The sequence below is a fragment of the Ursus americanus genome, chromosome 6, assembly GCF_024610735.1.
Source record: "Ursus americanus isolate L20-20 chromosome 6, mUrsAme1.1.p, whole genome shotgun sequence".
Classification (NCBI taxonomy): domain Eukaryota; kingdom Metazoa; phylum Chordata; class Mammalia; order Carnivora; family Ursidae; genus Ursus; species Ursus americanus.
The window spans coordinates 67630731-67771668 of record NC_142132.1 but is presented as its reverse complement, the minus strand read 5'-3'; the positions used below and the strand labels follow the sequence as shown (position 1 = coordinate 67771668).

The following is a 140938-nucleotide window of genomic DNA, read 5'->3' as shown; positions in this document are numbered from 1 at the left end:
AATTATGTCCCCCCCTCCGTTCTCTTGCTGTTTCTGGAATTCCCATTGTCCAGACACTGCATCTACTGGGTTGTGCCTCTTGCTCTTAGTTATTATGTGTCTTTGTCCTTTACTTTTTTTACGTCTCTTTTCTTTCCAGTTATGCCAGTGAGGGTTTCATGTCTATTATCAGGTTTTAATTTTCAGGAGCTCTCTTTTGTTCTAATTTTTTTTTTAGTATATAAGAACCAGTTTGCTTAATAGATACAGTATTTAACCTTGCTTTGTGTTCATTTTAATTTTCTCTTTCATATTAGAGGTTTTGCTCACATGTCTGGTTATTCTTGCTGGGTGTTCGTGTCTAAGGGAAGGTACTCGAGCTTCTGGTTTTCCAAGAAATATTGGCAGCCGCCTAAATCTGATAATCTTCCCAAGGAAAACTGAGTAAGTCATCTGGAACACATCCCTGCAGCGTAACTGTGAGCCATAGACAGAAGTTCAGCCTGCAGGAAAGCAGAGAAATAAGCCTCGGCAGCCAGCACCAGGACCCACATGAAGGCAGAGTCAGGTGGAAACTATATGATAAAGGGATGGCCTAGTGGTGGCAGTACACAGCGGGGAAAAGGCAGGGACCCCACCACAAGTGATGGAAATACAGACAGTCTCCGACTGACGATGGTTGACTCAACGATGTTTCAGCTTTACAATGGTGCAAAAGCAATATGCATTCAGTAGAAACTATACTTGGAATTTTGAATTCAGATCTTTTCCCAGGTCAGTGATACGTGGTACATACTCGCTCGTGATTCTGGGTGACAGCAGGGGCTTCAGCTTGGAGGCAGCCACCCGATCATGAGCGTCAACAACCGACACACTTCCCACCGTTCTGTCCCCCTACAGCCATTCTGCTTTTCAACTTCCAGTGCATCACTCAGTCAATTACATGAGCTATTCAACACCCTATGATTAACTAGCCTATGTGTTGGATGACTCCGCCCAACTGTAGGCTAACCTAAGTGTTCCGAGCACGTTCAAGGTCGGCCAGGCTGAGCTGTGATGTTCGGTCGGTTAGTGTACTAAGTGCATCTTCAGCTAATGGTGGTTCATCCGTTGTAAGTCGAGGAAGACTGTTCTGATAAATCCGACCCCGGTTCACTAGAGCACTAGGCACTGGGTCATCAAGAGGAAGAGTTTGAAAGTTCATGAGATTGAAGGTGGCTGTTTGGGGAAGGTACCGGTTCTAGGAGGAGGGGTAGATGTCTCCTGGGGGCTTGATGGTAAAGTGCAAGAAGGAAGCAAGGGTCTCACAGGGGGAAAAAAATCACAGAATCAGAAGAGAACCACCCCTCCCAGCTCAAAGTAAAAGTGTTCTCTCTGAGGAATGCTGCGTTTCCCTGTACCAACACAACACTTGTCAACCCCATTAAGCCGCACAAACCCCTCATGTCTGCCTGCATAGAACCAGTTGTTTCTGCAAGTCAGGAAAAGAATGCCTTTCAAAATGAGCAGAAAAAGGAAGACATCTTTAAACACTGCCATTAGAAGAAAACAAAAGGAGAATCATTTCCAGCTGATGAAAAGTCTCTCCTCAACGATAAGGCAGAAGAGAACTGCAACAAGAGCTAGCCGGAATCAGATGTCCTTCAACAGGACTTTGCAGAAGTTAAACTTAACAGTGGAACTTAAAAATTCATATGGGCACCTGGGTGGCTCATTCGGTTAAGCGTCTGCCTTCAGTTCAGGTCCTGATCCCAGGGTCCAGGGATCAAGCCCCCTGTCGGGCTGTCCGCTCAGCGGGGAGTCTGCTTCTCCCTCTGCCCCTCCCCCTGCTGCATGTGCACGTGTTCACACTCTCTCTCTTTCAAATAAAAATTTTTAAAAAATTTTCAAAATGTCAGAACAAAAATGAAACAAAACCCTCAGCAAGCTGTAAAAAATTTTAAAAGACAAAATCATCTCAAGATTAAATTACGGGTAGCCAAGGAAGAATAGATTTTGACTGAAAATACAGTGAAGGGCATTGGAAACAAGTAGAGAAGCAGCCAAGAGTGCGTAACAGAAGTTACAAGAGAAGGTAGAGTGGGTACACAAGTGCGTGTGCATTGGGGGTGCTCCCAGTGAGACCACAAGCATGCCAGTACACAACACGGAGGACGCACGGGCGTGCCCAGAAGCTGGACTCCAGCCTCCCCTTGTGCATCCTGTGGAGGTGGCTGCTGAACACGTGGTGTTAAGAGTGGAACTGAACAAGTGTGGCTGGGTCCATCTTCATACGTGCGTTACCGGGGCGCCTGGGGGGGCTCAGTCGGCTAAGCGTCTGCCTTCGACTCAGGTCATGACCCCAGGGTCCTGGGATTGAGCCCCTTGTTGGGCTCCCTGCTCAGCGGGGAGTCTGCTTCTCCCTCTCCGACCCTCCTCCCAACTCATGCTCGCTCTCTCTAATAAATCTTTTAAAAAGATAAATGCATTACTGGAAACCATTTATACCTGTGTGTATGTATGTGTAGGTACACACATTCATCTTTTGAATTTTTTTTTAAGATTTTATGCTTATGTAACGTCTCCACCCAGTGTGAGGCTCAACTCACAACCCTGAGATCAGGAGTCACATGTTCTACTGACTCAGCCAGCCAGGTGCCCTTCTATTGAATTATTTTAAATATATACAAATACATAAAAGAATCCTGTGAGGACTCTTCTGTAAAAAATATAAATAAATACCATCCCCATTTCTTTCATATAGATGCAGATTTTCATTTATTTAGTTTGCAAGGAACACTTATAACCTGGAATGATTTGGGTCCTAAGGGTATTCTAGCTTGAAAATACACAACCTTGGATTCTTCAGAGAGGTATGGAGAAGAGTCGGTGTTCGTGGGGATATTACTGAGAAAGCACATAAAAATGGAACTTGAAAATGCCTAGCCGTTTCATCCACTTAACACCAAGAATCTAAGAGCCTCCTCTTTGTTCTGTTAGACAACTTCTGATGTGGGGGCAAAGGACGGCATTTGGGTCCTAGGAAGCCTTCTGACTAAAGTAGGCGACACAGAGCAAAGTGCTCCGTCTGAGACATACTCAAAGGAAGGGCACTATAATTTCAGAAATAGTAGGAAAGTATAGGTCTTGCCTTGTCTGGGAGGCTTCCTGTTATGCAGTACCCTGCTTTACCCCATGTGTGGGTGACTGCTTGCTTTCTTGCAGACGACTGTTATGTCAGCGTGTTGAGTGAGAGGTGAACTGAAAGCAACGCTAGGGAGGTTAGGATGCCCTGTACATCAGTCCTTGTTTGTTTGAAGCAGCACACACTCTTGGCCTGCTGTGTCTCTCCTCACGGGCTTGAGATCATAACCTATCCTTTCCTTTCTACGAATCAGAACTGACAATTATCGTTCTAGTTCTTGGCAATTGTCTTGTCCATTTAGTTTAGCCTGGTCTTCGTTTTTCTGAGAAATTTAACTTGCCAAGAGCGCCCCCTGGTGTTCAGGAAGCAAGAGGGTAAATCTTTGGGCGAGTTTGACTCCAGTACAGAGGAAGCCAACTGCAGCTTGATTCTGTATTACAGTACACAGCCTTGTAAACTTTAATAATGATCTGGCTCCAGAGTCACCTAAGAAGAGCAGTCTTTTCATTTCAAAAGACATGTGCTGATGAAGTATGTATCCTGTAACCTTCTTTCTGGTGGGATGGTAGAGAAAACAAAGCCGGCACTAATCTCCACGTGGCGTCCTTTTCTGTTCACTCCCTAGGCGATTTGATCTGTAATAGTAATTGTCATACTAGAGGTTCATTCAGTGGTGGATATGCTGCTAGTCAACAACTACAACAAACTGCTAGAAAAGCAAGACAAGGAGAGCAGGAACCAGTGGCCCTCAGGAAGAGTGAACAAACTACCAAGAGCTCAGCTTCGTTCTGAGCAGCCCAACGAGAGGGCCTGCGTGTGCCCGGGTCAGGATCCCAGGGAGGCACTAAGTTTGCAGGAAGATACAGTGCTGCTTCACTTTGACACTGAAAATACGACAGTGAAATTTACTTAATCCCGTAAGCTTTGCGGACCCCTGGATGGCGCGGTCGGTTGAACATCTGACTCTTGGTTTCGGCTCAGGTCATAATCTTGGGGTTGTGCCGTGTCAGGCTCCGTGCTCAGCGCAGTCTGCTTGAGATTTTCTCTCCCTCTGCCCATCCCGCTCGTGCTCTTCCACTCTCTCAAATAAATAAATCTTTTAAAAAAATCCCATAGCACTGGGTGTTACATGCAACTAATGAATCACTGAACACTACATCAAGAACTGATGACATACTATATGTTGGCTAACTGAACATAAAAAATATATATATATATCATGGAACATTGCATCAAAAACGGGGGATGTACTGTATGGTGACTAATATAACAAAAATCATTAAATATAATTAATTAATTAATTAATTAAATCCTGTAGGGGCGCCTGAGTAGTTCAGTCGGTTCAGCGTCTACCTTCAGCTCGGGTCATGATCCTGGGGTACTGGGATCGAGCCTCACATCCAGCTTTCTGCTCAGCTGGGAGCCTGCTTCTCCCTCTGCCTCTGCCTGCCGCTCTGCCTGCTTGTGCTTACTCTCTGTCAAGTAAATAAATAAAATACAAAAAAAAAAATCCTGTCAGCTTTGAAAAAAACAAGCTCAGCGCTTTAGGACAATGGGACAATTATGAGTTTTTTGTTGTATTTTCCACTTTAGATACACATTTATGGTCTAAAAAGCAAGACAGAATTTTCCAAATTTAAAATTAGGTAGATAGTGGCTAGCCCTGATTGAGTTTTTATGAAGTCTACTACCCTTTCCCACCCCATCTCTCCAGAATGAAGGGTGATAGCATTTAAAGGTTGACCCACAATTACCAGCCCTTATTAGGGCAGGATGTGTGCTTTAAAGGGTAAAAAACTAAACCAACAGAAAAGTATTCCTCTGATATAGATGACTCAGAGTTGGGGGTAATTCTTTTGGTGCAAGTTTTCTCAAAAGTTTTAACACGAATTGAAATGAAGGCTATTTAATTCCAAGTTTAAAATTAGCTTCCCTTTTCTTGCCACCTCGCATGTTGTCATCATTCCTTTAAAACTGACCAACTTACAGGGCACTGGGTTAAGCGACTGACTCGATTTCTGGCTCAGGTCATCATCTCAGGGTTGTGAGATCGAGCCCCACATCGGGCTCTGCGATGAGCGTGGAGCCTGCTTAAGATTCTCTCTCTCTGGAGCACTTGGGCGGCTCAGTCAGTGAAGCGTCTGCCTTCGGCTCAGGTCGTGATCCTGGGGTCCTGGGATGGAGTCCTGGGTCGGGCTCCCTGCTCAGCGGGGAGCCTGCTGCCTCTGCCTGCCTCTCTGCCTACTTGTGCTCTGTCAAATAAATAAATAAAAATCTTTGAAAAAAAAAAAATTCTCTCTCCCTCTCTGCCAACCCCCCCCCTAAAAAAACCCTGACCAACTCTTGGTTTTACCACCTAGCTCTTTCTCAACCCACCCTCTCTCCAGCCCTGCCACTGTCCTTCTTCCTCCCATTTATGTTGCCCCCAGAGAATCCATCAAAAACACTTCTCAAATGTTCTTGACTGGCTTACAAGCCTTTCCACTCCCCGTCCCCCCGGAGCACCGCCCCCACCTGAATCAACAGATGTGTGTTATCAGGGACCACACAAACCAAACATAAAGTGGACATGTCACCACCCTCAAAATTCCACCTAGCTATATCTGTCTGCGGTCCTTCTGCCATTTTACCCCTCACGTCTTACTCCGTTCATTCAGAATGGCTTCGTTCCCCCGGTAGAAAGTGCTGGTCTAGCTCCAACTCCTTTCCTGTGCTCCTGCGAGGCATCCATCCTTCCTTACCAGGCTACCCTGACTCACCTAGAAGATCCAACTCAAAGGCATCTCCAGGAAACACCCCCGACGCCCCAGCTGTGCTGATGGTCCTGAAGCCCTCCCAGCTCCCAGCAGAAACCAGTCAAGAGCACCTTCTGCATTCACATTAATCTGCTCTTGTCTCACTACCGAACTAGGCTGTTAATAAAGCTTGAGGACATGGACCAGCTTATTTACTTCTTTGCCACAGAACCTTGTACAGTTTTGGCTCAAAAACTGTTTAGCTGTACATAATTTGCTAAATTAAGAGAAAATGATCCTCTATGAAAGTATATAATCGCATAGATTCAACATAATACACATAAAGTCCTTTATCTACAAGTATTTATTAAATACTGTTTTTCAACTTCATACTTAAAACACCAAAACTTGTCAACACTCAACCAGATGAGCTAAAATGAAAAGGACTGATAAGAGTGTGAAGACAGATGGACAAACGAACTCTCCTACATCGCTGGCAGAATTTACTGAAGCCAAACCTGCCCGTACCCTGTGCCCCAGCACTTCCAGTCCCAGGTACACACCCAACAGAAAGAGTAAGAATGTTCTTAGCAGCATTATTCATAACAGCCAGCCCCAGGCTGGGACTCATTCCCACATCTATTAATATCAGAACGGTTGGATAAACTCCGACATATTCAGACAGACACTACAGAGCAATGAAATAGAATGAACTTCTACGTGTGGCAATGAGGGTAGTGCTTTATGAAGTTCAAAGACAAGCTCAAGCAACCCGTGGTGATGAGACGTAAACAGTGGTTACCTCTGGAGGTTGCGGCTGTGGGCCGGCAAGAGGCACCCGCACGGCCACCCTCTGCGGGAGCCGCCGTCTTCCCTCCCTGACCCGGGTGACGGTCGCCCAGGAGAGCACGATGTCAAAGTTCACACTTAGGAGCTGGCCCCTCAGGTGTGTGCAGGTCATGTTGCAAAAAAAGTCAGAAAAAAAGAAAACCTGTGAACTAAACTCCTGGGGAAATGCCAACATGCTAGAGGTACAGCCATGAGAAAGCCATAAAGTGATAAAAGTATCTTTGTCTCTTTGCTGTAACATGGAAAGCAGTGTTTTTAAAGAGAATTATACTTTTTAAATGCACAAATGGTATTCCTTTTTATTATAATGGTTACGACTTTGGCTTAAGGTTCGTAATACTGTTTCCAGATGATGTTCCACTGTTCACATAAACCAGGCAACTCTGTGATGTTACTTAGCCAGTTACTTAAGCAGCTGACCCACTCATCTGGCTGCATTTTGAGAAAACCGCTCAACTCTGGCCTACAGGGTTGCAGGAGTAAAAGTCTAAAAATTTTATTTTACTATATTCCTTCTGTACTTTAACCTAAAACCTGCTGTCACCTTTTAGTGATGACAGAAATAAAATTCTTTAAAATGCAGAAAATGTATTTCCTGCCAAGATTAAAAAAAGAAACCAAAAACCAGAAACTTTGAGTACCCGAAACCAACTGATACGCTTTGTCCTCTAGATTGTAATTTTGGTCAACATGTGTGATGTTCTGAATATTAACTTCAGTTCTAGGGCTGAATTTTAATGTTAATAAAGAAATACTCAGTTTAACCAAATACCTGAGAGGATTCCTCACTGAATATTTCTGCATTTTAAAGAAATACTCAGTTTAACCAAATACCTGAGAGGATTCCTCACTGAATATTTTGAGGAAAGTATATAAGTAAAAAGATTAACAGATTTAAATACCTTTAAGAGCAAGAAAGAACAAAAGCACCTAAAAATTACACATGTACACATGCAGAATAAACGCTGGGCTATAGGATACACAAGGCAAGAGTGAAAATACAGCACCTTTCAACACAGACTGTTTTCCGCTACGATCTCATATAACATTAAGCAGATCATAAGCTACAAATCTTAGTAGTCACCAGAAGTTCCTGAGTGGCTGACACTAGATTAGTGGGGTAATACAGGTGGCGTGTGACACCCATTTGTTTTCCAAGACTTTTTCAACTTTTGACTTTGATGCCATCACCTTGAAGACACCAGTCCAAGTGCTCATTAATCTGAGATTCCAAAACTTCATTCTGACACACAGGACAGTCAACCATTCTGTGCGGGCTGGCTGAGCTGCTGGGATTCGGAGTCGCAGCTGTAGGATGCGAACTCCACTTTGGATCATTTCCACCACTTTGTACTTGCTCGCTCTTGATAAAAAAATGGTCAAAAATAGTCTTGTCTTCTAGCCTGGGTCGTTTACTTGGGGATTTCTCTTCAGGCCCACTCACATCCGGGGGTGCAGTCACAGATGCTGATTCCGGTGCTTTGAAAGAATTTCTCAGGGATATCTTCGAAGAGGTGACCCTTCTTTGAGAACCAGAAGAGATGGAGTTTTTAGTGATGTCACCAAGTGTTACGCCTTTCGTTGGAGATGCAGTCACACTTCGGAAGGCCTTCTGGTTGGCAGCTGAGACTCTAGGAAAATAGTTGCTTAAGACATTTTGGCGACTGGTAGTAAGAACAGGGGATGCTAGAGGAGTTTTTTTACTTGAACCATTCTGTTCAAATTTCGCCTCAGTTTTAGAATTAGGTCTGAGAGCTTTTGCTGAATGGTCTTGACTGAAAAGATCTTGGGTTTTATTAATAGCATATGGAGTGACAAACTTCCCAGATGAAGGCGAACTGCTCGTTTCTCCCAGAACATATCCTTTCCCACTGAAAGGGATTAACAGTTGGGTCTCGCCTCTGTTGGGTTTATCTGCAAAAGAAGCAAAGGTTTTCTTGACTCGAAATTAAGATGGCAACAAATGTTAAGCTAATTACCTATTAATGGGAGAAGGACGATATGCAGCGGTCAGAGGGCTCTGGGATGGAGAGAACACAAAGGATAAAAAACACCTTCTCCTATTCAGAGAAGACGTTCTATCACCCAAACACTACTAGCAAAGGAACTTTTACCTTGAATATCACTTAGCATTCATTTTCAGAGGGAAAAGTCTCCTCCCACATTCTTACCTTCCCTCTTACTCACACAGAATGAGGATATCTACTCTCTCCACATAAATTCTTCTCTAGCTCCTCCACTCACTTAACATTTTGGATTCAGGAAGAGTAGCTTATTCTGTTTCTGGGTCCAACCAACAACTTCCCAAGGGAAGAAGCATTAACTCTATAGTGACCTGGTTCCCTCTTCAAAAGGCAGTTACTCTGAACTTCATAGGAAAGGGATAAATCTTCAAGATGAAGTACCAGCACATACATGTCATATCCTTTTCCCATTCTTCTCCCAATAAAAATACATACATCAACAGCACAAGTCACTCGGCTAGAATCCACCTGATAGGAAGAGGTGGAGTTAGGACTGATTCCGGGCATTGTTACTTGAATTACTGTTTTTATTCTGACAATCACTTTGCCTTCTGCTTCCCAATGACTCATCGAGTCAAGACAGGGAAAGGTACTTTACCCTCCAATATTATCCGTGGAAACTATTCCTACTGTAACTCACATCTACATCGAGCAGAGTCCACTCTTCTACTGTCACTTCATAAACAGCGGGATTTCTTTTCCCTAAGTCCACACTTACAAACGTCTACACGAGAAAGAATCCTTAAGCCCATCCTAACAGCAGTTCTCCAGAGCACGGCACTGGCTTTACTGGGTTAGCCGAGGTCCCAGCAAAGAGGGAAGAACAGACAGCAAGTTACCTTTATTTTCTGTGGCTATTGGCGGCTTCCCTAGTTTTGTCTTTCCTTTGCCCTTTCTGGAGTAATTCTCTGGCTCCTTGATTTTGATGTAAGTGCCGCCGCAGGTCTTCTGGTGCTCGGCCCACCAGTAGTCGTGAGCAGAGGGCGCCCGGTTGGTGGCGCGTTTGACGTAGCCGTAGTAGGGCTTCCGGTCCTGGCACGGGCCGTTGCAGCGCCACCAGTGCCGCCGGTACTCATCCACCTCGTCGTGGAAAGTGTGGTACACCTGGGCGAGAGAGAGCGTTCAGCGTTAAGGAGGCAGGCTAACAAGTTTAAGAAAATAGGTAAGCGGCCTTTCGTTGTGCAAACTTTCCAGTTTCTGAGAGCTTCCTGCAGTGACACTTTGGGGAAGACAGCGACTAGACTTAGCTTCTGTGCAAAAGTTCATTTTAATGGGCTAGTGGCAGCTAATACTTCATGAACTGTGTAAAGACAGAAAAATGGGAGATTAGAAGACAAAAAAAATTTTTTTTAACCCACAAAAGCCCCTATCAATGCTAAAAGTTCTAGAAATCAAATTTTAAAATAATCAAAAATTAGGATAAAGACACAATTTTATATAATACCATAATAAATAAGAATTGTTCCCACTGCTCAACTGATGTTCTCCCCTACAAGTAACACTACCAAAGGGTTCTGGACTATTTCCTATAAATGCTCCACCCCACCTACACCCGCATCGTGCCTGCCGCAGCCATGACTACAGCCACTCCACGTTCTTGAAGCTCTTTGCTCGGGTCTTTGTAATGAGCCTTTTGGGGCATCATTTTCTCTGCTTAGGCAAAAAGCTCCCCAGATTTCAAATGTTTTCATCTTTGTGTCCCTAGTGGCTACTACAGGATCTGGCATGGTGAAGGGACTCAGTCAGTGAGTATTTGCTGCCTGGCGAAATGAAAAGCTTCATTCGTTGGTGCAAAGAAAATTCTCTGCAAATGTGCTTTTCAGTCCTTACGCAGGATCCTGTAGTTTCAGCCTCTAGAAGGAACCTTACTTACAGAGGAGAGCGGTCTAACTGAAAGGAAAGTTAGCCCTCCCAGCTTGGTGGCCCTGAGGACAGCAGGGCACCACTGAAAACTGATAATCCTAAATCACCCCGTGTACCTTTTCCTTCTGTCTTCTCGGGGGAACATTACTACTGTACAAGATTAGGAGCATTCATAGATGAGATTTTTTTTAACAAAGACATTTAACTTTCTAATAAACTCTCTGAGGGAAAGAACGCGAAGCCTTCTGTAACTCTACAGCTAAGTGCTACACTGGCTCTCCCTCCTAAACAACACACTTCTCTGACTTGGCAAGCACACCAGTAGTGCACATTCTGTTCGGTGCACAAGACGCCGGAGGGCAGGGGTCTGGGGACAGAGGGGCACGGAACACCCACCTTCTCCCTTATGTTGAGAATTCTTCACTTAATTCACTGGCCAAACAGCCAGGGCACTGGCTCTGTTTTGCTTCCAAGTCCTGTAACTCCTACAGCCTGGGAATGTGACTTCTTTAACGATGTCGTCACTAAAATAAAACTGTGCAACTGGATGCCCTGTGGAGTTTGTTATAACAGGATGTAACCTATAAAAGCAAGGGGTGTCCACTCGATAAAAACCTCTCCTAAATGAAAACACACAGACGTGCAAGATAAAAGAATATATACTCTTCCAACTGAACAATAGGAATTATACCAGGACTTTGCTTAAAGGGAAAACGCTAATGAGGAAACTAAAAGCCTTTTGTACCAGCAACTCTACAGTTCTTTTGCTAGTCGGGACTTCATGTGACTTTTTAAATGCAAGCCGTTTTTTAATGGCTTTCTTGATGTTGAAGTAACTCTATTCGATAATTAAATAAGCTCTCTAGAAAATTAAAGCCAACAGCTAGAAAAAAATATACAGAAGGTGAGCACTTTCCACCTTCCATCACACTGGCCTTTACTGCCTTTCAAAGGCAGGAAATAATCTTGCGGGAACGAATATTCTATTTGGTTCCGTCCGATGCAATACTCACTAAGCCCTCATGGCGGCGCTGCATCACACATCTTATACAGAGGTGTACAAAGCTAAGTAAGAGCCGCCCTGTGTTCAGAGGTCCTAAAGTAGAATAAAATATTGTAAAAGGTCAAAGCACTGCTAAGGATACTCAAAGGACGGAGCAGTCCTGGCCCGCACAAAGACGAAGGGCATGTGACACAGCACAGAGGAAGTGGTGCATGTGAGGGAGAGGATGTGTGAGGAGTGGCACAGGGGCTGGAAAGTTCCCTCAGAACCAAGACAAGCAGGGGGCTGTGGGAGGCAAGAGAAAAAGAACAGTATGGTCACCTGATAAAATGAATCAGTAATAATAAAAACATCTAGGATTTAACTTGTACTCAAACCGGGCTACAATGTTTTGTGCGTATTTTCTCCTTTAATCCTCAAGGACCCGCAGGTAAGTATCCTTACTGCCCTCATTTCCGCCTCCTATGTGGAGGCCCCACTGTTCGCCATCCCTTGACCCCAGGCTCTGCTTCCTACAGCATCACACAGAAATATGAAGCAAGGAAGACCCCTGGTGATGCGAACGACACATGAAATGGCAGCAGATACAGGAACAATCAAAACCAGAGACTATCACAAGGAAACGAGGCTAAGGGACAGGAGTAATGACGCAGAGGTGGTGCAGGCCTGCAGCCACCATGCATACAGCGTTGCCCAAGCTGTGCTCAGAGGCCCCGGGGGGGCCGCGGTCAGCTTCTCTCCACTTGTTTTACCACTTACTGTGGAAAAGCCTCAAGGACAGTATATGTTCCTACCCAGTTGTCTATTTTTAGTTAAATCCCCAAAATTACTGAATAACTACTAAAAATCATAAATGTTATACTTATTTAATATTTAATAAGCTAATTAATTAAATTAATACATGTTATATTTATTTCTTATTTAGTCATATACCGTTATATTGGCTCCAGTCAGGCGATTGATGCGATGCATATGTTTACAGAACTCTGGGCCGTGCCCCTCCCGGTCTTTATCATTATTAGTGACAAATAAATAGGCGTGTATCATTTCATGCAAGAGGGTCTGAAACAGAAAACAATCGAATTAATTTGTTAGGGTGCTTTGGAAAATAAAAATGCATTTTCTTACTTTACCTAGGGTCTTAACTTTGTTTGGGTCACAGGCTCCTTTCAGAAACTAATAAAGTCATGAACTGTCTTTCTAGAAAAATTACATACGCACACATTCACAAAGCTTTGCATGTATTCTCCGAAGCTCTGCAGATCCCGGGGTAAGAACTCCGTATTCCAAGAAAGCCTTTTTAACTCATCAAACCCAAAAGGAAAGATCAATGAACTCAACTACATAAAAACTTTAAAATTCTGTGTGGGGGAGAAAACACAGTGACTGAAAAGACAAATTCAGAACGATGGATGTGCAATGCATCTCCCAGGCTACTAATTCTTAAAATATAAAGAGCTACTAACGTCAACAGAAAATGACCAATAACCCAATTTTTAAGTGGGCAAAGGTCATAGATAGGTTCACAGAAATAGAAATATAAAGCTTCTGTCAATGCTAGAAGTTTTAGAAACCAAATTTTCAAATGATCGAAAACTAGGATAAACCATAAACATGAAAAAAATGTGCAACTTCATTTATAAAAACAAATACAAACTAATGCTACACCAGTAAGTCACTTCTGCTTGTCTAGATCAGGAAAACTCCTGAAGTTTGACACCATTAGTAAAGCTAAGGGAAAAAAACATTCCCATCGATCTCTGATGGGACTGCAAAATGGTACAAACCCCCACGGAGGAGAATTTGGTAACGTCTCACAAAACTGCAAATGCATTTATCCTCTGACCCAGCAATCCTGAGACTAATATGAAAGGTCACGTGTACCAGGCATTTTCATTTTGGCACTGTTTCTCATGTTAAGACTGAAGTGTTTGGCAATAGGGGCCTGGCTGAAGGAATTACAGAAAATCCACATCATGGAATTCTATAGACTTAAAATAGAACGAAAAAGATCTCTATGAAATCATTTGGAGAAACCTACAGGGTATACTGTTTTAAGGAAAAAGGCAAAATACAGAAGAACGTACACAGTATTTTGTATAAGAAGTATGTTAGGTGATCAGGAGAGGGAATGAGAATGGACATAAATATTTGCAAAACAGGGGCGCCTGCGTGGCGCAGCTGGCAAAGCGTCTGACTCTTGGTTTCAGCTGAGGTCATGATCTCAGGGTTGTGGGATCGAGCCCCATATCCAGCTCCACACTCAGCGCAGACGCTGCCTGACGTTCTGTCTCCCACATCCTCTCTCCCTCCCAGATAAATGCTCACTTTCTCTCTCAAATAAATAAATAAATCTTTAGAAAATATATTTTCAAAACAGAACAATGAAACAAAAAAGAAACTAATAACAACAGTATCCTATAGCAGTTGGGGAGTTCAGCATAGAGAAGGGTGGGGTAGGACGTTTCTATGTGTATAGCTTTCTATAGTTTTGGGATTTTTGAATCATGTAAAATTTCAAAACAAACAAACAATAAAACCTACTGCTCTAGGGAATAGCATATGATAAATCCTGTGACTGGCCCAAATTTCATCTGAATTTACATAAATCTTCTTTGAATTAAAACGGCCTACTGCTCATTTCCACACCAAGGATGCAGAAGTGTAGGTGCAAAATTCACAAACGTATTTAAGGCTGCTGTTTCATAATGTATCCTAAAGAAACAGGAATACATTTTTTTAAAAAGTGAAAGTCATGGGGCGCCTGGGTGGCTCAGTCAGTGAAGCGTCTGCCTTCGGCTCAGGTCATGATCTCGGGGTCCTGGGATCGAGCCCTGCATCAGGCTCCCTGCTCAATGGGGAGTCTGCTTCTCCCTCCCACTCTCCCTCTCAAATAAATAAATAAAATCTTAAAAAACAGACAAACAAACAAACAATATTTCTTTTTTAAAAAAAAGGGAAAGTCATAAAGGTCTTCAAAAGCAAACCTTGTTCATAACTTTTTTACAAAGAATTTCCATCAGAAGAACTAGATTGCCATTAATGAATTGTAGTCTTATCAAATTATGCTGAACAGAAAAATGGGTGACTCAAAAATTTTAACTTTCATTATGAAAACATCCCTTTTAAAATTATCAACTCCACCTCTGAAAATGAACTTAATCTTTTCAAGTAAATGCCACTCTTTTGGGACTCAAAGGGGATTCTATATTTCAAATGTTTTCCAATATTCTAAAGTAATAATCAGTAACTATCTTACAAAGGAGAAATAAATTTAGGTTCCTAATTTTGGGTTCAATTTAAATACCTTGAAAATGGCACACGGCACCATACTGAACAACTTCTATTTTTATATACCTACCATCTTCCACATTAGGCTAGACTCAAGGCTCTACTCAACACGGTCCCAAAACACCTCTACTTCCCACCACTGTTCTCTATCTGGCCAAAATCAACTACTTCTGGTCCTCAATATGCCCAAAGTTTCATGCCTCACTTTTGTTCACAGCATGCCCATTCCTTCTGCCAAGAGGAGTTTTCCTCTACCAGCTCTAGTGGGCAGAATCCAGTCTGTCCCGTAAGGCTCACCTCCATGTTTTAATTAGAAGTAACAATCATAAAGTGGTAGTAATGAGCCCGAATGGTACAGGGAATAGGACAAGAGCTTTAGAGCCAGGGAAACTGGAGCCTATCATGTACAACACCCTGGACAAGTTACAACACGCTCCTCATCCCCAAAATGGGGATATCCTGATCTGGCAGGGCTATACATACTAGATTAACTATTAACTAGATTAATGCTGGTTAATCTAGTCCAAAATCCGGCACACAGTATGTGCTCAATACATTAAGAATAAGTGGGAGGAGCGGTGATGTCAGTAGTCAAAAAATACACGAGCATGAAGCTTTTCTTCTTTGTCCTCAACCAGACAAAATCTTTTCCTTTTCTGAATCCTCTGCATAATAATTTAGGTCATACTCTATGTATAGACCAGAGTCACACTGTTCTTCCTTGGTCCTTCTTACCCCGATTTGATATTGTAACTTTCTGCCAACAGCAAATGCTCACTCGATAGCATTACCACACATTTCCCAATCTCTTCTTGCCCATTACCTTCAAAAAAAAATTGTGTGTGTTTAATCATTTACATAATATTCATTAAGCAACTACTGTTCTAACTAGGGCTCCTCATAAGGCTGATTTGTTCAAATTTTTTGTATGCCTACTTTTTTTTCCTGCTTAGTCACTGTGTTACCAAGAGAGTTGTGTTAACATCTGCAACTATGATTGTGAATTATTTCTCCTTTTGCTCCTAGTAATTTATGCTTCATGTAGTTTAAAGTTATATTATTACTTTCAGGATCAAACTATGTGTTTTTATTTAACAGATTATTTTATCATTCTAAAATGTTAACCTTTTTTTCTAGTAAAACTTCGTCCCTTAAAATCTTCAGTCTGATACAACAGCTTTCTGTTATTGTTTGGATGAAATACTTTTTTCCAACCTTCTACATTTAGTGCATGTGTCTTTATCTTCAGCACATCTCTTTCCATATCTTTAACTAGTGCTTAGTCTATTTACATTTAATATAATTACTGATACTGCCTTTATGCCTTTTTTTTTTCAGGGCTTTTTTCCTTTATTCCTCCTTTCTTTCTTTCTTAACTATTTCTGTTGTACCATTTTAAACTTAGTAGCTTTACCTTTTTTTCTAATTGTGGTAAAAAGCACATAACATAAAATTAACCATTTTAACTATTTTTAAGTGTACAGTTCTGGAATGTGATGTATATTCACATTGTTCTGAAACCCATTACCTTTTATTATCCTTACAAACACCATCCTTCAGAGGGGAGGGGGGTGGGGGAATGGAATAGGCCGGTGATGGGTATTAAGGAGGGCACATATTGCATGGTGCACTGGGTGTTATACACAAGTAATGAATCATGGAACTTTACATAAAAAACTAGGGATGTACTGTATGGTGACTAACATAATATAATAAAAAATATTACTAAAAAAACCACCATCTTTTGTTATTTCCAAGCATGTTTTAACATATTTCCCATCCAACCTCTACCACCCTATCCTCTTTCATGCATACGTTTCAAGTGACATAACTGGGGCAAGACCAGTCACACTGGGTGCATCTCGGGGAATTTCAGGCATCTTCTAAACTCAACTAACCATAATCTGGGAGCTCCTACTGCTCCATTTTGCTAGTGAAGCGTGCCCTCGCCCATGCTGGCTCGTTATACCAGCTCAGGTAGATATTCTGGGAGGGCAGCACCATGGTGGCTGAACAGAGAATCAAAATTTGTGTGCCTCAGTAGGAAGATACGGGTCCTAATTTTTTCTCTGCTGCTAAATATGTAACTTAAGCCAGGTACGTACCCTCTCTGAACCTTAACGTCCTCATTTATAAAAAGGAGGACAACACACATTGTACATAGACAGGGTTGTTGTGAAGGTCAAATTAGATAATACACTTGAAAGCCTTTAGTTGTGAAGAACCGTAAAAACAGAAAGTAATCATTATCATTCGCCCTGCGGTTAAAGTTTGCAAAACAGGTTGTTTTGTTTGTTTGTTTGTTTGTTTTGTTTACAGGTTAATTCACAGCAGTCTAAATCGGTAATAAGCATTTTTAAATTATTCAGCTAAGAATCAAGTTTATGCAAAGAATACCTCTACGAGATCCTTTCTTGGTCTCAACTTTAAAAGAGGTTCACTGAGACGGATGGAACACATTCCACCCCTCCCTTCATAGCTGCATATCCCAGCACACCTGGAAAACAACCACCACAAAAGCATTATTTACCTAACATACACAAAAGGGAAACAGAGATGGAAGAGTAAATTCTTCACACTAGTGAACTTTGTTCTCTCTTTGTTAGGAGATACTTGCATTGCACCCCAGTGAAAGAGGTGTGTTAAGCATAACGCGCGTCCCTTGCCCTAGCCAGGCTGCAGGAGCCCAAAGAGGACAATCCTGTTCTGCTGCTCCCGGTCTCCTCCCTACAAATTATGAGCAGTTTGGGTTAACAGCCAGATCTCCATTAGCCCATCTCCAAAACTGTAATAGAAGCCTTTATGAAGGAGATTTGATCTTTAAACACAGTTTTGTGTTAAACTTAATCTGTCTTACTTTAGGCTGTTTTGTATCGCTTCAAAAACAAGCACCGCGGTATACAACCCCATCTTAAACTTGTTAACTCTGTTCATGTGCAGGAACAGGTTATTTCAAATCAGGATTTCTCAGTCTTAGTGTATATCCTGTTAGAGGCATCCCCGAAGATCCTTTGGGTCCAGAGATATGGAAACGTCAACCCCGTTCCCCTTCTAACACCTGAGCTCACTACTAAGTGGTGATATCTCAAGGAGCATAGAAGAGGACAACACACATCCTTGGGAGGCTTGGCTGCCTCCTCCGCATTCTTTCTTAGGGGCTGACTCTGGGTGCTTCTCCCTCCTGGGTCTGAAATGTGTTAATTCATTTTCAAGTGAGGGGAGATCCAAAGACACATCCTTTTCTCTCACTGTGTCCTTTACAAACTGTTACCGGGATGGGCCACACAGTTTAAAGTTGCTCGAGCGGGAGAGAGAGTAGGGAAGAGAGAGATACACCGAGAGGAGCTGGTGGGCCAAAACAAGACCCCTGCGTTTCACGGCCCCGGGGCCCATCGCGGCAGAGAAGGAAGAGAAGCCCAGGGCCCGGGGCTGCAGAGCAGCTGCCAGCCGCTCTCGTTTCCCCAGAGGGTTTCGGGACTCACAGAGTCATTCGCATGCTCCACTTCACCTCGACGGCCTCCAGCTGGCCCCAGAAGAACCGATCATTGAACTGCACGAACAGGGCCTGCAAATCCGGGGTTGGATCCACCAACTCCCAGGACGCGTCCACCAGCGACAGGGGCGCCTGGGCCCGGTCGCGTTCCGACCCCTGCAAGTCCCACTCCTCCTGAAGCCGTAGCGCCAACACCAGATCTTCATCCATCTCTGCCGGGATCCCAGGCGGCGCCCGCCGGCGTTAAGCTAGCTCCACGTCTCTGAAGCTCCGAGGGCCTGGTCGAGTTTCTAGGAGATACCGGCTCTCGGGCTGCTCTCGGGTCGGCCTGCCGGTATCGCGAGAACTCAGGAATAACTGGCTCTAGAACGAGAACTGAGTTTGCCCCAAACGCCGAAGCCGAGATTCTGGGGCTTAAAAAGGAGAACTAGGCATGACACCTCCCAGTGGGCTCAAAACGTGGGTTCCCGGGGCTTGGACTCGAGGAAGGTTTCAGGAAACTGGTTACCGCCTTTACACTTCGGGACTAACTTCAAACACCAGCGTCACGCTCAGCCCATGCGCAGTACCCACGTCAGTCTGCCTCGCCCTCTACTCTCTTCCGCAATAGCGCCTCCGGCGCATGAGCCCTAGACGGCGGGCGTTCCTACGCAGGCGCGGTGTCTGCGCCCGGCCCCTGCGCAGGCGCAGTGTCTGAAGCTCAGACCCCGGCGCAGGCGTACTCGTCTCTCTTCCATCCTGCTTCCTCAGCCCTGGAGCTCGGCGGGGCTTGGGTGGGTCTCGACAGCGGAGGTACCGGCGGCGGCGATAGTGACAGTGACTGCGTGAGACTCCGACGGAAATGGCGATGGCGATGTCGGACAGTGGGGCGACCCGCCTGCGGCGGCAGCTGGAGTCAGGGGGCTTTGAGGCGCGGCTGTACGTGAAGCAGCTCTCGCAGCAGTCGGACGGGGACCGGGACCTGCAGGAGCACCGGCAGCGCATCCAGGCGCTGGCGGAGGAGACGGCGCAGAACCTGAAACGCAACGTCTACCAGAACTACCGGCAGTTCATAGAGACGGCCCGCGAGATCTCCTACCTGGAGAGCGAGATGTATCAGCTCAGCCATCTGCTGACCGAGCAGAAGAGCAGCCTGGAGAGCATCCCGCTTACCCTTCTGCCGGCTGCCGCCGCCGCTGGGGCTGCCGCGGCCTCCGGAGGGGAGGAAGGGGGAGGTGGCGCGGGGAGCAGAGACCACCTGCGGGGCCAGGCCGGCTTTTTTCCCACTCCCGGGGGCGCCTCCCGCGACAGTTCGGGTCCGGGCGAGGAAGGGAAGCAGCGCACTCTTACCACCCTGCTTGAGAAGGTGGAAGGCTGCAGGCACCTGCTGGAGACTCCGGGGCAGTACCTGGTGTACAACGGGGACCTGGTGGAATACGAGGCTGACCACATGGCCCAACTGCAGCGGGTGCACGGCTTTCTCATGAACGACTGTTTGCTGGTGGCCACCTGGCTGCCACAGCGGCGGGGGATGTATCGCTACAACGCCCTCTATCCCCTGGATGGTTTGGCCGTGGTCAATGTCAAGGACAACCCACCCATGAAGGACATGTTCAAGCTGCTAATGTTTCCCGAGAGCCGTATTTTTCAGGCGGAAAATGCTAAAATCAAACGAGAGTGGCTGGAAGTGCTGGAGGAAACCAAGAGGGCCCTCAGTGAAAAAAGACGAAGGGAGCAGGAGGAGGCAGCGGCCCCTCGAGGACCACCCCAGGTGACTTCCAAGGCCAGTAACCCATTTGAGGATGAAGAAGACGACGAACCAGCTATTCCTGAGGTAGAAGAGGAGAAGGTGGATCTCTCAATGGAATGGATCCAGGAGTTGCCTGAAGACTTGGATGTCTGTATTGCCCAGAGGGACTTTGAAGGAGCCGTTGACCTGCTGGATAAATTGAACCATTACCTGGAGGATAAGCCCAGTCCACCTCCTGTAAAAGAACTAAGGGCTAAAGTGGATGAGCGTGTCCGGCAGCTCACCGAGGTGCTAGTGTTCGAACTCTCCCCAGATCGTTCCCTGAGAGGTGGTCCCAAGGCTACCCGAAGGGCAGTTTCTCAACTAATCCGGCTTGGCCAGTGCACAAAGGCTTGTGAGCTGTTCTTGAGAAACAGGGCAGCCGCTGTGCACACTGCCATACGCCAGCTTCGCATCGAAGGTGCCACCTTACTCTACATTCATAAGCTGTGCCATGTCTTCTTTACCAGCCTTCTTGAGACTGCACGGGAATTTGAGACAGATTTTGCAGGCACTGACAGTGGCTGCTATTCTGCCTTTGTGGTCTGGGCGAGATCAGCCATGGGCATGTTTGTGGATGCTTTTAGCAAGCAGGTGTTTGATAGTAAGGAGAGCCTCTCTACCGCGGCGGAGTGTGTGAAAGTGGCAAAGGAGCACTGTCAGCAACTGGGTGACATCGGACTCGACCTCACCTTCATCATCCATGCCCTTCTGGTGAAAGACATCCAAGGGGCCTTGCACAGTTACAAAGAAATCATCATCGAAGCCACTAAACATCGCAACTCTGAGGAGATGTGGAGGAGGATGAACTTGATGACCCCAGAGGCCCTGGGCAAGCTCAAAGAGGAGATGAAGAGTTGTGGGGTCCGAAACTTTGAGCAGTACACGGGGGATGACTGCTGGGTGAACCTGAGTTACACCGTGGTTGCCTTCACCAAACAGACCATGGGCTTCTTGGAAGAAGCCCTGAAGCTGTATTTCCCGGAGCTGCACATGGTGCTTCTGGAGAGCCTGGTGGAGATCATTTTGGTTGCCGTGCAGCATGTGGATTACAGCCTTCGGTGTGAGCAGGATCCAGAGAAAAAGGCTTTTATCAGACAGAATGCATCCTTTCTGTATGAGACCGTCCTCCCTGTGGTGGAAAAAAGGTTTGAAGAAGGTGTGGGGAAACCCGCCAAGCAACTCCAGGACCTGAGGAATGCATCTAGACTTATTCGTGTGAACCCCGAAAGTACGACGTCAGTGGTCTGATACCCGCGGCTCTGTGTCTATGTATGCATATATATTGCTTATATATTATTTATATTTATATTAAGTTGCATTAGCATATTCTTTATAGTCTTAAACACAGCTTAAAAATAAAAGACGCCCTCTTAAATAGAAATGCAGAATCAAAAGGAAAAAAGTTAAAAGTAAGCCCAAATAACAGAACATTGGAATTATTAAAATATACACTTTCCTTTTAAATTATGCTAACTCTCCAATGAATATATTGTCACACTACAGCATTTCAGTGTATCCTTTGGGGTCAAAACACACTTTCTTCCAGTCTGTATTACGTAGCACAGAGTATCTATAAATATGTAGAGTGTAAGTATGTCGTGAGGTTTCCCAGTTCACTAAAACGTTAGGTCTCTTAAATAAGAGTACAGTACCATACAAAACCCCCCGCTTCATACACTTCCCCACCTTAAAACGTGATCAAACAAATTTCAGGAAAAGAAAGGAATTGAGAACATTGGTTTTAGGGTAAATTTTGGTCAAAAGAATTCCTTCTTGAAAGTGGCTAGTTTGTGGACTCAAATGCTTGGATCCTTCAAGAATACAAGGGGAAGCTTTCATAAAAACAGCTCAGCAAACGTTGCCAGTGTCATCTGAGTGGCTAATTATGTCCACCTGCTAATTAGCAGCTTTCTAATACTTGAACCTTAAGGACTATGGTAAATTTTCGTTCAACACATTCCTGAACTGTGTGAATTTCCAGCCGTAGCTTTTGTCCTTATCATCCTAAAAAAAATTAAAATGATTAAAAGAAAACCACCAGAACAGGACAGACAGGAACCTGGTAGCCACCAATGATTTTTTAGCTGCCTTCCCCCACTTTCCCAGTAAATTATATAGTGGCTCAGACTAATGCAAATGGGAGAAAAGTTTTTATTGAAATATTTATTTAGACTTCAGGGTCTGGGCAGATGGGAAATTAGAAAAAAATCATATGTAAACCCTACAGTGTTCTCCAGTCTAACTGCTTTGAGCGGAAATTTGGTTTTGTTTTTTTTGTATCCAAGTGGACAACAAAAAAGGTGAGACAATGTGCCCAAAGCCAGGGAGGAAAAGAACTCTTGTTGACTCCTGCTAAAATGCTACATACTGCCTGTTTCTCGTTTTTTGTGTGTTTTCCTTTTTCTTTAAATATAATGCTTATTTCAGATTGTTTAGTAAATCAAAAATAGCTAAAGAAATTGGAGGTTCCCAAGATTTCTGAACTACTGCTTCTCTTGTACATTGATTATGTAAGAGTCCCCATACTTTGAGAGAAATTGTGCTAAGATCCATTTTTTCCTCTAGCTTCCAGTTGTGATTCTTGTCCAAAAGTGCCGTTTCTGATGCCAAGGACTTCCAAAGGTTATGTCTTTTATCTGAATTAAAATAGTGGTATTAAGACTGGAAATTATGTAAAACCTAAAATAGCTTCCAAGAGTGGCTTAGGGTTTGCAAAGCTCCTTGACTCGGTTACTCACTGCCAGAGGAGTCCTTTTATTTATTTTTAGCGATGCATTTTAAAGGTTGAAAATTATCAAAGTTACAGATTTTCTTTGATTACTTTTTTCACATAAATTTAGGATTTTCTAGATAATAACCATAACTGGATATCTCAGCTGAGCAAAAACAGCTATAATTTGCCTTTTTTAAGATCACTGGAAACTTGAATTTGATAACAATGTTATGATTATTTTGTGCAGCTTACAGTTTCTAAAATTATATTGTATAAAACGTGTAAATATCTGATGCTGGGTCCATGAAATGATACTTCTGAAATCAAAACTTAAGGCATGAAGTTGTAAAAACTTGAATGTGTATACTCAGATATTTAAATGGTTGCTTCTTAACGGAACTGTCTGCTTTTTAAAACTGGAAGTACAGAATTTTCTTTGGGTAAAATTTGTGTGTTCCTTAATCAAAGTTGTAGCTGAAGGAAGTCGGCCCGTGGTGATTCAATTAGTGTGGGGAGTTGATCAAAGACCACCAGTGTCATAATGTATCTTTGCGCCAAGACAGAGCCATTGTGTACCATTCCTCAAAGTGGAGTCAGAGCTCTTCCCTCTAATTCTTGTCTCGTTAGACTCCAAAACAAGTCCTAAAAATCGAATGCAGTTTAGAGATTGTCCAAAAATATAGCACATACTGTAATATACCCCTATAGAGTTCATTGCCTTTTCTTGTCTGCTTCAAATGAAACACTGTCACTTGAGCTCGGAATCACAGATGTGATTGGATTAATTATTGCTGAAAAAAGACACCCTGTGGAATTAAGTCTCTTTTTGATTAAAGCCTCATTTCACTTAAAGTGCTGAACACTTGTTTAAAATATTACCTATAGTTAAGTTATTGGCACTTGTATTTTGCAACTTGCTTACCTAAGGATTGGGAGTTTGGGACTTGACATGGGGTATAAAGTCAGTATATGTACATTTTGCTTATTGATATGCTGTGATATGAGGGAATCTGAAATGTTTATCAAAATAAAGCTTAAAATTTTTCTTACACTGGATAAAATTGGTATTACAATGTTCTTTAATTAGGGTTCAATATTCTTATGTTCTCGTTTCAGAAATGCTTGGTTTTTTAAAAAGATTTTCATTATTTATTTGACAGCTCACACAAGCAGGGGGAGCTGCAGGGAGAGGGAGAAACAGCCTCCCTGCTGAGTAGGAAACCTGATGTGGGGCTCGATCCCAGGACCCTGGGATCATGACCTGAGCTGAAGGCAGACACTTAACCAACTGAGCCACCTGAGTGGCCCTGAAATACTGTTTTAAGACCCTAGGTTGGTTTTGTTTTGTTTTGTCTTTCTCTATGGGGATGACAGGTAGGAAGCTGTTAGCTAGTTTAAATAGATGTTCTGCTTACTATCAGAATTGTGATTAAATCAGATCTCAGTTTTTTTCAGACTCCCTTGAATGGAAAATTTCAGATATCCAGAATGAATTTGCTCTAAAAAGCCGATTTTATACCATCTGCACATCCCTAAATAAAGAAAATACAATGGAGGCTATTTGACCTAGGAACTAGGAGCATAAACAACAAGGGTCTGTTTTTTAATACATATAGATCCTGAGGGGACTTTCACATATCGTTGATTTAAAACTATTTATTGAAAAATAAAAGCATTGAATGCTATGCCTTACATTGACTGTAATGTGGGGTGGGGAAGGACAAAATGAATTTGAGCATGCTTTCTCTAAAATTCTTCAGAATTAAAACAAATAGGGAATAAAAATTGGAAAAACTAGATTAGAGAGTATATTAAATACGCGGTAGTGTGTTGCAAATTAAATTAATTGAATGCAGACAGTGTGTTGTAAAAAAAAAAAAAACAACCCTATGCATTGTCATTTTCATACTCAGTATTTCATGGGAATACTGAGAAGGAAGAGGGCAACGTGTTTTTGAGGAGTTTGGAGAGTCTTCATGGAATTGTTGGCGTTTGAACCAAAAAAATAAGAATCAGAATATTTTACATGAAAAAAAGTCAAGTATGATAAGCAGTGTGGGAACCTTCCTTTAGGGAATCATTTACCGCTGATCACTGTGTTGCAAGCAGTGTGATAAGCATCTTTATCGTGTTATTTTATCTGATCTTCACATCAATCTATGAAGTGTGGAAGTTTTGTGAAGTAATTTGCAAGTAATTCAACCTACAAAGAGTTCCCTAAGTGGCCCAGATGGGATTTGAACTAGACTTTCTCTAGGGCCGGCTTCTGAGCCATGGAGCTACATTACTGGATTACGTCTGATGGCTGACATCTCACTCGTACAGATTGCTCTTTATTTCAAAGGCTTATCCTTCCACAAGTGTAGTATTCTGTTAAAATTAAAGGTGTTATGTCACAGGATATTTAAAAAAAATTTTTTTTATTCATGTGAGAGAGCACGAGCAGGGGGGAGGAACAGAGGGAGAGGGAGATGACAAGCAGACTGCCTGCTGAGCGGGGAGCCTGATGCAGGGCTCAATTTCGGAACCCCAAAATCATGACCTGAGCCGAAGGCAGATGCTTAACCAACTGAGCCACCCAGGCGCCCTTCTCACAGGATGTTATAATTTATAACTTCCTTAAAAAAATAAAGTGGCAGATTTGAGTTAATGAGATAGTCAAAACCAGATAATTTCCATTGACACCAATTTGGTTTTGTTTAAAACATTTCACTTAGGGGCGTGTGGCTGGCTCAGTCAGTGGAACATGTGACTCTTGATCTCAGGGTTATGAGTTTGAGCCCCACACTGGGTGTAGAGGTTACTTAAAAATAAAATCTTGGGAAAAAAAAACGTTAAATAAAACATTTTCTTTCTTTCTTTCTTTCTTAAGTAATCTCTGCGCCCAATGTGGGTCTCGAACTCATGATTCCCAGATTAAGCATTACATGCTCTACGGACTGAGCCAGCCAGGTGCCCTATTAACAACAATTTGTACATTATTGAATTCTTTGTAATTGGTAAAATTAAGTAGTGTCAAACTTGAAGAAATTTCACTGGGCATTAAGATGTGTGTAACTTAGCTCCTACAATGAGTGGTCAAGCTTTGAACAGCTGAGTGGGTGTCCTTGAAATAGGAAAGTTGCCAGACAAGAGCTTGCTTTTTAAAGGTCACTCTTGACTAGTTTGGCCTAATATGTTGACTTACTCTCAGATTTATTATCTACTTAGCTAAACACATTAAACAAAATCACCTAAACCAAGCCAGTGTTGAAAAGTCTCTAAAATATTTGTGTGTGTCGTCTCAGACAGACATGGCTGGTGGGAATTACTGTAAACTGGGGCACTGGCAAGTTGGCAAGACTTAAAACCACAGAATTATGCAAACCCTTTGACCCTACAATCCACTTTTGAAGATTTATCCTACAAAAAAATATTTGCATACTTCCTAAATTAAATTTACCCATTCAACTGATGTGATTTATGAATAAGTTTTAAGCACAGTTCTAGTTTCCTGTTTTGCACATAAGCTCATATGTCACACTCAGTTCTGACAAGTAAAACGCTGAACAGACCGAAAAACCAACAAGTCGTCTTGGATCTACAAGAGCTCCAACTGCTCCAAGGTTGGAGAGACCGGCGGGCAAATGCGGGAAGTCCTATTTTAGAGGAGCAGAGGCTCAAGGAGAAACCTCTGCGGAAACCAGGGCAGGGAGTGGGGGAGCAGTAGAGAAACCTCAATCATAACGGACCAAAGCTGGAGACTCCATGACCACAACTCAGAGTTAAAAACTCCCAGGGGACCCAGTCCTAAGGGGAAATCCCGCTATATTGTGAACTAACACCCCCATTCCAGGCTCTCACAGTTAAGTATCGGAGGGAAACCCCTCAGGGTTCCAGCAGGGGGCAGGACAGGGAACATTCTGAAATGCAATAGAGCACTCTGGTTTTCTTAACAAGACCTGCCCCCAGGGGAGACTAGTTAACCTGAGCCTAACCTGCTGGCGTATAACCTGCTGGTGTATTACCAGGGAAAGGGAGAATGCCCAGCCCCAGCCCACTCTAGCCATCCTGTCCGCACCCCACCCCCCATGCCAAGGAGAAGAAAACAGCCGAGAAACACTTCCGAAATTCACTGAAAGACAGACCTAATCACTAGATGATAGGATTCTGCTCCCCCACACTCACCATCACCTCACTAAAGGACTATTTACAGCAGTTCCTTTTTCCTGGTAACTCCACGTCCAGCTAACAAGAAAAAAATTGCAAGACATACCAAAAGGCAAAAACACAATGTGAAGAGACAGAGCGAGCATCAGAACCAGACATGACAGGGATGTTGGAATGATCAGACTGGGAATTGGAAACAACCATGATTAACATGCCAAGGGCTCTAATGGATGAAGTAGACAGGCTGCAAGAACAGACGGGCAATATTAGCGGAGAGATAGAAATCTTAAGAAAGAATTAAAAAGAAAGGCTAGAGGGACTCCTGGGTGGCTCAGTCATTAAGCGTCTGCCTTCGGCTCAGATCATGATCCCGGGGTCCTGGGATTGAGCCCCCCCATCAAGCTTCCTGCACAGCAGGGAATCTGCTTGTCCCTCTCCCTCTCCCCACTGCTTATGTGTGCGCTCTCTCTCAAATAAATAACTAAAATCTTTAAAGAAAAAAATGCTAGAGATGAAAAAAACAACAAAACAGCAATGAAAACTCACACTGCAATAGAAATGAAGAGTGCCTTTGACGGGCTGCTCAGCAGACTGGACCTGGCCAAGGAAAGAATCTCTGAGCTGGAGGATGTATCAAGAGAATCCTTGAAAACTGCAAAGCAAAAGGAGCAAAGACAAAAAAAAAAAAAAAAAAAAAAAAACCAAAAAACCACAACCCCCCCCTCAAAAAACAACAAAAACAAACAAAACCCCAGAATACCCAAATACTGAGGAACAACCATAAGAAGTGTAACATATTGTAGGGACGCCCGGGTGGCTCTGTCAGTTGAGCGTCTGACTTCTGATTTTGGCTACAGCCACAATCTCAGGGTCGTGAGATCAGCCCCATGTTGGGCTCCACGCTCAGTGGGGAGTCGGCTTGAGAGTCTCTCTCTCCCCTCCACTCCCCCATGCTCTTTCTCTCTCTCTCTCTCTCAAAAAAAAAAAAAAAAAAGTCCCATGCTGTAATGAGAATACCAGAAGGAGGAAAGAAAGATACAAAAATATTGCAACAGGTTTTACGGAACAGGTCACAGTTTTTGTAACAGCACAGAGGAGACCCCCCAGAGGCCAATACAATGTAACACCACGCAGCTTAACAATGAATGGCCTCTCTAGGTACTGCAGGGGACTAAACTATGTTGTTAGAAGAGGTGGCTGGCTGGCTCAGGTGGGCAGAGCAGGCAACTCTTGATCTTGGGGTTGTGAGTTCAAGCCCCACATTGGATAGAGAGATTACTTAAAAAAAATAAAATATGTTGTGAAGTGTAAGGCCAAGTGCAGAATAATCATACAGTGTGCTACTTTAGGAGTAAAAAGGAGAAACTATGGCTTTATATTTGCCTAGAAATTCTGAAGGAGTCCGCGCAGCTAGAACTGAGTAGATGGAGGCAGGCATGGAAACACACTGCAGAGTTTTTTCCATAGTTGTACATACCACCTTCCCAAAACATCAAGTAAGAAAAACATTTTTAAGTATGAGATCTTAGAAATAAGAGCCACTCTTACCATTCTGTGGTATGTCTTTCTAGCACTTTTTTTATACATACCTGTGAGGTCTAAGGATACTTTTTTTTTTCTTTTTTGGAAAGAGAGGGCAGGGGGAGAGGCAGAAGGAGAGAAAGAGGATCTCAAGCAGACTTTGCACTGAGCATGGAGCCCGACTCAGGGCTCAATCTCACAACCCTGGAATCATGATCTGAGCCGAAATCAAGAGTCAGACGCTTAACCGACTGAGCCACTCAGGTGCCCCTAAGAAGACTTATTTTTAAAGACTTTTATTTTTGAATTTTTTCAACATATAGAGAATAACAGGAGTATAAAGAATCCCATGTCCTCATTGCCCAGCTTCAACAATTGTCAACATTCTGTCATTGTTTCAACCATACCCAACACGTCCACACACTGCCCATCCCCACTGGGTTAATTATTATTATTACTTACAGTTTTGCTGGAGATAAACTTTACACACACCGTTATGTATAAATCTTAGCTCTAAAATTTTGGAAAACGGATCTATTTATGTAACAACTCCCCAATAAAGATGTCACCCATTTTCATTTTCCCATGTGGTGATGGTATCACCTCTCTTCTGTGTAGCCCTCATTCTTGTTCTTTCCCCTACCTCAAGTTCTTTTTCTGGAAAAGAAAATCACGTTTTCATACCTAATTGAGAGTTGTAACACTTAGACCCTGTCGCCTGGAGCTTGAGGTCTCAGTGAGTTATTTTGAGCGAGCCTTATCAAAGGAGATACCAGGCACATTCCTGCAGCCCTAGACTCGCAGCCCTCACTATGCTGGGAAGCTGGGAAGGATGCAAGGGGACTGTGGGGTGGGTGGTTCTAGTCTTTCTCTAACAGATGAAACATCCAATCTGAAGTTGGACTGTCCGATATGTAGTCCCTTTGCCACCTGTGGCTGTTTAAATATAGGTTATCAAATAATAATAATAATAATAAAACTCAGTTCCTAGGATATATTAGCCACATTACAAGTGCTAAATAGCCATTTAGGAAATGGGGGTGAGACACCAAAGAAATGGAGAGTAAAGTTTGCAAGATGCAGAACTAAAAAAAAATATTGAGAGAAATCTGGGTGGCTCAGTCGGTTAAGCATCTACCTTTGGCTCAGGTCATGATCCCAGAGCCTCGGATCGAGTCCCACATCGGGCTCTTTGCACAGCAGGGAATCTGTTTCTCCCTCTGCCTGCCTCTTCCCTGGCTGGTGCTCTCTCTCTCTTTGACAGACGAATAAATAAAATCTTAAAAAATTTTTTTTTAATTTTAAAAATGTTGAAATCTTTATCTTTGCCCCAAAAGTACCCTTCTACCATCAATTTCTCCTTGTAAAAAATCATTCCTTTTTGTGCTTTGTTTTCTTTTTACCTACTGTTTTACCTACTCCCTTGTTATTGGTCCAGTCCTGTGTCCTTACTCTCTCCTTTCTCTTGCTCTTTTTTCATTAAATTCTATTTGTTGATGATCAAGAAAATTTTGCTTCCATTTATAGTGGACTAGGTATTTCTGACCGGTCCCTCCCTGAAAACAACTAGAACTATACAAAATGCATATGCAAGGAATATATTTGAAGGCTGTAGCATAACAAAAGTACTTATCTGGTGTTTCTCCCTGGTCCTAGCACAAGGCTTCTCAATTCGTGGAATTTTCCCAAAGTGATAGGAGTATCTTTGTTATGTTAATATGGTGACTCCTGGTGGGACACTAGATAGCTCCAGGATGGAGACTGGTCACCAGCAAACTAACCATGTGACTAGAGATTAGAACTCTCTGCCCTCGCACCCCAAACCCCAGGAGGCAGGGAAACTGGAGATTGTCAATCATATGGCCGGTGATCTTATCTAGTGGGCCTATGGGAAGAAACCTCGATAAAACTGAACAAGGCTCCTGGAGCTTCCTGGTTGGTGGACGTGTGGAGGCACTGGGATAGCACATCCAGACGTCACAGGGACAGACTCCGGTGGTCCTCCATCCCCTCCAGGCCTTGCCTTATGTGTCTCTTTCATTTGGCTGTCCCTGAGTTGTATCTTTTATAATAAAACTGTAAATATAGCCCTTCCTGAGTTCGAGTTATTCTAGCTACATATCAAACCTTGGGGGGGTCATGGGATACCCCAAAATTATAGCTAGATGGGCAGAAGTGAGGGTGGGTTGAAGACACCAAGGACTTGCCGCTAGCACCTGATGTGTGGGCAGTCTTGTGGGTCTGAGGATCTTTAACCACTGGGATCTACACTAAGTCCACTAACTAGTATCGGCATTAGATTGAACCACGGGATACTCAGGGGTGCCACAGAACGGATGTCAGAACATAAAGGCATTGCAGAGCTAACAAGGGAGTGAAACATTATGGGGCAAAAATCCAGAAGAAGGAAACTCAGTGAGGTGAGCCCAGCGTCTGAAAGTAGCTTTTCCAGGGCATCTGGGTGGCTCAGTCAGTTAAGTGTCTGCCTTCGGCTCAGGTCATGATCCCAGGGTCCTGGGATCCAGTCCCACACTGGGTTCCCCGCTCAGCAGGGAGTCTGCTTCTCCCTTTCCCTCCCGCTCCCACTCATGTGTGCACTCTCTCTCTCTCAAACAAAATCTTCTTAAGTAGCGTTTCCTCGTTTTTCCACTTCACTTCTTGTGAAGTGGCAAAATGAGAAGTGAAGCAGGCTGTCAAAAAACACAAGAGAGCCAGGGAGATAAGAATTGGACTTCAGCGCAACTCTGACAAAATCCCATCTAAACTTTGGAATGAAACCCCGAAAGTCCATACCTTATGGATAAAGATGAAATAAAGAGGCCATTAAGAGGATTAAAGCCATCAATTCTGCTGGGTGGACCCATCTTAAACCTTAATGGGATTAAGGGGATCTTAGGTGGGTAGTGCTTCTAGCAGTCTGCCAGGAGCAAATACAAAATCTTTCACCAGGATAATAAAGTTCTCCCAGGCCTCAAACATTCCTTCGTGTTCAATGTTTAGCATGCAAATAAAAATAATGAGCTCAATGAGGAAAAGAGACTATTTGATGAGAACCCAAGAGAAACAATACATAGCAGAAACAGACCAACAGAAGACCCACACTTAAATTTGTTGAAGCCACAGAAAACCAAACATAAAACATTGACAACAAATACATCACCCAAAATTTCAGAAAGTATAGAAAAGAGATCCTAAAGATTTCTGAAAAGGCAAATAGTTTGTGTTCAGGAATCAGAATGCTCTTTTGACTTGAGAAGAATAATAGAAACTAGAATACAATGGAGAAATGCTTTTCAAAGTTCTCAGGGAAAATGATTTCTAACCTTTAGCTCACCCAGCTAAATCATCAGACAACTCTGAGAGTGGAAAAAAGACATTTTTAAACAGATGAGGTCTAAAACATTAATCCCTCATACAGTGGAAAGACAGGACTTCACTAGAGTTGATAAACAATCAAAAAGGAAGAAACGGGACCCAAAGGAGGGGAATCCAACATAGAAAAGTGAAGGGAACTGCCAAGAGAACAGTGATGGGAAATCCCAAGTTGACAGCCATGCAGCAGGCCCAGAGTGGGTTCTAGAAAAAAATGACATTTGAATCTATCAATGGGAGACTTGGACTTCTGTCAGAGTTGGTAATTTCAATTTAGAAAGAAAAAGTAAAGATATGAACAAAGTCAACAAGGCATTTCCTACCCCAAATTGAATGTTCCCGTGCTGGTAGTGGAAGCAGAGATGTAGGGAAAAGTTGTGATTTCTACCATGGCTCAGTGGAACTTGGGAGGTGGCCGGTGTCTGCGGGAGGTACTGAGCCATGCATGGCGGCATAATTCTGTCGGGCTGAGCAGCTGGGCCGAGGCAGGCTCTCAAGGTTGTAGGTCAGGGACACACGCACCTTCGGGCATGGGAACCACCGGGGCGCACCCAACCTCGTCTTCTCTGAGAGGCCAACTAGAGTTTGTCCCCATTAGTCGTGGTAGTAACAGATGACACTTATTGCCAAAGACGGTTTCAAATACTTCACTGACATTCCTATTTCTTTTTTCCTTTGCTATGTAAGCTTTATACCCAACATGGGGCTTGAACTCAGGACCCCAAGATCAAGAGTCTCGTGCTCTACAGACTGAGCCAGCCACGCACCCGTTGGCATTCCTATTTCTCACAGCCCAAGAGGGATGATCGTCATCCTTATTTTATGGATAAGGAGGCTGCGGCTCCGACTGTAAATCGATCACACGAGAACACAGGGCTAGCACATGGCAGAGTTGGAATTCAAGCCCAGATGGGCTCCAGACCTTGCATTTTTAGCTGCTACATTATATTGTGTTTGGATAGGAGACTTTCTTGGAAAGCTACATGCTATGGGCCTTTTTACTTACTTCAAAGCAGTGGCAGCTTCAGACTTTCTAGAATGGCGGGAGTGGAAGGGCTGAGGGCCAGCAGTGCAGTTTAAAGCTCTGGCTGTGTACAGGGGGATGTGTGGGGTAGGGTATGCGGTACATGCTTTGGAAGCACGCCATCATCTAAGATGCTTGGTTAACTTGAGTTACTCGAGACAGAGGTCCGGCTCTCACAGCAGCCTCTGCTCCAAGGCCTCACTCGGTTTTGGCCGCACCCCGGCTTCCTGCCCCTCTACGACTCGCTCGCTTGCTGGCTGTCATGTCAGAGCTGCCAGGAGAGAAGCTGATGGGCACAGGCACCTGGAACTCCAGGCTTTGCCCCCAGACCTGACATGTGTTCAACGCAAACAAGTCATTTTACCCCTTTATATGCACAGTATGAATGCCACGGAGAAAACCAAATCACCAAAATTGGGATTCTGTCTAAGACCCACCTACTCGGCAAGGACTGGCTCAGGTCCGGGGCTCTCGGCTGCTTTGGACTCACGCTCTCTCCCTGGGCGGCAGCAGCTCAGTGCCCCTGTCTAGCTGGCATGCCATGAAATCCTTTGCCAGGGAATGTTGCTTAATTGACTCCTCCACTTAGTATCAACACTCGTGAATCTCCGGCTTCCCTAACAAGCAGTGCCACGCAGAGGACCCACCCGGCGCCAGTGCGCGGGCTAGCGCGGCGGCTCGCCACAGTCTGCCTAAGCAGCAGAACGGCGGGGTCTCTGCAACACCAACGCGCATCCCAGCAATCCTGACACAGGGAGTTCTGGCACCACACGCCGAAACTTTCCAACATTTTTAGAGGCACTTACATTCCAGTTCAAATGTTTTACGAGAGTCCCTAAGCCCTCATTTGTGTTGACTCTATTGCTGTGGACTGACTTGTGGCCCCTCAAATGTTGATCTTCGAGCCCTAACCACCCACCCCCAACATCACTGTGGAGATGGAGCCTTTGGGGAGTAATGGGGGCTCCGTGGAGTAATGAGGGAGCACACAGCAAGATGGTGGCCTCCTCCAAGCCCAGAAAGAGGCCCGAGAGCGAACCCTACCTTGTTGGCACCTTGATCTGGGGACTTGTAGCTTCCGGAACTGCGAGGAAAGAAACTTCTGCTGTGTGCGCCACCCTGTCTGGTGTTGGGTTATGGCGGCCCTAGCAGACTCCTACTCCTGCCCTTCTTTTTAATTTCACTGCCCATGACTCTTGCTTCAGCCATGCTGGTCTTCTGAGGCAGTCCAGAACCAACCCCACTTTTTAAGATTTGAGAGAAAGAGCGAGTCAGCACAAGCAGGGGCAGAGGAGGACAAACAGACTCCCTGCTGAGTGGGGAGCTCAGTGCGGGGCTCCATCCCAGGACCCTGGGTTCATGACCTGAGCCGAACTCAGATGCTTACCCGACTGAGCCCCCCAGGCGCCCCGACAGTTTATTTATTTTTCAGTAATCTCTATGCCCAACATGGGGCTTGAACTCAGGACAGCAAGATCCAGAGTCACGTGCTCTATTGACTAAGCCAGACGCCGCCTCTTCTCCCGAGTTCCTAGGCCCATTTTTTTTTTTCTTAAACCTATTCATGCTACATCATGTAACTTCTCTTTATTGCACGAACTTTCTCTAAAGCAGTTTTAGTGATGGGCCCTTGGGTGGCAAACTTTTACATACGCTGGCTAAGTTATGGCACAGCTCTGCCAAACCCGTATTGGTCTGAGGCCACTGGGTGCAAGGACAGTCACGAGAAATGGAGCTGTGCCCTCCCCGGCGGTTTGCTTCTGACACGTGTTCAGTGTCCATGTCACACTGTAATTCACAAGTCGGCATAAAAGTTTAGTACATGTGATAAGAATTTGCAAGTGTTAGTGAAATAGGACTGGGCTTTGTTTTTCCAAACATGTTTCCAAAAGACTGTTTTATTTTAAAACACACACAAAGTTGGACACGAATGCCTTTTTAAGTGTCGTGGTGGAGAGGATCACACAGACTGCTTACACCGGTCACCTCTTCCTCTCTGCCGAGCCCATGGGTCTCCTGTCGTATGAAGCCCGAGCAGATGGCTCTTTTCCTTCATGTTCCTGCCTGTTGGAGTAAGAGTCCTTGGATGACAGCAATTATGTGACCAAATTTCTCGTAACTGTTTGGCAATATTAAAGTTTTGCAGTTGCTGGCTTTCCTACTGGTGTCTTACAACCTAAGAGGGAAAAAAAAAGACAGCCCATAAGATGACCTTGAGTTTGTCCTTCCTCATACAGCTGTTTAAGCCTTGTGTGGTTTCACAGGCTGACAGAACACTGATGGAGACCCCTGCCCCTCCGCAGGGGAAGCAGCAGCAGTCCCCACCCCTCACACCCCCTACAGCCACCGGCAGAGCCAGGATCAGAACCCAGTCTGCTTTTGGGACTTCTGGTCTAGCATGTGCTAATACATTCATTCCCATGTTGTATTTGCCACCTGTGATTAAGAAATCAATTCCATCATCCTCACAGAATAAGGGTTTTGGGGATTGTTTCAGCTACATGCCCCTCTTACCAAACTCCAGATCGAGTTTCAAGGGTACATATTCTGAGATTTCAGACATAAGATAAACAGAAGACTGGGATTTCAACCTTCGTATTTTCTTCAACAAGAAACTAGTATTTCCACCTTCCCTACTGATGTCAACCATTCCTTTGCCTTCTACCCTTTTTCTTCAACCACTTTCTTTTACCATATGGTTTCCCCTCATCCCACCGGACATCTCCCTGAAGCTCTTCCACGCAGGTCTGACAAATGTACTGAATTAGGATCAGGTACGAGAGACCTATTTATAAGAATATCCATTCAACAATGTAGTGCTTATTCAATATATCAACAGGTAAGTTGTTATTTTTTTTTCCAAACACTGACACCCTCCCTTTCTAAAACCACCCCATCATTCCCAAGAGAAATGTTCATTACTTCCTCTGACCTCTTAGATCTCTTTCCTTACACCCACACTCTTGACTCTCTTCATACTGCAAACGAATGACCCTGCCTTTCTGAGCTGGACTATCTGCTGATAAGCTGAAGGACTGTTCTCCCAAGGGTATGCTATCAGCCCCAATTCTGAGCTCAGAAAGTCTATATGCTGTGAACACTAATCCCAACCCTTTGCCAGGGAAAGAAGGGATCCAAGAGTAGAGAGGAAGAGAATAAAGCCAAGGACTCAGATAACAGGTATTTTCTCCACGTCCACCAAGACTGGATGTGAAGGGTCCAGATCTCAGACCCTAATTAGTTATGCTAGACACTGATAATTATGTAGAAGACTGACCATGTTCTGCTGGTTGTGTTTTCTCTGCACTTTCTCCTTACCTTCCTGGAGCAAAACCTAGATGATATAAATAGTCCTGTTGATATTAAAACTCTGTTGTTCATTCTGATAAAAGTATTTGGTGCCATAACATACTTTCTTGTGTTACTATATGTGATAAACACAACGTGAAAATGTATCACATGCCACTAAACTGTACTTACCGAGCATTTCTTCTAATTTTGTCATGGCAGGTTCGTTCACATTAAATACACTGTCACTATTTCTAGGAAAAAAAGCAAAAAGTTCTTATTACATAAACTTAGGTAGGGGAAGTCGATGTTCATTATACAGTAAGACTACTCTTCTTTTCTTTTTTAAAAAGATTTTATTTATTTGACACAGAGAGAGAGAGAGCACAAGCAGGGGGAGTGGCAGGTAGAGGGAGAAGAAGCCTCCCTGATGAGCAAGAAGCTGGATGTGGGATTTGATCCCAGGGCTCGGGGATCATGACCTGAGCTGACGGCAGACGCTTCACCGACTGAGCCACCCAGGTGTCCCAAGACTACTTTTCTTTTCAAGTTTGTTTGTTTTGCAATCTCTACACCCAACATGGGACTTGAACTCATGACCCCAAGATCAAGAGTCACAGGTTCTACCAACTGAGCGAGCCAGGTGCTCCAAGACTACTTCTCAATAGTCTTCCTCAAGGTCAACTCTTTATTTATTCTGTTATGTTAGCCACCATATAGTACATCATTAGTTTTTGATGTAGTGTTTCAGGATTCATTGTTTGCATGTAACACCCAGTGCTCCATGCAATACGTGCCCTCCTTAATACCCACCCCTGGGCTAACCCATCCCCCCTTCCCCCTCCCCTCTGAAACCCTCAGTTTGTTTCCCAGAGTCCAGTCTCTCATTGTTCGTCTCCCCGTCTGATTTCCACCCCCTTCATTTTTCCCTTCCTTCTCCTAATGTCCTCCATGCTATTCCTTATGTTCCACATATAAGTGAAACCATATAATTGTCTTTCTCTGCTTGACTTATTTCACTTAGCATAATCTCCTCTGGTCCCATCCATGTTGATGCAAATGTTGGGTAATCATTCTTTCCGATGGCTGAGTAATATTCCATTGTATATATGGACCACATCTTCTTTATCCATTCATCTGTTGAAGGGCATCTCGGCTCCTTCCACAGTTTGGCTATTGTGGACAGTGCTGCTATTAACATTGGGGTGCACGTGACTCTTCTTTTTACGACATCTGTATCTTTAGGGTAAATACCCAGTAGTGCAATTGCTGGGTCATAGGGTAGCTCTATTTTTAATTTTTTGAGGAACCTCCACACTGTTTTCCAGAGTGGCTGTACCAGCTTGCATTCCCACCAACAGTGTAAGAGGGATCCCTTTTCTCCACATCCTTGCCAACATTTGTCGTTTCCTGGCTTATCACTTTTTGCCATTCTAACTGGTGTAGGATGGTATCTCAATGTGGTTTAGATTTGAATTTCCCTGATGGCTAATGATGTTGACCATTTTTTCATGTGTCTGTTAGCCGTTCGTATGTATTCCTTGGAGAAGTGTCTGTCCATGTCTTCTGCCCATTTTTTGACTGGGTTATTTGTTTTTTGGGTGTTGAGTTTGAGAAGTTCTTTATAGATCTTAGATTACCAGCCCTTTATCCGAAGTGTCATTTGCAAATATCTTCTCCCATTCCATGGGTTGCCTCTTTGTTTTGTTGACTGTTTCCTTTGCTGTGCAGAAGCTTTTTATCTTGATGAAATCCCAAACATTCATTTTTGCTTTTGTTTCCCTTGCCTTTGGAGATGTGTCTTGAAAGAAGTTGCTGTGGCCGATGTTGAAGAGGTTACTGCCTATGTTCTCCTCTAGGATTTGGATGGATTCCTGTTTCACATTGAAGTCTTTCATCCATTTAGAGTTTATCTTTATGTATGGTGTGAGAGAATGGTTGGGTTTCATTCTTCTGTATATAGCCATCCAATTTTCCCAGCACCATTTACTGAAGAGACTGTCTTTTTCCCATTGTATATGTTTTCCTGCTTTGTCGAAGATTAGTTGACCATAGAGCTGAGGGTCCATATCTGGGCACTCTATTCTGTTCCATTGGTCTATGTGTCTGTTTTTGTGCCAGTACCACTCTGTCTTGGTGAGCAGAGCTTTGTAATATAGCTTGAAATCAGGCAACGTGATGCCCCCAGCTTTTTCTTTTTCAACATTTCCTTGGTGATTCGGGGTCTTTTCTGGTTCCATACAAATTTTAGGATTGTTTGATCCAGCACTTTGAAAAATGCCACTTGTATTTTGATTGGGATGGTGCTAAAAGTACAGATTGGTCTGGGCAGCACAGACATTTTAACAATGTTTACTCTTCTGATCCATGAGCATGGAATGTTTTTCCATCTTTTTGTGTCTTCTTCAATTTCTTTCATAAGTGTTCTGTAGTTTCTAGAGTATAGATCCTTTACCTGCCTCTTTGGTTAGGTTTATCCCAGGGTATCTTATGGTTTTTGGTGCTATTGAAAATGGAATTGATTCCCTAATTTCTCTTTCTACAGTTACACTGTTCGTGTATAGAAATGCAACGATTTCTGTGCATTGATTTTGTGTCCTGTCACATTACTGAATTGCTATATGGGTTCTAGTAATTTGGGAGTGGAGTCTTTTGGGTTTTCCACATAAAGTATCATGTCATCTGCGAAGAGAGAGAATTTGACTTCTTCTTTGCTAATTTGAATACCTTTCATTTCTTTTTGTTGTCTGATTGCTGATGCTAGGACTTCTAGTACTATGTTGAACAACAGTGGCAGAAGTGGGCAACCTTGTCATGTTCCTGATCTTAAGGGAAAAGCTCTTTTCCCCATTGAGAATGATATTTGCTGTGGGCTTTCCACAGATGGTTTTTATGAAATTGAGGAATGTTTCCTCTATCCCTACACTCTGAAGAGTTTTAATCAGGAAAGGATGCTGTATTTTGTCAAATGCTTTTTTTCTGCATCAGTTGAGTGGATCATATGGTTCTTGTCTCTTCTCTTATTAACGTGTTCTGTCATACTGATTGATTTGCGAATGTTGAACCACCCTTGGATCCCAGGAATAAATCCCACCTGGTCGTGATAAGGATGATAATGTACTGTTGGATCCTATTAGCTAGGATCTTGTTGAGAATTTTGACATCCATATTCATCAGGGATACTGATCTGTAATTCTCCTTTTTGATGGGGTCTTTGCCTGGTTTTGGGATCAAGGTAATACTGGCCTCAGAGAATGAGTTTGGAAGTTTTCCTTCTGTTTCGATTTTTTGAAACAGCTTCAGGAGAATAGGTCTTATTTCTTGTTTGAATGTTTGGTAGAGTTCCCCTGGGAATCCATCAGGCTCTGGACTCTTGTTTTTTGGGAGGTTTTTGATCACTGCTTTAATTTTGTTACTGGTTATTGGTTTATTCAGATTGTCAATTTCTTCCTGGTTCAGTCTTGATAGTTTATGGGTTTCCAGGAAGGCATCCATTTTTTCCAGGTTCCTTAACTCATTGGCATATAGTTGTTTATAATAATTTCTAATAATTGGTTCTATTTCCTTGGTGTTAGTCGTGATCTCTCCCCTTTCATTCATAATTTTACTAATTTGGGTCCTTTCTCTTTTCTTTTGGATAAGTCTGGCCAGTGGTTTACTGATCTATCTTATTAATTCTTTCAAAGAATCAGCTTCTAGTTTCATTGATCTGCTCTACTGTATTTCTGGTTTCTAATTCATTGATCTCTCCTCTAATCTTATTTCTCTTCTCCTGCTTGGCTTAGGCTTTATTTGTTGTTCTTTCTCCAGTTCTTTAAGGTGTAAAGTTAGTTTGCGTATTCGGGATTTTTCTATTCTTTTGAGTGAGGCTTGGATAGCTATGCGTTTCCCCCTCAGGACCACTTTTGCAGTATCCCACAGGTTTTAGACCGATGTGTTTTCATTCTCATTGGTTTCCATAAATTGTTTAAGCTCTTCTTTGACTTCCTGGTTGATCCAAACATTCTTAAGCAGGATGGTCTTTAGCTTCCAAGTGTTTGAATTTCTTCCAATTTTTTTCTGTGATTGAGTTCCAGTTTCAAAGCATTGTGATCTGAGAATATGCAGGGAATAATCTCAATCTTTTGGTATCAGTTGAGACCTGATTTGTGACCCACTATGTGGTATATTCTGGAGAAAGTTCCACATGTGTTCAAGAAGAATGAGTATTCTGTTGTTTAAGGGTGGAATGTTCTGTATATACCTATGAAGTCCATCTGGTCCAGTGTGTCATTCAGAGCTCTTGTGTCTTTGTTGATTCTCTGCTTAGATGATCTGTCTATTGCTGAGAGTGGAGTGTTGAGGTCTTCTATTAACATATTATTATCAAGATGTTTCTTTATTTTGGTTAACAGTTGGCTTATGTAGTTGGCTGCTCCCATGTTGGGGGCATATATATTTACAATTGTTAAATCCTCTTGTTTGATAGGCCCTTTAGGAATGATATAGTATCCTTCTGTATCTCTTAACTATAGTCTTTAGCTTAAAATCTTATTTGTCTGATATGAGAATTGTTACCACAGGTTTCTTTTGAGGTCCGTTGGCATGAAAAATGGTTCTCCATCCCCTCACTTTCAGTCCGGATGTATCTTTAGGTTCAAAATGAGTCTTTTGTAGACAGCATATGGATGGGTCATGTTTTTTTATCCAATCTGCAACCCTGTGCCGTTTCATGGGAGCATTTAGGCCATTCACATTGAGTGATTATTGAAAGATATGATTTTATTATCATCATGTTGCCTGTGAAGTCCTTGTTTCTACAGATTGTCTCTGTAAATTTCTAGTCCCTATCACTCTTGGGGTCTTTCTCCTTTTATAGAACCCCCCTAATATTTCTTGCAGGGCCGGCTTGATGGTCACATATTCTTTCTGTTTTTGCCGGTCTTGGAAGCTCCTTGTCTCTCCATCCATTCTGAATGACAGCCTTGCTGGATACAGTATCCTTGGCTGCATGTTCTTCTCGTTTAGTAACCTGAATATGTCTTGCCAGCCCTTTCTGGCCTGCCAGGTCTCAGTGGACAGGTCTGATGTTATTCTGATGTTCCTCCCTCTGTACGTAAGAAATCTCCTCCCCCTCGCCGCTTTTAAGATTGTTTCCTTGGATCTAAGATTTGTGAATTGTACAATTATATGTCAGGGTGTCAGTCTGTTCTCATTGATCTTGGGAGGGGTCCTTTCTGCCTCTTGGACACAAATGTTTGTTTCCTTCCCCAGATTAGGGACGTTCTCAGCTACGATTTGCTCAAATATATCTTCTAGACCTCTCTCTCTCTACCCCCTCAGGGATCCCAATAATTCTGATATTGGAACGTTTCATTGAGTCATTAATCTCTCTCGGTTTGATCCCTTGGGCTTTAATCTGTTTTTCCCATGCTGCCTCGGTTTCCTTTTCTATCATCTTATCCTCTAGCTCACTAATTCGTTCTTCTGCCTCGTTTACCCTGGCAGTCAAGAGTATCCAGTTTAGACTGCATTTCATTCATAGCATTTTTAAGTTCGGCCAGATTCGTTCTCATTTTAGCCTTTAGAGATTCTATATTGTCGTTAATATTTTTCTCAAGCCTAGATCTTGACTTCATGTTACTCTGAAGTCTATTTCTGACATCTTGGTTATATCCATATCCATTAGTTCTATGGTAGAGGCGACGGTCTCTGATTCTTTCCTTTGTTGGGGGGGTTCCTCTTCTTAGTCTTCTGTTGGGGGTGTTTGAGGGAATGTACAGAGTTCAAATCACAGACCACGACCCAAGCAAGATGCACCTGTTTTATAGGGACCTTAGGGTTGTTGGTTTCTTGTTCTTCCAGCCTGTCTTCTGGGGGAGGGAGGCCTGCCATGCTGTTACTCAGGTAACCCTGTTTGGGCAGAGCTGTCCTGCCCCTGTGTGTGTGGGGGGGAAATGGGTTCAGTGAAAACTGGTTTTTTGGGGCTTTTGTTCTCTGGTAGCTTTCTCTGATGGCTTTCTGCGTCTCTTCTGAGAGTCAGAGCAGAAGTAACCACATCCAAACCTCTGTCTCAGAACAGAGAGATTGCAGTCTGTTCTTCACTCTCTCTCCAGGACACACTGTCTCCGTTTCTGTCTGTGCTGCTAAAAACCGCAGTCTCCTGGGTTGTGTGCCCCACAGCAGCACTCCCAGATGTCGCTCCGGGGCTGGCACATCTCTGCACTTTGTGCTTCTAAAACCGCAAGCCACCCCCGGTTCTCACACGTGCACCCGTAGCTCCAGGTTTCTGTCTGGGGGGCTGCACTAAAGTCCTTTCCCACCGCTACCGGTCTGCGAGCCTGTGCCTGGTTCCCAGCTCAGGAGGCTTCGCGCTCTGGCGTTATCTCACCTTCCTGGCACAAGTTTATGAAGGCTCCCTCCCTCTTCTGTTTATCTTCTGATATCTGCCCACAGAATCACAGCTGCCCGCTTCATAGCTCAAGACCAATGGCGGGAGATATTCTGTTTGTAGAGATCCAGATATATCTTCTTACATCTCAGGCAGATTTCATGGGTGTTCAGAATGGTTTGGTAGATATCCAGCTTAATTCAGGATACTGGTTGATACAGGGTTCCCTACTCCTCCGCCATCTTTTTTCCTCCTCAAGACCAAGTCTTTAAGTAATTGACAAGCCCATTGCTCCTGCCCTGCTTGCTGGCTTCATGCTTCCTCCTTCTGATGACATAAGAGACATACTACCAGACTCTGCCCACGAAGCTTGGTCACTCTTACATTCATTCACTCAGAAGAGGAAACAGCTAACTATCTGCACGTACACATATGTGTGTCTTTATGTATTATACATGTTTGTGTGTGTGTGTGTACATAAGTATATATACTTACGTAAGTGTATATATATATATACACACTTATATACACACACACACTCTACTTCACTTCCCAAAAATCTTTAAAATTCACCTATACATTCCAATATTAGATCAAGGCCAAAATGCTGGCCTAAAATACTTTCTTTGCTTCAATACCATTTTTATTTGTAACTACATAAAATTTGCACAGTAACTCATACTGACATAACTCATCGGGAGATGGATGAATGAAGCATGGTATCCTGTTTCAAGCGCTTTGTCTGCATTCTGTGCTCAGCGGCCGTTAGCAGGCACTGCCCCTCCAGCCCCGCGCACACAGTACTTACACTTTCTTCTTCTCTACCACACCTAGCCTCACAAAAGCTGCTAAGGCATTTTTCTGTACATCGCAAGACAAGACATCGTAACACTGCGAGGCACCTATGACAGAGGGAGAAAGAGTTAGTGGACTTCTTTTTGTTCTTAACTGCAAGAAGTCACCACCCACAGAAGTGTGACTAACCTTGATCAAGAAGCTGACTGGTGAATTTTCGAACTCCAGCCAAGTACTGTTTCTCAGTGAAGTCGTCTTCTTCTTCATTCAAGAGGTATTTGCAAATTATCTGATTTTAACAGAAAGAGTGTGGGGAACAGAAAGAGAAAAAGGTAGCCAAATACAATGCAGAAGCGACTGATGTGACCTGGTCCCCCTTGACAGAAAGCTACGGTATGTCAGAGCAGAATAAAGACTCTCCAAAGTTTGAGCACAGAAAAGCTACAGAATTCTTAGGAGGTCTCGCTGGAGCTTGTATCACTGCTTATAATTAGAAATAGAGTCTGAAATAGTACTGACATTTATTAAAATACGCTTTCTCACTTTAACGGGTTGCAAGTTGAGTGAATTACCATCAGCTTAACAGATCTTATGCTGACGCTCAGGAAGAGAGGGGCCAGATTTTGTGTAACTGCTTTTTCCCTAAAAACACCTAATAGTTTGTTAGGCCCCCAAATGCTTGATGACTTGTACTGCAGAAAGGTGCTTAGGGGCAGAAGTAGCATTTCTCAGATACCCACTCAGTGCTGGACTAGGCACAGTGTCTCTGTCATCGGTCAGAGCAGCCCTGCCAGGACGCTGGTCCTGGGGGCTGCTAACCAGTGCTCAGAGCCAGAGTCCTCTTCTGGCAAATACATACAGCCCCTCTGAGGGGCACATTCCTGCTGGGCATCTCTACCACCCCCTCTCTGTTTAACCACTCCTTAGAGCTCTGACAAACTCTTTCAGATACTTGCACTTGAACCTCTTCTTCCCCTTCTGTTAATTAGCTTTTAGTGATTTAAAATCACTGACATTATGTATCATTCCAATCTTGCATTTCCCGAGTGCCCGCAATGTGTCAAACGCCGAGCTATGAGAAAAGCCGTAAGGTACAGTATGATGGCGCTTGGTTCTGGGCATCCTGAAGCTGTTACCCTCTGGGGTCTGTAAGGGCCCCCTTTGCAGGAACAAGGTCTTCACCTGAGAGGTGACTCTTTCACCCTATTGAGCAATCTCTCTAGTTCTGCCATTCACCTGGGGAAGACACTTGACCTCCGAACCAGAAGCAAGTAGAGGGTGGGAGGATGAAGGAGAACTTGCAAAAGAGTTACATACCTGATAACATTCCACAAAAGGTTTAAAGAGACCTATTAAAAATTCTAACACGGTATTTCCTTTCTCTGTAACTAGGATGTCCCTTGTCGTCACTTGTATTGTCTCATTTTTGCAGAGCAGGTAACAGCCTTCTTCAAAGTCCTGGGAAGGGAGGGGAGAAGATAGGGTGCACCCACTAATTTAGGTTAATGGGTACGCTGCTGGTCTCAGGAACAGCAGCTATGTGCCCTCAGAATGAGAGAACACTAGCCAATTCCACAACGCTTCTAAAAGGTTCTGTTGTTAGCAGACAGAGAAGCATGTGTTCCAACACTCAAAATGTTGAACCCCAAACACAGCAAACACACAAAGGATTCAAGAGCCTTAGAAATCATGACCTGGGTGATGACTTTCTCACTTTGCACAGCCGCGTTCCTTAAATTTAAATAGGAAGTGCATAAAACAGGTCCTAAAACTATGTGGAATTATGCTTATACTCAAAAAAACTGCCGACCTCATTCTCAACGGAGTAACACCTGGGCTCCTAGGCACAGCATACAGAAACCTGACCACCTTCCGTCTATCCTGGTACACCCCCCCCCCCCCGCCAGCAAGCCGGCGGTCCAGCTCTGGGGGCCTGATCCATCACGAGCTGTCTACGCCATCAGGCAAGACCACTGCTCTCTAATCTCAAAGCAAAAGGCCCAACACATTCCAACATGTTGTTAACAGGAAAATGTGTACCGGTTGGCAAATTTTTAACAAAACAGTACTGATTTATTCACAGTGGCTCAAGGTTTAAAGAATGACTCTCTTCTCACCAAATAATCCCTACGTTACTGATTAAGCTTGACCAAGAATCAAAATAGAGCTCATCGAACTGCGAGTGTCCAAGAGTCTCGTATTTCTGCTGCATGTAGCCTTGAAGAAAGGGAAGTCAACCACGCGTGAATCCAAGCCTACACTTCCAGAACTCTCACTGTGAACACACCTGTGCTCTTTGGCTGTAAAGATTTACCTTTAGTGCGTTTCCTGGAAGGAAGATGAACTCATCTGAAAAAACAGTGAGCAGGAAGCGAAAGCAACTGTAGACATCCTCTGGAAATAAATCAATTACATCCAATTACAACACTGGTTTTTAAACTTTTAGGAAGTACAAGAAGGCCACGACTGTCCAAAACGCGTCACTCCAAAGGCATATTACTCCATGCCAGGGATGAGAACTCAGGCCCCCAAAGGAAGCTATTTGGCAATCCAAATTTTACCTAAGAGCAAACTACAGTTTAGCAGTGCCGACGGTTGCATCTGAATCACAACCAGGCCTCTACCCAGTCAGTGTGCTGCTGAGCGAGACGCTACACTTCTTAGAAGCTAGGATGCTTCACGTTCCCTGCCCACGGCTCCCTAGTAGAGAAGGAAAGGAATGAATTACTTCGATCCCTTCTCTAGTCCTACTTCCTGTTGTCTTTACCATATCTTTAGCACTAGAATATACCAGCACACAACAGAAAATACTGTCTCGTTCTCCAGACACACAGGTCTCCCTTGCCCATCGACTACAGAGGTGTCTTCATTTTTCTGACATTTTCTGCTATGAACTTTCTCATTCAAAGAATCTACAGACGTGTGGATGTGAAGCACTGCCTCCAATTTCTGGGTGGTCCCAACACTCAAGAAGACCACGCGTGTACCCCTTAGTTGTGAACGAACTCCGAGATGAGAAACCTCAGAACTAAGACCAAGATTTGAGTTTTCTGTGTCTTGAACTAAACTGACTTCTCCGGGCCCATCTCCTCATTCACAAACGAGGGCCTGGACATAGGACCTGAGGTTCCTTCCAAGGCTAAAGGTCTAAGTCTGACTTTTCCTTAGGATTATCTATGGAGCTCTGAAAAACAAAACCAAGAACATCAGTGTCTGGTCCACACTCTGGACCAACTGAATCAACATTTGGGGTGGGGCTCACCCTCCAGTAACTCCAGTGGAGCCTGGGTAGAACAGCCCTCACCCTGACAACAGCTTCCTGGGAACAAAACAGTGTTATTCATTGTTCCACTCTTCACCGCCACTAGAACATGACTGTGTCCCTAGCAGGCACTGCTGGACTGTTTACCCACCCCGCCTGCTTCTGCCACATAAAGGAGAAAGGGCCGCAGGCCAGGAGATGGAGAACTGTGCTCTAGTCCCAGACCCTTGCTTAGGACATTACGTAACTTCCTAGGCCTCCCTTTCCTTATTTATAAAAGGAGAGGTTTAGGTTAATTTCTTAGGTCCCTTCCCATTCCCAAATTTGAAGCAGACAGCCATGTACTGGGGGCACAAACCTAACTTCTTCAGAGTGGACAGGCCCCATTCTTTGCTGCTGTCTGGGCTCCACACATGTGGCTGAGCATTATAAGGCATCAAATGTTGCTCTCTATACGGAACTGAATGGCCAGTCTCTTCCAAAATTCCAGATCACATTCCCGTGAGTTACCTTTCCGGAACCCGGGGGCCATCTGCAGTGCCATAGCTATTAAGGAAGGACGGACGAAAACGTTGAGCAACTGGTTCCTATAAGCCGAGCACATGAGGAGGGTGATATGCTGGAAAATGAGTCCATCAACCACTTCGGAGTCTCCGGAGTCCACATTCAGAACCACCTGGTCTTTGACGAGGCTGGCGATGTTGGAGTGCAGGAGGATGTTGGACTGGATAACTTCTTCAGCACGTTCATTATCTACACACAGAGACAGCTCACTCAGGCGGACGGCACAGAAATGGGACCGGTCTCTGCAGGGAATCTTAGGCCTGGTGTCCAGCAATGCTAGTGAGCTGGCAGATTCCCTGTCAAGTGCCAGGGTCTAGCTCTGGGCTCTACCAACTGAAGTAATGATGCCCTATGGGAAGATATATTTTTTCTGTTTTTTTTTAAAGTAATCTCTGTGCCCAATGTGGGGCTCAAACTGATGACCCTGAGATAATGCTCTTCCAACTGAGCCAGCCAGGCGCCCCTGTGAAAGAGACTTTATAAAAGTACTATCAACTGTCTCTCTAAAGACATTTAATGCACTTTCTTATCTATCCTTCATTTGTCAGCCATTCTGAAGTATATATGAATTCCCACTCTGAAAACCAACACTTCCTCAGGAACCACGTGTATCCGAAGTATTGCAATAGCAAGTTACAGGACAAGAAAATCATATACATGTGAATTTAACAATACTAAGACAAGAAGCCTCATGATTAAAACATGCTTCACAGCATTGTCCACAATAGCTAAATTGTGGAAGGAGCCGAGATGCCCTTCAACAGATGACTGGATTAAGATGTGGTCCATATATACAATGGAATATTACTCAGCCATCAGAAAGAACGATTATCCAACATTTGCAGCAACATGGACCGGACTGGAGGAGATTATGCTAAGTGAAATAAGTCAAGCAGAGAAAGACAATTATCATATGGTTTCACTCATTTATGGAACATAAGAAATAGGAAGATCGGTAGGAGAAGGAAGGAAAGAATGAAGGGGGGGCAAACAGAAGAGGGGATAAACCATGAGAGACTATGGACTCTGGGAAACAAACCAAGGGCTTCAGAGGGGAGGGAAGTGGGGGACTGGGATAGGCCAGTGATGGGTATTAAGGGCACATACTGCATGGTGCACTGGGTATTGTACGCAAATAATGTATCATAGAACACTACATCAAAAACTAAGGATATACTGTATGGTGACTAACATAACATAATAAAAAGTTATTGTTAAAATAAAAACATACTTCATTCACTTACACACACACACACACACACTCTCTCTCTCTCCTTGCTTAGACCAATTAATTCCAACACTGCAAGAATATTGCTTTGCAACTTTGCTGGTGAACAAGGGCGACCCAAGAGGCGCTCCCCCAGCACCAGGCTTCCCTGAGCACAGAGGGATGCTGAGGAGATTTTCTGGTTTTCCCACATCAGAGAAAACTAAACAACTGGGCCCATGACAGATCCTGGTAACTCACTACACTGACGCTACACTAGCCTGGACATAGCCAAGGAGTTAGAACTACAGAGGCATAATGAAGACATGGTGATATTTAACATTCTTGACAAGGGAGATCATTTTACTGCTACCCTGGGCCCAAGCGCTGGCTGCCGGGCTCCAGTAACCAGGTGCACCGCTCCACGTGGGCAACGAGGGCTGCCAATAATTCTGGGAGGGGGCAACGGAGGGCTGTGGCTTTCCTTCTGGGCTCACATGCCTTGTGAGCTTGCTTAAGGTCATGATATAATCTGTGATACATGTTATATACATAACAGAACATGGTATGGCATGAAGACACATTTACTGTAAAGAGCTCTAGCTATGAAAACGCTTGGAAGTATGGGATAAGCCAAGTAAAGAAGAAAAAAGGAACTGGATTTGGAAAAGTACTGAATCACTTTCCACGATTCTGTTACTTAGATACCAACAGGCTCTCTCCCCAGGATCACTGGAGTTATTTTAATTGCCGAACAGAGACTCTTAGCGGTGAACTGGCCACCTATTTATCCCACCTTGGAAAAGCAAAACGCGTAGAAAGAGGTGCCTGTGTTCTTACATGCTCCTGGGCCAACAGGAGTTAGCACTGTAACTATTCTCTTTTCAGGATTTTCCACCTGAATCACACTCAACATGTCCTTTGCCTCCCACGAGACTGAAAATACTGGGACACGTGTCAGATTCATCTTCATTTCCCTATTGATGACCACCATCCAATTCGATAGCCCCTTCCTCTAGCAGCTCTGCCTAAACATCTCGTAGCTCCTCCCTGACTCTGCCACGGCCTCCGGTCCAGGCTCCTGCCCTTCTCACTGAGGCCGAGCAGCCTTCTGGCCCATCTCCCTGCCTCCGATACCCTCTCCCAGCTCTGGCCCATCTTTTAAAACTGACAGGGGCTGTTTTCTGTGGTTGTTTTCAGTCATGCTTCCCTGCTTAAAATCTGCTCCTACGTTAGCAATCCCTCGCCCGCTCATCTTCCTGAACGGCTCCTACCTTTCCATCAAGATGGAACTTGACGTCAAAAGTCACTTCTATGAAACCCTCCTGAGCAGGGGCCCTTCCCTACACAGTACTCTCAGCAACCCTCTGTGGTCTGTCCATAGCTTTTTTTTTTTTAAAAGATTTTATTTATTTATTTGAAAGAGAGAGAGAGAGCACACACATGAGCAGAGGGAGAGGGAGAGGCAGACTCCCCGCTGAGCAGGGAACCCCACGCGGGGCTCAATCCCAGAACCCTGAGATCATGACCTGAGACGAAGGCAGATGCTTAACCGACTGAGCCCCCCAGGCGCCCCGTCCATAGCTCTCTGTGTTTACTTCACTGGACCCTCGTCACCAATCACGCACCCTGCCTTCCACGAGCCAGGAGAAGCTGCAGCACAGGGCTGCGGCTTGTTTCTCTTTGTATCCCTGGCCGTTCCCAGCATCGACTAGACTCAAGAGGTTTCATGAGTGAACAGCAGGTAGTTCACTATAAATCTCTCATCACACAAGTCCTGCATACGTACCGGACCAAGTGAGAAAGCCTCCGAAGGCCTGGGCTAAGCCTTTGAGCCATAAAGTCTTCTCCACCAGAGCGTCAAAGTCCATGGACGGCCGGTTCTGAAGCAGGACAGCAACTGTCAGGGCCCAGGGGCTCAGAACCAGGTTTTGAACCTGCAGAAGCTCCATTTTATAGGCAACTTCAGTGACAAAGGCATGCACATCCTCCGACTGTCTCTGAGGAATATACCTACAGAGAAGAACAGAGAAGAACAAATGACAGCTCTGCTACCCACACTAATGTGAAGGGGGGGGGTGGGAGAAGACAGACCCCTGGGAAGGTTTCTCTTACTTTCTGCCAAGTGAATTCTCTCAGGTCACAATGCCAGAATATACCTTTACTTTACTAGAGTGAAACCTGTCCACCTGTCTCTACGGTACACTCTTGAGAGGTGACAAAACGCACGCAAGTGGACCGAGTCTTAGTCTTCCTGGTTCCAGGCAAAAAAAAATGCTGCTGCTTTATAAACAGATCTATCACTGCTCTGAAAATGGAGGCCTGCCCCAGTAGCCGGAACTACTCGGTCCTCTCCAAGTCCACCGTGCTTTGAACACCCGTCTCCCAGAACACGCTTACCAGGTTACGCGGTCACCGCTCACGTCTGTGCTGGATGGGCTATACAGTTTGCCTGGCTGCTACACTGCCCTTCTGAGCAGCTCAAGGTTACCTGCCAAGTACTGCCACGATCCTCGCCTGACAGATTCTTCAGGCACGGATCACCAAACGTGGACTCGGATGGTACCAGGAGCTGGTTTGGAGCTGGATGAAGCAGGCGTACGCTCAGGACCCAAAGCAACCACACAGGAAGGGAGCTTCACGTGAAAGCTAGGGCCAATCCTAATAACAACCGGCTAGCCCGATCTGAGAACTAGAGGTGGAAAGCCCGTGGCAGCAAAAAGCAACATCTGCTTGAGAGCTGCTGAAGCTGCTAGTGACGTTCACTGGTGGCCACGGGCCCACTGGCGCTACACACGAATTATGAATGACGTCGTCCCGGGAAGCCTGGCTGAGCAGGTGGTTTCTGTCTCCCTTACTTCCCCAGGGGTATTTCTCCAAATTAAGAAAACCCAAGTGCGTATCTGTACCTGCGTCCTGAAAGAACCTAATACATTTCTGTGCCCATAAAACTACAACCTTCTTGGGGCACCTGGGTGGCCCAGTCGGTTAAGCATCTGACTCTTGGTTTCAGCTCAGGTCATGATCTCAGTGTCGTGGGATCGAGCTCCGCACTGGGCTCTGTGCTCAGCGCGGAGTCTGCTTGTCCCTCTCCCTTTGCTTCTCACCCCCACCCTCTGAGACTCTCTTTTTCTCTCTCAAATAAATAAATAAATAAAATCTTAAAAAAACAAAACAAAATAAAACTGTAATCTTGAGGACAGGGACCCACTCCCATTCATTATTATCATATAATCCCTTCTAGGATCAAAAATAATACTCACCACATACTTTGGCTGACCTGCCAATAGTGTTCCCCCCAACACAGAATGGGTAGGGTGGTGTGCATAGCACAGGTAGGAGGGTACTGATTCCCCTGAGAAGAACGAGCAGCACGGTCTGACTCCGTGTATTTGACATATATCACATTGTGATATAGCGAGCAGCTAACTGTTTTCTTTGACAATTCTCTTCTTAAAAAATTTTTTTTAAATTTTCAAGTAATCTCCACACCCAGTTGGGGCTCAAACTCACAACCCCGAGATCGAGAGTCGCACACTCCACTTGACTGAGCCAGCCAGGCGCCCTGCAAACAGAATTCTTTAACTGAAGCTTTCTGCTTCCCTGATATGTGATCTCAGAAAACCAAGTTTCAGTCCTAGAAGGGGTCAGTCAACTCAAGAATCACGACCACACTTCCCGATGTTCATCCTTATTTCTATGTCAATTACGAAAACACAGGTCTGGCACCTTGGGACCAAGTTATATGGGCTCCGACTCATCCTCCCAGCTGCCAGAGAGCGAAGTGACACAGGGTCTCCAAAGTATATGTGGATATTTCCAAAATTCTCAGAGAGAATCTTCCTGGCTTTCAACAATCCCTAATAACAGAGGAAATGAAACATAGAAGAGTAAGTTCAGAAAGAAGTTGGTGTATAAACCAGCATTTATCTAAATTCAAGTAAAAGCAAGTCTGGTTCTCCTTTACGTACGGTTGTAGATTCTTTCGGCTTAGGAACCCCTAGAAGCTCATACACGTAAAGCGTTTCTTCCAATATCTTATCGTAACTGATGCTAATTGGAACAAGGTAGGTATCAAAAACTTCTCTTTTAAAAAATGGTTCCATCACAATATTCAGAAGACCTGTCAACAGGAAGAAATGGTTTTCTGTATGTAGTGAAATGTGGAGCAAACACGGATACAAAACAGGAAGATCCTGAAGTGTACATTAAATCTTAAGCCCGTAAATATAAACAGTTACAACTTAAAGAAACAGTTACACTTATAAAGAAAATATATCTTGCAAAAAAAAAAGTGTCAAGCTGTATTTAGCAGCTATGATGACACCACACTTTCTGGGTTTGTATTCTTCTTTCAGTCTCTAAAGGACCTACCAAATTTCGGAGTCAATGTCTTGGAAGAGCGACTTCTTGTCCCTTCGAGGAAAAATTCAACAGGAGCATAACCATTCTTTAAAGAGAAAACACAAACAAAACAAAACAAACACAAAACCCATTGCCTACTCTCAAAGTGAGAAATGCTTCTTTTGATTCCTTTCCCCAAGCTGCTCCCCCACCCCCACCGGCCTTCTGAGCAAACACTGCGCACAGCGCACTCAAGCAAGAGGGCCGCACAGGGTAAACGGACCATGGAGGTCATGCACATTCCTTCAGGGGGACGAGCAGCGAAGCGGGCCATTCGGGAGTGAAGAATTTAAGATCCTACGGCAAGCTCAAGCTCGAGTGGAGAGGAAATGCAGCTTGAAAGTATTCGGAAATTATCTGCCTTTACCCGCAACATGGTCTTCACATATTCAGAGAACACGGCCCAGTAGAGTTTATTGCCACCAAAGGTGCGCCGCATGAAAAAGGCACCCGACATCCGCAGCAGCTCCCCGACCATCTTCATGCCCAGGAAGTCTAAACAATAAATAAAGAAGGGGTTCATCTTTATTTGCGGATCTTGAAACTTCTATAAATACCTAACCTCACATTCTGTTAAGAAAGTTTGCATGTATGGAAGATACCGCTATGATACTGCTAATCATACTTCCCGAGCTGAAACCACGTGAGAAGGGACGTCTAATAGAATTACGGGAGAGAAAGGACAGTGTGGGCAGGCCCACCGGGCGGCTACCACGTGCGCCCCCACGCACCTCCGCATTTACAACCAGACCGGCAACAGACGGGGCCACAGCAGGCAAGGTGACAAGCTCTGTCACATCACCATGCCGAGTTCTTTAGGAGTGCTGCTGCTTGATGACAGACCGGCACGTGTCTTCCATGCTGGCCACCTGGCCAGCCCAACTCTCACCTTTTTCACCCATGAGGTACAAGTATCAGCCTTCTTTTAGTGGCACAGATTAAATAAAGCAAGTGTGGGATGCTTTATTCTACCAGGGGTTTTAAAACCCTCCTTTTTTTCCATTTTCCTTAATTTTCAAAGAACTTCCTTACGCATCTGTACAGATGAAACTGCTTTTAAAGTACTTAAGTCCCTGGCAATTTTTACCTTACTGTTTACTGCATTTATTAACCAAGGTGTATGCCTGAATCCCAACTTTTTCAGCCCCCTCCAAAGGGAGAAGATAAACAATGATTTGCCTTAGCAATCCTGCTTTTTGGAATCAGTCCTACAGAAATAAAAGCACCAGTAGGAGAATATATGCAACCACAAAACTACCAAATTACAGTATACCTACCCTGCTGAATATTGTAATGTTAGACATGAAGTTGGGCCTTGATCTTACACTGTATACAAAATTAACTCGAAATGGATCAAAGGCCTACACGTAAGACCTAAAACTATAAAATTCTTAGAAGAAAACATAGAGGTAAAACTTCATGACATTAAATGTGGCAACGATTTCTTGGACAGGACACCGAAAGCACAGAGAACAAAAGAAGCTGACAGGGGCGCCTGGGTGGCTCAGTCGTTAAGCGTCTGCCTTCAGCTCAGGGCGTGATCCCAGGGTCCTGGGATCGAGCCCCGTGTCGGGCTCCCTACTCCGTTGGGAGCCTGCTTCTTCCTCTCCCACTCCCCCTGCTTGTGTTCCCTCTCTCACTGGCTGTCTCTCTGTCACATAAATAAAAATAAAATCTTAAAAAAAAAAAAAAGAAACTGATGAAGAAATTGGGCTACATCACAATGAAAAGTTCTGTGCATCAAAGGATCCATTGATAGAGTGCAAAGTCAACTTTGGGAGAAATTTAATGGGAGAAGGGAAAAAATATTTGCAGATCATGTATCTGATAAGGGGTTATTATCCAGAATATATAAAGAACCCCTACAACTCAAGAGAAACAACAACAAAAAACAACCCAATTCAAAAATGGGCAAAGGACTTGAATAGACATTTTTCCAAAAAAGATACAGAAATGGCCACAAGTACATGAAAAGATGATCAACATTGCTAGTCATCAGAGAAATGCAAATCAAAAGCACACTGAGATACCACATCCTACCATCAGGATGGCCACTATTAAAAAAACAAAAACAAAACCACAAGAAAATAAGTGTTGGATGCAGAGAAACTAGACCCTCGTGTACTACGCTGGTGGGATGTGAAATGGCACAGCCGCTAGGGAAGACAATACAGTGGTCCTCAAAAAAATTAAAAATAAAATTAGCATACAACCCAGCAATTCTACTTCTGGGTGTATACCTGGAAGAATTTAAAGCAGAGACTCAGACAGGTATTTGCACACCTATGTTCATAGCAGCATTATTCATAATAGCCAAACGGTGGAAGCAAGCGAAGCTTCCACGGACAGAACAATGGATAAACGACGTGTGCTCTACACGTCCGATCAAACAGGACTCGGCCTTTAGGAATAGGAAGAAAATTCTGAAACATGGTGCAACATGAATGGACCTTGAGGACATGATGCTGAGTGAAGGAAACCAGTCACTAAAGGACAAATCCTGTAGGATTCCACTCATACGAGGTATCTAGAGGAGCCAAATTCCTAGAGACAGAAAGTCGAATGCTGGTGGCCAGTGGCCGGGGGGAGAGTAGGGTGAGCAGTTAGTGTTGAGTGGGGACAGAATTTCAGGTCTGCAAGAGGAAAAGCAGGTGGAGTTCTGTGGATGGCAGACGGTGAGGGATGCACAACGGTGTGAATGTACTTAACACCACTGAACTATAGGCTTAAAGGGGGTTACGGCAGTAAATGTTATGCTTTCTGTATCTTACCATAATTAAAAATATGTAAAAGAAAAAAGTTGTATCTATTCACTGACCTTAGAGATAAACACTGATAAATTATCAATTAAGAAAAGCAAAGGCAGGTCATACATAAAGGCGGTATCTCATTTTTCAAGCCTAAACCAAACCCCCATGTGCACATATCCTTGTTTCCGTCTGTACTGAGGCACAGCACGGAGAGACCTAATCCCGACTATCGAACACCAGGGTCAATGGTAGAAGGGAGAGGGGATTTGCATCCTCTTCTTCAAGTACCTCAGCACTGTTAAAATCATTTCAATGAATATTGTCATTTTTATAATTAAAACAAAAGAGGAGAAGAACAATACATACCCATTCCTGCGGCTATGACTGGTACCGGTAGATCATAGTTGTATAAAAGAAAAGACAGCATCAGAAAGTCAATGTAACTTCGATGACTGGGCAGCAGGACAACTGGGTGCTCCTGGATGGCTCGTTGTAGCTTTAAAATAAATGTCACAGTTTGAATACTTTCAGTTTTCCAATTATTAAAATCACATGGCACATCAGAAAACGGAAGAATGGGTATATGTACAGAGGGAATACTAAGGTTAATAATGTCTTCCTGCCTCCCCTACTACATACAGAAAACTTATTTCAGAGTTCTGGTTAAATAACCTCACACAATGCAAGAACATTAAAAATGTAAATTTTATAGATCATAATAATAATAGGGATGATCCCTAACATATTAGGTGGGCACCATATTAAACATTTTACATACTAAGCATTTTCCATGCATTGTTTAATGTGACATATTTGTAAATAAGGCCTAAACATTAGGTTCCTCATTTGCGACATGGTCACGCATCTGATCAATGACCAAGCTGCGAATGGAACTGAAGTGAGTCTGAATTAAAAAGCCAGCTGTTAACCAATGTGCTAGATGGTTGTGTGCAGTAAGAGGGAACAAAGCGTCTCTCAGGTAGATTAATAAAAACAAATCTGAATTAGGAGGACAAATGAGAGGTATGGTATTTCTATATTTATACACTGGACTTGCCACCAGGAAGAATGGGTGCCCTCAGTTAGAAGGAATTTGAGCTTCCAGATATATTCCGTAGGCTATCAGCCTCAAAAATATTCACCAGGATCAATGTGTTATCTGTTTTTTGGAAATCTAAATATAATTTACCAAGGTAAGATAATGTATGATCAGTTAAGAAGACAGGGCCAGTCAATATTGTCTGGATGGCTATATCAAACATTTTTTTTAAGATTTCTTCCTTTCTTTTTTTTTTTAAGATTTTATTTATTTATTTGACAGAGAGAGAAGAGAGAGAGTACAAGCAGGCAGAGCAGCAGGCAGAGGCAGAGGGAGAAGCAGGCTCCACGCTGAGCAGGGAACCTGACATGGGACTCGATCCCAGGACCCTGGGATCATGACCTGAGCCGAAGGTAGATGCTTAACCAACTGAGCTACCCAGGCACCCCAAGATTCATTTATTTCTTTGAGAGAGAGACAGAGCGCATGAGCACGTGGGGGGAGGGGCAGAGGGAGAGAATCTCAAGCAGACTCCCTGCTGAGTGTGCAGCCAGACGCAGGGCTTGATCTCATGACCCATGAGATCATGACTCCAGTCGAAACCAAGAGTTGGATGCTCAACTGACTGAGCCACCCAGGCGCCCCCAAACATTCTTTGAGAGAGAGGCAGGCAGAGAGTAACTTAACAAACTAGAGAATAGTCATTGGAGGAAAAAAGAAGAAATACATGAAAGTAAAGTAAATGACTGAATAAAATATTAAAAGACATGTACAAGAAGGCCAATGGATGTAAGAGCTTCTTAGTAAGAGGAAAAAGAATAGTAAAAATCATAAATGAATAAAAATAGGAAAAGCTCTTCCTTCCAGAAGAAAGCAGACTATAACATGACTGTTAAATCACTCCTGAGAGATGAAATTAGAAAAATCACCATTTGGCAATCATTAGAGTAATAACTGGTTTGGGAAAAATCATCAGTCAATGTGAACACTTGTAGAGGAGACCATGCTGGAAAACAGGACCCTGAACCATTCTTAGAGCATCTCTCCACACGATACTTATTACCAAGGGAAATAGGGTAACTTTACAAGTGGAGAGATGCAGCTGATACCAGATGATGAAAGTGACCACCACCAGTAAGGGGACAGACAGCCACCATGTGCTCCTTGATCTGTTGCACTGAGAAGGATACAATGTTGCATCCTGCTCAAGCCCTACAACCTGAGTCTAATCCTGAGACAACATCACTCAAATCCAAATCAAGACATGCTATAAAATAACTGGTCTGGTTTTTTTCCAAAACTAATATGAAACACAAAGACTAAGGAATTGTTCTAAATTAAAAGAGTCGAAAGAGATATGGAAGCTGAACATAACACATGACGTAGGATTTCTTTTGCTATACAAGATATAACTGAGGTGATCAATGAAATACGACTGAGGTCTCTATTACTGTGTATTAGTGTTGTATCAATGTCGATTTGCTTATTTTGATAACTGCACCATAAGGGAATGTCCTTGTTTACGGGAAAAACACAGCAGAGTATTGAGGGGAGGATAAGGAAAATGTTGTAAGGGGACCCAGGTGGATCATAGACAGAAATTCTTGGTATTATTTCTGTAGCATGGCGGACATCTGACGTGAGGTTAGTCTGTAAGTCTTACCTGACTAAGTGAGTTAGTCTGAAGTCTGTAGGTCTGAAAGTAAAAAATATTACCCCCCAGAGAAGCAAAGCCTTTTTTTCTGCCCAGCCTGGACGCCTGCTGACGAGGGCCTGCTCATTTAGTGCAAAGTGAGAGGTCCTGGAGTTGATGAAATCGTTAAGGGGTAGAAGAGGTTGTTTTTAAACAAGCAATACTCACTTTCTGAATACCTTCTTCATTTACACACACTTTTGAGAAAATTTGTTTAAATATTTTGCTCAGGGCAAAGGCAAAAAACCGGATGGCTCCCAGACGCAGTTTGTGGCTCATTTCATCCAAAATCTCACAAACTTCCTCTCGGAGGACATCGACGGATTGAAGGGATTCCTTGGAAAGCTAGAAGGAAAGGGAAAGCAGGGATACGTCTCTGAAGAAAAGAAGCCAGAACTCTATTCACTCCAAGTGCTAGGACTAGTTCCAAATGGACCAATATTACATAGCTCAAAAATGCGACGTTTTCTTCCTCATTTAGTTTGACGTAATTTATTTTCCAACATAACTCAAGTAGATAAATGATCCTATTTCGACAATGTCAAAGACCGGAAATTCAAAAAGAATAGGCTCTCTAGGAGAGCATCTCACCTTTCCATTTGATTTGTTAATAAGCTTACAGCCAAAGTCTCTAAAATAAGCTGTTGCCCATGAACTAACTAGTGTGCTAGCACAGATATTTGGCAGTTTCTTTCAGCAGATGGCTGCAGCACTCCATCTGCTTGCTCCATGCTACTACAAGGTAATATACAAGGTAACATACAAGGTAAAAATACAAGATTAGGTTGAAGTAACCATTCGGACTATACCGCATACACAGGTCACTGGGACAAAACTCTCCAAAGTATCAAAGGTTAACTAGTAAAGTCAATGATCTTACACTGGAACTCTATTCCGAAGGCATACCACATCTTTTGTAAAGAGAACAAAATGTTGGCTATGTGCTAGGCCTGGGGGTGGGGACGAATAAGTCCATTTCTGTCCTCAGGGAACTCTAATTTGATGCCTTAAGCAAGCATGGTGAAAAAGAATGGCGTCTATGTGATAAATAATATTTATCCTTAGCAGAGGAGAATGTTCTGCTTTAGGATGAGGCCCAGAAGATGAGAGGGTAGGACGTGGAGTCCCAACTTCCTAAATTACATGCAGTGGAGAAATAGCTTCTCTTTTTTAAAATAATTGAGGTGAAATTAACATAGCATAAAATTAGCCATTTCAAACTAAACAATTCAGCGGCACTTCGTACCTTCCCAAATGGATAATCATCCTCTTAGCTCCATATTTATCTTTTTCAAGGAAATAGAGGAATCAATGGATTGGTGGTAAGGATGGATTTCAGGAAACCAGCCTAGGAAAAGGGAGTACACTTGGAAAACTATCAAAATAGCTCACCGGAGACGGAAAAGACCCCCCAAAAAGCAATAATAGGTGCTGAAGGGAAGGGGAAGGGCAGTGAGAAGCTCAGTTGTTTCGGGCAACAGAATGGATGGTGGGGCCATCCTGAAATTGGGGATAGAGAGCAGGGCTAGAAGGCAATGTGGTGCAGGGGTTGAGAAGGCAGATATACTGATTTTGAGGTGTCTGGAGACATATAAAGTAGCTGACCTGCAGGGAGTAGAACAATTGGAGAGAAGAGTCTGAACCCTGATAATCTAGCCAAGGCTAGAGATCCTGTTTGGGCATCACCAGACTACAGACGAAAATGGAAATGACGGGAGTGGATAAAACGGACCAGGGAGACTGCAGGGATGAAGATAAGAAGGCTGCGGGTTCAACCTTGAGAAATACTTAACCAGCGGATGGAAGAACTCATAAAGAGATTAACAAGGAAGATGATAAGAGAACTGTACTGTGTGATGCCATAAATGTCAAGGTAGGACAGTCCTGCAGGAGAGTGTGTCCAACAAAAACTGACACAGTAAAGATGCAGCGAAGACTAAAGGAACCCCTTGGATTGGGTCACTTGGAGATCCACGGTAACCTTTACTGGAGTACAGCAACCTGCTGCAAGTGGGAAGTGAACGGCAAAGGACTCACTACACGTTTGAGGAGCTGGGATGAGAAAGGAAGAAGAAATGGAGCATTAAAAAGAATGAATACATGGCTGAGAGGGCCTTCCCCTCACCAGGAAGTGCTGATGCCAGCTAAGCCTGTGCAGAAGGCTGAAGAGGAGGACACACTAGTCCCCTGGGGATCTGAAAGAATTGGGCAGATGAAGGACACAGCTGAGTAGGCTGGTCTGTTCAGAAGGCATGGCCTTCTCTAGGATTGGAGGAAAGCAGAGAAGCAGAGAATGACCTGAGCTCTTATTCTGTGCAATCGGGCTTCTCATTTGCCCAACAGATATGTATATCCTTCCAGATTCTTCTTCTTGGAAACCTTAGATAAGATTAAAAGATGAGCAATAGCTTTATAACTCCTTGTCCCAGTGTTGTCCCTTTTCAGTCTGTTCTTCACATCACAAACCTGAGTGGTTTCTTTTCTTTTTTTAAAGATTTTACGTATGTATTTATTTGGGGGACAGAGAACACAAGCAGGGGGAAGGGCAGAGAGAGAGGGAGAAGCAGACTCCCCTGCTGAGCAGGAAGCCCAACATGGGGCTTGATCCCAGGACCCCGGGATCGTGACCTCAGCTGAAGGCAGATGCTTCACTGACTGAGCCACCCATTCGCCCCTGAGTGGTATCTTAAATGCAGAAGTGATCTCATCTTTCCCAAGCTAAAAGCCCTTCAATGGCTGCATTGCATTCCGTGAGACTAAGGCAGCCTGAGTTGGCAGCAGAGATGGAAAGAAACAGACAAGAGCAATTGAGGAGAGCAAATTGCCAGCTCTTAGTGACTGACAGCACAGGAAGGGAAAGCAAGAAGCTGAAGACGGCACCCAGATTTTTGGTATGGGCAGCAGGCATATGGAGAGGCCGTTCTTGGAGATATGCAAAACTGGGTGTGGGGGGATGCACACGGTACAGTGGTGGGAGTGGGAGGGTCAAAGAGCTTGATTCAGACATCCTGAATGTGAGATGTTTTTGGATTTTCCAAGTAGGTATTCCAGTAGACATAAAAATATATGTATGAAACTCAAAAGAGATCTGGGCTGAAGCAATAGATACCAATTATTATTTACTACATATTGTTATTTATTTATAATAGCAAATTATTATAATAATATAATATAGTAGGGAGACATCAGCATAAGGAAGGTATTTACAATTCTGGTAATAAATAAAACTGCCCAGTGAGCAGGAAAAATAAGAAGGGATTAGAACAAAATCTTGAGGAACAGCAGCATTTAAAGAGACAGGCAAAGGAAAAGAAGCCCATAAAGACAACTGAGGAAAGATCAACAAGATTTGGTTGGGGGGGGCACCTGGCTGGTTCAGTTGAAGCATGCAACTCTTGATCTCGGGACTGTGGGTTCGAGCCCCACATTGGGTGTAGAGATTACTTAAAAATAAAATCTTAAAAAAAAAGATTTGGTGGATAAGGGGGGAGAATATGGTATCACAGAAAGAAAGGTGGGAGAGTGAGCCAAAGGCTATGAAGGATGCCAACAAGGTTGATTTCAGCCATCAGGAAGGAATCACTCACAGTCTTGGGAAGAGCAATTACAGTGGGTTAGAAACTGGATCCCAATGAGCTGCATATACACGGAGGGTGAGAAAGTACAGTCCCAAGTATAGCAAACACAGCCGACTTCTTCCAGGAGTAGAGCAGAAGTGGGAAAGGAAATGCTGAGTCATAGGGGAGAAGCAATATGCCCAAACGAGGCTGATTTCAGCTAGAAGAGGATGGAACAAGTTCAGTGATGATGGTAAAGAGCTAATGAAGAGGAAGAAGTTGAAGACATTTGAGGGGACAGACAATAAAGCAAAGTCCTTGAGCAGGACGGAGCAGGTGAAGTTCAGAGCAAAGGAGCAGGGGAGGGATTGAACTCCAACAGGAGAAAGAGCTCCCTGTCCCTTTTTAACAGGAGGGAAGAAGAGACTGAGGCTATCGGTGCAGGTAAATTAGCAGCTTGATCACAGGAAGCTGAGAGCTGTCATATAATGGTTTACATTTTCTTTGTGAAGTAGGAAGAAATGTCACCTCTTGAGGGTAAGGGGCCAAGGTTGGAGGCTCAGAAAGAATATGGGTGACAATGACATTCCCATTTTGGAGACCGGGAGAGCTCCCTGGGGAAACGAGGAATTCTTGGGTAACACAGAGGGCCCAGTTGTGTTGCATAACCCTGAGTTTATAACAATTCCAGTCTACCTACATTAAGTGATTTTTTTTCTCTCAGCAGCACAGCCAAGTTTGAGAAACACTGGCTTGTATCAGTTACGCTTAACCTGGCTCTGTATTAGGATTACTTGGGGAGCTTTTAAAAAAGAAAAAGAAAAAGATGCCTGGGTCCTATTCCAGACCAATTACATCAGAATCTCTGTGGACAGGACAAAAGCATTTTTTTCTTTCATTCATTCATACATTCATTCATTCATTCATTCAGGAAATACTTATCAAATGCACCTATGTGCTAGGCACTAGGAATACAGCAAAAAAAGAGATAAAATAATAGAATACAGGGGAAAAAAAGAGAGTCAGAAGAGAAATAAAAATTCTTGTCTTCATGGAGTTTCCGTACTAGTGGAAAATAACAGTTAACTTTCTATAAAAGTTCTCCAGGTGATTCTAACAAAGAGCCAGTACTGAGAACCACTGTCTTTAGCTTCTAATCGACAAGGAAACTTTACTTCACTTATGAAATAGGTCCAGTCAGAGAGGACTAATAGTTTCCCCATGATAAATCATGACAGACAGATTGAACCAAAAGGATTAGGAGGATAGGTCATATGCCCAAATTAGAAGAAAACAGACAGGGGAGTCTGGGTGGTTCAGTCGGAGAAGTGTCTGCCTTCGGCTCAGGTCATGATCTTGGAGTCAGGGCCTGAGCGCTGAGTCAGGCTCCCTGCTCAGCAGGGAGTTTGCTTCTCCCTCTGCTCCTCACCCAACTCGTGCTCTCTCTCTCTCTCTCTCACTCTCTCTCTCTCTCAAATAAATAACTAAAATCTTTAAAAAAATTTTTTAAAAAGAAGAAAACAGCAGAGATAAAGAATTTCTCTGAGGTTGTAGGCCTGACTAAATTCCATTTAAAAATCAATGGGGGGGGGCGCCTGGGTGGATCAGTCAGTTAAGCATCTGATCTCATGATCTGGGGGTCCTGGGATCAAGCTCCACGCTGGGGTCCCTGCTCAGCAGGGGAGTCTGCTTTTCCTGTCCCTTTGCCCCTGTTGTGTGCTCTCTCTCTCTCTCTCACTCACTTTCTATTTCAAATAAATAAATCTTTAAAAAAAAAGTCAATGGAGAACAGTATCTAAAGGTAAACCTCAAAGCCTGGGAGCACCTGGACAAAGTGACAGGGAGGGCCAGCCATGAAGAAGCGGTAATCGTGCCCATTGAACACTTCTATCTGATGTCTGCAAATGACACGTCCAAAACAGACCTTAGCTTTTCTCCTAAGCCCATTCCCTCTCCTAAATTCCCTATCTCAGTGAATTCTTCTGTCATCCTGTCTCTCTCTTCCTTCCCGTCATTCACCCTATTATACTCCACCTCTGAAATCAATCTTTCTTTCCCTTCCTTCTTTCCTTTTTTTTTTTTTTTTTTTTTAAAGACAGGGAACGAGAGAGGAGGAGGGAGCGGCAGAAGGTGAATCTTAAGCAGGCTCCATGCTCAGCAGGGAGCCCGATACAGGGCTCAATCTCACGATCCTGAAATCATGATCTGAGGTGAAATCTAGACTCGGACACTTAACTGACTGAGCCACCCAGGTACCCCTACACCTTAAATTTCTTAAATCTGTCCATCTCTGTTTCTACAACCACAGTCTAGGCAACTGTGATCCCACAAAGGGATTACTGGAAGAGTGTCATAACCAAACTTCTGTCTCCTTTGTTGCAGAATGGTGTTTCTAAAACATTAATTGATCAGGCCACACTCCGACCTGAAACCTTTCAATGGCTTTGCACCGTATGTAGGATAAAATCTAATTCCTCCGGATGGTTTATAAGATTTACTTTATTTATTATTTATTTTTAGAGCGAGAGAGAGTGAGCACGAGTAGGGGGAGCGCAAAGGGAAAGGAAGAGGGGAAGACAGAATCTCCAGCAGACTACCCACTGAGTGGGAGCCCAACGGGGGGGCTTGATCTCAAGACCCTGAGATCATGACTCAAGCTGAAGTCAGACGCTCAAATGACTGAGCCAGATGCCCCCTCTGGATGGTTTATAAAACCCTCTGTGATGTGGCCCCTGTCTCTAAATTCTTACCATGTTACCCCTTCTTTGCTCTCTTCGGTCTCATCATACTGAACTGCTTCTAGTACTGGGACTATGCATGTTCTCTAGTTGTTAAAATATGCTGGTGGTTCCCAAACTTTGCTATACTTTGGAACCAACTGGCCTTCTTCTTTTTTTTTTTTTTTGAGAAGAGAGAATGCGAGTGGGGGTTGGGTAGGGTCAGGGAGAGGGAGAAAGAGAGAATCTTAAGCAGGTGCCACACCCAGCATGGAGCCCTATAAGGGGCTCGATTTCACGACCCTGAGAACCTGACCTGAGCCGAAACCAAGAGTGGGACGCTTAACCAAATGAGCCACCCAGGCACCCCTCCACTGGGCTTCTTTAAAAACTACTACTAGGATGTCTGGCTCCTTCCCCAACATTCTGATTTAATTCATATGGGGGTGAGATCTACGCACAGGGATTCTTGAAAGTTTCTCCAGCAATTTTATTGTGCAGTGAGATTTAACCATGGGGAAAAAGTTATTTGCTCTGCTAGGAATACTTCTTCACCCACTTCACCTGGAAAACCTCTAACCATCTTTTAGGCATCATTTAAAAAAAAAATCACTTTTCTAATTCCTTACACAAAATTATTTGCCCTATAATTAGTGCCCCTGTACACTGGGCTCCCACTAGCATGTCTTGTATCATATTTCATTGTAATTGACTGTACAACTGTCATCATTCCCTGTCAGACTACAGTTGACCCCTGAACAATGTGGGGGCTGGGTGCCAACCCCCCATGTAGTTGAAAATCCACGTGTAACTTCTGACTCCCCCAAAACTTGATTAATAGCCTACTGTTGACTGACAGCCTTACCAATAACATAAACAGTTGATTTACACATATGTTTGATGTTACATGCATTATATACTGTATTCTCACAATAAAATAAGCTAGAGAAAGTGTTCTTACGAAAACTATACGGAAAACACATTTACAGTACTGTACTGTATTTATTGAAAAAAATCTATGTATAAGTGGACCTGTGCAGCTCAAACCTGTGTTGTTCCTTGTTGACAATGAACAAATCTGGCTGTGGTTGAAGAGGGAATCACTTACCTGTTTAATGACATAACGAACCTCTTCAGAATTGAGAACACTAGATTTAATATCACTTGGCTTGCAAGGAGTAATTCCCTTATAGACAAGAGGTGTGTAGCATTTCATTGCAAATTTCAAGTCACTGACATGCCTCCTCTCCTCTAAAATATCTTCAAATTCATCCCATTTTTTGAGCTCCTTCTGTGGGTAAGGCAAATGAAAGAAAGTAATGCACATACTATAAAGTAAATTAGGACAGATTAGAAACTACACTGGTAAGGTTTCATCTATGCCAGCATTTTTATGCTATGACATATGAACAAGAGCAGAGTGCACTGATAAGAGGTCTTCCTATACTAAGAAAAGGAAATGTAATGATAGTTGTGGTCAAAAAATGGATGTTGAATTATAATACTTTATTATTTCTGCTTACGATCTTTGTAAAGCCAGTACCCCTCTGGGAAAGTTAACAAAGATAGCAAAGATTGAGACACTAAGCTCTAGAATAATCTGAGCAACTTTACGAGCAACTTTATCTGACCAATTTTATCAAGCACATTGATAAATGTTTTGTCTGCCTCTTCTACTTAGCCTTAAAAATTAAAGCATACGATAGAAATTCGAAATTATGTCAAATGAAATCAAACTACATGGGTGCAAATAAAAGGAAAATTCACTTAAGAAAAAAGTGCTCCCACAGAAGCTATGGGCAAGCAGTCTGTACTCGCTATGACTACTTTCTCACCCATTTTTGACTCCCTATCGTTCAACTTCCAACCAAGCAGCCCTTGAAATCACTGTTTATCGGGCTACCAATGACTTCTGAATTGTTAATTCTTACAATTTTGTTTTTCTGATTATAAAAGTAATAATAGTAATAATGATAATTATAGCTAACATGTACAGTTGTTTCCTAAGTGTCAGGCACTATTCCAAGACACTCTTCCTTAATACGGGAAAGATATAACAATGGGAAAACCAAGGCATGGAGAAGCAAAATAACTCACTCAGGCTTCCACAGCCCGCAAAGGGCAGAGATATGATTCAAACTTGAGCCTTATGGCTTCACAGACCTTGCTCCTAACCTCTCTCCTATACTCCTCACCGTGTATGGAAAGTTTGGAAACATACAAGTAAATATAAATTGCCCATGATTTTATACCCCAGGAATAACTACTCTTTACCACTTCCCAGTTTCCTTATTTTTTTTCATTCACAGCTACACAAATATATAGTTTTTATTCAAAACGTGGACCATGCCAAATACAGTTTATCTTGCCTTTTCAAATGTTATGAGCATTTTCCTGCAGTAAATATTGTTTAAAAACATTTTAGTGGAGGCATGATCGCCTTTGTGTCCCCCAACTTCTTCAAATACTTTTTTTCCCCTGGTGACTGAAGGGCTGAGGTTTGGTCTTTACCCTCTTGGAGAAGTGCTGTTGAGAGGGTGGGGATGCCTGGTCATGCCTGGTTCCTGCCACTTCCATCTGAGATGAGAAGCCAAGAGCCACATCCCTTCTCCCTGGCTACCATGGGTTTTGCTGACATGAGGCTGTCTTCTCTCTGGGGTTGGGCAGAGCGTAGGAACTTACATCTTTTCTGCATTAACCTGTGAGAGCAACTGTCAACTTACTGGGGAAAAAGTGCTTTGAGACTCTGGGGCACTTAAATAGCAATTAGGTCACTTCTACTTCTTTACTTTAACAGGCACAGGGTTTTATCAAAAGGATTCCAATAAAATGTTTTAAAGCCAAAAAATAATTTTTTTCTAATTACCAAAGTGCTATATGTTCATTATAAAAATCTAGAAGACACAGTAAAGCACACAGAAGAAAATTAAAATCACCTGTTGTCCAATGACCCAGGGTCCATTTTAGTGGATGCTTTTTCTCTGGGCATGTAGGCACATTCCCTCCCCTGACACACATACATTTTGATTTGCCACCTGATTTTTCCACTTCATGTTATAAACGCTTCCCTTTCATTTAAGTTTCTTCCACCGCATTATTTTTTAATAATGGACATCTGAATTATTTTTCATGCACTGCTATTTTAAGAAAATGCATTATTTCTTTCAAATTTAATCATTAAACCCTGGTCTCTTTCTAGTCTTCATCTTCCTAGACCTCCCTCCGGCCTGACACCATTCTCAAGGGTGCCCTCCTTTCCCTCCAACCACCCCGAAATTTTCCTACTTTGGTTTTTAATTCACAACTCTTGTCGCAGCAGAAGATCCACCTCATTGCTCTAAACCAACGACTCTCAACCTGAGGGGAAAACTTCCCCCCAAAACTAGCATATGTCTTCTTTCCTCCCACTTCCCTAATGTTAACATCTCCAACCCTCTTACCTTCATACACCGTGCTGAGTCCTCACACCTACTCGACGGGCTTTAGATACTAATTATACACGCTGTTGAATCTCCTGCTCTGTTCTCTTCGCCCATGTGAGCTCCTCATAGACACATTTAGTTGCAAACACTTCACCATTGGGCTTCCCCAAACTGAGCTCATTTCTTCTCTGCACAATCCTACAACCTGATTATTTCCCAGAAATCTCAACAACCACGTACCTTGTACCTCCCTTTGCCTTATCCTAGACCCCTCCTCCCTCACCCTTACACACCATCCATCTAATCCTGTCCAGGTGGCCTTTAAGGATGTAGCAGGACTACTCAGTCACAGGTCCAGCCTGGGCACTTTACCACCATAGCCTCCTCACTGGTCTCCTTGCCCCTTTGAATCAACCCTTCATGCTGCCATGTGCTCTTCTCAAAACACAATTCTGACCAAATTGTTCCCTGCTTAAAATACTTCAATGACTCCCCACCTCCTTTAGAATTAAGACCTAAGCCACTTCTGGTATCACAGAATGACCTGGCCTGTCCTTCCCTCTGCAGACTCAAGGCCACCATGCTCAAGGTCTATTCAATAGCAAGTGATTTGCATTTCCCTAATACAATTCAGAGCGGAATTTCTTCTGGCCCTTGGCACACGCTCATCTCTGGGCCCCAAAGGCCTTTTTGTTCCTCTGTCATCCTTGCTCAGGCATCACAGCTGTGAAAACCCTCCTTGAGCTGCCCACAGGGATTGATTCTGCCCTTCTCATTAGAATGTCTTTACTTACCACCTACATCTATTAGGGTATGTAGCCATAACCCTGCAATTGTTCACATGTCTGTCTCCCTAAAATGCAATTCTCTTGAAATGGGAAACACATATCCTCTTTGTATTTCCAAGCATCAAGCTGCATTTGGATATTCCAAATGCATAACTGAATGACTAAATGTTGAAGTAATGGAAAAAGATGCAGACTGTTAAACTGAGGACATGACGAGGCATAGGGAGAATATAAACAGAAGAGCATTTACGAGTTTCAATACAAAAAGGGTAGCATGTAAAACATGTGAAGTATGCAAACATGAACATTTTAATGCCCACATATATAGAGAATATATGTGGGAAAAATCTAAGCTTTAGATTCTGGTGTAAAACTGCAGTCCTTGTAACATACTATACTCTTACTTCTGAGTTTCAAGAACCTTCTCAAATTTCACATTTCTCATTAGTAAAACAATAGTTTATATATAGACTCAGACTTGGTACAATGCAATAAACTACCATTATATACTATATAATTTTAGGGATAAAAGGGGACACAGAGACTTTCCACTTAGTGGTCTTGGGGAAGGAAAGAGAAAAGGATCAGAATCATCTGGGGAGACAAATATATAGCATATATATCAATATATACATGAACATATAAAATATTTACAAATACGTATACATGTACATACATACATATATACACACACACACAAACACAGAGACACAGAGAGAGAGGAGAGAGAGATGGAGAAAGAGAGACCCTTCCACACTGTTCATCTGGAAATACGTAGCCATCAACCACAGCTCCTGTTTACCTCCGTGTACCATTCCCAACTCTCCCCTCAACCTAGACTGAACTGATCACCTTCTCCTCTGAGCCTTGACTGAGCCTTTCACGACAGCATCTAAAGTGCTTCATTAACCGGGACTGGTATCGCCCCTACAAGACTATAAACTTCTTGTCTGTGTAGGTAATGTGTCTTATATGCTTTTGTAGTCCCAGTTCCTAGTAAGAATTCAATCATTGTAGAATGAAAAAAATAAATTACTGAATGAAGCCACTTCCTGAACCCTGCTGATGATGGCTCCCCAATATTCACAGGCTCAAGCTCAAACTGCCCCCAATCTGGTCCTACCCCGATGTCTAATCCAATAGGTTCTACTCCAGACTGCGCATGAGAATAACCTGGGCACTTTAAAAATATACTGTTGCCCAGGTCCCCCTAGAGATTTTTTTTTTTAAGTAGCCTCCACACCCTGAGACCGAGACCTGAGATAAAGAGTCAGACACTTAACTGACTGAGCACCCAGGTGCCCCTAGAGATTCTTGATTAATTTGGTCTGTGAAAGGTACCTGGGCATCAGAATGCTATTTTTTTTTAAAGATTTTATTTATTTATTTGACAAAGATAGAGAGAGCCAGCAAGAGAGGGAACACAAGCAGGGGGAGTGGGAGAGGAAGAAGCAGGCTCATAGCGGAGGAGCCTGATGTGGGGCTCGATCCCACAACGCCGGGATCACGCCCTGAGCCGAAGGCAGGCGCTTAACCGCTGTGCCACCCAGGCGCCCCCAGAATGCTTTTTTAGAGTACTCCAAGTGATTCCTACAGGCAGCTGGTGTTGGGCGTTAACTACTCATTCATTGGCCTCCCCTAAACCATGATGGAGAAGTATTTACCATCAGAAAATAAATATATTTACATGGCTACTTATCTAGGAACACAATACAAAGAGGAACCCAAAAAAGAAGGTGTAGTTTATTTCCCCCCTTTGTTTCTCACTCTTACTTTTTATAGCAGCTCTCCCTTATTTGTAGCTAAACAGCCTTCTCCTTGTATCTCCCTTCAGACTGCTCTGGAGGATCCATTCATTCAACAGATAGTTATGGAAAGCCCACAGTGTACCAGGCACTGTTCTACAGGCTGCGAATAAAGCATGAACAAGACAAAGAATGTGTAATGAAGGAGCCTACGCTTCCTTAAGGAAAGACAGCAAGTTTACTTAGGCATACTAGCAGTAGCATGCTGGTGAGTGTTTACATGAGGGCCCTGACTTATAGCATTCGCCATTTCTGTGGCATTTACACTCCCACCATGGTAGATGTCAAGCTACTGACATGACCTCACTGAACACAGAGCTGGGGAGAGATGTGTAGTAGCCATGATTATATAGGATTTCCATCTCAAAGTATCATAGACATAAATAACCTCAAAAGAGTAGATAATAGAAAAATCTAGTTAAAAAATTAGGAAATGCCGTTTCGAGTATTTGTTACTTTTGTATTTAACTGTAAATTTATAAAACTTAATCTTTAATTTTTAATAACAGCTGTGTTCCAACAATGGGCTCACAAACATCATGGAAAATTAACAATCAGCTTTGAGAGTCAATACAAGACTACTGCAGCACAACACTGGAAAGGGGATATAAAGAAAATAGAGTTATAAGCAGGAGTGACTGGACAGCTACTTTAGATTGAATGGCTGGGTAAGGCCTCTCTGAGAGGTGATATTTGAGCTGTGACCTCAAAAAAAAACCCAACCAACCAACCAAACAAACAAACCAAAAAACGGAGGGGGGGGGTAGAGTAGCAATGCAAATTTCCGGGAAAACAGCATGCCACACAGAGGAACAGCGAGCACTCTTGGGAGAGCATGCTTACTTTCTGAGAAACGGAAGGCCGGGGTGGTTGAAGCGCAGTGCACAGGATGAGTAAAATCAGGGAGGTAGCAATTATGAAGTCTTGTAAGATATTGTAAGGAATCCAGATTTTTCATTCAGATTTAACAGGAAGCCATAGTCAGGGTTCTAAGTATGCCAGTAATTCTCCAGCTCAGTCTTCTTTTCATTCTGTGGTCTCATTCAAAGATTGCAGGCAGACTTATGGCTTCACATACAATCTACTTGCTGATGTCTGACGAATCCATGTAGTTAGACCAGACCTTCCTCTTTTGCTCTGGTACCATATTTCTAACTCTATCTGGATGTCTCCCCCACATCTTGTGATGTATCAGGTCCATAACATAGTAATCCATAAGTTAAAAATCATTAATTTTACCACTGGCATCTCACACTGAACACATCCCGAACTGAAATTATTATATTACCCTGACTAAACCTGTTCCTCTTCCCAGATTTCCTATCAGCAAAGGCATCAACACTCACCCAGGTGCCAAATCACAGAAACCTCCTTTTCCTTCGCCACGGCATTTCCACGGTCCTAAATATCACACAAACGCACCCATCTCCCCTCTCCCCAGGCTCACTGCCATTGCCTCAGGCTTTCATCACTTCTCTGAATTCCTGCAATAGTGTTCTGCTGATCTCCATGCTTTCGGCATCAGATTCCTTCTCCAATCAGATTCTCCTCCTGCAGTCTCTACTCAAGTACAGGTTATCCACACAAATAACCACTCCAGAAATCTAGTCTTCTTAGACTTTCAAAAATACAAATCTGATCATCCTGAAGTGTTCCGTTAGAAAGTGAAGATTTTATCCTTACGGGTGTGTAAACCTGATATATAACGCCCCCCTAGGAAGTACCTTCTGCCTACCTCCTTAGTTTTGTTTCTCACGTCTCCTTTATTCCACACTTACCTAACTACTTGGTTCTCCCAAACATGCAAAGGAGTGGCTTTCTTACATGGACGCCTAGGCCAGTCTTCCTCTCCTCCCTCATCCCCCAGTCACACCTCAAAAACTCAGCTCAGGTGTCACTTTCATCTTAAAAACCTGCTCTGAAGCCCCGAACAGGTCAGGTGCTCCTTCCCGTTCCTCCCACAACACACTGTGCAGGATTCAGTCATTGCCCTTATCTCAACTGTAATTGTTTATTGCCGTGCCTTCCTTTCAATTCCATGGACGCAAGGGGTGGATCTTACACTTCCCCATCTTGGAAGTTGAGAATAACGAGTAGGACGCTGTAGGTAATGACTGCTGCAATGTTTGCTGCAATCAGGTGTTTCTTAAATATCTCTGAGCACTACTCTCACATTGGATGGAGTATTGCACAATAGGTGTGGCTGAGGAAATAAGGACAGTCTGAAATAGTAAGAAAAAGGTCATGTCGTGATGAAAGTATACTGTGCGGTTATGAGAGTAGTGAGGGTTCTACCCAGCTTCAGAAGCAGAAAAAGCTCACATACAATTGCCTTAATTTTTCATGTGAAAAAGTTGGCAAAAGTGTTATCATGAAAGAACCTGTGGTAAATAGGGAAGTTTTAAACTTCTCTATTAATTCACAAGTGCAAAGTTTTAGTCAACCCACAAACCGGCTTAGGGCTGAAAAAGCTACCTATGGCAAGTCAGATGGACACAGCAACCGGCTTCCCTACATGTCAGCTCTGCAATAGCAGAGTCAGAAAATGAGGCCAAAATAGTTCTACCACAGAGCTGTGGAGAGAAGGTCAATGAGCAGAGAGGTTAAAAGTGTAAAAATCCTCACACAAGTGGACAGTTGACAACAATTATAAGCCCAGAGCTCTCCACATCGAGGATACAAACTGGGACACCAGTATTCTTTGGGACACGGAGAAACATCTGTTTCCTCGACATATAGCCCTATACATCTCTTCTCTTTTGAAACTGAGTTTTTTTAAATCTTGTTTTGTCTTTTCCCTGTTATGACTTTCCTACGCAAATATCAAAGTCCAAAATTGGCACTAACCTGCAGGACACAGTAACATGCTTTTAAAATGCATTCTTTTATTTCCTTGTAAAGTAGATAAAAGTTAATTTAGTGGTTAAAAAAATATACATCCGTTAAAAAAATATATTGCCCCAGAATTGTGCAATCCTGAGAACTACAAAAGGTTCACCTCATAATTTCTTCACATACACTGTGAGTGACCAACACTGTGGTGTCAAAAAAGATCAGTTAAAATCAGGAGAGGGAAGAGGAGCCCTGGGGGTTGGAAGCAAGTTGGGAGAGGCTGGGTGGCATTAGTTGTCTTCCAAAATGACTTCTGCAAAAAGTAAGGATGGAAGACAAAAACGCAATAAAAATTTCCAGAAGTTCCAAATCTTCCTAGATTAAAAACTTTACGTCTTACAAACTCTATGCCCACATACAAGCCAAGTACTTTTATCCCAGGAACAGCACGGCAGCGAAAGGGCGGGGTGGGGAGCCGCATGCTGATGTATCTCAGGCCGGGTCAGACCCGCAGGTTTCTCAGGTTTAATGAAAAGGCAGCCCTCGCTAGAGACGGAGATCCAATTCTCACGCCTCATTCCTTTATCAGGGGCTTTCTGAAGGCCCCGTGCCTGGTGGAGGGAACAAGAAGGAACGAGTGGAAAAGAATCAGAGGAACCATCACCCAGAGAAACTTCTAAAAGCATAAACACATTTACACACGCACCGATACACCGTTGCCTTGGAAACCGAGTCAACCACCTAACCCCTCCTGTGCGGCCCTAGGACCCACTCTTTTGGGCCAGGGGTCGTGGCCCGTGGCAGGCCGGGACCGAGCGGGTGGGGTCCCCTCTCGTGGCCCCGCCCCGGGCCTCGTTTCCCTGGGCGCCTACCGAGTACAGGAGCACGACAGCGCCGGGACTGGCGGAGCCGACGGAGAAAGAGTTAGATGAACTGGAAGAATCCATGCTGCGGCTGCCGTCCCGGGCGGGGCCTGCAATTCTTTGCTAAGCGGTGGTGCTGCTGCTGCTGCTGGGGGCGGTTCTTCCGCGCTGGGCGGCCCGACCTCGCCTAGGGCGGCGGCACCCTCCACTGCCGCTCCACAGGACCCCGGGCGCCGCCATCTTAACCAGGACGGAAGCCGCGCCGGGACCTGCGACGCGCGCGCGCACCGCGTAACTCGGAAGCGGGGGTACCGCGAGGCCGAAATCCCCGCGGGCTCTGGGCGGTACCGCGGTGGCACCTACCCCCGCCGCCCCCGCCATGGCTCAGGAGCAGAGGTTGGGGGCCAGCGCGCCTCCCGGCTCTCAGACACTCTTGGACTCCCTGCTCCGGAACCTCTACGATTTTGGTGAGTGCAGGGTCTCGCAGCCCACGTGGAGAGAGTGGACTGACAGCTGAGGGTCTGCTGTGCCTTCGGAACTGGGCCGCCCTCGGCTCTCGGTTCTTGCACGTGGAGCACTTCTCAGCTACTCCGCCCTGGTTCCCATGACGAGTCCAGCACACACCTCCGACAGAGGTTCCCCCCCCCCCCCCCCCGCCTCACGATTGCGCTCTTTTGTTATTCTTCATGGATCAAGCCTCGCAAGTCGTCCCTGAGTGTGGGCACCAACCTAGTTGCTCGTCACCAAGGCGTTCAGGCTTACAGGGTGTGATCAAATGGGACCTTGGGCTCTCGGAAATAGCCCACCCTATCACTTTTCCCGGCCCTCTGGGAAGCCCGCATCCCCCACACCACCCTTCCAGCCACGCGTGACCCTGGTGCGTTCGTACCACCTTGTCACCCTAGAGCCCCAGCCTTTAGTGTGTTCCTCCCTCGCGGACTTCGGACAAGGTTTTCATGTGAAGCGTTTCACAACCTTTTCTTCCACTAAGTTGGCCAGCCTCTCCTTTTATCTTGCTCGGAGAAAGGAAAGAAAAACGGTTGTTCAAGATTGGCAACCATCTGGCGCTTTAGTAGGAAGACAGTTCCACACACTCTGAAGAATTTGTTCCAGGTTAGGTGACATCCCTTGTTCAGGCAAGAGCTAGCCTAGGCATTAGTGTCTTTAAGGAGCAAACATTTCTTAAATTTGTAACCTGCTGTTGCAAAAGCTATTGTAGTTTGGAGCCATTGCTCAAAATTCTAAGCTCACTTACACAGTAAAAATAATAGCTAATTAGTATAGAGAATTTGCCATGTAGTCCATGTCTTTCATGTATTTACTCACTTAATCTTTGCTTCCTGGTGAAATACATACTGTCATTAATCCCATTTATTACAAATGTATAAACAAGCATTAGGGGTTAAAAAACTTATCAAAGTCCACCTAGCTATTGATTTGCAGAGCCTGGGTTCCAATCCCCAGACTCTCTAGCCCTGGTCCCTCCCCTTAAATTGACCTGTCCTGTGGACACATCTTGTGCCCTTGGGAATATCAGAGGACAGAGAGACTTAGTCTCTGGCCTTGAGAAGTTTAAAAACTAGAGGAAAAGATAATTCTTCCAAATCCTAAATACAGTTTATGTTAGCACAGGCTTGAAAGTATGTGAGGAGCTCTGAAGGCTTGGGCTGTAACTACCTATTTTTAGGTGCCCAGTGCCAAAGTTTAGATGACCCTTAATATAAGTAAACATAAATGATCAGCCTATATTTAGGGAGCACTGTGATACTGGTTGGCACCGTGGGTGAGTAATGAGTCAGAACCTTCAGGTGACTGGTCAGAATTGAACAGGTGAAACAAAGAGGAGATAAAGGGATTTCATAGAAAATAAATGTGTTCAAATTGAGTCACTTGTAGGTTCATCTTAATTCATAAGTGAAAAAAGAATGGGAAGACTAATACCCACCTGTAACCCTAGAGAGTGTTAAAAAACAAAACACCAGCTGCACTGGCAGACATTTTTAGTGCAAAGCATGAGCCAGCTGGGATTACCAGTTCCCCGGGGCCCATTGCCTTGAGCTCGCTGTTAGTATGGACTGAGGTAAGGGCTGAAATAATTGTGTCATGAGTCAGACATGAATATAGTTACTTAGCAAATGATGGCACATCTTGGATTCTACAAGTTGTGCAAATACAACAAACCATAAGAGACTCTTAATCATAGGAAACAAACTGAGGGTTGCTGGAGGGGAGGGGGGTGGGGGATTGGGGTAACTGGGTGATAGGCATTAAGGAGGGCATGTGATGTAATGAGCACTGTACCCAGTGATATGAGACTGATGAATCACAGACGTGTACTTCTGAAACCAATAATACATTATATGTGAATTAATTGAATTAAAATTTTAAAAATAAATAAAAATACAAAAAAAAAGCGTGCAAATACAACACCATTTGAAGAAAAATAAATCTTTTGTTTCTTTGTATGTCTGGGTGTTGATAGCCATGGCGTATGTACAAGCGCATTCACATGGTTTGACCATTTGATAAAACCAAAGCTATTTATTTTTCCACTCTGTGTTTGAACAAACAGGAGAGACAGAGGATGAAGCAGAACAGAAAAGGATCAGGAAGAGAGGAGAAAACAAGAAGAGAGGTGCCGGGACTCCAATGGCCATGGCAACAGAGCCAGCTCCCCTACCCGATTCTCTTGTAAGAGGCCAAAGGAAGAGTGCCTCCAACTTCTTCAAGGAACTCCGAGAAGAGCTGCAGCGTGCTCCTGCTGTGTCCCCCACTGGTTCCCCTTCAGGACCAGAAGTCCCTAGTGCTGCAGTATCTCCCTCAACCCTGAAGAACAGCGGGGAGCCAGTAGAAGTGGTAGAATTTCACAGCAGAAATAAGAAAAGAAAAGAGAAGCTGGATCAAGATGAGAGCACACAGGTAACGAGTTGGTTAGTTTATATGTACGTGGTGAAAACCCTGATATTGCAGTTTTAGAGAAGTATCTTTTTTTTCTTAAAAAAAAGGTTTGGGTGCCTTGGTGGTTTAGTCGGTTAAGCATCTGCCTTCAGCTCAGGTCATAATCTCAGGGTCCTGGGATCTAGGCTTCCTGCTCAGCGGGGAGCCTGCTTCTCCCTCTCCCTCTGCCCCTCCCCCTGCTTGTGCTTTCTCTCTCTTTCTCTCTCTCTGTCTCTTTCAAATAAATCAATAAAATTGTTTTAAAAAGTTTTTATCAAAAATAAAAAAATAAAGTTTTTATTCATTTAAGGAATCTTACACCCAACATGGGGCATGAACTCATCATGACCCCAAGATCAAGAGTTGCAGGCTGTACCGACTGAGCCATTCAGGCACCCCTAGATGGGTATCTTTTTAGACCGTGTCAAGGGTCCCCAAGACCACCCTCTGGCTTGAGGATTTGCTAAAAGCACTCACAGGACTCGACACTCAGCATGTACTCACCATGATGGTTACAAATTACTATAGCTAAAGGATACAGAGTAAAACTAGTGAAGGAAACAGGTGCCTGGGGCAAGGTCTGGAGGAAACCAGGTGTAAATGTCTAGATGTCCTCTCCCAGTGGAGTTGCGGGAGATGTGTTTCATTACTCCAGCAGTGAGTTGTGACAGCATGTGGGAAGTGTTGTCAACCAGGGAATTTCACCCCAGCCTCGGTGTCCATAGTTTCCATTGGAGATCAGTTATGCAGATATGCAGACTGACCTTAGTTATTGAAGCTCCAGAAAAAAAGTGAGTATTCGCCATAAATCACATTGTGAGTATAAACAATCTAGTCAGACTTGGTGTGGCTTGGCTCAAGGCCTTGGGGATGCAAAAATCCTCTTATCAGACAATTGGTCAGCTCCCAGGAACCAGCCAAGGGCCAATTCTGAAAACAAGACTGCCTTAGGAATGTGCAGAGATTAAGAAACGCAAGCCTGCTGAGTGGACCTTTCATGCTGTTTTAGGCATCAGGATACAGCATTGAACGAAAGGGGCAAAACTGTTTTCTCTCAAGGAACTTAACATTCTGATGGAAAACAGTTGGATTTCACTGACCAGTATTCTCTCTCAGACTGAATTTGTAAGTCTCACTCAAAATTCAGTCCAGGAGAAAGGTGTAGTTGCTTATCCAACTTTTCCCACCAGGGTGTTATGGTTTTGTCAAATTCATTGCAAAAATCCAGATATTCTGTTTCTGTTATTTTCCTCATGTCCTGTAAATTTCCATCTATCATCAAAGGGAAAGGGGATTATATTCGTTTCCTAGGCTGCTGGGCAGAAATGTTCTCTCTTACAGTTTTGGAGGCCAGAAAGGCCAAACTCAAGGTGTTGGCTGGGCACACTCCCCTCTGAAAGGGAATCTGTCCTTTCTTCTTCCAGCTTCTGGAGGCTCTAAGCATTCCTTGGCTCGTGGCTGCATCACCCTCAACTCTTCCTCCGTCTGCACGTGGCCCTCTCTGTATGTCTGAGTCTCAGATCTCCCCCTCCCTTTTTCGTAGAAGGACAGCTGTCATTGGGTTTAGGGCCCACCCGAAATGTAGGATGGACGGTCTTGTCATGAGATCCTTAATGACACTACAAAGACCCTTTTTCCAAATAAGATCCATTCGTTGATTCTGGGCATTAGAACATGGACGTGTCTTTTTTTGGAGACCACAATTCAAAGACAGTCGGGCTTGTACCATTCTTGGCGAATGTGTGTGAGCACATCCAGCGCTTACCACATCTTTTTTATGGTTTAAAAAAACCAGCTGCGTCATCTTTCCTAGCATTCAGGTAGCTCTTCACGTCATGCTCACCAGCATGTCTCCCTCGAAGACTAATAGTGGTTTTTGTAATCATCTACCTTTATTTTAGGATTCTAGGTCAGTTTCCAACTCCTACTCCAAATATTGGGGCACTGGGAGCTGTTACAGGCAGGCCAGGAAGCGGATTTCCTGGGCCCTTCAGCCAGCCAGAGTTCCTATGCTGGCCAGCCAGGGAAGCTTACGGTGAGCAGTATTACCACAGGGAACCCTCGTGCACCTTACAAATACTAGTATTTTCTGTGTGTGCCATGCAGTAAAAAAGGTTGAACACTGCTTTGCATTATATGTAATTCTGTGTTTGGAGAATTTAACTAACAAAGCATCTGAGTACCCTCCCTCATTTCTTCAGATGCCTTGGTCTTCTGTTTCCTCTTAGGCTCATTGGGTTCTTTCTAGAATGGAAAGTTTTCTAATCGAAAGGACAAAAACGTTGGCGTTGAATGAGTGCATTTCTGTCTCTTACTAATAGCACATCTGCTGCAGGCTGTTGGGTTCTTTTTCTTCCCGTTCCGACTGATCCCTTTTTCGTTGTAGGTGGCTTTTCTTAGGAACCTTGGCTCGTCCAACATTTCGGATTTTCTGACCTTAATGAAATTTTTCAGTTGTTCTTGGCGTTCCGCCCTTTCCTACTTTTTAAAATGTATCCCTTTGAACACATGAATGTGTCCGGCCAAGGAGACAGAAAATGAACACTATAAAAACAGATACGCCTGTAAAAAGACTTTAGGATGTTGCTATTGCAACATGTAAACAAATACAAATGACCAGAACGCTGGTTATTAATGCATAGAGGGAGTGCCAGCTAAGGAATAGTCAGTCAGTTGGGAGTAATTAAGATACGTGATGCTGTGCCAAGAGTTTGTATATCGTGGTAAATGATAGCTGTGGCCCCTGTTCTCTGAAAGCTTATGGGTCGTTGTAGACAGTTCAGACAGATGTGCAATCAGCCCAGATGTCTAATAAGATAATGACAGCCTGCGTGGAGTCAGCTGGTTGTCTTTGGAGAATACTTGAGAGGTACTGACATGTTGGACAACCCAGCTGGTCCTGCCCGAACCCAGGGAGTGACCTTCTTTCCCTGGAACTTAGATCTATGACATATATACTGCGATTAAACAGCATTGTGTATTGAAAACAGGTGTTCATGGTGTGCTATGGTGATTTATAGTAAGATATGAAATATATATATATATTTGGTCTCTCTCTATATATATATTTGGCCTATATATATGAAAAAAGTTTATATATATATATATATATATATATTTATATTTATATTTATATATTTATTTATTTATTTGGTCTTTGTCCCCCATTTCCGGCATAGAACTCCTGTAACCCCTGTAATTCCCTCAGTGACGAGAGCAGTAAAGGTATGTTTTGTAACCAGTGAATTGGAGAAGCAGTGAAGGAAGGGGCAGGTTGCCAGGAGAATCACCTGCATGATTATATTATAGGTTTGGAAATTTCAGTACCATCTCCCTGACCTCTGGGGAGAAGAAATGGGCTGGAAGTTGAATTAATTGCCTGTGGCTGGTGATTAAATTCGTCATACTTGTATAATGAAGCCTCTGTAGAAACCCAGGGGTTTGGAAAGCTGGGTTGGTGACATGTGTAGGTGCTTGGAGAGTGACATGTTCAGAGAGGACATGGAAGGGCCCCATCCTGTCCCACATACCTCACCCTGTGCATCCCCCCTATCAGCCTGTTCCTGAGTTATATCCTTTTATAATCAACCAGCAATCTGGTAAGTTAGCTGGCTTTCCTGAGTTCTGTGAGCTGCTCTAGCAAACTAATCGAACCCAAGGAGGGGGTCGTGGGAACTGCTAATCTGTTGGTGGTGGGTCAGAAGCACGCACAGATGACAACACGGGCTCGCAGCTGGTGAAAGAAGTGGGTGGCAGTCTTGTAGGGCAGAGCCCTTAACCTGTGCAATCTGATACCATTTCCAGGTAGAGTGTCACAATTGAGTTGAATTGTAGCTGGTATGGGAGTACAGCTTATTGGCTATGTGGGGAAACCCTCCCCCGACATCACCCCATTTAATGAATTAATCAGGGAACTTGGTCACCATTTTTTTTTTTTAAAGATTTGATTTTATTTATTCGACCGAGATAGAGACAGCCAGCGAGAGAGGGAAACAAGCAGGGGGAGTGGGAGAGGAAGAAGCAGGCTCATAGCGGAGGAGCCTGATGTGGGGCTCGATCCCAGAATGCCGGGATCACGCCCTGAGCCGTAGGCAGACGCCTAAGGACTAAGCCACCCAGGCGCCCCTTAACTGCTCTTTAATGAGTGCAAGGCTTCCTGGGAGGAAGAATGAAAAAGCACCAGGTGTGGCTGAAAATGATCCAAGCGTTGCTTGACTGATACGTCTTATCGGTATTTTCTGCACTTTTGCATCATCTGTGTCCCGAACCTTAGCCTCTTTTGCAGCCTCCAGAGAAAAGAGGTAAGAAAGACATAATAGAAATAATAGAACAGTGGACTCTAGATCCGAAGGGGCTCTTGGCTTCTGCGGCCTGGACGCAGGTACGTGCAGACCGCTACTAAGCACGTAGCAAATCACTATAATAACTAAGATTTACGGGTGCTTGCTACTGCCCCAATGATTACTTCCTTTCACTAGTTCATTATCTCACTGAATCCTCACAATTCTGTGTCCTGTCTTCATTTTACAGAGAAAAGTGCTGCCTAGAGAGGTTAAGATACGTGCCCGTGTTTAAACAGTCGGCCGCCCCCTATCTGCCATTCTAGAACCCCGGAACTTCGGAAATCAGAGTTTTAGTTATGTTTTGTTTTGAGGCTTGGTGCAGATTTATTTTGCAGCAAAACCTGACCTGAACTCATGTGAGGCTTAGGAATTATTTCTGTTTGTTCCGTCTGGCATGAATATTCATAGATATTCTGGCAGAAATATGAGTGTACTTAATCACGGGTTATGGTCTTGGCCCCCACCGGAAGTGGTATATTGTATTCAGTAGATTCGCAGTATTACCTTTCTAAAGTGTGAAAGCCTCTGAATTTTCTAAGGATTCACAGAAAGGACTGTGGATGTGAAGTAAGAACCGGAGCTCAGGTTCAGACCCCAGGCTTTCTGGCTTGCAAGCTGCTCCACCAGAGAGAGAGCGGGTTAGGTTAGGCTCCTCGTCCTTTGAGTAACACAAGCGCGCGGATCCAGAAGCTTCACTAGAAAGACCTGTCCCCACGTTACCACCGCAGGGTCTTACTGCCCTCGTAGTCTCTGCAGTATCTAGATCGCTCCCTAGGGCTCAACGCTGAAATCCTCCACACTCCAGGGCACCCTTTACCTTTGTTCCACAACCCTGTTCTTCAGCAAATCCAGTGATGGCTAAAAAGAGAGTGTTTATTTCCCCAACTACTCTCTCATGGGACAAAGGTTGGACAGTAACCAGTAGAATAAAAGAATCTAACCAGTGCAGCAGAAAATAGCCGTGGTCAGCCAGCCAGCTCATGGACGCATTCACTGAGCCTGGAGGACTGTCGGCCTTCCTCCCGCACCCCCAAACTCTTCCATCATTTTATAGCTTGCTGCTTTCTTCGGAGCCTAACATGCAAGTTCTCAAAATCTGTAAACGTTTCTCTTTCCCGTGTGCCGGACAGTAAAGCTTTACAGGTCAGGATAGATAAGGCTGTGGTTTGGTAACATAGTCCCAAACCATCTTAGTGGTTTGAAGGCAAAAGTTAATTATTCTTACACGTCCGTCAGGGTTGGCAAGGACAGCACGTGCTGCTCCACGCCGTCCTCATCTAGGGACCCAGGATAACGGGCTCCACTGTCTGGAAGACTCTTAGTTGCTTTGGTGAAGGAGGGGGCTTGATGAACGGCTGGCTCTTCGAGGTGCCTTGTGGTGGGGGCATATTCCCCTCTGCTCACACTTCTTAGGCCAGACAAAGTCACGTAGCCCTACCTAACTTCAGGCAGGCAGCGGAGCCTGAAAGCCAGGGAGGACCGCTGGCGCCCGCAGGTGGTAAGCCCGCTGCTGCAGACTGAGCACTGGGGCAAAGCGGACAGGGAGAAGTGCTGATGTCTTCCAAGTCAGGCAATATGTGGTGACTGATGGACTGAAAGGTCTTAAAAGCTGTGAATAAAAGTTGGTTGTTGGTGGGGTCATGCTTATGGACTCAGCATCACAAAATAGTGAGCTAAGAATTATTTTCCAAATGTTTGCTTTTATGATAAACAAAGATGTAGAATCTGGACCTTTCTCAAACACATCAAGAGCTGCAAAGCTGAGATATCTCTGGCGAAATGTTCACAGAGGACTTGGGAGTGGCAAGGTATCTATGTCCCACTGAAGCTGCCACCCAGGCCCGCGCGGGCCCTCGGCCCAGGTGTCCCCACAGCCCGGATGAACCGAGGCCAGTGTGCGGGGACTGGGAATTCTGTGGGGCTGGCGTTGGGGAGAGCGGGGACGTCAGAGGCCTGCCCCTCTCCTCTGTGGGCTGCTTTCAGCCCCACAGTGACTGTCCCGCAGGTGGCCAAGAATTTTATTACAGCGTTTAGGTCCTCTTAGATTGCTCCTTCCTCACGCTGATCTTCTGACAGCGGGGCAGCCCAGGGCATCGGTGACATCTCCAGTAATGCTGGGAATCTCATGCTCCTGAATGTGAAATGTTCACTCAGAAGACTAGTTAGCCACTGCTTCCCTGGACGGATGGGAGTGGAGAAGAGAGAAAGAACTATTTCAGTTTTAGAAAAGGAGGCACATGTTTCATGGATATTTGGAGATCTGTGAACCACATACAGTTTCTCTCTCTCTCTCTCTTTTTTTTTTTTTAAAGATTTTATTTATTTATTTGACAGAGAGAGACCACGAGAGAAGGGACACAAGCAAGGGGAGTGTGAGAGGGAGAAGCAGGCTTCCCGCCGAGCAGGGAGTCCGATGCGGGGCTCGACCCCAGGACCCTGGGATCACACCTTGAGCCGAAGGCAGACGCTTAATGGCTGAGCCACCCAGGCACCCCGCAGTTTTTCTTTTTAACATAAAATTTGTATTTGAGGATCGGGATGATCCCGAAATCATTAAGATTTAAAGCCGTTTGTTTTTTAGAAGTTGTGTCAGTATTTATCATATTAAATAGGTTAGGTGTGCATGCCAGTGGAAAAGACTTTTTCACTTCAGGGTAAATACAGAATTTTTTTCCAGCCATGGAACAGGAAATAATTCTTTCTGGGGTAGAGGAACGGAAGCACCTGGCGTCCTTCATGTGCCCGTGGTCTTAATTAAGGCATTTGATTCTGTGAAATACGTGACTGAAGGAAATCGTAAGCATCATCAAAGTCAGGGATCTTGGTAAAGTAACGTGGAAGATGCATTTGCTGTGACAGCGAGCACAGAGCAGGACGACGTGCTTAGAGCATGGCCGTCCTCCTCCGTGGCGCCGTGTTCTTTCTGTCCAGCTGAGTCAGCGTGCAGTGTGCTAGCTGACGAGCGCGCTGGGGTGACTGCCTGGGGGCCACTGTTCCATAGTGGGTTGGTTAATACTCAGAGCACTGGCCGCGTCTTCCTATTTCCTGGACCTTGCTAACATTTATACCACTGCATGCTTTACCCACTGTCATGGTAAGAACCCCTCTGTGAGGTCAGTACACGGCCTCATGGAGAGAGCCTGTCACCTGGGGAAGCATTCAGTGACCGACCCACTCACCCAAAATACAGGATAAGCTGAAGTACAGCTCCCATTGGGAGAAGGGAGACCACGAGACCTGTAGATGGCCTCTCAGCATGGTGTAGGGCATGGTGTAGGGCACGGCACTGCGGTGTCCCAACACAGCGCCCCCTGCTGAGCAGGAGCTCCTACCCTGGCGAGCATCACTCTTCACCATTGTCCTCTGAGGGAGAAGGGCGCGTTCTCTAGAGGGTTCACGACTTTTAGAGCCTGCTTCCTGTTGGTCCAGATGTGGTGTTTGGGGTTGAGTAGTGACCACTGCTGTTAGCCAGAGGTGACGACACATTTCCTTAAAACCTCAAGCTTTGGTCAGTCTGGCTGGTAACCAGAGCTAGTGGCTGTATCAATGTAAAGAGTCATGTGCTTTGAACGCATTTGCAGCCTCATTATTTTCCATTGGGAATTATAAAACAAATCTCCATTTCTAGAAATGTGATGTTCCTGAAGGAAATATTTAGTTAAGAGAGTTTTGTTAGCCATTATTTTAATGGCTGGATGGGAACAAAAAGGGAGAGAAAGAGTTTTTTAATATAATGTTTAGGGGCGCCTGGGTTGCTCAGTCAGTTAAGTGTCCGACTCTTGACTGTGACTCAGGTCATGATCTCAGGGTCGTGAGATCAAGCTGAGCCCCACGTTGGGCTCCACACTGGGCGTGGAGCCTCCTTAAGATTTTCTCTCTCTCTCTGTCTCTCTCCCTCTTCCCCACCCCCCTGCATGCACACACTCTCTCTCCTTTAAAAAAAATTTAAATAAATAATTAAAAAATATTTAATGTTTACCTTCCAGAATCCCTGCTCACTCACCCTCTTCTAAATCCCCCCCCCCACTGAACAGAATCTTCTGCATGTGGTTTATGAGAGACAGACATCGGTTTCTCTCATCATCTTTTTTATTTTTGTATTTTTTAAAAAAATTTCTCCTCCTCTCTTAAGCTTTGAGACCTTAACATTTTTTTCCTCCATTTTTCTTCCATGAAGACTTTTGTGCAACATGCTTGTGTGATCCTTTGGTATTTAGGCATCTGGGCCAGTTTCAGGGCTTTGTAAAACATGACTGCTGCATTGGTGACAAATACTCCCATGATACAGTAACGTGATCTTAATAAGAATTTTTTTCTTTTCAGACCAAAACTAGTGTCCCTGGGAAAGATGTGGATAGACAAGAATTTAACTTAGAGAAGGTATGTGGTTTGAAACTGTTCATTTTTTTCAACTTTTAATACCAAAAAAAAAAAAAAAAGGTTCCATGTCCAATGGCTGAAGAAATGGTTAAGCAAATCCCACTGCTTATCAGGCCATCATTTAAAACATGCTGGTTGGTGGCCGCAGTGCCCACGATGCAGAGCTAAGTAGAAAAGCAGGGTGGGGTGCATGTGTGCTGCGGTTGTAACGAGGTTTTTAAAATGCATGAGAAAAAAGACAGGAGGAGGTAATTCAGCTGCCAAGAGTGGGCATTGGCGACTCTTTCTCTTCCTCTGCAGCATCTTTAAACAAATAAACACGGATCTGCGTTTGAAGCTGCTATAAGAAATGGCTTCTCAGTGTGAGTAAGAGTGTTCGGAGAGTACTTTTAAGTGGAAATTCTTGCCTGGAAGGGTAATAGCTTGTTTCAGAGAGAATCCAAGTATGCAGAGCTCTGCGTTTAATCCTAATTCTGTTGCTCGTTTGTGTGCTGATAAGTCTTTGCTTCAACTGTCCAAAATTCCACACAAGAATGAGTGTTGTGAGGTTATGGTAAGAAATTATGTAAGACCTCCACAGAGCTCCACAAACCACAGCACGACGGAGTTCCTGCAGCACATCGTGTCTGACGTGGGCTACTCCTAGGGGTAGATCTCTTCCTTGGAGTCTCTGGAATGCACACGGGGCTCATTCCTCTCTGCGTCTACAGGCTCGCTTAGAAGTGCACCGGTTCGGGATCACGGGTTATGGAAAAGGGAAGGAACGAATCTTGGAACGGGAACGCGCCATCATGCTGGGTGCGAAGGTGAGGGGCTGCTTCCTTTTTCCATCAGCAGACAGGATACGAAAGGGGAGCACCCAGGGCAAGGCAGGGCAGGGATCACGGGGAGATCCTTGCAAAATAAAAAATGATATCTTTTGGTTTCTCCCCCCCCCCATTTCAGCCTCCCAAAAACAGTTATGTGAATTACAAGGTGTTGCAGGAGCAAATCAAAGAAAAGAAGGCAGCAAAAGAAGAAGAAAAGAGAACGGTACGAGTAAGAGCCCTTTTGTTACTGTGGTTGGCTGCAGTGGAATGCCAGACCTGCTGTTTGGGAAGCAGTGTAGACTGCAGTAAGATGCAGAGTGACGCGATCGTTCTCTCCACCTGTTCAGATCAGCTTCATTCTGTAACACTAGCCAGGGAAGCCGGCATATTCACGTGAATACTCGCTTTGAAGTAGCATGTTCCTGCTCAGATCACGTCAGCCACTGTGATCTTTTTCCCATGTCACGTTTTACGTTGTACAGAACACAAGGGCCTGTGACAGACCGCAGAGGGGTAGATGCTCTGTTCCCTCCCTTTCCCCTAAAATGGAAGATTGGATGTTTCTCCCATCAGACTCTTCTGGAACGACCTTTCACACTCTTGAAAGAGTTTCAGGATGAAACTGAGCGTATGTTTAATATGCCTGCTTGAGAAAAAGATGAAAAGTAAATGGTATCTCACTGGCTTTTGATCACACACCTCTTGTCTGTTTTTGAATCTCCTTTATCTATTATTGACACACATATTATCTTAAATTCTGAAATCAGGCCCAAGACACAGATATTTTCAAGAAAAAGAAGAGGAGAGGGCAGGAAGACAGGTGAGTGACATCCTCAGGTACTGGGGAGGAGTAATCTGGATAAACCTGTTCATTAGTTCTGAAAGTAACACCCTGGAGTTTACGTGGTGTTTCTAGCCCGTTAGAGGGCTTCACTGCCCCTCATGCATTCTGAGTAATTCCTGGGAGGGGAAGACAGGGGAAGACATTGTCCCAGATCGAACAGCTCCCTCAGAACTGAATCAGGAATCTTCTCCAGGCTCCCATTTCCAAAGATCAGACAGCTCAAGTAACTCATGGAGAAACCGAGGTTGACATTCCCAACCCCTGCTAAGACCTGCCCAGATGGCAGCGCGGTCTGAGGCTGTGTCTTGTTCTCCGACGTACCATGGGAGGCGGAGCGCTGTGATCTGAGTATTGATTCTGTTGCTTCATGCTAGTTTCTTAGCTTTTGTTCAAAAATGCCTTTTCTCTCTCCTTGAATGACTGTTTCAAAATTGACTTCTTTTGTCTTAACCTTTTTCTTGGACTCCTAGTGAGCTTGCACATGGGTGGTCATTTGTCCTGGCCACATGTGTCTGTCTGTGTTGAGGGTCCCCGGCATGCCAGGTGTATAGGTGTTGGGTGTCGGGGATTCAGCCATGTTCGCGCGGGGTGGGGGAGTATACCTGCCTTTGAGGAGCTTACATTGTAGTGAGGGAAACACCCCGAAACATACAAACAGGTAAGCAAGGGGATGTCAGGTACCAGCAGGTTCTGTGAAGAGGTTGCAATAAAGCATTATAAAAGAAAATCACTGGGGGTGGGAGGGTTGGGATGTCATTCTGGGGGATGACCTCCTGAGTTGAGAACTGAGTGAAGAGGAGGGGACAGCCTGGAAAGATCTGTAGCAGAACATTCTGCATAGAAGAAGCTAGTGCAAAGGCCCTGGGACAGGAAGGCAGCTGGCACGTTTCAGGGACCACAGGAAGGCGGATGGTTGTTGCAGTAGGGCAGGGGAGGATGGTGTGCAGGGGAGGACCCCAGGAGTTTGCGGGAGCAGACCGTGGTCACCTGGTTGATGGTGCTGCCATTCCTCTTCATAAGCATAACTCTGCTACCTTTCTCTCCCTTTAACTGCAGGAAATCCAAAAAGAAGAAATCAGCTCCCAGCATTTTGTCTAGTGGACGAATGGGGCAGGTTGGAAAATTCAAAAATGGGACACTGATTCTGAGCCAGGTTGATATCAAGAAAATAAATTCCTCCCGAGTGGCTAAGTGAAGTCCTTTGTAAAATAAAGAGAGGAATGGGAAAGTGCCACTGCACTGAAACTGGACCCTTCAAGACTTCCAGATTATTCTTACTTATTTTATATTTCATAGACTGCTTTTCTATTTTTAGGGAAAAAAACATCAGAAATAAAATTTGTAGTGTCTGAAGTGTCTGTTTTATGGTGATGAGCGTGTGGTGGGAAGAGCCAGCTGCACTGGGAGCATAAAGCAAACCAATTGAAAAGGTGGTTTAATTTTGTCCAGTGAGACGTACGCTAGATTCGCTTTCCCTGGTGTTTTGTGCATTTGCTTATAATGTGATTTTCATTAACTTAATAATTTATTGATTTGTAAATGCTAATAATGAGGTTTAAATTGCCTTTTTTGGGGAGCCTGGGTGGCTCAGTCATTAAGCGTCTGCCTTTGGCTCAGGGCATAATCTCAGAGTCCTGAGATCGAGCCCCACATCCGCTGGAAGCCTGCTTCTTCCTCTCCCACTCCCCCTGCCTGTGTTCCCTCTCTCATGGCTGTCTCTCTGTCAAATAAATAAATAAATTTTAAAAAATAAATAAATAAATTGCCTTTTTTTTTTAAGATTTCTTTATTTGAGAGAGCGAGAGATCGAGCACATGAGCAGGGGGAGGGGCAGAGGGAGAGGGAACGAGCGAATCCCAAGCAGACTCCCGGCTGAGTGCAGAGCCAGTGCGGGCTCAGTGTCAAGACCCTGGGATTGTGACCTGAGCTGAAATCAAAAATTGGATGCTTCACTGACTGAGACACTCAGGTGCCCCCAAATTGCCTTTTATTTTCTAAAAGTGGTGTAATGTTACTATATCATGAAAGAACCAACAGTGTGAAAATTGGGCAGCTCTCTTGTGGGAAAAGCAGTTGTAATTTTTAGCCTCCCAAGTGTATAAAATGTCCTTTGTAAGAAGCTAAGTAAATAAAACGCACCTTTGTGGTATATGTAGCTGAGACTTTAACTTATGCCCTAACACCTACACGTAGGCTAATGTGATCTTCAAAATAATCACCTTGGGTGGCTAAACATTTATTTTTTAGTGATACTGCACTTGCTGAAAGTGTCTGAAACTTCTCAAAGCTTATGACACCAAAAGAAGTCTTCAGAGGTGGTAATCAATTTTGACTTTTTTTTTTATGACCAAAAAGTTCTGATCCAAACCTAGTAAATAATAAGGTTTTGATCGCAACAGAGAAGCATAACTGGCTGATGTTCTTGTGTGGCTCAAACTTGACCGCAAAGGCATGGCCAAACAAGGAACTCCACGAAAGCTCTGAGCTGAAGGGAGACGCAGTCTGTGTTCTATTTTCCAAATTCATTTTGGAAGGCGGTAGTCGGCAGGATATGTGTTTTGGCAGTTTCTAAGAGTGATTTTTTTAAAGGTGTGGAAGATCCCAAGTGTGACAAAGCACCAGGAAGCGTCTCAGGCGCTAGAAGTGACCTGTCAGTTCTTTATCTACGTAGAGCCCAGGGTCCGAGGCAGCCCCACCTCACGCCCGCCTCCCCGAGCCACGTGGCGCAAACCGCTGAGCGCTTAGCCAGACTCCAAACCAAAGTCACAGGCTAGTGAGTTCTGGAAAAGTTCCAAGTATAAATTTCTCCTCTTGATTGGTTTCACTTTTTAATGTACTAAGTTAATACTGGAAGAGTGGTTTTGTTACCACTGGGTGCTCTAGAAATACTCGGACGTTTAGAGGCTAAAAGAAACCTGTATTTTAAGGGCTGGAGATCAGGCTTAAGACCATGCTTTTTATTTCCGCTTTGAGAAAGTTTCTTCCAGCAAGATTAGCAGCAGAGAGAAGCCCCCATGAAAAAACAGTCATCCAAAGGAAGATGGTTATGACGAAGATTCTGGCAACAGCCACCAGGGGAGTGGACCTGGGCTCCAGGGCAGTGATCAGTGTGCCCTTACTGTCTACAGCCTGCTGTTTCCCCTTTGCGGGGGTTTCTTCCAGTCCTGGACACAGTTTGGTGGATCAACCATTGCTCCACACCACAGCCCCCCTACCATTATTCCCAGTGACCCACTTAGGGACCTTGAGATTCCCTGTCCCCACGACTCTTGCCCCCATGGATCTGGAGACCCTTCTTCTCAAAGGAAGAAACAGCACAACACATGTCCCGCTGAACCGAGATTGTCCAGGCAAGAAGAGCCACACCTGGCAGGGGTGACCCTGACCATCAAGAGGAGGTAGGGCTGCTGTCACCCAGTGGGGCAGGGAGAGAAGCTGCATGCAGGCGGTCCCCTCAGCCATCTCTTCATATTCTTTTTGCCTGATTTTGATGGCAAATAGACAAAATGCAGCAACCCTGGGGGAGAAGGGCCTGGTGACCTGAGGCTCGGACCCCCAGGGATGAGGGTCTGGATCACAACGAGAAGAGGGTGACTAGGTGAGGGCGAGTGGATCTAGACTGACTAGGAGAGGAGGCTGACCGGGAGCGTCCCATGCAGCTCCAAGGCCAGCTACAGCCGCAGGGAATGTAGTTTGAGCCCCTGGCCTTAGCTGAGCTTCTCTCACGGGAATTCTGGAGGAACTTCTCCCCAGACTTCAGCAAAGCATAGGTCTGTGGTATGGGGATGGTGCCAGGCGCTGTGACGCCTCACACAGATCCCTTTCCAGGAACGAGTAATTACCACTTCATTGTTCTGAGCGGGGATTGTGTCACCTCCCTCCCAGGGTGGCTCACAGTCCTGGCTGGATCCAGGGGAGGGTGTTAAAGCCCCGTGCTGCCTTCCCCGCACAGACTGGCCGAGGCCTTTGCTGGGTCTGTGTCACAGCTCAACCTCCCCGTGGCCAATCCTGCTTCCTTTGCTTCTGCGGGGGAAGATCCACAGAGCACCCTCTAGTAAATGCCCTGCCGCCTCACCTCAGTCTGCAACCGCCCCTACCCAGGGAAGCCGTTCAGGGATCCGCAGGTAACTGGACTGCGAGGCCAGGCCGAAGGGGCTGTTGGGAGGGTGTGACACATGTGCTCCTGAGGGTCATAGTTTGAGGCAGGCCACAAGAGACAGAGTTTCAGGTCAGGCACACCTGGGCTCAGTCTGTGTGGTTGAAGGGGCTGGTCAGTGTCCTTGGTGCTCATAGGTTATTAGGACATGTCTTCCCCCACCGGTGATGGGTAGTAAGGAGGGCACGTATTGCATGGTGCACTGGGTGTTATACGCAACTAACGAACCATCGAACTTTACATCGGAAACCGGGGATGTACTGTATGGTGACTAACATAATATAATAAAAAAACATTAAAAAATAAAATAAAAAGCAGTTTCCCCGGGGGGGGGGGGGGAAGGACGTGTCTTCCCCAAATCTCAGTTTCTTATAACCCCTGACCAATGTTTTATTCATGGGTGTATCTTTTTTTTTTTTTTTTAAGATTTTTTATTTATTTATTTGACAGAGATAGAGACAGCCAGCGAGAGAGGGAACACAAGCAGGGGGAGTGGGAGAGGAAGAAGCAGGCTCATAGAGGAGGAGCCTGACGTGGGGCTCGAACCCGGAACGCCGGGATCACGCCCTGAGCCGAAGGCAGACGCTTTAACCGCTGTGCCACCCAGGCGCCCTCATGGGTGTATCTTAACCATAGTGTTACCTGTTACCAATTTCCAACCCTGTCACCTCCTGCAAGGATGAATTCATGAACTCCACATTGTTTGAGATGGACCCTATCGTCTAGAGTCATGGAATCACCCCAAGATCCGTGGGCATACGCAGCGCGGCCACATTGACACTGGTGCCTCACAAGGCCCAGGCCCTCTGGGTAAGAGACAGGGTGGCCTCCCGCCCTGCAGCCTCCGCCCCAGCCGCGTGCCAGCGCTCAGGGCCTGCGGGGTGAGAGGCACGCCCCACTGCTGAGCAGAAATTACAGACCGTGCCTTGTCTGTCAGTTGTTGGCAGTGTCAAAAGAATTTATTTCAAATCTGCTTAAGACTGTGATAAAACTCAGGTTTTCCAAAAGGCAATACACAAAGTTCAACCAACCCCCAAAGACCAGAAAACACAGTGTTTCCAATTCAAAAAATACAAACGCGTGTGGGTACCAATACAAAAATTAGAAAAAAGTTGCTTTCCTCCCCACCTCCCCAACACCCCCCTCCCCCCCTCCCCGTGTTTCCAGTGGGACATGAACACCAACGGGACCAGGAGCTGCCACCATATACCAACAACTCTCACAGGAAGTGGATGCGATGGTGGGGGAGGGGAGGGAGAAAACGGGTAAAGAAAGGCAGGGACATGGAAGTTCTGTGGACAGTCAAAACAAGGACACAAACTTTTTAAATTCCTTTTGCCAACGTTAAATCTCTCATGCTTAATACACAGTTCAGTGGGAAAGCAGCAATTCTACATCATGCATTTAACTTCTTCTGCTTGCTCACTCTGCACTTCCTCTTGGTGCTGAGGAAGCCGGGGGCTTAGGATGCCCAGTCACCAGGTGTGGGAGGAACTGGAAAGGTCCGGCCCTGGGCTGGGCTCTCACTCAAAGGACACCCGCCATGTTTCCGCTTCCGCAGCCACGAGCAGTCACTTCCAAACCTGAAGTCTGTTTTTTGGACTCTCCTCAGAGCCTGCCTGAGGGCCTGGCCTGATGAGTGGTGCCCACCTTGCTGGGGTCTTCCCCAGGACTCGGGTGGGCAGCCTGCACCCTCCATGAGCTGCACTCTTTGAGAGAAGAGTGATGCCTCCAGACGAGACTCCTGTAAGGTCTCAACTCCCAACCCAACTGACGTCAACCTCATTCACTGAGGGGGGGGGGGAGAGAAAGCCGGGAACCCCCCCCCACCCTTAGCAGGTAGTGCAAGTGGAGTCCCAGGGCTGTGATGACCACCCAGCAGGTGTCTCCCACCCTACTCTTAGATACTGGTTCTCACAGCTGCTCCCCTGCTGACATCTTGGGAGACAATGGAGTTACACTATGGGTCAGGGGACACCTTAGATATTAGAACTTAAGGTGACCGAGGAGGCAGAAAGGCAGGTTAACCTCTTTCCAGGTTTTATGGGGACTAACAATGAGAATGCTGATACGCAGCCTGTTTACAGCACTTTGTACAGAAAGTACCATTAAAACAGGCCTCACTGGCAATGGGAACATTTGCGTGTTGTGTTGCTTTGTATGGTTATGTGAAGCCTATTTTAAATGTCAGTTTTCCCTCCTCAAGGCCAGGCAGCAGTGTAATAAATACATGCTCCTGGTCCTAAGAGGCTTGGATGGAAGACACTGTCTGAGACACTGTCTGTGGTCAGAGAACATTCTGGAAAGTCACCACACGGGCTTGATTCACTGAATGGGAACCAGTAGCCTAGACTCAATGGATGAAAGACTATATATATTTTTTCCCTTAAAAAATGTTATTCTGAATCCTCTCAATATATCAGAGGAGGTAGGTTAGTATGACTCGTTCCATTTTCGGGTGGGGATACGGAGGCACGGAAAGATTTAAGACGTTTGCCCACACGCATGCCCTGAGCCAATATCAGAGCCAGGTTAAAAAGAGATGAGTTTCTAAGGGCTGAACTTGGTGTGTGATCAACACATCCTACCCCAACCTAGTCTTACCTATTTTACGGTCCATTGAAAGTGAAAGCCACCAGGATCTTGTTCTCACCAAGGAGAGCTTGCCAAGGAATGTGATCCCTGAACACAGCTACTGGCTTACTTGCAAAAGTGGAGATTTCCCGGAATCAGCATAAGCCTTAAATACCTTCTAAGGAGATCTGATTCCATTTTAAAACCAGATAAAGGTCACAAATCCATTAAGGAGTTCCCGTTGCTTCCAGTCAAACGTGGCCAAGGAAAAAGAAGGTAACAAGTTTTGCCCTCTAGGAATGGGGGTGTGGTGTGGGGGGCCTCTGCAGGAGATACAAAGTGAGACCTGACAGCTTGGCTGCTGCTTCTGGTTCACCCCGTCTTCCCCTACCTTCCCCAGCCGGTGGAACACTGCAGACCTATGGAAAATCCTGGACTTGGGTGTTGAGATGAAGGCCCACAGCCTCGTGATACAGGCTTTCTGTCTGACACTGAGGTGGGTGCTTACACGTCACACTGCATACGGACATATGACAAACCAGTAGCATAACTTTGTGATTCTCAGACCAGGGTGTCCCCCAGGGGACAGTTGGCAATGTCTGTAGACACTCAATTGTCACAGCGAACCTGGGTTGCTACTGGCATCTTGTGGGTCAAGGCTGAGGGTGTTGCTAGCCACCCTCCCGAGCACAGGAGAGCCCACAACGGTAAGAGTTACCCACCCCAAAACGTCAGTAGAGCTGAAGTTGAGGCACCTGGCATCATCCATGCACCTTGTAGTACTGTTTTCCAGCATTCACATGCCGAGCCCCCCCAGGGCTCTTCCCTACCCTCACTCTCTCACCATGAGCAGGTGGCCTCAGGACGGACCAGCAACAGCTTTGTGTAAGAGCTGCTGAAACACGCCTTCACAGGGGCCCAAGCCTTTCGCTTGCAACCAGAATTAAGGCTACAATGCAAATATCCCCAGAAGAAGGACACATAGAACCTGTGTTCTGCTCATTTCCTGAGAGTGCTCTGGGGGACAGAGGGGCGGGGAGGCATTCCCGGGTGCCACGAGCAAGGAGGACGGGCCTGTGGCCATGGCCCCTGGTGAGCTACGGTTCTTCCCCAGGCTCACTCCCCATCCTCCTCCCTCTCAACGGGCACGGGGCGCCCGAGGGTGCTGTCACAACTACAGAGATCACACAGGGCTGAAGATTCAGCCTAGAACTATATACAGTTTCATAGTTTTCAGGTCAGTTACCTTGTCGTCAGGATTACTAATGTCCACTCTAATTAGAATCATTATCTTCCCGAACTGGACAGAGAGGGGGAAGCAGGGCTGTGTGTGATACCTTACCTTGGTTTGACTTAGGAGCTAGGATGCTATGCGGTGAGTTGCTATTGGACAGTTTTAAAAAGGATTAATTCTAAAAGGAAAGGCATACACTTTGACCAAACTTGCTCACTAGCAAAGAACAAACTGCAGAATTAGGTGAAGGAGGCATTATTTACAAGGCAATGGAACTTGACATTTTAAGTTACTTTGAATTCCTTTCTCACTGAAACTGCTCGATAGACAAACACCGAGTTATTCCTCAGCCAGCCCAACAAAAGCATCGTCTTGATATAATTTTATGTACAAAAATGCCACCACGTTGGTTGGAAAGGGACAGGGAGTTCGATGGCGGATGAGAAACCCGTGACCCGTCGCCTCTACTCCGAACCCCAGGGGCTTCCGGGGAGGGTGACGTAAAGCCATGGGCTGTTGATGATTCCTTCTTCGTTGGCTAATCCCTCAAAAACACAGGTGTGTGGCACGGACCTGCCTTCTCTCTTCAGTCCGTTCTTGTCCCTGAAAGGTGTTTTGTGCTGAGGACAGGAGAGGTGGCTGAAGGACAGCCTGAGATGGTCCTGGGATGGGCCGTATTGCTTCTGGGCTCCTGGAGGAGTCGGCAAAGGTAGAAAGGTGCCTGCCCCGGGCACTCACAGGGCCTCCTGGGGCTGGGGACTGCTGCAAAAGTGGGGGTGGGGGAGTTCCAGCAGCTTCCTTCTGGAAAATCACCTTGTATTTCCGAAAGAGATCCCCCCATTGTGGGACCTTCCCTTCTCCCTGTTCCAGTCTCCCTCTGACCTAGGCGCTGGCTGTCCTGAGGGTGTCACCAAGGCCACCTGAGCTTGAGCAGCTCCTCTCCAGCGATCCAGAGCCAGGGCCAGCTTCGGGGGTTCTGGATGCTTCCCAGCCTTTCATCCGGACCCCATGGCAGAAAGTCACCGCCGTCTTCCCAACCACACTCACTCCTGGTGTCACTCCCAGGGCGCTGCTCCTTCTTCTCCCACAGCCGATACACCTGGACCCACGGGCCACACTTCATCCGTCCCAGGAAGGCCGTGGCTCCTCTGCGTCTTTTGGAATCCTCCCCACCTTCCAAGCTGAGTCCACCCGGAGCTATGGCTAAGGAGTGAAACCAAAGGCAAGTGGAAGCAAAGAGGAGAGAGGCAGCTGCCAGGAAGACAGGTGGCAGCCTGGGGCCCAGGCGGGACCTCCCTGGCAGCTGGGGGGATCTGGCGGAGCTCCGGGACAGGACAAGGAGCGCCCCTGTGCACCCAGGGAACCACGCAGCAGGCGGAGAACGAAGAGGCAAGACCTCAGCTCCCCTGGCAGGTGGGTGCCAGGACCGGGGCACGGAGGCTTCGACAGCACCAAGCAGCTTCTGAAGGCCCCGGGCAGCTGGCCTAGCGGCCACACCTGCCCACAAGGCAGGGACAAGGCAGCTTGTGGTCCAAGGGCGCGGGCTCTGAGGTAGGATTGTCGGATCTGCTGCTAGGGGCAGGGTCTACACAGCATTGGCCGGGGTGACTCAGAAAGCACAGGCAGCGTCTGAACAAGCAGGTAGAACCGAGTCAACACAGTTGCTGCCGGTTTACCGGCTAAGTTTTATAAAAATCCAATTCAGCAAGTGGACAAAATAAAATGCTTGATAAAATATATTCTTTCAAAAAGGAGAGAGAACGTTTCGCTACCAGATGGAAAATGGAGGTGGCAGGTGACAAGGAAGAAAAGGAGGGACGGGAAGGTACTCTGGGGACAGGACCAAGGCAGGCTCCGGGCTCAAAGCCCTGAAAACCAGCTCTCTTTCCGAGAGACACAAATGACTTGTGAGCATCTCCAGGGAGAAGGTCTGTGTTCCCAGCAAGGAGGCCTGGGCCTCTCAGACCTGCACACCCAAGCTGAGGGGCAAGGAACACGCTGATATTGCTGTTTCCTGCCTTCTTCAGAGGACCTGCCTCTCCCCCTTACCCCCACCCCCAGGGCAGAGCCACCCCTGCCCTTGGGGTCACCTCCTGCTTTCAGGATGACAGTAGGGGGGTCTCCAAGCAAAGGTAGGCGGCTCTAAGAGGCTTCCCCAGGGCCTCGAATCTTGTGTGCTATGAGTCTGGGAGGGGCCCCCTCTGGAAGAGAGCAACTCAGACAGGCTTGCAGTTCCAGAAAGAGCCACCAGGTGAAGACTCCTCACACTATCATTCCAATGTCAGTGTTTTCCTTTGTGTTTAAGAACTAAGAACTAAATGAATGAATTTTAGCAGACTGCGTGTGTGGGTGGGTATGTGTGTGTGTGTGTGCAAGAGAGAAAGAGACAGACAGAGAGAGACAGAGACAGAGAGAGAGAAAGACACAGAGAGACTGGGTGATTAATGAAGGACCAAAGGAAACCATTTTAAGGTTCTCAACAGTTCGATGGGAGTGGTGAAGGTCAAAATTAATGCCCCTTGCTATCGACCCTGGATTAGGTCTGCAAGGGCATAACACAGTGGAGACTCCAGGACCAAGATGCAAAAGGATAACATTTCCTGGAGAAGATGAGAACCTGCAGCCTCGGGACTGAGTGGTGTCCCGGCAAAGGGTCAACCCTTGGGCCATGGGATTCCGAAGCGTCTTCCTGGCCTCCTGTTCTCAGGATGCCCGTCTGCCCTCGTGCCCGTCCCTTCCCCCAAAAGCAAGCTTTGAAAACAGATGGCAGGAAACATCATCAGAAACCCCAGATGCTTTCTCACTCCCTTGAGAAAGGTCCTTCTTTGGGAGTATCTGCAATGTCCAGGAGGAAGGAAAGGGACATACACACCCATGTTCACCACGGACCAGTGGTCACTTCAAGTGGCCAGTTTAACCAGTTGCCTCAACAAGCATGGCTTGCAGACCTATTCTGCATCTCCCAAAGAAAACATGTCTCTAAGATACTCAGTGGCTGCTGGGGCTGCACCCATGACATCATTGTCCTACCCTCATGGGTTCTTTGAACGTAGTGAGGTGTGGTGGGGCTTTTCCCAGATGCCGGTGAACAGCTGGAGCTGGGAGGCTAGTTGCCTGACGGCTTGGGCCGCCCCAGGTTTGTTGGCACTTCCAGTCCTGTGTGCAGGGTGACCTGGAACAGAAGACAGGGTGAGTGAGGGTGGGGGAGAGGCCACCACGAGAACCCCGACAGCTCACATAGCACAGTGGGTCGCCACAGGCAGCAGCCCGAGGGCTTCTGTCTGTGGTGGGCGACGCTGTTTACTGTGTGGATCAGTATCACTCATGCAATGTCTGCTAGTTGGCCCGAGGAGGTGGTCTGAGCCCGGATCTCCCACGTGGTCCCATGGCCAGAAGCCCAGACAAGGCCGACGTTCCATTGCAGCAGGTGTACTGTTCTCCCCATTGTCTATTGTTTCTGTTTTCTTTCCGTGGCCTCATTCCTTTCCTACACCTGTTCTCTTAACCCTGTGGGAGGACGGCCCATATTTCAGGCTGCCTCAAAGCCCTTCTGTGAATGAGTGGAGGTACAAATCACTGCTTGACACAGACCTGTCAATATTCAGAGCCAGTGGTACGCACCACAAAGCAGGACTCCCAGAGGGAGGAGGGCTCTGCTCGAAACCAAGGGTGCTGCCTCCACATTACTCCCCCCCCCCCATGGGCTCCCATTTTGTCTCTGTCCTTTTGGGGCCTCCTGAGTCCTCTGCCAGGACGGCCCAGCCCTGAGATCTAAAAGGGCAATTTTCCTGCCTGCTTCATGTGGGAGCCAGAGGGGGCAGAGAAGGGTGAGAAGGAGCAGAAGGAGACTCACAGCCCCTAGGACTGCTCTCTTCCAGCCCACCTTTGCGTTTCTCCTCTCAGGGGAGAGCCACGCCTGGAAGGTCTCAGCACACATCTAGCCATCGGCTGAAGCTGGGCAGGGGGCACCGGCGTCCTCCCAACCGCTTACCGAATGCCTCCATTGCACCTGTCCTAGAAAATGGAACCCCTACCTGCTTCCCCACTCCACTCCCTTCCCCCTCCCTCCCACTGCGGCTCCACAAGCCAACACCTTAGAGTCTCTGCTTATTTCAAGTGAGTAAGTAAGACGTGATCATGCCGGAGAGACCGTCTCCGGGGGTGGGCTGGTGGTAGGTAGCACTCTGCCTGGGCGGGCGCCAGTCAGCTTCTTTATAGCCCACGCTGTCCAAGTGTGCTTCGGAAGCCCCTGAGCCCCCGAGGGGAGCCGCCAGGCCAGCTCCTGTCTGGAGGGTCCACAGTACCTGCACATTGCGGTTGAGGCTGAGGGCTGGCATGAAGACGCCGTCCACATGGCTGAAGGCTGTGGGGCCCTGCTGCTGCCCGTTGATGAAGAAGGTCAGAGTGTGCTTATTCAAGTCCAGGAGCACGCCGACAGTGGCCCCCTTGCACACACCGCCTTCCGTCCTGGGAAGAGAAGCCCCAGGAAGCTCCATCACCACACCCACCTCGGGATGTAGGTGATGGCTTAGAAGTCACTTAAAGGATGTTAGGACTATCCTCACCAGCACACAGCCCCTATGGCCATGTAGGGAGCCATTCTTCTGGGCTATAAGGCTTTTCCTGAAGTGCACTCAGCAGTTAAGGGCCACACAGGAAGGCCTTACCCCTCGTGTATGCTTCCTTACCCTGGGGGAACCAGCTTATTCCGTCCCTTTTATCCTCACAGTCCCTGAGACCTGGACACCCAGGGAGTTAGGGTTTTGATGAGTGGGTCCCACTTGCAAACCTGGAGCGGGGAGCGTGGGGAGGGAAGGCTCCTTTACCTGCCAAGGAAAGGAACTAACTTGGGCCCTCGACAGTTTTAACCAGTGAGGATGCTGAGATCCACCAAGAGGCGGACAGCCAAGCCTTCAGGAGATTTCAAAGGTCCACGGGGCTTCAGCTCATCTCGGAAACATCCCGGGGACTCTTGAAGGGCCGTGCATGGCAGGGGACAGATGATGAACTTGGAATCAAGTCCCCTATCTGATTCGCCATTCCATGTTGCCAACAGAGGAGCCTTGGGGCTAAACTGTGAAGCTCTTGGTAAATGTCCCTGATCCTACTTTCGGCCGTGCTGAGAGTTCACATCCGCGCTGCGACAAGCCTCAGTGAGCGGCACTGTGCTGCGGGGCCCTGGCCGGAGGCTCCATCAGACTGCCTTCCCTTAGCTGAGGGCTGAGGTCTCCGCCTCCTCTCTGGCCGCTCCACTCTGACAAAACCATTTTTACCCTTTTCCCGATGGGGCAGGAGCTGATCAGCTGCAGGCTGATGGCGGGGCAGAGAGCAAGGTCATGAGGAAGGTCGTGAGAAAACTCGGGGCGCTGACCGGAAAAGCGCGTCCGGGGGTTTCCCCGGGGGTGTGTTCGGACCGGGGACAGGATCCTGCAAGTGGGGAAACGGAACTCGAGCCGGGCCCCTCGTGCTATTCAGACACTGCTCGCCGGGTGGCGGTAGAGACCGGTCCGCGGCGCACAGATATGATTCCCAACCAAGCGCTGCCTGCGCCCTGGGTCCGCGCGGGGCTCCCCTGGGCAGCCCCCTACCCAGGCCCCCATCCACCCCCCACCCCAATCAGAAAGGAGGCGGGACCCTGAGCTAAGTCCTGACAGCGCCGCGAGGTAGCCCTGTGACTTGGGACACTTGTTTATCCTAAGCCCTTCATATCATCTGTAAAAGCACTTTGGTACCCGAGCCGGACTGAAGGAGATCACGTAAGTCAGGTGCTTCAGACAGTGCCAGGCCCGAAGGAAGCTCAATAAGGCTCCGTGTTATTCCTCCCATGGGCAGCGTACTGGGCACCATTCGGTTTAAGCAAGTAGAGAGGGAGCTGGTGGGTCTGGAACTGGCTCCTCTGTGGTTTGTGAACAGGGACAGGGGTGGGTCCAGTGCCTGGGCAATGGCACCTACTCCCCCTGTAGAGACCTGGTCACAGCCGTGAGGGCACTGGCCGTGTGGGGACTCAGGCCCCGGCTGAGAGCACGTAGGGGAAAGTGGAGTGGAACTGGGAAGGGAAGGACAGCCGAGGGGCCTGGCAGAAGCTGCTCCTGGGGCCCGGGGAGTGTCCTGTAAAGCCACGTGCCCTGGGGCTGCTCTAGTCTGTGCAGCAGGCTCTGCAGGCGAACGCTCATTTCTGCTGGGACCCTGGACACCCAAGTAGCCGCAACTACCTCCCGCACACTCCTGACGCCTGAGCTCGGGAACAGCTGAGGGTCGCGGTGCACACAGGGTCCCCGGTCCCAGACACCCCACAATGGCGCACCTGTTGGTGTGGGAGTTGCAGTGCATGAACCAGCTGCGGTTGTTGTCCACGTACATGGCCCAGGCCTTGTCGTCCTTGCCCAGCATCATGTCCTTGACCACACTGGCCCTGGCCACCCCAAAGGCGGGGTCCGGGTGGTTGTCGTACCGATCCACGTGCAACTCCCAGTAGTGCACGCCCTTGGAGAAAGCCGCCGTGCCCAGCACCACCCGGTCGTCATAGCTGCTGCAGGTGGCCGTCTGGTTGTCATTGGATAAAATGATGTCCCGGTGCCCAGAGTTGGGGTCAAAGGTGAACCAGGCCACTGGAAAGGAAGGAAGCAGAGTCAGGGATGGAATTCGTTAGCAGTCTCTTACCTGGGCTGGGAGAAAGACTCACGTGCATCTATCAGAAAGTTGGTATCCAGCATTGAATGTTCTTCCCTGTATGATTCACACGCAGGCACACGCACAATTCCCATGTACGTGGGTGCACACACACACTCTGTCCAATCTGTGTTCGTCCAAGTTCTCGATCTATGAACCCAACCTCGCCAAGGAACATGGACATTTGGGCCTCAGAGCCTCAAATCTAAATGCATTTTATGGAGTCTTGGTCTCTGACCCCCTTCCCTTATGCCCCCTACACTGTGGTGAGTTAAAGAGGAAGTAGCTATCATGGCCCCACTTGGTGGGTGGGGGTTTGACACACAAAGAGGTGAAGCGATGTAACCAAAGTCACCAAGTTCCATCCTCCTGTTTCGCAGCCCATGGAGTGGTCCCCTCTGTTCTCCAATCCCTCAGGTCGTGGGAAGTGAGGTGCTTACTCTAAAATTATGACCACAATGTATGGGGCAAGAACTGCTGCTCTCCAGGGCTGGGGGGGGGGAGGCTGAGGGCAGAGAGCTGGTGGACTCTTTGTGGTTTGTAAAATGAGCCTGCAGGTTGCACCATTTTCAGAAAACTAGCTCTAGTTGTGCCCTTGACAAGAGCATCTGCTCCTGCCCTCTGTCGCCTCTGTCCTTGGGAGACTAACCAGGCATGTGACATTTTCCTCGGGGCACCCAGAGGATGTGCTGGGATACACGACGACAATACACAGGATTGGCATGACCCCGGACGCTGCAGCCGAGGCCGGGGCAGGCCTGGATTAGCAGGACAGATGCATTTTGGAACCCATTCTTTATTTATGTCATCACTCCCTGCTAAGGACTCAGATGACCAAAATCCCACAAATGCTGGTGTGCCCTTGTTGCCAGAAACCTGAAAGGTTGCAGCTAGATGTGTAAACCATCAGATCTGGACTCTCACACTAGATAGTCGAGGGATCATTTCTCACTGCGAGGAAGGTCACGCCCAGGGACCAGTGGCCTTTTCTCCAGGACCGTCCTACCCCTTCTCAGACCTTGGGTCTCCCTGAGCCTCTCAGACACTCATTTCCCTTCCAAGTCCAGCAAATGGGGTGCAGAATTGGCTCTTTTTTGGTGGCTTGTGGGGACGGAGGTGCAGGCAAGGGGTCGTGGTGGGCAGGGCAGGGACAGGGCAGGGAGGAGACGTATACACTTCACTGCTGTGCGTTCCCTCTATCCCTCCACTCCTCTGTCCTACGCAGCTGAGTATTCCCGCCCGTCCTCCCTCAGAAGCTCGTCCGCAGTGTCTGAATGTGGTCCTCCCCCGAGCCCCGAGTGCTCACCGTCAGATGTCTGCAGGACGACTGTTTTACTGTAAGGCCCCACGCCGGAGGAGTTGAAAGCCTTGACCCTGGCGTTGTAGGTGCTGTTGAAATGCAGGCCGTCGATGGTGCACAAGGTCTCTTTGCCAACATACACTTCCTAAAAGACAGCCAAGGGTGCTCAGGAGGTGCCTCTGTTAGTTGGGAAATGTCTCTCAGCAATATGTCGACATGCAGAGCGTCCCAATAGAGCTCTTGAGTCGGGGGGATTTGGATGAGTGGCCGCAGGGCCACAGACTATGTCTAAGTCAGCCACAAAGTCCGGCCACTGGCTGGCCAGCCCCTCTGCCTGTGAGGATGGGAGGTGTGACAGGGTCCTGGGGAGGCAGGGAGGGACAGCGGGTCTGCAGCTAGCTAGCATGCCTCCTGAGAACGTCCTGCCTCCACTGAGGCCAGCTGATCAGACAGGACTCCCCAAGAGGGTGGAGGTACGGAAACCCCCACTTCCTTCTTGGTTGGAGCAAGAGAAGATTGTTGGGTTTTAGTGGGGATTTAAGCTAGGAAACATGAGCTAAGCATCTAACGAAACAAAATCACCACTATTTTTAAAAGAAGGGTCAGCACACGTGATGGGAGCACAGGTGGGTTCAAGTTGATTTGGACTGAGAAGGGCATTCCACCCCTCCCCATCTTCTGCCACCCCTGACATTGGCATCTTCCACTCCTTGGCCCCTTCCCCCCGGAACTGCTTTGCTCACAGCCTCTTGAGGGGGGTGATACATTTCTGCATGGGACCCTAAAGATCCTTTAGTAGGGATTTACTTTGTTTCCCATTCACTTCAAACTTACCTTTGTCCTCTTAGCTTCCCCCAATGCAGAGCCTGGCTCTCCTCCTATGCCACTGTTTCGGCTTTGTCTAAAACATCTTTCCTCTCTGGTTGTTTAGGGGGTTGGCTTTTCATTTGTTATTCCAAGTTATTAATAATAATAGCTGTGCGCCAGGCATCGTATAAGGTATTTTAATCCTCACACAATCCTCGAAAGTTGTTACCGTTTTTTGTATTTTATATAGGAGGAGACTCGGAAAAGTTAGGAAACCTGCCCAGGATCAGAGCGAACCAATTTGGAAGCCAGGGTTCAAATCCAGGCCTTCCTGCATTCAAAGCCAACACTCTTCCCACTGTAACATGCGACTCGTCATAAATTCTAGCCCCTGTATCTAGCTTTCATTAGTGGTCATGTCTCAAAGGGGAGAGGTCATCTGTATTTGAGTTCTGTGGCTGCTTCCTCAAACATCCTAAAATAGTCTTCTCTTCCATTTCAGAAATAGGGGTTCTTTTCCTGGTTTCTGGTCCAGGAGTTCTTTCTGGTCTTAGCTCCTTTGCACAGCCAGAACGACTGAGGTTTGGAACCCAGCGAGTGATCTGCCATTCCTTGCTGACCTGACCCCAACTGCTCTATTCCCTCAATTGCCCATATTCACATGGGACCCAGTAATTCCCAGGGAAATGTTGCAGTTCTTTCCCCAGGTGTTACGTTTTTGTAGGAGACCTTTCAAACAAAAAAAGGAAACAACATATGCATAAATCCCTTTGGGAGAAACAAAGGGAATATTGGTCTTGGGCAAGATTCGTTAGATGGCACAGCTCCCCAGGAGAAGGAATGTCACACTTGTCATGGTGGCTGTGGTTTGTTCCAGTGTGTCCTAGTCTCCTCGGGAAGGGAAAGGAGGAACTCTCCGAAGACCCAGAGTTGTGTTCCTTGGTGTTCCTGCCCACAAAGCAATTTGACCTTTGCTGTGTGAGATCTCAAGGTAGATTTCTATTAGGGGGTCTGGGTTGGGGTGGGGGAGCTGTCTGGGTTGGGGTCTCTACCAGATGGGGGTATCGAAGACCATTTCTGGCTCATTAGGAGCCTTCATTATCCCCATGATATTTCATCACTGGAAACATGAGTGTAGAAAGTTATTCCAACCCAACCACCACTTACCAAGTTGTTTGTCTTCACATGAGAGCACCTGGCCAGGTAGAAGAACAATCAGTGACCCAGGCAGGGCAGGGAGCGACAGAGCATTGCGGGAGTGGGGACCTGTGTGAGCGGGGATATCTGGGAGGGTGTGGAAGAATAGCTAGGACCACACTAGTGGGGTGAACTGGGAAGTCAATCCACACAGGCGATACCTTCTCTGAGCTCGTCCTCGGCCTCAGAACTGTGTCAGTCTTCACAGGAAAGCTGTCCTAAATTTTCTCTGTGGCTGCCACGTCTGCCTGCCAGAGCTGCCCAGACCTAGCCCTTGGTCGAACAGCTCCATCTCCCAAGGGTCCAGACCCACCAGCCCTCTGTGTTTGGGCCAATGCCCTCTGGGGGGAGCATCAGGGCTGAGGGCAGCCCCACGGGCTAGTCCAGAGGCCTTGGTGTTAAGACCCCCCCAAAGCAAGCAGCAGGGCCTCACCCGGAACTGGCCCCCATCGCCGTCATCCAGCTCCAGGATGTAGCCGTCCACGGGGCTGTGGGTAAAGGGCGGCATCCTCCACGCCAGCGTGACACTGTTGTTGTGGGTACAACACTTCTCCAGCTGCAGCAGGGGGCCAGGTGGCACTGTGACAGGAACCGCTGGTTCAGTGCCTGAACCTCTCCCTGGGCACGGGACACCTGTGTGGACTCTCCTCCCCCATGGCTGCAGCCCCCAGCCCCCAGAGGGAACGGTGGCCACCCTGCGGTCACGCCCAGCCTCTCGCAGGCACATGTCAGCCCCAGGAGTCTCAGCCTCAAGGTGAGTGGGGGTGGGGGCGAGGGCAAGCACAGGTGACTGGCAACCATGCACTTCCAGCGTGTCCTGGAATCTGGGGTTGTGGGTGGGGCATGGGAGAGGCATGGCAGATGCTTCCACGTCTCTGCATCTGGAGCCCTAAGGAAGAGCTGTCCTCTTCCTCACCTGCCCACTGAGAATCCCTAGTTTTGAGTCTCAGACCCCCGAGGGGCCCACGAGGGATTCTGACAGAGCCGGGGTCCATGTGCCTCCTGGCCACATGCAGACCTGCGTGGACCCTCTCTGCGGGGCCAGCAAGCGGCTTACACCGTGGCTTGGGAAGGTACTGTTGGGTAGAGGGCATGCAGAATTCAAAGACACATTTAAACCTTTGGCTGGAAGCCCAGGGAACCAGATCCAGGAAGGAAGGGCAATCTTAGAGTATCCAACAGCCAACCCATGGAATTAGGGATGTGAATAAAATGGCCCACACTGACAGTTGCTGAAGGGAAAATTGCAACAACAGATTTCTAAACAGTACAGGTTTCAGTCTGGGTCCGGTTATTAGAGCTGTCTCCCCTGTTGCACCTGAAGGTTTAGCTGGGTGCAGCCCTGTCTCGTTCACAGACTTGGTCTCAGGGCTGGCTGAGTGGAGCTGACTCCCCGGGCCTCAGTTTACGAGCATGTAGGGGTCCCCTCTCCATCGTAGGCTCTGCTGTTGCCTCTCCCACTTCCTCTGTGAATTCACCACCCAATCCCACACAGAGCAGCATCGGGAGTGGCTCCAAGCCTCCTCCTTTCACACCCCTCCTTTCCAGAGCCACCCCTTCTTCTGCTGCACCTCCCCACCCTCTGTGGGGCTCCCCTGCCCCCCAGTACCACGTGTCCTTCACACCTAAGGCAGGCAGCATTTCCCACCTCACCTGAGATGCAAACCGAGTGTGAGAGCGAGCACGCAGATGTGCAAGACGCTTGTTTTGTCTTTAGTGTAAAACTGGCCACATGTTTTGCAGGTAAGGATTTCCTGCCCTCATAGATTCTGTAGGTGTGGCACTCTGTCCTTTGAGATTTTGGTTTTAAAAAACCAAACAGCTTTATGACCTCTCTGGAATGTACCCTTGATGCCTCTGGAGAGGGAGCCTTTCGGATAGGACTCTGGTTTTGTTATCACTTGCTAATTTTGTAACCTGGTACAAGTCGTGCAACTTTACTTGACCCTTAGCCTGTGTCTCCCATGGCTCTCCCCCACCTCCTAGCACCGTCCATCTTGTTCATTCTGCTCTCATCTCTGACCTTTTTGCTCTTCTTGGAACCCAGAAAATGGATTCCTGCCTCAGGGCCTTTGCGTTTGCCACCCCTCTGCCACCTGGAATATTCTTCTCCTATATTGCATCTCTCTTCTCTTCCTCACCCCAAAATACCCCCTTTCCCAAAAAGCCTCCACTGGACATTATATGATACATTTGTGTACTGTCTGTTTCCTTTTCTAGAATATCAGCTCCATCTTGTGAGGGAGTGTGTTGACGGGTTCAAAGCTGTGTCCTGCACCTAGAAGAGTGCCTGGCACATGGGACACTCACTAAGTGTCAGAATAAATAACTAATCCTCTTTTACAAATGGGAAAACTCAGGCTCAGACTGGGGTGCTACCCACCCTAGGCCACCCAGCTAGTGGGTGGCTGAGCTGGGACTTGAACCCGGGTCTGTGACTTTGGCATCCTTCCCCTCCCACTCTGCCTCACTCTGCCTGTCACCAGTCTTCCAATGACACCGAGCTGCCCCCTCCGAGTGGCTGCCTCTTCTGAAAGAAGCACAGACTGAACTGGGCCGACCACGGCTCACCCCTACATTTCATCTGGATGAAGTCCAGCTGGTGGATGGCCTGCAGCAGCGGCTCGCTGTCCAAGGTCAGGTCAAACTCCGCAGACACTTTTGGCTCCAGGGCGCCTTTGACCCACTGCTCCTGAGATACCTGGACACGCTTGATCAGAGCGTCCGAGATCTTAAAGGCGAGCACAGAGTTTAGGGTTTTGATTTGCAAAGGAAAAAATCACGAAGCAAGTGGTGGGGAAGGAGGAGGGGCTTGGTGTCTGTGGCTGGGGAGGGGGAGGGGCTGTGCTAGCCACGTGCTCTCAAGCCAGGCAGAGAATATATAATCCCTGCCAGCACGACGCTGTGCAAATAAAAATGCACTGTATCGTTTGAATCATATTTTAAAAGAGCAATCATTGAAATGTAAAGAAGAATTTGCTGTTGAAACATACCCGGCCAAACCATTTTGTGAAGCAAATGATACTTAAACACTGCTTTTGCTAGATCTAGTGCTTTGCAAAGTGAACCATACTAGTGGTTTGTCCCAGGGTCTGAAGGAAGCGCTTCTTATATCCTCAGAATCTTGAAGGTCGCTCTCCACGGTGTGTTTCCTCCAAATTGCTCTGCCCCCAACTCCCCAGCACCCACCCAGCTCTGCTCTCCTCTGCTGGAAAGTCCTGCTCATTCTGACACTTGCACCTGTCTCCAAGGAGCCGTGATCCCGTGTACCTTTCTTGGGGTCTGGTCAAGGGGATTCATCATTTTCCACGTAGACGGAGGACTGAGCCACCATCTGAATCACTGTCGTGTTCTTGAGAGATGCTCGTGGCCCTGAGTCAGCCTGGCTGTTGGAGGGAGGCCCCAGCAAGGCTACACGGGCTCTGCGGGCAGCGGCCATCTGTCTATGCCTGCAGGACTCTGCACAGTGAGCTAAGTGGCCGTGTGGATTCTGCTAACTCACTACCTGCACAAGTCTTTCCAGCTTGTCTGGCAAAGACTGTCCTCTCCCATTTGTGGGGGAAATGTTGAGTTGGGGTCTCTGGAAGTCCAAGCATAAACGCATGACATTTTGGCCCTAGAAATTATGACATTTGACTCCCTCTTTTAACAAGGACACAGAACCAGGGTCACAGCTAGTGAGACTCAGAGCCAAGATGAGAACCTAGGTCTTCTGGAATATCTGAGCAAAGGAATATCTACTTAATTCACTGGAAGGGACTGTCCTAAAACTTCCGCTAGTTTGGAGAGTGGTGGAGGACTTGGAGGTGGGAAGCCAAGCCTGTCTCTGTCCTCCGAGCGCAGGCTCACCTGTAGGAACCCGGAGGGGTCGTTCTCCTTGATCACCTCCAGGCAGTACTCCATCAGCCCCGTCGACTGGCGCAGCTTCAGTGTGCAGTGATTGATCTGGTCCCAAACCATCTGTGATGAAAAGAACCCCCAGTAACCATTTCATCAGAGGACGAGCAACCAGGCTGTAGTGGGAGTTGGAGAATTCGCACAGAGAAAGCCCTGGGAGAGGCGACCACCTTGCACCCTCCCCTCTGGCTGCTCTGCTCCAGAGCTCCATGTGCCCTCTCTCCTGGGGAATAAAGGGACCCAGTTCCCAACAAGTGGGCCCAATGCCCAACAGAATGAATTCTGTTCCTGAACTCTGGATAGCAGAGAAAGTGCACAGTCTGAAACTTTCCATGGGACCAGTGACCAGCTTCTTGTCTTACTTCTCACCTGTTGGCAGTCATGGATACCTCTATGAGTGCTGCTTCACTTGAAAACCATGGACCATCCCCAACACTCATTCCTTCTTTTCTTGAAAGTATTATTTCCTAATTCATTTGGGAAATGTCAATAAAATAGGTTGAACCCCCAAGACAATGAAGCAGTCCTCCGTCGATGCAGAGTGTTTGTGGCACCTGCCCGGACCAGGAGCCCAGTGTCCTATGAGGGGAAACCCTCCCCTTCCCGTGGTGGACATGGTTGTATTATTATTGCTGATTACTGAGGGCATGAGGTCTTAGAAAGGGCCTGAAGAAGGGGACAGAGCTGGTGACCTGAGCAGAGCATGGCCTCACCACCGTCACTGGTCACTTCTGCTCTGCAAGGTGAGAGGCGGAGTCCCTCAGACAGGAAACAGGACCTCAGAGAAGATGGGAGAGAGTACTTCTAACCCGAGCAGGAGTCAGGGCATCTGACGGCAGCTCTGCAGGGAGAGCGTGGCTTTGGGGAAAGTCACGTGAGTGTGAGCACGTGCAGAGGGAGCTTGCTCACCCCTTCTTCGCCTTATTCATTCATTCACTCATTCATTCATTCATCCATGCTGTCACTCACCTAATATTGACCCGATGTCTACAGTGTGCTCTACCCCACATGGGGTGCGGAGACTGTGATAGGGACCAGGGTGTCATCACCCAGGTACCTACCTTCAGCTTGTGCTCCCTCTCTTTGGTGACCTTGGTGAGCAGCTTGGCTTTCTGCCTAGTTAAAGCGTCGACTAGCGCGTCACACTGAGCAACGAGGCAGGCTTCGTAGTCCAGTCCGTTTTCCTGGGGAAAGCAGAGAGCTTTAGGGAGAAGAAATGCTGAAATCTGGCCAGTGCCAGACACAAAGAAGGATTTCAGAGAAGCTCTCTGCAGAGTCATCTGTAGCGTTATTACACTGGAAACAATGTGAATATGAACAGGGGAGGGCTGCCATGAATCTTGGCGCATTTGTATGGTGGGATAGCCTGCAGTCATCCAAACCCTGTTCATGGAGAGTTTTTAATGTCATGGAAAATGCTCATGAAAGATTGGGAAGGGGAAAAAAGGGGGCGGGTTTACAAGTTGTGTACAGCATAATCCCACACTGTGTGTGCATGCACACGTGTGTCTCAATCATGGAGGAACCCGTCAAAATGGGGAAGCAGTCACATAAGGTGGGGCAATGTTGGTGAACTTTTTCTTAGTTCTGTTTATTGTTCTCTACTTTCCAAAATTTCTACAATATATGCTTTCGTGTTTTGTAATCAGAAGACAGGAAAGCAAATACAGCGCTCTTGCTGTAGGATCTGTCTCCGTCTTAAAAAAAGAATCCTTTGAGGTCTCTGAGATCAGCGTGGATTCCAGCCCCGGGTTGTGGCCTGCGCTGAAGCTCTCGGGCCCGGCACCCAGAACGTGACTGTGCCTTGCTGATCTGCGTGGGATCCATATGTGGCACAGCACGGGCGTTTAGTAAACACGGGGATTTAGGAAATGACGCATTGATATTTTGATGCACTGATTCCCTGCGTCCGAGGCTACGCAGTAGGACAATTAAACCTTCTATGTTCATCGCCGACAAAGTGCTCGCCACGGAACGGTCCCTTCCCTCTTGCCACTGCTCGTCTGCTTGCCTCACTAAGTGCCCTCCTGGGGCTGGCGCTCTGCTTACCTGAATCTGCTGCAGAATGTTCTTCAGCTGCACCAGAAACTCCTTTGCTTCTTTCGCCTTGTCGGAAACCCCATTTAAGGCCTGGGACAGTTGGGCCTATAAAGAGATCATGTGTTGAAAGGAAAATCAGGTGTGAACGGCACACAGTTTTCACTTCACCAGAAAGGCTTGTGTGTAGGTGAAGGGCTAGGGCGGATCCCACCTGCCCATGTTCCTCATGTATGAGAGACCGCTACTGGCTCATGGGCCCTGAACGATTGCTTGTTCCTCCAGCAGTGGTTGACAAGTGTTGATTGACTTACACTCTCCTGTCTGGACCCCAAAGCCGGATAGAGGTAAGGAGCGTTCAGTTAATTGGTTGAGGCTGACAGGTCTGCTCCCGATGTTTGCAGAGCCCAGGACCAGAAGGCAAATAGAGCCCTCTTCTCCCATGGTAGTTCTCTCATCAGTAGGACCCTCAGTCACTTACGTATGGACGTCCCAGGTCCCAACCACCCCATCCCACCCTTGTTCTGTCGCCTTTTGGCCTGGGGTGGGGGAGGACAGGGAAGGGGCCTGCAGGCCCTAGAAATGGGCTGGAGCCATCTGGACTGGGAACCCTAAGGCATCGTCTAGAAGTGGGATATGGGCTCTGTGGCAGTCCCCTTATAATATTTGGGACCCCTCACCTTGCAGAGAGGGGTGTGGACATAGGAGGTCCAGAGGGGACATCAGTGGCTGGGACCTAGAGGTGGAGCTGCTGGCCTGGATGGAAGCATCAGGCTACTCTTTAACAAAATGCACACACACACACACACACACGTGCAATCGGATTTGTCTCCAAACCTAGCTACCGCAGAGACTGATGACCTTGACTATTAAGCATGTTAACCAGGAGTCTCATTTTTCTAATTAAAAAGCTGAAGATGGGGCCAGAAAGGCCGGGGTCATATCCTTGCTTTCTTGAGATCTTTGCTAAAATATCACCTGGTCAGTGAGGCCTTTCCTCATGACCCCATAAAATAGCCCTCTTCCCTCGCCCTGCTTTGTTCTTTATAACGCTCATCACCCCTCGACATAACTTTGTTTACTGGCTGTCTCTCCTCGCTCGAATGTAAGCCCCCCTAGCCCAGGAACTTGCCTGGTTGGTTCACATCTAGAAGAAGCCCCTGGCACATGGCAGCGTTGCCTAAATATTTGTGGAATGAATGAATCAATGAACGGGATTCTTTAGACCATACCAAGGACCCTCAAAGTGTGGTTCCTGGGCCAACAGCATCAGGCGCACCTGTCACCTGGTACTTTTGTTTGAAATGCAACTTCTCTGGCCCCATCCCTGGGGCCAGAAACTGGAAGGGAAGGGCCAGAGCCTGTCTTTTATGAAGCCCTCTAAGCGGATCTAATGTAGTTTGAGGTCCACTGAACTGTACAAACACAGCCTGGCTGAACATCTCTGAGGACTGTGGTCACTGAAGCCATGGAGTGGAAGAGATGACTCAGGGAGACATGCAGAAAGAGAAGCAGGGAGCCTCAGACCTAGGGCGCACCAACACTCAAGGTGAGGTCAAGGTGAGGTTTGGGCTCGGTCCTGCTCGGAGAAGCTTCTCCTTTCTCCACTGCCTTCCCCATCCCTACCCCTGCCCCTGCCCCAGGTGGTTTAGGCCCCTCCCCCCATGGCTCACCCAGGGTATGCCACTTTCTTTCTTTCTTTTAATTTAAATTTGAGGTAGTGAACAGACAGTGCATTACTGGTTTCTGGAGTAGAATTCAGTGATTCATCACTTGCATACAACAGCCGGTGCTCGTCACAACATGCGCCTTCCCTAACCCCCATCCCCAGGTGTGCCACTTTCTACTGCAAGTATTGATGGACGAAGATGAGCCAAAGGAACTTACCGGGATGACAGAATAGTTCCATTCTGGGCTGTCCAGTTCGGCAGCCGCCAGCCCTGCGTGGTACTGAGCGTTGGAAGGCCGCTAATGTAACTGAGGAGCCCATTGCACATTTTATTTAGTTTAAGCTTCAACCCCCACAGGTGGCCAGTGGCTACTGTTCTGGACAGCATAGGTCTCTGCACCCGGCCCGGGATGGGTGTAGGTCCTCGGACAACTCAGCCCATCCCCAGATCGCTGGACCCGCAAAGGAGACTGAGAGGTCAGCCTTGTTCATGAGCCCCAAGGGGATCTTTAACAACAGGGATTTTATTTATTTATTTATTTTTTAAAAAGATTTATTTATTTATTTAAGAGAGAAAGAGTGCGTGAGCATGAGTGGGGGGAGGGGCAGAGGGAGAGGGAATCCCTAGCAGACTCCCCACTGAGTACAGAGACAGATGAGGGGATCAATCTCAAGACCCTGAGATCATGACCTCAACTGAAATCATGAGTCGGACTCTTAACCGACTGAGCCACCCCGGTGCCCCAACAACAAGGATTTTAAGTTGAAGTTTATCAGTGTCTAGAAAAGCGTAGCACTTCCTTCCCTATTCCAATCTCCCAAAGCTTCAGGCCCACAGAGGCTGCACCCGTTCCTTCCCCAAGGAGGGGCCCAACTCCCGTTAACCTATATAGTCCTTGATGCTGGGGACTTTGTCTCTTGTCTGTATTTCTAGCCAGTGGTGCCACCACAAAGTAGGGGCGCAGAAAATGCTCATGGCTGATTAAGAAAAGCAGAGTGATCACTTGCCTGGACGGACCTGCTAACGTAGGACAGACCCGGTAGCTCCGTCACTGCTCCTCCCCTTCGCCAGCGAGAAGCCCTGAGAGGCCGCCTTAGTGAGGGTCCTCCACCCTCCAGCCGGCTCTGTCCCCGCTCCAGCCAGCCAGTGCCAGCCTCCCAGCAGCCCAACCCACTGCAGGGCCCGTGCACCTGCTTCCTCCTTGGCAAGTAGAGCAAGGAGCGTGGCAGGGAGCCCAAGGACAGAGTGGTTTTGAAGGACACCAGTGACCTTAAGCCAATACCCAGCTCAAAGGGGAATAATCTCACAGCTGAATAGGCACTGCGGCCAGGCCCACCAGCCTTGCTGCCTGATCTTTCCCGCCCCTTCTTCTCAATGTCCCCTGGAGGGGCTATCTGAGAGCAAACCATCCCGGGGCCCAGCGATGTGCTCACCGGCCTGAGGGCTCCTGCACCCTGGTCTCCTATTTCTCCATGGAAGGACCCCTGATGGCAGTGTGAGTGCCAGGGGGAGGGCATTAGGGGATGTCCTGCAAGCACACACTTGTACTTTTCTTGAACTCGATTGTTCCATGTGTGAAATGGGCACAATCATCTCTACTTGCCCAGGGGACAGCACTGTGGAAGCTGGACCTGGGTGTTCTAGTGGAAAAGGAGCAGAGGTTTTTGGGGTGAAGGCGGAGATCATTTCTCAAGAGGCAAATGGTTTATTTGTTGCCTATGTATCAGGGGTTTGCAGCATATTGTATTTTGCTTCCTTTTTTATTTTATTTTATTATTATTATTTTAAAACATGTGCTTCTCCTTTTCCACGGGGACTGTTTGGAGTACTAGCAGTGGACACTGAAAATTGTCCCTTTCTGGTCTGAGAGAAGAGCCTGCAGTCTGAGAAATGAGAATAAGTTGTGTTGTCTCTTTGGATGGTGACTATACCAAACTCTTGAAAAGAAAGGAAATATCCAGGCAGAAGATGAATGTTTTTCATGATTGAATGGATTTTTAAAGAATTTTAATTCCAGCGTGGTTAACATCTGTGTTATATTAGTTTCGGGTGTACAATATAATGATGCATGGCTAAATGGTTTTTTTTTTTTTTTATGTAGGCTCCATGCCCAGGGTGGGGACAAATGTGGGGCTCAAACTCACAACCCTGAGATCAAGACCCGAGCTAAAATTGGGAGTTGGACACCTTACTGACAGAGACACCCAGGCACCCCATGACTGAATGGATTTTAATCAGAATCAAAAAGTTGCATTTTATGTTTTCCTATTCTTTGAAGGTTAGAATTACATTTCTGTAAAGCCTGTGCATGTAGACAGACAGCTTAACAATGCGAGTATTTCTGAGCTGGGTCAAAGCAACGGCCGGCCTGGCCTAACATCACATCTTCACCAGCAGCTCCAAGGAGAAGCTTCTAGGTACGCAGGGCCCCCATCTTCCATCCTGGATGGTGGTACAGTGCATTATAATGCATGAGGCATGAGGACTCTGGGCTAGGATGGTTCAAATCCTGGCTCTGTCACTGGTTAGCTGGGTATCTTCGTCTCTTTGTTCTACAGTGTCCTCCCCTATAAGATGGGAAGGGTGGTAATAACCCCTCTATCTCCAAAGATGTCTTACGATTATCCTTAGTAAATTAACCCAAGCATTCCTAAAATCCTCTTTAATTGTTCAACCCAGGTCTGTCATATATGAATTACTGAGGACTGAATGTCTGTGTTCCCCCAAAATCCATACTTTGAACCCCAAACCCCCAATGTGGCAATATTTGGACATGGGGCCTTTGGGAGGTAATTAGGTCACGAGGGTGGAGCTCCCATGATGGCATTCGTGTCCTTAGAGGAAGAGACAGGAGAAATACCTTACTCCCTCTCACTTCTTGCACACGTACCGAGGAAAGGCCATGCAAGGACACAGTCAGGGGGTGGCCGACCATCGGTAAGGCAGGAAGAGAGGTCTCACTAGAACTGACTCAGCCAGCACCTGGATCTTGGACTTGCAGCTTCTGAAACAGTAAGAAATGAATCTGTTGTTGAAGCCACTTGGTGTGGCATTTTGCCGGCATGAATTTACCTAAATTACTTAACTGGGGATGCCAGGGTGGCTCAGTTGGTTAGGCGTCCGACTCTGGATTTCAGCTCAGGTCTTGGTCTCAGGATCCTGGGATCCAGCCCCACGCCGGGCTTCCTGCTCACTAGGGAGTCTGCCTCTCCCTCTCCTTCAGCCCCTCCCCCCTGCTTGTTCTCTCTGTCTCTCTCTCTCTGAAATAAATACATAAAAATCTTCAAAAAAATAAGTTGCCTAACTGGGATCTATTATAGTTTGGGTTCAAATGGCCTTGAAGAGAATTCTCCTATGTTTTCATGGTCTCTGTGCGAGCTCCTAAGCTGCTTCCTTTTAAACCTGGTCCTTGTTCTCTCACATCCGGGTACCTGGCAGGAGTGCCGGAGGTTAGAACCAAGGATCTAGACATGGCTCAGTCCAGCCTCTCATTTTACATGCAGAGAACCTGAGCTTCTGGTGAAAGGTGACTCTCAAGGAGTGCACAAATGGGCTAGTGTATTCCCTTAGATGGTGGAAGGCACACCCTGTATGGGTAGTGTGCCTTTCACACCGTGGACACTCATTAAATGTTTCTTTTGTGAAGCTGCCCAAGGTCATACGGCTTATGAGAAGCCATTCTTGTTTGATTGTAAAGGCTCTAGAAACTCAGTGTCCCTCTCAAGGAAGCTATTGTCCATAGGCTTGAAGGAAGTGGACGAATAAGACCCTTGTGATTATTTTTTAAAATATTTATTTATTTATTTATTTATTTATTTATTTATTTATTTATTTATTTATAAAGCACAAGTAAGGGAAGTGGCAGAGGCAGAGGAAGAGAGAGAATCTCAAGCAGACTCCACACTGAGTGCTGAGCACGATGCGGGGCTTGATCCCATGACCTGAGCAGAAATCAAGAGTCAGACCTTTAACTAAGCCAGCCAGGCACCCCAAGACCCATCTTATTACAATGTCTATTTGTATGCATCTAACATCATCACTAAAGTCGGAAGAACATTTTTCCCATGAGCTAGGGAATCCTTCCTTTTAGCACCATAGACTCCACCACTAAATGAGAAAAGGCAAGGCCCCCAGTAGAACTATTAGTGCCCATAGGCAGGGCTTTGAGTTCAATGCAATGTGGGGGCAATGTCTGATTACATGCTGAAGATCACCACCTAAAGGTCATGCCAGAAAATTGAATCACACATATCCAAGTCCCCTCCTGATCATTGTCTCTCAAATGCAGCTCTGATCATGGCATTTCCCTTCTCACCAACATTCTCCACTCCCCACTGAATCAAGGTCCAGCCCTTTACTCAATGTCCAAGGCTCTGGATATTGTCACCCTCTCTAGCGTCACCTCTGAGGGCTGCCCATGTGGTTTCCACCTTTTGGTCAAAACAGACTCGGCCACCCCTGGGCTTCTGTCCTCGCTGCCTTGGTGCCTGTGATGGCCTCTGCCTCATAAGCTCTCTGGCCCACGTTTTGCATGCTATTGCCTGCTAACATCCCGTCCATCTGTAAAGACGCTTCCCAAATGCCACCTCCTCCCAAAGCTTTTGCTACCCTCCCCAAATGAAGTGTGCCCTTTGCTCTCAGACAAGGCTGGCTTCTAGCACATAGCTCACGGTCTTTGAGACAGGTGGCCCAGAAGCACATTAGCTTTCCTGTCCTGTTGGCCAATCTCAGGCCCCCGATGGCTGGCAAGCTTGCCCTGTGCGTGCTGCGTGGGCAGCACCATGCCTTACACCTAGAATGAGCTGCATGAATATCTGTGTCAGTGAGTTGACTTTGTTCTAGATTTCGTCTGACTAGCTCCCTTGAGCTATGCAAGACAATTCTCCCACATGCTGGGCATAATTAAAATGGCCATGTGGCCGCTCTGAACCTGCCGTTTCTAGGGCATAGAGCCCCATATGGTACTGGGCACTGGCAGTCTGACCCTACCTTGCTGATCAAGATGCTTTGCATGACTTCTGGGTATTAACTCTTTCTAGTTAACTGCCACCACTGATCCATCCAAATGTCGTCATACTAAGTGGGACATACTGATGTCCTTCCATGCCTGGTGTCTGCTTGGAGACCAAGCGTTCTTCCACCTAGTCCTGCTCTCTCCCTTTTCTGAGTGACCAGCCAACAGCTGGAGAAGCCCTGTCCTATAGCAGCAGCCCCTCTCCAGCTGGCAGAGAACAGCTGTTTTCCAGTCTTCTCCAAACTGCTAGCCACAGGCTTCAAGAGCTCAGTAACCACATAAACAAAACTGTCCTAATGGTTGGCCTAAATTGAGGCTTAGAACTATTGAAGCAGATATAGTGACAGAGCCAGAGACTGGAAAATCTAGCATTCCACTCCTGGGGGACAACTCAGAGGGACAGGCAGGTGCATGGAAGTCCTGGGAGAGGGGAGGGGACTGACCCACACAGGGTGCTAAGATGACAATGGGGATACCCCCTCTCCCCAGTGAGGTAGTGGCAGCGAGACCTCCCAGATTCCTTGACTCCATAAGATCCCTCCTTCCCAGTTGGCTTCCAGGACCCAGCGCCCACCCCAAAGGGGCCAGGTCATAGAGACTTTGTTCCACAGGGTGTGAAGGACCGATGCTAAGGAGACAGTATCCTTAGGTGTAAGTCCACTTAGGGAAAGATCGGACCAGTATTTGCTGTGAGGGGAGCATCTACTGTGCGTCAGAGGCTAAGGGGACCTCTGCGCCCCCAGTAGCAGAAAATATCTTTGGTGGAAGAACTAAGCAACCAGGGGTTACCCAGGCAACTTCCTTCCAGTGGATGTGGCCCAGATTTGGGGGGGGGTGCCCTGAGTCTAGACAGCATAGAGGATCAGCTCTGTCCCCACTGACTCCTGTGTTTCTGGCTTGAATGGGGCTCTAGATGCTGATCCAGTGCTCTGTTCTGTGAGTCCCCCCAAACCCAGAACCTCTAGATGGAGGTTGCTGCCACAGTGGACTGCCATGTCCGCACTGAAGAACTGTATCTATGAAGATCCCACCGCCCCCTTACTGCCCCCACCCAAGCTGATGCAAAATAAGAGAATAGGAGAATCCTACTGAGAATCCTCTGGGGGGATCTTCCTTTCCTTGAGTTCCCGGACATATTCAGTTGCCCTGGTTGTGAGTTCTTAGGGTGTATTAGTTTCTTGCTGCTGCTATGACAAGTTACCATAAACTTAGTGGCCTGGATCAATACTGGGTTTATTCTCTTACAGTTCTGGAGTCTTACAGGGCTAAAATCAAGGTGTCAGCAGGGCTGGTTCCTTCTGGAGAATCTGCTTCCCTGACTCTATCACTGTCTAGAGGCACATGCACCCCTGGGCTCTTGATCCTCCCTCCATCAGTCAGCCTCCTGCTGTGGTCCTCAGGTCTCCTACTAACTCTGGACTCTCCCTCCCCTTACATGGATCTTCATCATGACATCAGACCCAGATGAGTAATCCAGGACCATCTCCTCATCTCAAACTCCTCACACCTGCAAAGTCCCTTTTACCATATAAGGTCACATATTCACAGGTCTGGGGATTAGGACAGGGGCTTCCTAGGGGGCCGTTATCCAGCCTGCCCCACCTGGCAACCTTAGCCTTTCCAATCTCATCTTGCATGTGATCACTGGAATGTTCAGTGTCTGCACCTCAGAGGCCCACGCTTGGGGTGAGGTCACTTCCACTGATGATGTCCATCTTCAGTCCTGCTCGGCGTGCCCAAGTCCCACTCCTAGTTCTCCTCTTCCATGAAGTCTTCTGAGAGTCCATGTGTTTGTGGGACCCCTTCTCCCCTGTTCTCCCTCAGCCTTTCACTTTCCCCCAGGGCTAGTCCTTATCACTGTCTATATTGAGATCCAGTTACTTGTCTACCTGCTGGTGTCGCTCACTGGCCCAGGACTTCCAGAGTGAGCAGTAAATTCCTCTTTGTGTCCCCAGTACTGTGCCTGCACAGTACAGACACTCACTAGTGTCTATGAATTGCTCACTTGTGAATAGTGAATGGACCAAATCAGTGCCATGGGCTCTGGGGCAGCAGAAAAGCAGGGATGAGTCTTGGCTCCTTTGGGTGGGGCCCAGGGGCACAACCATAGACTGAAGTTCTATTTCTAGAGCTCTGATGCCTTGTTCCTGACGTGGCCTCACCTCCCGGCCTGCCCTGTCTGGCTCATCTCAGCTTTGTGGCCTCTTCCTAGGGGTGGGAGCCCCTGAGACCCACTCCTTTGGGTGATTTTAGATTCTTCCCCACTTCAAATGAGAAAAATAGAGCCAGACACCCTTCCAACTTCCTTCCTTTTTTCCCCTTAGATCCTTCCAAAGGAGGTGGGTGAGTTGGAGGGAGGTTCAGGGGAAGGGGAGGCTCCTTTCTTGCAGAGAGGTTTCAGACAAAGGCTATGTGAATCTGGAATGGATGCAGTGTAGCTACACGTCGGCTGGCTGGACTCAGAAATTCCTGCAGAGAGATCATTGCCACCAAGCCAGACACTTGGGCTTTGGTAGATGGGAGACTGTCACTGAGATGCTCTGCTCCCCAGGTCACAGTTCAGCCTCCTGCTAACAGAGGCCTTGTGAGCAGAAGAAGCTAACCCTCCCCAACCTGCTGGCCACGTGCTCAGAAGCCCTGCCGAGTGGACCCCTAGAAGTGGACTTGGGAGTCAGGGTCTGAGCACGAGCCCTAATTTTCTGAGCTCTTGTGCCCTTACCTGGGAAATGGAGTACGACACACACCTCGCGGGGCTGTTTCAGGTTCATGGAAAGGCCTGGGTTCAGGGCCAGCACTCTACTAACAAGACTCCAGAGAGGCTTCTCCAGAAATCCCAGGGACCAGAGTTTTCCTCCTATTGGCCATCCACTTCCTCATAAGAGCACTCTCATTTTGCTTCGAGAAATTGCCACAGTCTGGAGGGAATGGAATCGGTGCTGATACATGGCCTTCACCCCCACGGGGGGCAAAGACATGCCCTGATCTATGCCAGCAGGATGCCAGCTTCTTGGAACTCAAAACTGAGCAAAGACAAAGAGACCTAGAAGAATAAGCATTTGTTCCATTGCTCCCTGTCCAGACTCCTGCTGGCAGCCCATTCCTGCAGATCCTGCTTCTTGGCATTTGGAAAAGCCTTTGGAGCCTGAGTGCTGGGTTCGACTTCTGACCCACATACTCCGTGAGCTTGGGTGAATCATTTCACGTCTCCCTTTCCCCATTTTTCTCAACCATGAAAAGGGGGATAATGGCAGTAGTTACCTTACAGTGTTATTAAGCAAGTTCATCCGTGTGAGGAGCTGAGAACAGGGCACCACACACGGGTGATGGGCTTACCGTTCTTACACTTTCTCAAAACTCCTACTGATTCTGCGAGTGCTCAGAAAAAAAGTATTCTATTTCCAATAAATTCTCTTCAAGTTAACCGGAGTTGATTTCTTTTGTTTGCAACAAAGAACTCTAACTGATTTAGTGGTTAGGAGGCCAAAGAAACACAAAGATAGCTAGGTTATAATTCATGATTCCTGCTGCACCTTGACGAGTGTGACCCTTACGGAGATGGTGAGGCTTCTTTTCCTTCCTCACCGCGACTCAGCTCCCATCTCCAAATGCTGACAGCTTAATTGTTCTCCGTGAACTCCTGCCCTCACGCATGCAGCTGGAATCTGGAAGCTGCCAATATCGATGATGTCAGAGCCCCCAGCCACACTTCCCTGCTAGGATGTCATGCTGAGGTCAAACATAAGAAGAGGCAACTTGGTGGTGGGTATCACCGGGAAGTGGCTTCCAATCATTAGATATACCTGCAGGCACATGGTTCCTTCTCACGCTGATAAGGGGGTCAGTGAGTGCCAAATGACCCTCAGAAGTGCACCTGTGCAGGAACCAGGGACTCAGAATAATTGGAAAATTCATGCCCCACTGGGACTTGGGCCTGTCAGTACCCACTGCAGGGAACAGGCAATGGCAGCCGCAGGTCCCGCCTTCCAGACACAAACCACCTTAGCACAACCGTCGGGCTGTCTTACACCTTCGCGCCTCTGCACCTGCTGTGCCCTCCTCCTTGCTTTGCCAGTGCACACAGTCGTCATTCAAAACTCGGCTCAAGTGTCCCTCCTTCACGTTGTCTTGCCCCCCAGAGTCTACGGAGATGCACCTTTTGTGGGCGCCCATGCCTCCCCACCCCTTATCATATTACCCTGTCGTCATGCATTTACCTTTTCTTCTGCTAGCCTGTGTGGTCTTAGAAGATGGAGACTCCGTTTGCTTCATCTTTGTATGAACTACCAGGGTAGAGGCAATAAGTATTTGTTGAATAAATGAATTTTTTTTTATTAGATAAATGACAGAGAAGTTTAAAAGTGAACCAAGGATCGGAGGCAAGGACTGGATCTCTATCTTAGCTTTGAATCTGACAGGCAATATGATATTAGAATGGTCATGCAATTTCCCTTCTTACTCTTTGGGATCACTCGCTATAAAAAAGGATTATATGGTTCTCGTTCGTCATCAAGCACAGAGATACTATGAGGAGAATACGCTTGTTGAGGTACACTAACTCTCTAACTCTCTCAACTATCACTTTTAAACTTAGGAACTGCTAGATTCATGTTTCTACCATAGTAGAGTACGTGAAACAAAATGAAACCAACCGGAAAGAGGTTTAGGGCAGAGAAAAGAAGTTCAAAGAAAACCAAAGTAATAAAAAAGACAATTTTGGGGGAGCCTGCGTGGCGCAGTTGGTTGAGCGTCTGACTCTTGGTTTTGGCTCAGGTCGTGATCTCGGGGTCCTGGGATCAAGCCCCGCGTGGGGCTCCATGCTCAGCAGGGAGCGGGCTGGAGATTCTCTCCCTCCGTCTCCCTCTGCTCCTCCCACCCTGTGCTATCTCTCTCAAATAAAAAACAACCCTTTTAAGATAAAAAGGCAATTTATACTCACTTCTGGACAGCATGCCCTGTTCCAGGAGTTGTATATGTGACAGAGAATATCTATTTCTCCCTAGCTCAGGGATTGTGGGGAAAAGCCCAAATTAAAAAAAAAAAAAAGTCAAGACTAAAAAGAAACCTAAATATGAGTCTGGTAGAGGACACCACGAAACTTAAAAGTGTTTCCTCAGTGTTATGCAATCAAAGGAAAAGAGAGAAATATTTTGACCAGGAAACAGGGCAAGGCTCAGAAGAGAGACGCAAGATAGGAAGTGGAAAGAGTGTGGTTGTATCAGACAGGGTAAGCTAGTGAAGCCGTCATAACAAACTCTCCCTCCCACCCCCGCCCCACAGCTCAGAAGCTTCCAACAGCAAAGATTTACTTCTTGCTCACATAGAGTGCTCACTGCAGGTCACCTGTAACTCAATTTCACGTCCTCCTCATTTCAGGATCCGGCTAAAGGAGCATCCCACATTTGAGAGAAGAACAATGGCTACAGCTGAAACACATCCTGACTCTAAGTGCTTCTCCTAGGAGGTGGCGCCCATGACTTCAGCTCTCATGTCATTGGCTCACGTGAGTCACACGGCCCAGCCTTGTGAGGATGGGGCAAGAAGTACAACCATCCCACAAGGAGAGCAGAAAGTACTTGGAAGAAAAAACAAAATGTAGCAACGTGTTGCCTGGAGTCAGGCTGACTTTGGCTTCCCTTTACTAGCCATATGATCTTGGGGGAGTCCTTACTCTTCTATAGAGGCTGTATGTTGGGGGTTATAGTGCCTACTTCTTGCTGACGACAATTAAAATTGATAAAACATACCAGAACGTGTGCCTTTTTTTCTTCCTTCCTCTGGGTCACCTACCCCTCCTTCTACCATTGCCTTCTTCCTCCATCCTCCACCCTCCGTGCTGCTGACTTCAATGCAATGGATTTGACAGGAGTCCCCGGTACAGGTTAGGGCAGGAAAGTATTTGAGATCCATCTATCTATCTATCCTGTATCTATCTAGCCACTATTAAGGTAATTGTGTGTGTGTGTGTGTGTGTGTGTGTGTGTGTGTGTGTGTGATACACATTGTAAGTTATAAGAGTACAGCTGATTTTTCACATTTTTCTTTGCATCTTTCTATTGTCTGAATTTTTTAAACAATGAGTATTATCCTTCTTTTGCAATCAGAAAAAACAATAAAGGGGCGCCTGGGTGGCACAGTGGTTAAGTGTCTGCCTTCGGCTCAGGGCGTGATCCCGGCGTTATGGGATCGAGCCCCACATCAGGCTCTTCCGCTATGAGCCTGCTTCTTCCTCTCCCACTCCCCCTGCTTGTGTTCCCTCTCTCGCTGGCTGTCTCTATTTCTGTCAAATAAATAAATAAAATCTTTAAAAAAAAAAAAGAAAAAACAATAAAGCTATTTCTGTTAAAAAAAAAAACCCAACATGTTACTAAGATCACATTTGAAATCTCCACCCTGAACTGCTAAGTAATTTTACAACTGAAAACTAACAGCTCCATGCTCTTTCCCCCAAATATCTTTAATTCAGGACATTTAAATGTGAGAACAATGTCCTGATGCAGCAATACTATATATGTTGCTGCTTTTATTTTTTTATTTTAATTCCAGTATAGTTAACATATGGTGTTAAGCAGTAATATTTCTTACCATAACCCTGGATGGTTAAGATTTTCAATATAGTTACTTTGGGTGCTTATCGTGAGGATTCATGGGAAAGTTGTAAGGATGAAATCTGCTTCTCCTGCGTCCTTCTCCTATTCTTTGCCCGGAGTCTTCAGGGCCCTGAGGATGTCGGCGCTGCCACCTTACACCCCCAGCTACCCTCACCCCACCCCCACCCCCCAGGACCTCATTGCCCCTGGCCCACAACTGGAATCTAAACTCCCACACCTGTTCCTGAGCCTGGTCTCTGCCGCATCAGGAGCAAAGCCATTCAATGTGGCTGAATATTTTCTCAGGGCTTCAGGAAACAGTTGGTTTAATCTGCCTGGATTTGTGACTTTTGCCTTTCCATTGCCAGCTCTTTTTTGTTTCATTCCTCCATCCAGACTGACTATGAATGTTATTGTGTGCCATGGGTTGAACTGTGTCCCACAGAAATTCTGACATGGAAGTCCTAATCTCCAGTATCTCTTAATGTGACTTCTTTGGGGTTAGGGTCATTGCGGATGTAATCAGTGAAGTTAAAATGAAATCATAGTAGAGTAGGGCGGGCCCTTATCCAATGTGACCGATGTCCTTATAAAAAGGGGAAGTTTGGACACAGTGACACACACCTGGGGAGAAGGCCATGTGAAAATGGGAGTTCACAGCCATTAGCCAAGTTACCTCCTTAAGCTAGGAGAGAGGCCAGGGACCCATCCTTCTCTAGAGGCTTCAGAGGGAGTATGGCCCTGCTGGCAGCTTGGTCTCTGACCTCGGACTTCCAGAGCAGTGAGACGGATAAACTGTGGCTGTTTTAAGCCACCCGTTTGTGATCATTTGTGTCAGCGGCCCTAGCAAGCAAATGCATTCTGTGTCCCCTTCTATCCTGCCACATGCTCTTTCATACGTATCACGGCATGGAAGCATAACACACACAGTCTGTCTCACATCATAAACATGGGGGTCGGGCTAAGGGGAAGCAGGTCAAGTTCCTGGGACCTTCAGGAAAGAAGTCGGGGACTATATTGAATGAGTGTCTCGAAGGTACTTCATCTCACCTCGTCCCACACCAGCCTTTCCAATGTGAGGAAACTGAGGCACAGAGGCATCAGAAACTGACTCAAAGACACGGCTCCAAGCCCATCCTAAACCTTTTGATTTCAATTCACATCCTCCCCGTTACTTCAGCCAGTGAGGGACTGGACCGTGGGGCAGGCGATCCTGGGTTGGATCTCTCTAGGCATCCATTTAATGCGACGGTGTGAAGGGGTCCCATCCGAGGACAGCGCAGCCTCTCAGCCCTATCACAGGAGGACTCCTGTGAACGACCTCTGCCCCAGTGCCCTGCCACACCACACTCGGCCTTGACCCTCACAATAATAACCATGACAATGATGGCAGTGGTGGCTTTCCCCTACTGAACACCTACTATGAGGTACGCACTGCCTTAAGTTCTTCAAGGGCATTATCCCATCAGTACAAGGTCATTCCATGGCAAGAGATAGAGTTTTAGGACTGTTGTCTCTGAAATGAATTTTCTTATTCCCTGGTTTCTACTGCGTCCATAGCACTAAAGATTTCAGTAATATCACTTTAGCAGACTTCCGCTCAACCTAGTCTCTGGGCAAGAGGTAGCAGTGCTTAAGTGATGTATAGAATTCTTGAGTCACTATACTGTGTACCTGAAACTAACATAACACTGTAGGTTAACTATATTGGAATTAAAGTTTTAAAAACTTAGTGGAAAAAAAAAAGACATAGCAATACTAACATCTGGGAAAAGTCACACCGACATTTCCAGCCAGCTTCTGTGATGCCAGTAGATCAGCTCACTGTTTCTGATACCACTTCCACATATAATGAGAGATGGGGTGCCATGCTAATGAGTGTGGATGGCTCTTTTCAATCAGGGGCCCAGAAAAACGCAAAATCCCTCCTCCCCTCATTTTCCATGCCATTGGCTGGGATGCCCCCCCCACTTCGTGAATTACTCTGTTTCATGATTCACCATGAATTAACACACACTGCACTGAAACAGTCATCTGTGGCATTGCTGTTAGAATACATTTTGGTGTTATCACTATTCCTTTATGAAATAAATGTTTCTCGTGGCCTATTGGGTGCTGGCTGCTGTGCTGGGTCCTGTGAATACAAGGATAAATAAGGCACAGTCCTTGTTGTCAGATGTTCAAAGTGTAGTGTTATTTATGCACGTGCTGTGTAAAGTTGGTTAAATAAAGAAAGACACCTGGTAAGTCTTAGCTGCAAGACACCATTGATAGGTATAAATAAGAAAAGTCTAATCAAGATGGGATTTTATTTTTAAAGCTGTCTGGATTATTAGAATGAGTGTCTATAAAGACTCTGAGAAGACCCAGTTGGCAGAAAAGTAAAATTGGGCACAGCCAGGACCATGCTTGCATGAAGACAGGACAGAGACCAGACAGTAATTCTGATTATGCGTGGATGGTACCAAACAAGCCTGGGATAGGACGTCATGGGCACAAACGCCTGGGACCAGAATCCTGACTTTGCCCATGTACAAAAGCCATTTGCTGAGCAAAGGCAAGTGAGGTTCTCTATCACCCAGTAACGCAAACTGCTTTGTTAGGATCAGGCCAACTGCCGTCACTCGTAACTGAAATAGAATTGTCTTCGTGTCAATCACCTTTGATGAGAATTGGTCTTAGAGTTTTCTTTTCATGGCCAAATTACAGAAAAGAACATTTACCTTTTTGTTGGGACATCTCCTTCCTTTTCACCTCTCCAAATTCTTCCCGTTGTCTGAAACCCCCCTCCCCTCCCCTCTTTTCTCTCAGTCCTCCCTCATGTCTCTGTTGGGCTGACTCCCTACTCCATGCTCCTTCATACTCAGGGTTGGTTCCATACGCTTTCAGCACCAGCTGCTTGTACTCTGGTGTCGTTCTTTACTTCTTGTGCATCAGTGGAGAGATGAACCTCCCATCTATCTAATGACTGGAGCTAAGGACCAAGCCCGAATCGTCCTCTTAATCAACCTTTTGGTCTGTTCCCTTTCATTGCCTCCTTCCTCCTGTGAATCTCTTTTCTCATCTAGCTTTCTCACTTTTTTTTTCTTCTGTCTCCTCTGTTCCCACCCTTATCCTCTTAACTGAGCAAAGCAATCTGAAATGTTCAGAGGTTTTTGCTACCACGTTTTACTGGCAAACAGGGTAAATATAACAACGTGGGGAAATGATAAAAATTTATAAGAATCTTCCATTAGGGTTCTCCATTGAAATTGAAATAAAGCTACCATTAGATCTTTCTTAGCCCTTCAGGCTAGATGTGTCCTTAAATGTGGCTTCTGGAATTCATTTATCACATTATTCTTTTACCACTCCACATCTACAGTGTTTTCAGTAAGTCTCACATGCTAAAAAATGGGTAATTGAAGATCCCTTTTTAAAAAACAAAAATCAGAAATGGCATCATATTTCTCAGTGTTCCTCTCCTTCAAGTGAATATATGTTAATCCCTGGCACTCTACCAGCAGATAATAAGCTACTTGAAAGTAGGAACTAGATTTTGAACATCTTTCTTAACACCTCACACACTGCTGTACGTTTAAGTTCCTTCTTTCTTTCTTGACTAAGAAAACTCCTCATCGTTCAAGACATCAGCTCAAACATCATCTTCTCTTCAACGTCCCCTCACTGCTCTTTTCCCCTTCCCCTTCTGAAACTCCAGGCAGAATTAACTATCTTCTCCTCTCTGTTCCCTCACTGGTTCATTCACATTTCAAATATGGCTCTCATTCCACTTTTTAATATTAGTTCAATGTACATTAGGTTGGTTATAAAATGATCCTGCTCCTCCAGTCGCCTATGAGCTCTCCTGTGGCCTATTTTATATGTACCCACAGCCCCCAGCACAGCCTGTGAATTATAGTAGGTGCCCAACGAATGCTTTCCCAGTGGAATGTTTTGATTGGATAAAACAGAGAGCCATGGGATGATGTTTGTCCTTCCTGTGTTAGAGGAAACACAAATAGACTCAGGAATGAAGGTATCTTAACTGTGCAGCTTTAACTCATACTTTATTGGGCCCCAGCACAGAGGTTCCATCATTATCACCACCACCACCACCATCACCATCATCATCGTCATGACACCCAGCAAACCCCAAAGGAGCAAGAAACATGGCAGATGACAGCATGAATCCTGCCTGTTTTACCTAGATAGCTCTAACGCCTGGGAATCCCAATGGAGAGAAGCAGCAGAGGGGCCTGTGTAACTTCCTATGATGTACATGAGCAGAAATCCCTCGAGGAACAATTTCAATTTTGTTTTAATAGTATAGGAAGATACTTCCCCATGGGTCTCTCATTTCTATAAGTCTGACCAATGAGGCACAGATTGCTCTTTTTTCTGGACAACGTTTCCAAGAATGTTTGTCTAGACAATAATCTTGGAAGCTAGAGATGCTGTCTCTTTCTGGAGCAAAGTGTCTCCCACTGTAAACAAAAAGATTTGGGCTCCCCAAGTTCAGGGTTCCTCTCCTGTGATACAACCTACTACGTGTGCTGGTGGCATCTGGCCCTCTTCATATCACCCAGTGGTACAAAGTGTGAGCCCCCCAGTGTGAATGGGGACTCAGGAAAGTGGCACAAACATGCTGATACTCTGACTACGGCTCTTGCTATGAGTGATAAATTGTTCTTCATTTCTGACCTGGGAGTCTCATGGCTTCTGCCTGCATCCATGAAACTGTGGTAAGTGAATTTGATAGCTGTACATAGGCTAAAATTTCAAGCCCCTCACAGCTGCTTACACTTTCACCCCCAGCAGGATTTTCTTGCCTTTAATGTGCCCTGACTTGCCCTTCTGTGAGGAAGACAAACATTGGTCAGCGATAAGCTGCAAAGACTTGTAAAGGAAACCAATCTGAGAGGTAATAATCACACCTCCTAACAAGCTGATGGTATGTGCTGATGTTCCCATGAAAGATGTGAAATAGGGTGAATGATCCTATTGTCTAGGGCAGGCACAGTCATTTTGGAGTCTCTTTATTATACAGGGCTGAAAGGGAGCAGTCACATGTCCCAGTGACTGGGAAGGTCCCTGTTCCTTGATCTGAATGTTTTCAAGCCGCATTTCTTCAACAGTTACTGAGTACTGCTCAGAAGCAGGGTTCTATCTTAATGAGATTTTCCAGAGGTTTCTTGTTCTCTTTGGTTTTATTCAAGCAAGCCACTGTTTGATTCTTTTTAAATCTATCTCAAAAGGTATTTAAGGCAGTAGAATTCAGTAGTGCATACCTTAGAAGAGAGAAGGAGAAGGGTGGGGACATAAAATGAAGCCAGAAATAAGTCTTGGAATCTGTAACATAATTAAATCTATTATGTATGCACCAAATATTTGGCTCTAAGCATTTTAGCAACTGAAGGGAAAAGTGAAACCTGATTAGTTACATAACCTAAAGAGACCGTTAGATTAAAAAAGGGAAACATTTGCACCCGAGAAGTTGGCTTGCAAGAGGAATGTGACAGTCACTGCAGGGAGGTGCAAAGCCCCATGAGGACACTTCTCCCTTCCACAACAAAATCCTAGAAGCAACTCCTATCCTTCTACCCCAACACTCTGAGCAAGGTGAAGCCCCATGTGGCTGGAGAAAGGGAAAAAAGAGAAAACCTATCTTTCTGGGGAAGATGCAGGAAACAGTCATAGGTCCAAAATATTTGAAGGTTACTACTGCTGGAGAAGGGCAGGACAACTAAGAAAATGCAGAGGAAATCTGGAAAGGTGTTAATCAGTGGATATGACACAGCCTAGGAAAGAATCAGTGAGCTTGAAGAGTGGTCAATGGAAATTACTGAAACTGTAACACAAAGAGACAAGAGGAATGATTGAAGAAAAAAGAACAGAGCATCTAAAAACTGTAGGACAATATCAATTTAACATATATGTAATTGGAATTCCAGAGATGAGAGAGAAAGAGAGAAAACAGAGCAAAGGAATTATCTAAAGAGATAATAAAAGAGAATTTTTCAAAAATAATAAAAGAAATCCACCCACAAATCTAAGAAGCTCAGAGAATCCCAAGCAGGATATGAACATGTAAACTTCTTTCTATTACTGCTGTCTTTCTCCTAATTCAAGTCTCCATCTTTATAGCCCAACCTACTCCAATAGCCTCCAGTTGGTCTTCCTGCCCCACTCTTGTCCCCCTACTATGCAGTTTGTAAACAGCAGTTAGAATGAGTTAAAAAAAAAATAAACATCACTCCCCAGCTTAAAGGCCTGTGTCCCACTGAATTTACATAAAAGCCAACCTGTTCATTGTGGCCCACCTGGCTCTGAGTCCTCAGCTCCCTGTCTATCTCTCTGTTCCTGCTACTTATTCATCTTTTTTTTTTTTTTTCATTACACTCCAAACACAGGGGCCCATTTCTGTCCTACAAACACACTGGGCATGTTTCAACTCTGGGTCCTGGTTCTTGTTTTCCATATGAAACACACTGCTTTAAGAACTGGGCAGGGCTGGCCAATTCTCATCCAGTTTTCAAGTCTCACTTTTTCAACCTTCTCCCCAAAGAAGTCCACCAGGTCCTTTCTACCACATTATTTTACTTCCATCAGGAATTACTCAATAACCACTAAGAAATCATCCAATATCAGAAATTATCCAATTAATCTGTGCACTTGTTGATCTCCTTTCTATTAGAACTACATTTATGCTCTTTGTGGGAAGAGAACACATCTTCCTGTGGCCTCAGTGTTTAGAATGGTACCTGGTATGATTTAGACATTCAAGATTTACTCATTGATTGAATAAGTAATTAGTTAAATTGAAGAATAAATACTCATTAGAAGCATAAGCTCAGAAAAAGGACTTCAAGGTCAAAAGGCACCATCAACTTTTTAGTTATCCATAGTTAAGTACTAGAGATTACTTTTAATTATGTGGGTATACTGCTCAGCTGATAGGTGAAGTCAACCATATGGCAACACATAATTTATTGAGTGATGATAAGCCACCATTTTCATTTTAAGATGCCTCTCATTTCTGATTATTCATATTTTATTGGTTTCCTGGTTTTATTACTACCACCCAGAATCAAATTATTAACAAAGATTGAGAGAATGGACAATATTTGTACAAATATTTGCCTACTTTCCTAACACAACCTTGACCTCATTTTTAAAACTATGTACTGTCTGAACAGATTTTTCAAATGACATGTGACCAAGGCCCAGCCTTCCGGCAGGGGCCAATGTTTCTGTCTGCTATGTGTGTCATTTAGACCTCTTCCACACTCTTGAGTTCACCAGCCCCACCTCACCTGTCTCTGTCCCTTCTGGATGATTCCCTACTGTTGGTCTCTCCTCCAAACCTCTTAACCTCTCTAGAGCCACCTGGAAAATGAAGAGGCAGTGCTATGTGACCTGTTACATTGCTTCCTGCCCTCAAACTCTTTTATGCTGTTTATTCTAAACTCGATGCTTTGTCTCTTCCTCACCCATTTACTTCCATTTTCTGCTGCTCCATTACAGTTGAATGAAAGAGGGGTTGTGTCCCGATCTCTGTCCCTACCTTTTAGGATATTTCTCCCATTCATAATTACTCTTTAGATGATGCTCTACACTTCTGTTGTTGTTCAGATACATACACAGCATTCTATTACATTTTTACAGTTAATCAAAATGTACAATGAAGAAATTTAAAGGATCTTTTTACAGAATCATTTCACAACTTGCTGTGCAACCGTAGCAAGCCCCTGAGCCTTAGTTTCCTCATCCGCAAAATGAGGAGGCTGGACTTTATGATGTCTGCCGGAAACAGCCTATCCTAGGAATTAAAATTTCTAAATCCTGCAGTTTTTGCTTTGCAAGACGAAATTCCAAGCAGGGAGGGGTGAATTCACACCTTCTCCCTCCTCCCCTCCAGTGTCACCTGGATTCTCCCTTGCCCCTTTAGGTTGCATAGTTTTGATACTTCCAACCTCTACCACTCCCTAGGCAGGCCCTTAAAAACTGGCTCAAGAGTGGATAAAGCACTCTCTGCTTCTTTATAGAACAGCTAAGTAGCAAATCAAAAGGAAATCCAGAGATATCAACAGTAAGCCTGTTTCTCTTCAATCCAGGAAAGCAGCAAAGAGCATTTGTCCAGCATTTCCTTCTCCAGAGACACCCACACTGGAGCCCAGAAGGGCTCAGATGGCTCTGCACAGACCCCCACCCCTCAGAGATTCCTGTTCCCCGGGGCCCCACAGTCCTTGAACATTGCATTGTCTCCCAGCACACAGAATTTGCTGAACCTAAAGATTGTGTTTAGTGCGAGAGTAATTAAGTAAGTCTCCCGGGTTCAATCTGCTCAGACCCGCTAGAGTCCACGTAGTGAGTCTCGGCTTCAGGCTTGAGGCGGTGCCCCATTTCTCCGATGACTTGCACAGTTACAATGACGGGCCCAGTGCCAAAAAGCACCCCCACCAGGGTTTCTCAAATTCTGAAGTACATGCAAGTCAACACGGGGTCTCACTAACATGCAAACCCTGAGTCAGTAATTACGACTGTGGCAGGTCTCAAGATTCTATATTTCCAACAAGCTCCTGGGTGCTGGGGCCGCTGCTTCTCAGCTGACTACACTGTGGTCATAGGTCCTCATCCAGAGGTCAGCGCACTGTTTCCCTACAGAGGACCAGATGGTAAATATTTTCAGCTTTGCAGTCCACAGAGCTCTGTTGAAACTACTCACCTCTTCCAACAGCCACTGTAGCCAAATGCAGCCACAGGCAATATATAAACAAATGAGCAGGGCTCTGTTCCAGTAAAACTTTATTTATAAAAACAGATGGTGGGTGACAGTTTGTCAACCCTTTCCCTAGTCTGTCTCAAAGATGAAGACATACGCTCCCCTCGAGAACACTCCACATTGTTGACATCCACAGCTCAAGTCTCAGCACCGTGGACATCCATCCACATAAAGGACCTCTCACGGCAGGCTAAAAATACCATACCTCAACCATGGAATGACACCACAGCATACAGTATGAAGTATATCTACCACTAGTAATGTCCTTTCTCGTTCTTCAAGGTCTTCCTAAATTCTAAACCCTTCCATCGTTATAAACAGTCTTCAAAAAGAAGGTAAAACAGTTCAAGCTTACGGGTTTTTGCCTTCTTCTCTGAAAGCCACTTTGTTTTTCCAAATGTGTGGAGTGCTGAGGAAAGCATATCTTTCAAAGGTTGTTAACATAAGGTTCTTTCTAATAATTGTTCCAGAATTACCAACCTGTTTGGAATTAAATCCAAGCATGGGGCTGGGATATAGCCCAGGTGGCTTTGAAAACATGGTGATGTTAACATAGAGCATGGTTTGAGAGGATGTGGTTGACTTTAGTTATCAGAGTAAGCTCTTGTTTCCAGAAGTCAAAGCAGATCAGCCATTGGTTCTTAGACAACTTGGGTCAGATGGAACAGAAGCCAGCATACATACTTCATTTCTGAGAACTTCAGAGTTGGTGAAAGATTCAAATTCTCAAAAATCCAGACTTTGGCTCAGATTGTGCATATTTCCATGGCATGTGCTCCGAGGACCCTGATGCTTTTCCATTCAGTAGCACTGGGCTGAGAATCAGCTGCTAGTGTGCCACAGTCAGCCATTGAATGGTAGCACTCAGACCTCCCCAAAGGGTTTTACCAGGTACGTCTCTCTACTGAGCTCTCTTTCCCCCCATCCAACCCCACTCTAAAGTGCCTAAGTAGGCTCTGAAGGCTCGGTCTTTTCACAGGCATTCAAATCAAGAGGGGTGCTTGGGCAATTAGCTGCTCAGATCAAACCAATTTTTGAGAGAAGGCAGATCTACAACTAGTAGTTAAAAATATAAAAATCTAGATACTTGTAATCCTGTTTTTAAAAATAGCTCTAACAATAATGTAATGAAAATAGCAAACAGCAATTACTAGACACAAGATAATCCACCCTATTTTCACTCCCCAAGGTCACTGTCTACATGAATTTTTTCTTATTTACATAATTTTTCTATTGGGAGAAAATAGGTATAAACTTTATGGAAGGCAATTTGGCAACATTAAACAAATATCTTAAGGCCAGATATCTTTTCACATAGTATCTCCATATTTAGAAATTTAACCTAGGGAAAAAATAAGAGTATAGGCATAGATTTAAGTAGAAAGATGTGTATAACAGCATAAGACTGAAAACAATCTAAAGCCCAGCACTGAAGTGTTGATCAAATAAAATATTAAATCCTTATGAAGGAATGGCATGCAGTCATCACGAATGATGGACATTAACTGACAGAAAAGATACTTATATTGTATTATTAAAGAAAAAAGATACAAAATAAATGTATGATAGAATTCTACAAGAAAAACCCAAAACATTAGAAATGTTTTTCCTCTCCAAATTAGAATTTGGAGATATTTAATTTTTACATTTCTACATTTATAATTCTAATTCTTTTTTTTTAAAAGATTTTATTTATTTATTTGACAGAGAGGCAGCCAGCGAGAGAAGGAACACAAGCAGGGGGAGTGGGAGAGGAAGAAGCAGGCTCCTAGCAGAGGAGCCTGATGTGGGACTCGATCCCAGGACCCCGGGATCACGCCCTGGGCCAAAGGCAGACGCTTAACGACTGAGCCACCCAGGCGCCCCTATAATTCTAATTCTTAGTGAGTATTTATTACTTGGGCTATAAAGTACTACCGATATCCAAATAAGTGTACTTATGATCCTAGTTCAGCTATGATTACACGTTCTGTCTTTATGTTGTTTCTTTTAATGGAGGAATCTTTCCCCTGAGGCTTTAAAGGCTAAAAGCCTTTCCTTATCCCTTTTATAAAACAAGGTAGGACATGGTGCTGAGAAGCCAAGTGACCTTTGGAAGAACTTCAGGGCATGAGAGTAACCTGAGGTCCTGTTTTCCCTGAAATTTCTAGGCCTTATCACTTCCTTTGCTCTTGTGAAGTGATGACTCATTAGGAATGGTAATCCTGGGGTATCAACGAGATTTTGTTTTAATACTCTCTTATTTTCCAGGGTTCTCCAAAGACTTCTAAAGACGGGTTTATCCAGCATTTTATACCTCAGTTCAGGAATCAATTTCTACCCATTTTAATTCAGGGTTGACCATTTGCACCCAGCAAGAGTGCACCCAGGACGAACTGGTTGACATTCTGTGATGTGTCACTCTAGGGAAGAGATACAGCTCACAATGATCCTTTCTCCCTGGCTTCAGGAAAATTAGAATTCCATGATCAATAGGCAAAAAGACAAAAGCTCTCCTGGAAAGCTTCCCTTCTGTGTCCCGTCTTTCACAACTACTGTTTCTTCATATCAGAGCTCTTTGAAATTATTAATCTTTTTCCAGAAGAATCATCTGAAAATGTGTTACAATAACCAACATATGGAAACAACCTAAGGATCCATCAATAGACAAATGGATAAAGAAGAAGTGGTATGTATACACACATACACACACACACACACACACGCACACGCACACACAGGAATATTACTCAGCCATAAAAAAGAATGAGATCTTGCCACTTGTGACAACATGGATGGACCTTGAGGGTGTTATGTTAAGTGACATAAGTCACAGAAAGACAAATACCATATGATTTCACTTACAAATGGAATCTAAAAATAAAACAAATAAACAAAAGAAAACCCAGACTCATAGATGCCAAGGACAGAGGGGTGGTTGCCAGAGGGGAAGAGATTTGGGGGTGTGTGAAATGAGTGAAGGGGATTAAGAGATACAAACTTTCAGTTATAAAATAACTAAGTCATGGGGATATAATGTACAGCACATGGGAGATACAATCAATAGTATTGTATTAACTTTGTATGGGGACAGATGGTAATTAGATGTATCATGGTGGTCAGTTCGCAATGTATATAAATGTGGAATCACTATGTTGTACATGCAAAGCTAATAGAATCTCGTATGCCAATTATACTTCAGTAAGAAATTAAATACATAAAAATGTGTTTAGCCCAAACCTGAAGTTTTTACACCATTTTCAAAAGGTGATAATCAACCTTGTTTTAAAATAGATTTCAGTGTCACTTAGATGTCTCTTTGCTAAAGAATCACTAATTAGATGGCAAGCTCCAGTCACGCTTGGGAGGAATTAGAGCAGGGCTTTAATGAAGCCTCCTGCAGGCACAGGAGTGTAGGGAAATGTTTCTGTCCCAAATCTAGTTCTGGTACTACCACAAGGCTTTGTCATGGCTGCTGGGATTTTTGGATGATAACAACAACAGAGACTTCAAGTTTTACTGAAGAACTTAAACTGTCCCTGTGGGAATGTGAAATCAAGTGTTTCAGTTTCTCTTTCAAAAGTAGCCACCCTTACAATGGAGGTCTAGATGCCTGCCCACAAAACCAGACCAAACACTCCACTTGGGCTCCCTAGCCCCTCGTTGAGATGCTCATAGTAACTACTCAACAACTGTCTTTTCTGTAGAAAAAATAGCACCTGCTAAAAGATAACAGGAGAACTTCTATTCATTCTTAAAAAGTATCTCACGTCATTCCTTCCGGATTGGGGAGGATATCTTTGTTCCCTGAAGCTGTGGCATTGCGTATAAAATTGAGACACCAGATTCTGCATAGTCCTGTTTCCCATAGATAACTTTCCCACTCTGTTGAGCAAATATCACACGTGCTTACAATATTTCCTCATAACTTTGCATGGTTGGTTGAGGATAGAAACGTTCTAAAAGTACTGTGTATACCAAGGGAGGGATGACCAATGATTTTTTCCTTCATAATCTTTGTTCTTGAAACCATAGCTCCTTATCCAACTCACTTTTCCTGGCAAGAGTCTTAGTCTCTTTTAAGATTGCATGCTCATCTCAATTCATGTTGGTTTTCACTCTTCACTAAGTCTAAAGATTTCGGTGGCAACACCTAGAATTAGTTCTGGCCCTCTAGACTGTGAAAGGTAACAGCTTGTGAAATCTGAATGTGAACCTACACTTCCTGTCTTGGTAACTGATCACGGCCTCTTTGCAAAGATTTCTTTATTTGGGAAATGATGTCTCTTCTGCAAATTTCCCATTCCAAAGTGGGTGTCTAATGTTTTCCCCATTTCTTTTCTAATTTTCTGATTTGAAAATGTTGAATTACAACAATAGCACCCACATTGTAGCAGATGAAATTATATAGTTACTAATTATAACAAATCTATAGTAGGAATGGTTAGTCCCTTCTCTTCTCATCTATGCTACCTTTTTTGTCCATTTCCAGTTGGATGATACAAGGTAACCATGGCAAATTGCTTGTTTTCCTGTCTTTCCTCCTCAAGCAGAATATGTAGTTCCTGTTGGGCCATTTGGAGATCTTCTGCCTCGTTGGGGGGTGAGAATTTACCGTAAAGAGGATATTGAATGATAAGTGTCCAAATTTGCAGATGTAGTTGGAGTCATCAAGTAAGGGACTCTAACTCTGCTGGGCCAGAATCACCGACCTTGGGTGCCAGTGAGTCCAGTTGTGTGGCTTGCCCTTTGGATAGAAAATTAAGGTGAATGTTCATTAGAAGAACTGACCCCACTCTTGGCTGGGGACCTGAAAAAGGATGTGACCTGATTTTGAGGATTCTCCCTCCCAGTGTCAGGTACTGAGGACACTTTGACAGCCACGAGTTGGCCCTTAAGAGTCTGTTCCATTTTCACTTGGGATGTGGCAGCTCCAGGCAGGTCACTGGGGAGGAAGGCTTGCAGCCTGCAGAGCAAAGTATGGCTTGATCTGCAGGGCCCCCACACTCCCACTGCCATGAGTGGCAGAGTCCCAGCAAGAGAAAGTCTCGGGGGGAAAATGATGCTCCCTTCTTAGAAGGGCACACACCCAAATTCTCAAATAAGGCCCACAAGGAATTATATCTTTCTTCTAGGCTGAGAGGCATTCTGGGGTAGAAAGTGCTGGAGACTCCTTGAGAGAGTAGGCAAATTTCTGCTCTGGAAGCTGAGGGGAATTCTGCTCTGTAGGAAATAGTGTGTCCTTTCACTGAGGGCTGGGATAGAATCTTTGCTGCCTTCAGGAAGGATGAATCAAGAGTGGGGAAGCATCAGACATTTTCCTGCAGGTGGATGGGAACACTTGCACTTAAAAAATCTTTTTCCACAGCGGAAGGGGGCTTCGGATGCCATAAATCGGGGAGGGCCGTCGGGGGAATTTATAAGTCAACTTTGAGAACAAAAAAAGCCCTGCTACTGCATTCTGGGTGTCCTTTGTGTAGAATCATACAATTTCAGGGGGAAAGGGACCGAGTAAGTCACCTTTCCATGCCCTTCCCATTCCCGACACCCAGTTCAGAGTACCTGGATTCATTTCAGCGTTTGTTAAATGACTGATGAGGGAAGGAAGGAAGGAAGGAAGGAAGGAAGGAAGGAAGGAAGGAAGGAAGGAAGGAAGGAAAGGGAGGGAGGGAGGGAGGAAGGAAGGAAGGAAGGAAGGAAGGAAGGAAGGAAGGAAGGAAGGAATTACTGCCTTCTGCCAGCTCTTCGGAGAAGAGGCCAGTCACCCTTCTCGCACCCTCTTCTTTGCACCTGTGCCCCCGGGGCCCTGCCCAGGCTGCTCTCACCTTGTGCTGTTTCCACATGGCTCCCAGTGGCTTCACCTCGTGCTTGCCGTGACGGCCCTCCTCCAGGCACAGATAGCACACCGGGGTTCGGCAGCTCACACAGTACATACTGTAGTTCTCCATTTCGTGTTCGGGGCACGTAGGGAACTTGCGGGCCGCGCTGCCCCCAGCCGCTCCTGCGCCCCCCGGGCTCTTGCAGCCGCCGCCTCCGCTGGGGGCGCCCTGGGCTGAGCCTGGGGATGCTGAGGCGGCCTCCGCGGGAGCGGGCGGCGGCGGCGGCTGCACCAGGCGATGCTTAGCGAAGGGTCCGCGGGATGGATGGCATTTGAGCTGGCAGGCAGCGCAGTAGAGCACGTCGCACTGCTCGCATAGCGTGGCGGCGGGCTCCGGCGGGGTGCGGTCGCACAACTGGCAGATGGCCACTGCAGCGGCTGCGGAAGCCCCGTGCACGGCCCCGCGGCCCTGCTGGTACCGTTGCACGATGGCCTCGAGCAGCCGGTTGCGCTGGAAGCCGCGCAGGCCTCGGTGGTCCAGGGAAGCGCTACGGTGGCACTGCGGGCACGTGATAGAGCTTGAGGAGGACGAGGACAGCGAGGAGCAGGCGGCACCCCGGGCCGCGGCGGCCGAGGAGCCAGGTGGTGCAGGCACCATGGGCAGCACGCGAACCCCATTGGGGGACTTGAGGCTCGGGGTGTAGGAACCATAACCACTGTCCGTCTCACTGTACAAGCTCAGCTTGTCCGCGTGGTCCCCGCCACCTCCCGCACCGCCGCCCAGGCCGCCAGCTGCGCTACCGCTCGCGCCGCTGCAGGCCTGGCCAGCAGCTGAGTCGTGGTCCAGAGGGGGCGCCGCTGCGGGGCCAGCCGGTAGCCCCGAGCCCCGGGAGTGCAGGAGCGGCTGGGGCAGGTGCTGCTCACCGTCCGGTGTCTGCACGGCGATGGTACGAGCGCAAGGAAGGCAGACGTTGTGGGAACAGGGCAAGATGATGGGCTCCCGAAACAGAGAGCCGCACACGGGGCACTTCAGCTCCTCCTCCATCGCGGCGCGGGCAGACCGAGCTGCTCAGGGTGGGAGGTGGAACGACCCAAGCTCCAGAGACAGGCGGAGGGAACCAAGCGTGGTTAGCACCGGAGAGACTGCAAGCGAGGGCATTACACAGGCATGACCACTTCACAGCCCGGGGGCACGCCCCTCTCTCTGTCCTGGGGCCACCGCCCTAGGACCACTGGGGGCGAGAGAAGGGAGGGGGTCCTCACCTCCTGCCCGCGAGGCTTCTGCGCCAGCGGCTTCAACCTGCGGCCAGAGTCCGGAGCCAGTCGGCTGCCCTCGTGATGGCCTGTGAGGCGCTCTAGGTGATGAATCAGCACTAGCGCCGCCGCCGGCTGCGGCGCGCGTCTCCTCTGCACATCAGGACCAGCGGCCCGGCTGCCGTTTCCTAGCTGTTCTGTTTCAACCCCTCTTCTCCGGTGGGCAGCTTCTCAGGAGCTCCCTTTTGCCCCTGCCCCGCCCCAATCAGAGCGATCAGTAGGTGAGAAGGCGGGTGAGCAGGCCGCTTGGCCGTGGGGCTAGGTTCAGCACCACGAGGCGACGGACAGCGCCCAGAGCTTGAGGCGGAGCCCCAGCTCCTAGCGCGCGGACTGAGGGGCAG

General features: G+C 46.1%; 5 protein-coding genes across 6 annotated transcripts; 2 read left to right on the top strand and 3 right to left on the bottom strand.

Annotated features, from left to right (window-relative positions):
- Positions 1 to 6184: 6184 nt before the first annotated feature.
- Positions 6185 to 18939, bottom strand: SPRTN (SprT-like N-terminal domain). The gene is made up of 5 exons (XM_045783454.2): positions 18351 to 18939; positions 17266 to 17365; positions 12511 to 12639; positions 9551 to 9815; positions 6185 to 8601 (listed from the first exon to the last, which is right to left on the bottom strand). The coding sequence occupies exons 1-5, from the start codon at positions 18569 to 18571 to the stop codon at positions 7853 to 7855; spliced, it is 1464 nt and encodes a 487-aa protein (XP_045639410.2). The 5' UTR covers positions 18572 to 18939; the 3' UTR covers positions 6185 to 7852.
- Positions 18940 to 19072: 133 nt separating this feature from the next.
- Positions 19073 to 23900, top strand: EXOC8 (exocyst complex component 8). Its single transcript, XM_045783570.2, has one exon. The coding sequence runs from the start codon at positions 19203 to 19205 to the stop codon at positions 21378 to 21380; it is 2178 nt and encodes a 725-aa protein (XP_045639526.1). The 5' UTR covers positions 19073 to 19202; the 3' UTR covers positions 21381 to 23900.
- A 10891-nt stretch (positions 23901 to 34791) lies between these two features.
- GNPAT (glyceronephosphate O-acyltransferase) lies at positions 34792 to 74415 on the bottom strand. 2 transcript variants are annotated; one of them, XM_045783249.2, is made up of 16 exons: positions 74277 to 74415; positions 65666 to 65848; positions 58452 to 58628; positions 55918 to 56047; positions 53169 to 53296; positions 52772 to 52847; positions 52369 to 52520; positions 52127 to 52257; positions 50187 to 50410; positions 47137 to 47379; positions 45679 to 45758; positions 44682 to 44822; positions 43554 to 43653; positions 43378 to 43471; positions 36392 to 36453; positions 34792 to 35087 (listed from the first exon to the last, which is right to left on the bottom strand). In XM_045783249.2, exons 1-16 carry the CDS (start codon positions 74349 to 74351, stop codon positions 35044 to 35046), a joined length of 2040 nt encoding a protein of 679 aa, XP_045639205.1. In that variant the 5' UTR covers positions 74352 to 74415; the 3' UTR covers positions 34792 to 35043. The 2 variants fall into 2 exon arrangements, with proteins under 2 accessions (XP_045639205.1, XP_087719243.1); XM_087863117.1 differs by lacking the exon at positions 58452 to 58628.
- A 188-nt stretch (positions 74416 to 74603) lies between these two features.
- Positions 74604 to 89735, top strand: FSAF1 (40S small subunit processome assembly factor 1). Its single transcript, XM_045783252.2, has 7 exons — positions 74604 to 74734; positions 76840 to 77186; positions 85871 to 85927; positions 86638 to 86733; positions 86873 to 86959; positions 87504 to 87556; positions 88637 to 89735. The coding sequence occupies exons 1-7, from the start codon at positions 74647 to 74649 to the stop codon at positions 88773 to 88775; spliced, it is 867 nt and encodes a 288-aa protein (XP_045639208.1). The 5' UTR covers positions 74604 to 74646; the 3' UTR covers positions 88776 to 89735.
- A 3173-nt stretch (positions 89736 to 92908) lies between these two features.
- On the bottom strand, positions 92909 to 140540 carry TRIM67 (tripartite motif containing 67). Its single transcript, XM_045783592.2, has 10 exons — positions 139291 to 140540; positions 111464 to 111559; positions 110476 to 110598; positions 109367 to 109477; positions 108089 to 108248; positions 105951 to 106096; positions 103520 to 103658; positions 101849 to 102152; positions 99849 to 100011; positions 92909 to 98716 (listed from the first exon to the last, which is right to left on the bottom strand). Exons 1-10 carry the CDS (start codon positions 140326 to 140328, stop codon positions 98651 to 98653), a joined length of 2346 nt encoding a protein of 781 aa, XP_045639548.2. The 5' UTR covers positions 140329 to 140540; the 3' UTR covers positions 92909 to 98650.
- Positions 140541 to 140938: the final 398 nt, after the last annotated feature.

What these genes read in the sequence shown, in the direction of transcription:
- FSAF1 (XM_045783252.2), top strand. Translation starts at nt 74,647, where the DNA reads ATGGCTCAGGAGCAGAGGTTGGGGGCCAGCGCGCCTCCCGGCTCTCAG. An exon ending in ATCAAGATGAGAGCACACAG is followed by an intron (nt 77,187 to 85,870) that starts GTAACGAGTTGG and finishes TTTTCTTTTCAG; the next exon opens with ACCAAAACTAGTGTCCCTGG. An exon ending in AGGAGAGGGCAGGAAGACAG is followed by an intron (nt 87,557 to 88,636) that starts GTGAGTGACATC and finishes CTTTAACTGCAG; the next exon opens with GAAATCCAAAAAGAAGAAAT.
- GNPAT (XM_045783249.2), bottom strand. Translation starts at nt 74,351, where the DNA reads ATGGATTCTTCCAGTTCATCTAACTCTTTCTCCGTCGGCTCCGCCAGT. An exon ending in CTGTCGTGCTCCTGTACTCG is followed by an intron (nt 65,849 to 74,276) that starts GTAGGCGCCCAG and finishes CCTTACCCACAG; the next exon opens with AAGGAGCTCAAAAAATGGGA. An exon ending in ATGTGAAGACCATGTTGCGG is followed by an intron (nt 52,848 to 53,168) that starts GTAAAGGCAGAT and finishes TTCTCTTTAAAG; the next exon opens with AATGGTTATGCTCCTGTTGA.
- SPRTN (XM_045783454.2), bottom strand. Translation starts at nt 18,571, where the DNA reads ATGGATGAAGATCTGGTGTTGGCGCTACGGCTTCAGGAGGAGTGGGAC. An exon ending in TGACTGGAGCCAATATAACG is followed by an intron (nt 9,816 to 12,510) that starts GTATATGACTAA and finishes TCTCTCGCCCAG; the next exon opens with GTGTACCACACTTTCCACGA. An exon ending in AATAGCCACAGAAAATAAAG is followed by an intron (nt 8,602 to 9,550) that starts GTAACTTGCTGT and finishes CTTCTTTTGCAG; the next exon opens with ATAAACCCAACAGAGGCGAG.
- TRIM67 (XM_045783592.2), bottom strand. Translation starts at nt 140,328, where the DNA reads ATGGAGGAGGAGCTGAAGTGCCCCGTGTGCGGCTCTCTGTTTCGGGAG. An exon ending in CCATGTGGAAACAGCACAAG is followed by an intron (nt 111,560 to 139,290) that starts GTGAGAGCAGCC and finishes ATCTCTTTATAG; the next exon opens with GCCCAACTGTCCCAGGCCTT. An exon ending in GCCTCAACCGCAATGTGCAG is followed by an intron (nt 98,717 to 99,848) that starts GTACTGTGGACC and finishes CTTCTGTTCCAG; the next exon opens with GTCACCCTGCACACAGGACT.
- EXOC8 (XM_045783570.2), top strand. Translation starts at nt 19,203, where the DNA reads ATGGCGATGGCGATGTCGGACAGTGGGGCGACCCGCCTGCGGCGGCAG.